The following is a 113,077-nucleotide window of genomic DNA, read 5'->3' as shown; positions in this document are numbered from 1 at the left end:
GTATAAGGCCTCCCTGCACCATGTGCTGCTGACTGTCGGGCTGCATCTGCTTTACGGTCTGACCACAACAAAGAGCCAAGAGGACCGTGCTGATCTGATCCAATCAGGAGCCAGAAATGGTGACCAGACCTCTAGAGCTTTGCTGCTTTCCTCTCCGCCTTCACAGAGCAAAGACATGGCCAAGGCTTACACAATATGTAATCATTCTCTTTCTTATACATGATTTCATTTTTCCCATAATCCGATGCTGAAGCATGCATCATGTCATCCTCAACCTTTGAAATTCTCATTGTTATTTTGGAAAAAACACATCCGTTCGTAACAGTAGAACAGCAGGAATGTCTGGAGTGACTTCACTGAAGCATGGCTCAGACAGGGGGAGTTTGGAGCTGTTGCTCTTGGTGACCTAATGGTGGACAAACGGATCTGATGAGGGCCACCTTGTGCTTTCCATCACTGAGGCATTGTTTCAGCTCCTGCAAGCAGCCAGTGTGGGATCCTTACTCTCTCTAATAATTTGGCACTGACAGCCACCACATTTGGCAGCTGCCGTGTACCAGAGTAACCCTGTCTGGGGGCACCTCCCTTTATCTGTGAATAACTGGTGGGTGAGCCTCTTGAAGAGGATGGTGATTGGCTTTGGCACAGTGTTTTGTTTTGCTTTTGGTTTGGATTTGACTAACTGTAACCATTAATTCTGACAGTTTCCTCAACAGCCCTCTCTTTGATTCATTGTACTGTGTTACTTATTCAGCCTCTTTTAACTTCGTTTCATCCTCATAGTAAAAAATACAATTTACGTCATTTTTGGAAGCTTCACTTTTTTCTTAAAGTACAATGCTTTGCGGGTATACCAGTCAGTGTGTTATGCATTTACATTCGACTTTAATAAATGTATGTGTGCTCTTGGTTCAGCCAATGTTTCAAAATATTTACCTGTGTTGTACAATATTACCATAGCTACCTGCCCTGCTCCGATTAACAGTGCAGTATCCTTAGAACACCCAGGACCTTTTTTGAATATTAAGACCCGCGAGCAATGGTGAAGATAACATTAATAATAACGATACCGACAAAAATATGTAAATCACTCGGCTACAAAGGATCGGAGTTAAATCCTCCACAACGGCAACCACAAAAAAATAACGATAACAAGAACTATTGTAGGGAGCACTTCCAGAACATTCCTTTCCCATCTACTTCTGCAATTCTCTTAGTAGAGAGTGGGATGTGCCGAATTCCTTTCCACTTTTATTTGTTTTTTGTATCAAGCACAACCACACTGTATGCTCCTTGTTACGCTAGCGGGGTGGACACAAACAAGAATTTGGATAATTAAACACAGCTTTATTTAGTACTGGATCTCCTACACAATGGTGCTACTTTTCAACACATTCCCCTAGCGCACAATGAGACGACATCTAGTGGTTAAAGTAAGAACTGTAAGGAACAGGACACCAGGGGTGGTATGGACAGGAAACTTCTCTTTTGTTTATTTTTTCTCTTCCTCGTCGTCTCACGCATCTCTTGCATCAGAGATAAAGGGCTTGAAGGGAGCTGATCGACAGGCGTACTGGGTAACAAAGAGATCTCTGGGGTGACGGTCACCTGGCGAACGCTAGATCGCTGTCGTTGCAGTCCGCTGTTCTCGGCGCGCCGGGGACCATAATCGAGCACTCCTGCGCCGCTCTACCATCTTCGAAGAACACAGATCAGGGGATAAGACTGACTGACTGACTGAGAGAAGGGACGATTTCCGATGAGGAGTGGTCGATACGCACTCACCTCAACGAGAACATAGATACCTACGAGGAAACAAGCACGCTGCGACACGGCCACCTGTATGCCCATCACTCGGTGGCAGTCGCTCGGCCCGTTAAAAACCTCGAGCCAGCCTCGCCTCTTTATGTGTTGGAGTCAGGGTTTTTTTATTATTAAATTTAGACGGGGATCACCCGTGATTTAATTTGGGTCCATGCCGCACGCTAATGGCCATTCCGCAGCAGGGCAGGAATTAGGCTGGAGAACGGAATGTAAAATGAATCCACCTGACAAGTGCCATTGCCTTTTAGTGCTTTTATAGCGCGCAATTTTCGCTAGCAGGTGGGTTCACTCCGGCTCTGAACCGCCAGGCGCAGTGTTTGAGCTCGTCAAACAGCTGGTGCTAAGCCAGCGCTGCTACTGAGATGCGGTTATGAGGATTCGGGGATCAGAGTTTAACAAGCGATTCACGTCATGTGGCAGCGTCCGCTGATGAACGGACAGGTGTTAAAACACCTCTAATGAGACAGGGCACGGGTTTTATTTCACATTGTGCGCAATAGGTGATATTAGCGTGTATTAAGTGAGTGTCCTGGTATTTAAAATGCACGTTAAAATGTTCAGCTTTGTTGCTGTGTGCTCTCCCTCTTCTCCTACAGTCTCCTTTAATGACCAGGGCATTCGTCTGTCTTTCTCTCCTCTCTCCCTCCCTCACACATTAGGCCCCATCGCCAATTAGTTACCCTGAGGTACACTGGAGTGGAATGAGAATGGCAGCTTATCAAAGTGCTGATTATCAAAGTAACTACAGATGTGTTGATGTCTGGGTTCTTCTTCCCTCCCCACCCTCTTCTCACCTTTCCTTTGCCCCTCACTTTTTTCCACTGTTCCTTTTGCTGTCTTCTCTTTGTTCACGTCTGCCTTGCTCTTACTCTGTTCTTCCCTCCTCCCTTCCTCTCCTATTCCTTGTTTACCTCTCCTCTTCTCCTCTCCTCTCCTCTCTTGTGCCTCATTTTCTCCCCTATCTCTCTCCTTTCCCTCTCTCCCTCATTTTTTAATCTCCTTCTTCTGTGTTTGTGTTCTCACTCCCCTCCTTCCCTCCTCTCCTCCCTTTCCCTCCTTTACTGTCCTCTCCCCTGTCTCTCTCATTCCATCTATTCCTTCATTCTCCCTTCCTCTTCCTTCTCTATCTCTCCTGTTCTCATCTGTTTCTCAGTCCATCCTCTCTCCTCTCCGCCTTTCTTCTCTATCTCTCTCTCATCCCCTCCCCTCCTCCCCTCTCTTTTCTCTCCTCTCTCTCTGTTAGCCGCTTACGCCTGCACACAGGCGGTCGTGCACACACTCAGCGTGGCTAAATGAAGATTAATCTCCCCTCTGCATTATTGATATTTCATAAATAATGAGCACTTTGTTTGTGTCCCTGGCATGAATGATTCATTCTGCATCCGTCTTGTGGCTTTATTTTTAGTTTTCTTTCCGTCAAACTCTCTGAAGCTTAAAGCGCATCTTCCGGGATTCTCAGAAAGACTAGCGAAGGGGCAGAGATAAGAAGTGCAGGTGTGGCCGAACGATACAAAAACACCTCTTGTAGACTCACTAGAAAGACTTCTACATTCCTACAACTGCATTTTCAAAATACATTTTAAAATAGATTTAAAATAAAAATGAGGGAACTTCAAGCTGCAGCTAAAATATAGACAGGGTACTTACAGTTACTTCCCTGGTATGAGGGTCGTGCTTCAGGCTAATTTCCCACTGACTGCTCCTCCAGGCCAGCACCAGATAGGCTGTGGGACCAGAGTTTCACGGCTGATCCACTTGACTGGATAACAGGGCAGTGGGAAACCAGGCAGAACCACACCCTGGCCAGCAAGCTTGATTCTGCCACTATAATGGGAAAATGGCATTTTTTGTGTCCTACACAAGAGTCTTTGCCAAATATGTAAATAATACTAACGAAAACTAGTACCTGGGAGAATAGAGAGTAGGCTGACTTCAATCTGTAGATGAAGAATCTAGAAATCTAGAGAAAGCTGGCATCATGGCTTGACCTGGGCATGGCCAGTATGGAACTGGGTTGCTGAGAGGAGAGAGAGACATAGATCAGGCCATTTTCCATCATGCCATGCTTGGCCGTTGCCACTGCCGCTGCCCTCTTTTTATTCTAGAGAGCCCGCTGGCGAGAGGCACCATCTGAAAATTGTTATTCAGAGGGAGCGCTCTCACTGGCGCTGCAGAAAACCCAATTATGATTTCTCCTCCTCAATTTTCTCACACTCGTAGCCAGCGTGCGCGCTCAGCAGGGCCTCGAGACTGCTCTAGCCTGATCATGCTCTCTCAACGTGCAGAAAATAAGGCAAAGATGCTGGGTCCCTCAGGGGGCTCTGTAACACACAGTAACGCTTATTAAATAACCTTCTCCGCACTGCCGGATTCCTCCATCCCTTCACAGCGCCCTCTGCTGGGTGGGAGGGGTTATATGACAGTGCTTGGTGAGGTGCAAAGGTGTCTTCCCACGAGGTGGGACCTGGGTTACTGCCTTACTGGTGACCGTTTACGTCCTGACTGGAGCAATCATAGCCCTGTCTGGCATGGATCTCACCATGTGCAGAGCCCTCTGTGAGAGCCCTATGGCAATTCACCCTACCTCTCCCTCCCCCACTGCAGAGGACCCCACCCTCAGCCGACACCCCCCCCCCCCCCCCAACCAATCAACTGAGTCACGGTCGACCACACCCAGGAGGTAGGGCTCACACCATGAGAACAGCAGTGCCTTTAGGTCAGAAAGCACAGGTTGGTTATGAAGTTGTGACTATATCACCAACTACAGGAATTGGTATCAATACTGCTGTAATGAGATCAGTTGGGCTGCGATACTATTTTTAACAGGCCCACCTAAGCCTGGAGCAAGTTATTCCATCCCAATACACCAATGGAGACAGGACAAACAAAGTATTTGGACACTCCCTATCTGAGAAACAGCCTTGGCCCTATGCAATGTTGCAAAAGCAGATTACACAAACGTCAACACAGAACCCTGTAGATAGTTATAGGGGCATTTACTGTTTACGACATATTTACAGTAATGTATATAACACATACACAGTCATGCTCTTAAACCGCTTGTGCCTGAGACACTGTAATTATATTGGAATGAGTCATGCCCCCAAAGCTCATACATTTGCATCAGGATGGGTTCAGGACCCAGTTATGATAATATTTGCAAAGTAAACCTCCCTTCAGGCATTTTACTTGTCCTGTACATTCCCTCCTCTCTGGCTCAGCACACACATACACGCACACATGCCAGGATGGGTCTGAATTCCAGGATCAGTCTGTGGAATGACCAGGAAGCGTCTCTCTGTGTCAGACACATCCGGAACTCTCCACAGGAAATTCCATGAAGTTACACCAGAGTTCCATCCTATTCCACTGGCTCTGTCCAAACCTTTCCTGACTCAAGCTATTGTTTATATGCCAAAACCTTCTCTTAAGGTCCCATTAATCAAACATGAAGTAGTACATTTTCAAAACATTTTTAACATTTATTGAACTGCCTGTCCTCTAGCTGACATCTCATTCTTTAGGACAGACACTGCAATGTAATTAATATTAATAACAGGCACTACAAAGCAATTAATGCTGATAACAGGCACGTCCAAACAATTAATTGCTAATGACATTAATAAGTTCTCAGCTTGCTTTGTTCCTGGTTAATTAAGAGAAGCTCAGCGTAAAGTGGTTCCATTTAAACCAGTCATGTCAGCTCAGGATCATGTAGAGGTGAATGGTGTTTGTCAGCAGAGTGCTGTGTGGAGACCTCGGCATACATCACACTGTGTTTAAACGCACCACTCAGAGCTACGCAAACTGTGTGCAAGTACTTCTGGGATTGTGCCAGGCTCATTGAGGGAAGGGTTTTCTGCTCTTTGTGGATTAGTGAACAGGTCAAAAATCCAGATATCTTCATTCCCTCTCACTACAGGCATGAAAGGCATTTTTATCACCCACAAGCAAACAGCACAAAACACGTTGAGAGGCACATTTGGCTGTTCTGTGCTTGGCACATCCCACCAGCAGTGTGCTATCCTGGCTGAGTCATCGACAGCAATCGTCGTATTTATTTTATTAAAACCTTTGATATGAGTCATGTCTGAGTGAGCTGAGGCCGGGGTTGCAGAGTTGGTGTGCAGAAGTGTGGAAGGGCACACTTAACTCATATGGAACAATACTGACACCAGGTGGTCATGGCTTGTTGGCACCACTTGCAGCCGGCACCACTTGCAGAGTGACATTGTACTGAAGACCTCTGTAACTCCCTGTCGGCATTTTTTTTTCCTTACTATATATTGGAAAATGGATGACTGGAGCCAGGCATCGCCAAGACTGTTTTATAGTCTGCAGAGAAGCTGCATTAAAAAGACAGGTGAATTTAACTCTAAAAATCTGAAAGTTAAACAGAGATGAATAATTCAGGTCTGCCTCACGAGAAAAACAACTCACAATCAGCTGTGAATGCTACTCTGTCTCTGCTGCATGATGATACATAATGTAATGTAATATGCTTCTTACATAATTCATTTGGCATCACATTTTAAGTAACTTATGTTTATATGTTTATTAGCCATTTACACACTCTAGGTTTATTCTCAAGAAGATTTGCTTCGCTGTGACAGGTATGCTTCACAATCGCTGCTAACCTATTATCCTCTGATCACAGTAACCGCAAGTAATGATGAGGTCAACTGCACAGAGATTTATATCTTCTTTGGGTTCTTAAAATGTTTGTAGAAGGCTGCATTATATTAATTATAGGTGGAGCACACTGATCAGGAGCATGTTTAGAAAGTATCTCTTGCATCAAGGACATCACAGTTTTTCCAGAATATCAGCAGCAGCTCTGGGTTGAGACTGTTACCTCTACCTATCACTCATCTGTCCAAATGGGATTATTTGGTGTGGTGAACATATGTCTCAGTTTGGTGGTGGGGCCCCTTGAATAACCATCTCCATGAATGGGCCCCAGGGAACCGACACTGGGCCGGAGGTAAACCTTAACCTCAACGCACCTGCTTATCACTGGATCCCAAAACACCCAGTGTTTCCAGGGCTCACATTTCTGTTGCTTTTACCGTCAGCTGTTATTTCTGTCGGGTTGTGGAGCTGAAGGCAGGTCACAGGATGGGCTCACCCCGCCCTTCATGCGTGTGGGATTTAAGCGTGACGCTCTCAGCCAGGGCACTGCCCACAGATTGGGGACAGGACAGTCACATCCTGACCTGCCCCTGCGAGGCGGTGTTTAATATCGCATGAGCCGTCACCCTCTGTGCAGGGCGCCCCCTGCCCGTTTGCTGTGAGTGACAGGGTTGCGAAGCTGGGGTGACAGCCGGCACGGAAACATTCGGCCTGTGTAAAGTGACACGATTTCGGCCCCTCGCCCTCCTGCGCCCCCTCCCCGGGAGGGACGTGGCGTCTTCTTTCATGTGTAAATGGAGTGTCAGCAACTCTGACAAGCCCTTCCTTCTCCTCCTCCTCTTCCTCCTCTTGAGGCTGTCTGTAATTTAAGCAGGCTGATTGGGGCGAATGGCACTTTGTGTTAATAGCCTGGTGTTTTTTGAGGCCATCACCAGTCAGAAGCAGCCAATGAGACTGTGGATGATCAGCAGATCAATGAATGACAGGCTCATTAATGCAAACTGAAAAGCAGGACATTGACATTTTGATTGGCTTACGAAAGCTTGAGAGAACATTTCTTAGGGAGGAAATCTACCCTGTTTAAAATTGTCATTACTGCACTGCACTGGTGCAGATCTGAAATGTAATTCATTTAGATAAAGGTACGGTCGATCAATCAATCAATTAACCACTCAATGAATCTAATCTCATTTCATTGACATGGCACTCTGAACAAACTGAATGTGCAGGGATTCACAGACTGTCCATCATGTATACAGTTCAAGTGACCATAGATACAACCCAAAGCAATAAGATGTCTCTGACTGAGTAAGCTGTTGCAGCTGTCAGCGATTAGCTTAGCACACACAGTTAAACTCCACAATCCAGTTTTTTTTCGCTGTGGTCATGAAATGCACTATACAGGGCTTCCCACTCTCCCTCCTATACATTCTACCCTGTAGTACAGAAGCCAGTCCACTGTAAAGGGTCCACCCTCATTAAGATGGCAGCGCTTGTCCGTTTTAAGTGCTGGCAGTTTTCATGAGCAGCTCCTCTAACAGCACTGCTACTGCAAGGCTTGACACATGACAAAGATTAAAGAGGATCTACAAGAGTTTTGGGAAAGTGGAACTTTGGTACACTTTTGACAGGGGGTGGGGTGGGGGAGGGTGGTAGGGCTTGGAGCGTGACGGTAAACTCAGTGGTCTCAGAGACACGCCCAGGGTGGCAGCATCACTCGGGCTGTGACCCTATTCCCCCTATGTGCCCTTGCCTGCCACAGAGCCTCTGCTGACGTTTGGTCGGATGCGCCTGACCACTTCCCTCAGTGGCGATTGTTTGTGCACATTGTTTGTTATGGGCAAATGAACAGAAGAGATGCGGAGCGTGGCCAATTTTACAAAGGTTTGATGGGGGGGGGGGGGGGGGGGGGGAGAGAGAGAGACTGTTTGTTGCTTTGACTTTGATGGAGCTTCTGTGTTAGTGCAAGCTCACTTCAAGCCAAGACACTGTCTTTCTCCATCTCTCTCCCACTCAGACATGCAATCATAAATAACAGCATGGAACCAGTGATGAAAAAGGTCTACACAGTCATGCTGTCCGTTCCAGCTAACTTATTACATTATTTATGTGCTTAGCAGATGCCTTCATCTGGGGTGCCTTACATGGCTAACATCTTTTTAAAGAGCATAAAGAGACTGATGTACACCCCCTGGACAGGATGCTGGTCTATCACAAGGCCATTACCCACAATCCATCTCTTTTAAGTCTGAGTTCCAAGCTGGGAGGCAATGGGTGCCATCTTTAAAATCCCTAGTGGGTGGAGGAAAACTCATGTGAGAACTGAACCCTTTTACTGAGCCTTGCTTACCAGCTGTGTGCCAGGGCTGGTGACCTCCCTACTGTAAACTGAGATAATGTATGCGTAAAGGCTGAGCAATCAAAAGCTGTGGCTCAATCGGCTCAATCAGCTCACAGCGTGTGTTTGTAATTACACAAGGGCCAAGCTGGTCACAAGCAATGCTCCCGTGTGCAGCTGATGATCCGTGGCAATCCATGCATGGCTATTAGCATTGTGCACACTGTTGTCAGCAGATACAGCTGGTTGATCAGGGGAGGCCTGGCACTGGCCTCGCAAGTGAAGCTAGGTAAAACCATTGGGAAGCCTGGACTGCCAGTGAACCAGACTGGTTAAACAGATGTGGCCACTGCCAGTACTGGGACCTCTGAATTGCTCCATCTCCACAATTCCCCCTGGTAGTATGCCACGCTGTGCTCAGATAATACATGTGTGCATCTGCACCGCTTATTACACTCTCCACTCACAAAGAGCAGCAGTTCCCAGGGCCCTCAGCTGCAAATGGCAAACACAGGTAACAGACAAGAGCAAATAAAACTTTTAAAACAGCACATCTCCTGACAATGTGGAAAATGGGCTTGAGCCAGATGCGCTGCAGTGTTTGTTTTCTGATCACAGCACCCTGGCAGATTCACAGCTCATAACATAACCATTTCAACATCTGCCTCCAGCACCCTGGCTGGGATCTGAACCCAGGACCCTGCAGCCTGCTGTTCAGAGCTTTAACCCCTCTCTCCATGACACCGCCCTTTTGCCAGTGCTGCCCCCAGTCTCTGGAGGATCGCTGGGGTGGGTGTGTCAGCAGGATTCACTTGTCTCTCCACTGCGGCACCCTCTAGTGGCTTGTAAGTCCCTCAGTGGTGTCAGTGGGGATCCTCCTGTGCCCATCCTCCACTTGCTGCAAGCCCGGCTGTGGTGCACTGTGTGGAGTTGCAGTGTGAAAAGTAGCCTGTGAGTGAGTGTGTTAGAAGATTGCATTCGCCTTGCTGAGTATAGAGGGTGTTTGAAGAAAAAAAGCCTGGTGTGCAACTGGCATTTCCATATTAGGTGAAAAAGGGGAAAAAACTGTTTAAAAAAGTTTCAGAAATGGCCGTGGCTCTGTGATTCGCCACTAATATGTACTTGTCAAACGCATCACTACAATCTGTGGTATCTTGATGCAGGTACCTAACACTGACTGCATAGACAAGAAAGGCAACTGCATCTCTAATGGTTTTTGGGAACCTTGCACAGACAAGGACCGTGATCAGTTAGGGGTGCCGGGTGAAACCCTGCCCTCACACAGATGTGGCCAGCCTAGCAGCCAAAGGCCTCGGTTGCTGTTAACTCTGATTCCTCCTGACAGCTCCCTCCCTCGGGGTACAAGGGGCGTTTTGGTTATCACAGGCTCTCCTCTGTTGACGAGCATGAGGGCGTTGATTGCTGAGCACTGAGTGGCATTATGGGATCGAGTGGGGCAGAGCTTGATCCTGCTCCCCCAAAAATCCTGGATGCATCCACAATGCGGATTGCCGTGGCGATGCGGACCATCACCTAGATGCTGATGGTGACTGCCCATCTGTCTGGGGTGTATGCCCCCATGGCAACGACACCACCCTCCTTTCTCTGCCAACAGATACAGACTCCCTTTTGACGTGTTGCCGGTGTGACTGGTCATTGATTGGGGGAGGGGCTTACAGAAGCCTCGCCGTTGCTTGCTGATGACTTGGACCAATGAGACTGAAGGTGAAATGGCATGGTCCTGAATACAGGGAGGGCTGGAAGTTGCTGGTTGGTTGCCAAAGCTGCAACACTGACTATAGTTTGCTCAACATTGACTCTAAAGATACAGTCACCCTATTGCCACGTCATTGTATGACAGAAAAGCTCTTTTATTATACAAAACAGCATTCAAAGCATAGCCCTCACAGACAATCTCTTTAAATAACATCATTAGCATGAGTTCAGCAAAACAGCACAGATTCACCCCAAAGACAACATATTCAAAATTGAGTCCATGTTATTTAGCTAAACTAATGGAAGCTATGTAACTGAAAATACTATGCTTCCGCTTCTACATAGCCAATTACATTCTCTTCAGTGTTCTGTACCGCTTCACTCTGGGTAAAATAACCAATAAGAATTAAGCTGTTATCTATATTCCCTCCATTACTGGTTCCCAGAAGTGTAGTGAGAATAATGAAGGTTACAGAGGCCTGGCTTTATAACCAGAAGGATGAGGGATCGATTCCATGTGACGCTACTATGAGTCTGAAACTCAGCTTATACTGTTTCAGAGAGAATCCAGCTGTAGTGCCCTCCATATTCATTCATATCTATAATTAAACAGGAACAAATTACATGAAACACAGAAAAGAGTGCTACTGGAATGCAGTCCTTCATTTGTGAAAAAATATAACATTGCTCTGTGAAATTCTATTACGATTACAGTGCACCATTTTCATTTATTCATTTTTTAAAACAGAAAAAAAAAATCCAAAACGCAACGATATTCTGTTCCTGTTTAATCAGGGGCATAAATAAACATGGAGGTCAGTCTGTGCAGAACGTTATTATTATTATGAGGCTCATCTTTTCAGCCTGAGAAATGAACAGGGATGGCCTTCAGATGGACGTCTCTTAACATGTCTTCCACACCTGGGGGTCTGAACATTTTTTTTTAATATAGCCCATTACAAAAATTTTCTATTTCCACTCTCCCGCAGTTGCGGCATGACGTTCTGTTTGCTGTGTGATGGAGCAACATTTTTTAGCATACTCTTTGTGGTGTCCTTTGTGGCAGAAATCCGTTGGGTGTCTGGATGTTGTTGGATGAGGTTTGCACAAGGACGTTGCCTCAGCTGCGCTGCTCTGACATCGACGCACTAATGCAACGTGGGCATCACAAATGGCATTCTGCAGGTGAACTTTGGAGTGGGCGGAGTGTGAAACTGTGTGATCTCCTCATCAATAACAGTCTGTCGCCAGTAAAGAAAAGGTCTTACAAAGGCGAGCACAGTCACATTGTTTTTTTTGTGATATAAATTATTTATTTACATTACAGAAAAAACCCCATCAAGACAATGTATAACTATTTGAAATATATCCATACATAACCAAATATAGCTGTAGTATCGTCACGTCTTCATTGGTGTAGTGTACCACAAACGCAAGGCAACACGTGGAGATCCCGCCCCCTCCCCTAGGTGGCCCTGTCCCCCCCGCCTCCCCCCTCCTTACACATCAGTCCACAGTGTCCAGGCTGGGTTGTTGGGGGGGGTGGCAGAGGGGGGCGAAATGAGGAGGGGATGGGTGGGGCTGGTCGGAGCCCCGCCCCCTCGTGCACGCTGTCCTGGGTCCTTAAATCAGCCTGGTGGAGGCGCGCATTGTGTTCTCTGAGCTGTAGTGGGTGGCGTTCTGTTTCTGGCGGTTGATCCGGTTGGTCCTCGGGCATTTCCTGTTTTGGAACAAGAGTGAGCCCATTGGGTGCGTTGTGACTTCAAATCTCAATGTTATTTGTTCATTACAACAGGTGCCCTTGTGCTGACTTGCACAGCAAGATTGTACAGTCAATTGTGTGGTGCAATTTGAATACAAAGTACAAACTACCAACAGCAAGTAGATTGCATTATAATTCACATTTACAGGTTCAATTACCCCTTTGATGAATAAGTTCCACTACAGACTACAGTCCTTTTTCCCTCTGCACATTTTTTTCTTGGATGTGTGTGTGTGAGTGTGTATGAGTGTGTTAGAGTCTGTGTGTGTGTGTGTGGATGGAGGGGGGGTGCAGTTAAAATTTAATTCCTTCACACACTCTCATTGGTTGACGCACTCTCTGGGAGGGTAAAGAGCAGAGCTGCGAGATTGGGCATTCAGATTGCGGAGGAGCGTGCCCGTTTGCACACCCTGCTCCTCTCACGGGGGCCCTTTCTTCGAGGGAGATCTCCTTCTTGCAGGTTTTTTTTACCCCTTTATTATTTTTCCTGGAAAACTTTTATTAAATGTCATGTTTTGCATAGGTCAGCATGGGGCTTTGTGCAGCTGAGCAGGGCAGCTTTATGGATGAGTCTGAGGGGGGCCGTTAGGGGGAGGGATGGACAGCAAATATGCAGGAACTCTGCGGTGAGAAGAAAGCCTCTCTCTTTGCTTGCAGTCCTCTGTTCTAAGTGTAATAGGGCCCCTGAAAGAAAAGGGCAGGCCCAGAGGAGCTGGGGTGCTCTACTGAGGCTCTCTTCCTGACTTTCAGAACATTACGGGGCCTCCACCTACCCATGAAACTCTCCCCAAAAACACAGTCAAGTCTCATTCCCCAAGTCTGACACAACCAGTCCAAGTCTCATTCCATCCACAAAAATCTCATTCTCCTTCACCTGCTCTGTGCTGGAGCTTGAGGACTGAGAGGACAGAGAGGAAGAACCCGAACTGCCATGAACCAGTACACTTTGCGCTGTTTATTTTCCTGAGCATCATGAATTTACTTCTTGCCATTTAACCTGAGTGTCTGCTGTGCTCTCAGAAAGGCTGGCAGTAATAGGCCGCTCAGTCTGGGGTGGGGGAGACTTTGAGGCCTGAGTGAATACTACAGGGGCTGATGCTACCCTGGGAGAGCGATCTCTCAGTGAATCAGAGGGGAGCTGATCTGAGTCCAGGCCCAGGGGCATCTGGACTGCCACAGCCCAGGAGAAAACTGATCCCAGATAACCCCGAGGACAACTGCAGGCAGACAGAAGAGGCCCCTTTCCTCATGCTCCTGGGATACAAAATAAGGGTAGAAATGCTAACAGAAAACACCCCTGTAGCTCTAAATTAAAACATTAATGGACTTGCCCTTAAGCTGAGCTCTTAGCTTGTCATTGCTGTGTGGGACTACTGCATGCAACAGCATTCAGAATAATTCAGAAACTTTAATAGCTGTTTATTACTACTGACAGATAACATGCCTCACATGTTATGGGGCTTATATTGTGCCCTGTCCAAGTTTGTGAGCTGTAATAGTTGGCTGTAAGTGTTTATAAATGTAGCTGAATACCACTACTGATGGTATGAGCACTATATGAATGTAGTGCTCTGTGGAGCTCTGCGGAACTGTGAGTATCTAGACAGGTAATGTCTCGCCAGCCAGATCGGAAACCTTTCTGCACGTGTACTTCACGAGGACAGATCAAACCTGCTGGGGGTGTGTCCACTGCCTTTCAGTCTATGGGTCGAACTGCGGAGGCAACACCTTACCAAGGGTGATGGATCCATGCTTGAAAGGGCTTGAAGTGAGGCACTCTGGGATACAAGCTTGATGTAGCTTTGCTGCCATTGCTTACGGTCTGGGTGTGGAGCTGCAGTTGGGATCGGGGCTTTTTGTGTGTGAAGCCTGGGAACGGCCAGGACGGGGCTTTTTGACATTGCTGTCCTTGGCTACACCCCCCCACCCCCCAAAAAAATCTGCTGGCCCCTCTCGCCATTGTTAGGGGGGGGCCTGGCAAACCAACAGCAGCCAGTGACAACAGGAGGAAAAGAACGAAATGAAGAGGGGGCCGCAGGGGACCTGTTACCAGGTGCAGTCGGTGCTTAAGTTTCGGGGAAAGGTCAGATATCTCGAGCAGACACGTTGATTACTCTCCTGGGATACCCCTGTCCCTGATCTCTTCCCCTCTACACATTGCTATTATTATGACCACGGCAACCTGTCTGCTTTCAAATACTGCACTGCCCATGTTTTTTGAATGTGTGTGTGTGTGTGTGTGTGTGTGTGTGTGTGTGTGCGTGTCACTCTCGTTATGAGTATGTGTTTCACTCTTTCTCACTCTCTGTATGTGAATGTGTGTGGATGAAAGGTATGTGGGTGTGTGAGAGACAATGTGCTTATGTTGATAAAAGTATGTTTGTGTGTGTGAGAGACAGAGATAGAGATCAAGTGTGTGTGTGTGTGTGTGTGTGTGTGTGTGTGAGTGTGCATGTTTGTGGATAAGAGTGTGTTCATTTGTGTGTGTGTGAGACAGAGAGTCAGTTTGTGCTGTGCAGGTATGTGTGTGACTGCGTGTTTGTGAATAAGAGTGTGTCCATTTGTGTGTGTGTGAGACAGAGAGTCAGTTTGTGCCGTGCAGGTATGTGTGTGACTGCGTGTTTGTGAATAAGAGTGTGTTCATTTGTGTGTGTGTGAGACAGAGAGTCAGTGTGTGTTGTGCAGGTATGTGTGTGACTGTGTGTGTGTGTGGATAGGAGTGTGTTCATTTGTGTGTGAGACAGAGACAGAGAGAAAGTATGTGTTTGTGTACATGTGTATTTTTGAAGAAGAGCGTGCTCATTTGTGTGCATGTGAGAGACAGAAAGTGAGTGTGTGTTTGTGTGTATTTGTGGATAAGAGTGTGCTTGTTTGTGTGTGAGACAGAGCGAGTGTGTGTTTGTGTATGTGTGTATTTTTGCATAAGAGCATGTTCATTTGTGTGCATGTGAGAGAGAGTGAGCGTGTGTGTGCAGGTGTGTGTTGATGCGGTAGAGTGTGTTAGAGGGAGAGCACAGAGGCGACACAGGAAGGCTAGCCCATAACGCGTACAATGAAAGCCCACATCAGCAGCTTTTATTTACTGAACCAGTGGGGTCAACTGTTTTCATTTCTCCATCAGATAATTCCATTCCCCACAGAGGCATTTCAGTGGCATTGCCATGGGAACGCGTTTGATGAGGCTACTGTTAAGGTGCGGGAACGGCGCCGGGAACGAGGCGCGGGGTGCAGACGATGCCTGACCACAGCTTTTAACCTCTGAGGAGGAGAGATATTCTCCCGATACATCGGCGGTCACGGGGGCCCGGGGAAAGAGCGTCGGGGGGCGGGTTGCCATGGAAACGCGCCGTGCAGATCTTAGGTGAGGCGAGGGGGTGGGGGGGGGGGGGGGGGGATGGGGGGGGGGCAGTGGGGGGGCTGCAGTCTTTTCAGCGGGTTTTTGATTTTGTTGGCAGGCGCCTTGGTGAGGCAGATGAAATGGATAGATTACAGATGATTTCCCCGCCTGGCTGACGCTGGTGTTCTGCAGGACAGGGAGAGGGGTGTTCTGTCTCAGAGTTATTGTGCAAAGCTTTCCTAGAGCTGCTGGGTCACTCGGGGACCTGCTGGGTAAAGCTGCCCTGTCATTTACAGTTTACGAGTGATGGGAGAGGCTTCAGGCATGCCAGCATTCGTACTGCAGTGACCTGGTCAGGCGATTAGTGTGAGACTGACATCAGACAATACCCAGTGCATTGCCTTAAGCTGAGAGTTAGCGAGTGGAACAGCTGAAAGTGTGTGTGAGTGTGTGTGTGTGTGTGTGTGTGTGTGTGTGTGTGTGTGCGTGAGTGTGTGTGTGTGCGTGTATGTGTGACAGAGCTAACTCAATGTGTGATACTGAGGGTATCTGGTTATATGTATGTGTGTGTTAGTGTGTGTGTGTTAGTGTGTGTGAAAATGATGAAGCCGACAGAGTGGACTCACCGTGAGTAACACCAGCATGCTTATGTGTGTGTGGGCGTGTGTGAGTGTGTGTGTGTATGTGTGTATACATGACAGTGCGTGTGTGTATACATGAATGTGCGTGCGTGTATGTCACTGTGTGTATGCACATGTCTGTGTATGAGTGTGTGTGTGTATGCGTGTGTATAAATGAGCATGTGTGTGTATATGCACACATGAGCGTGTCACTGTATGGGTGTGTGTTGAGTGTATGCATGTGTGTCCATGAGCATGTGTGCGACAGTGGCAGTGACGTTGACAGAATGGACCCACCTGGTGATACACAGCACCACCACGCAGATGATGGCCACCTGCACGGCTCCGATGATGGAAGCGATGAGGACGTAGCGCAGCTTGCCCGAGCCCGGCACCACGTACAGGACGTTGTACTCCTTAGTGTCACACTGGGGCCCGCTGAACCCAGAGTGGCAGCTGCAAACAGGAGAGAACCAACACTCACTCATACATACCTCACTTTCACACACACAGGCTTTTATCCAATCAAAGCTCCACACACTGCGCTGGAGAGCCAATGAGCAGCTGGGCATTTACAACTCAGTTCAAGCACCTTGCTCAAGGGTTCAAGGGCAGTGCGCTCTCTAGTGTCTGAACCTGCAACCTCCTGGATCTGCTGCCCCGCACAGGTGACAGCACACCAGGTGGACTTGAGTCTCTCTGAGTGCATCTCTTGTCCAGTTCTGCCCCAAAACAGGATGATCCTTCAAACCCTGTCTCTGTTTCACTCCTGATTGGCTCCCGCTCAGAGCACGGCTGAGGCGGACTCATCAAAAGGAGAAACCGCCACGGACCAAACGACAACGCCTTACAACTGGCCATCAATCTGCTGTACCTCTCTACACACCCCTCCGCTGGACGATCAACATCTGCTGCTGCTGAGGGAGTATAACTCACAAAGGCTTCTCATCCCTATGGTAACATGACCTTTTCCTGTTTGCCTGAGTAGCAGTTATTACAGTCATGAATTCCCATAAACCCAGGATGTCACCCAAAAGTCTGCATCTCGTCTGCATGTGCTATGCTGGTACAGTTGTGGGATGCGATGCTGTCGGGGGGAGGGGGTTGGTGGAGGGAGGGTATGTGCGTCGAAACCCGGTACACTGCTGAGCTCTGTCTATCGTTCCACTCCTCTTGGAGCCAACGCCTTCATGCAGCATGGGGCGAGTGGTGGCAGGGCTTCAGCAAAGCAGGGCGGGAGTGACCGGGCTGAAAACATGCCTTTTTTTAATCAGAGCCATGCTGAGAACCTGCCCCAGACATCTCTAGAGGGGTTGTTACCAAGAACACCTGCAGAGTCCCCCCCCCTCTCCAAAGGCTCCCCCTGACCTGTTCTGCAACACCCCCAACCAACCTCAGCTCCCAAATGTGTCCCAGTGCACAGCCCTGGTTACAGCACTTGGCAGAACATGAGTCATCTCTGTCTGTGGGACGGTGTGTTACCCCCAACCCCCATCCAAAGGGACACACAGTATATAGGTGTGAACACTGAAGCCCCTGTATTTACAGCTGCTCCCTGAACTCAGAGGAGCTAGAGCTAGCGGCTCACGCTTTACCCCCGCTGTCCCTTTCAGGGTGGGGTGAGGGTTGGGTGAGTGCCCCCCAACATGAAATCGAAAGGTTTAGCTGAGGGAGGAGCTGTTAGACCACTTAATACATCATTGTCAGCACATAACTGTGAGGAGCAGTTTCTCCCTCGGCCAATACTGAGCTGGCTAGCTGGTAGAGCTATCAGCACGTCTGCCCCAGATAAGCTGCTCTTCTGTTCGCGGGGCTTGGCCTCCCTCGTGACCTCTCTCCACGCTTCAACCTGCAGCGGGGCAGAGGGGACTGTCTAAACCAGGGCAGAGGCGCTGGGCTGGGCTCGGGGTCGAGCTGCAGGTGGCGCACTGATGCACGGCAGTCTGAGCCCAGCGTGTGGGCTGCCCTGGGCAACCACCTCCTCTAAGCACATAAATCTTGCGGAGCTGGGAAGCAGTGGGCCGAGAGGCAGAACCAGCGCTCTTTGAACCCGGCGCATTATCATCTAGACTGATTCACCTGCCTGCTGGGCGCGGAGCATCCAGGGGGACCCGCAGAGCGCAACAAATCCACCAACTCTGTGACCCACTTACACAGCTGGCCTGGGGCGCAGTACTTCCTCCAGGGGGACAGAGGGCAGTGCTGGACTCAAAGTCACAGCCCAGTACTTTGAGAACTACACTTCCTTCCTCACTGGCTTTGCTCACTCCCCTATCAAGGGTGACTAACAGGCTCTTTCACACATTATCTGTTTGTACAGCTGGCTGTGTGATGCAGCAGCTCAGGGTTAGCATATGCTAAGAGGTAGCCCAAGGGCAGTGCATCACCTAGGAAATGAAACTGGGACCTACTGATTATAAATTTAGGTTATTAAGCACCATTATTAAACAGTCTTTGGAGGCAGGGATGTGGGTGTGTACCTGCAGGATGGAGGTGATAGGCTGTTGGGGTACTCGCACTCTCCGTGGACGCAGTAGTTCTTGTAGTGCTCCGGGCAGGGGATGTAGAGACCAATGGCCACCTCCCCCATCTTGTCTGACTTCTCCTCTGTGGGGACAGACAAGGGAGGTCTCAAACCACGCATACTACTTACACATATATTTATTTTTAAGCTGACAAAGAGTAGCATGCATTCATGTCTCCGATACAATGGAAAGGTCTGTAGTTAATGCAGAGGGAGCCCTGGGTTTCCTCCTTTCATCAAAGCTGGAACTAAAGGGTTAATTCTCAGTCCAGCATCTATTGTCAACATCTATCTATTCTGTAATGGGAAGCCCTGCACAGCTGCATAGCTACATCCAAGCTTATTCTGCTGCAGCAGTGTGAATGCTCCCAGAACAACAGACTTTTTCAGATGAAAATGTAATAACTGCCATTTCAGTGTAATGCACAAGGAAAAAATCCTCATTTTATTGTCCTTCTGTTCAATCCATGGACCAATTACAGAGGAAAAACCCGAGATGTGGCCATAAACACATACGCCCTCCCCCCGCCCGGCACCTGCCTGAAATGAAACTCCTTCCCCCAAAGTTTCCTGTGACACCAAACGCGCACCTCATCTGGCTGGAACAGCTGAAACCTTGACAGAAGCCAAACTCCACCGTTTCAGTGTGATTTCACGGGTGAGGAACTCACTGATGGGAAACCAGCTTTGATGTTCCTCCTAATATACAGCGAAGTAAAACGCTCACCCCAAATTTTCCAAAGTGCTGACCAGCGGGACTTGACTCAGAGCATAAAAGACAAAGTGTGAAAGAGGGTTGCACGCCGTTTGCTTATTTAGTTTTTTCCTTTAATGTTTCACTGCCCCAGTGCTGGTGTGTTTGGTGGTGAATCATTTGTTGGAAAAAAAAGCAAAAGCCATAAGGGCGCACAAATTTATTTATAAGCCCAGAGTTTCTGGAGCCCTGGCTGCCCAGCTCACACTTATCGGCTCTTCAGTGCGAATGAGCTTCACTTCACTCGTAACATTGCATCAACATCAAAGCAGCAAGCTAATGTTGCGAGAACTGCTGGGTGATGGCCACAGAGAATAGGAGGGATGGGGGGTACTGGGAGGGGAAAAGGTGCACCCTTTGAAGCCCTGTCTGCCCTAACTGACAATGTGCAATGTAGCTGTTTAGTAAATAAGTAACCTGCACATTGTCTGTGATCGGTTCCAAAAAACTGAAGCCTGTTCCCTGTCCACACAGCAGGAGGAACATGGAGGCCTTGTACAGGACCTTTCAGCTAAGAGGGTGTTGGCTGTACCCTCCCTTCTCTCCCTTCTCTCCCTAGCAACCTGTTCCAACTTGTGTTGTGTCTCCTTAACAGAGGAGCATACTCTTCTTTGGGCGGTGACATTATGGTGACCGCATTGGATTGGATACAGCGAGGGCGAGGAAAGCTTCGGCCCATGGCCGAGGTGCACTAAGACCCAGACACCAATCAGGAGCACAGCACCTGCATCTCTTGGTTTGAATGGCCTCCCTCAGTTCAAATGTTATCTCACCCCAAGATGATACCCAAAAAAACCATGTTGTTGAATGAAGGGGGAAAAAACATAAAATCTGGCTAAAAACAGTGAAAATAAGTGAGTTCTAGCAAAGTGTAGAAAAGCACTCAGCCACTTTCAGTACTCCCCCGCCCCCCCCCCCCCTTCCCGTGAAAAACACATTGACACAAGGAGGAATGGTGTCCTGTGGCAACAACGGCACCGCCATGGCAACACCTTTGTTGCGGTGCGTGAGGATGCACTCCTGCTGCAGGGATCGATTGGGCGGTGGAGTGCTCCGCGGTAGAGGACACGGTTTGCCCAATCCATCAAAATCAAGGCTACTTTCCCTGACCCTGCGCCGCGCACGGACGGACCACTCAATCACACTGCCAGTCCCAGCGGGAGGGGTAAACAGTGCCATCTTTTCTCCTCTTTCAGAGGGAGGAGGAGGAAGGGGACAGTGCTATTAAAGTCCCAGCACTCCTTTCACTGGCCACTGCCTCCTCTGAGGTTTTCCAGAACACAGGATCACAAAACATTTGCAACACGCATAAACCCATGTGATACACATACATGTAACATATGTACCTACATACATATGTGTGCGATGTGGGGGGTGCCAAAACACAGTGATACACACAGCATGAACATCACACCATTTATAGTTACCCTGGACTGAACTGTAACAGCCCACAGCAGATGTGGAAGGTAATTATAGGAAACATTTGTAGAAGGTTAATTTGATAGTGAGACTACACGCCAGGTATCCCTGCTACAGTGTAATCATTAGGCTAAACATGTCTGCGTGTCTAAACTGTCTTAAAGCACTGCGGAGGGCACAGAGCAGAGGGAAGAGCATTTGTGTGAGTGTGTCCCCAAATTGTGAGAAAAATGTCAGAAAAGCTGAGAAAAACCTTGCTCGCGCTCACACACAAACACACACGTACAGTAGTTTTCTTCTTTTCTCTCTCTCTCTCTCTCTCTCTCTCTCTCTCTCTCACCCCATTCTGAGCCACATTTCTCTGCCTCTCCATCCATCTCTCTCTGTCCCTTTTCTCTCTCCTCCTTCCACCCTCCCTTTTCTCTTCCTCTTGTTCTCTCCATCTCTAGGTACTGTACCTCCCCCTCATCCCATCACTCTCTCACTGCCTCCCTGTTCCTCAATCTGCCTTTGTCTCCCCCTGTCTCTCTCACGCTCTCTCCCTCTTGGTCACCCCCCTCACCCCTGCGTACCTGTGTAGTCTTTCCTGGCGTAGTGCCCGTCTCCAGGCTTAGCACCTGTGGCCATGTCACCTGTGTGCAGAGGGGACAGAGAGTGCAGGGTTAGACCCGCCACCTGTTCCTCGGTTTTGTCTCGGTACTGACGCCACTCGGCATGCTGCTGGGTGGAGCTGGCACATGCACGACCCCGATGACCCCTCGGGCCGGCACCTGCCACGGCTGCATGTTGGCCTGCACGTCTGTCACGGTGCCGTATCTCTGTGCAGGAAAGGGGTGCCTACGGGGTGAGGGGCACACACGATAGAAAACTGGACTGGCATTTCTCTGTGCTAATTTGTTTCCCCTCTGTTGTAGTGTTTCAGCCGTCCTCCGGCTCATTGCGGTTCCCAGGGTCCATCTCTTATCAAACCTGGGAAATACACCTGGGAACCCAGGATCACGTCCCTCTGTCTTTCCCCCTCCCACTCACCGTGAAAGGGGGCGTGGTGACGTCAGCCCCAGGGCTACCAAGCTCGCCTGGGGCTTAATGCTATAACCATGTGAAGCAGCAGCTTTGCTCGTTCCCACGGACGCAGCAAGATGTGGAAAAGACAAAGACAGTGCCAGCAGAACACTGTGTATGCCTTCAGATAGCTTACGTGTGTGACTGCTGGCCTGTTAAAACAACATTATCAGTGCCTTTTACAGGGGACAGATATCAGATATCTATGTTTCCTGAGGGTGAGATACTCTGACACTGATGAACTGCAGCAGAGCCAGGTGACATGGAGCCTCACAGGGGCAACAACCAGGGCTGAGCCACTCTGTTTGTGAGCTGACCTCTGCCACCTATAGGATAACTTACTGATGCTCCAACAGCATTGAATAATAATTATAACATATTGCATTTCAAGGATCTCGAAAGTGCTCATTTGCGCAAACATGGCAAATTCTAAAATTCTTTAAACTGACATCCTGGGTTGTGCATACTTTGTTATCCAGAGCTGTTGTTACAATAATTTTAATTCAGTAGATATGAATTTCCATAAAATGAAAGTATAAGCGTGTGAAGTGGTTATAGTGATACTTTTGGCTTGGAGTCTGATGATTGGGCTGATGTTGTTGACCCCCACATGTTGACATCATTAACAGGGAAAAGACAGGGGGAAGATGGAGTGGAGGAGGGATGCCATGAACAGCTGACACAGAAAGGAAGTGATAAGCGAAATTTATAAAACTGTGGACGGGGCCAGTTTGGCTACGTTTGGTTAATTGGGTAGGTCTGAAAATTCTCATCCCGAATCTTTGTTTGGAATTTTTTATTATTACAATTATGGTTATAATTATTGTGTGTGCATGTGCGTGTTTGACAACATAGGCATAGTAATAGACAACATCTATTACAGACTGGTTCAAAATAACCGAGTAAAAAAGGGACAGCAGAAGAGCAGAAAGGGAGAGGTGAGAGCACCGCATGTGTAATTTCAGGTATGGAGCACATCTATGCACAAGGCTGATGCCAGTGGAATCAGCTGTAAAGGAAAGCAAAGAGGCCAGAAGAGCATTAACCAATCAGAGGGGAGGGGAGGACCATGTGTCATCGTGCTTTCACATGCATCTCCTGGTTTTCCACAACCTACGCAACTGTCAATGCCTTGTATCATTCAAGCCTTTTGAAATCACACTTAATATTAAGTAGCAAGGCTATACACACAAGGGTGCTATGAATTTTTCATTAAGGCTTTATGATGTAACACTAGCAAGGCCATAAACACACAGGTGTTATGAATTCTTCATCAAGTCCTTATGAAGTCACACTAGCAAGGCCATACACATGAATGCTTTATGAATTCTCCATTAAGGCCTTATGAAGTCACACTTAATATTAAGTAGCAAGGCCATTCACAGAAAGGTTGTTATGAATTTTTCATTGAGGTGTTATGGAGTCCCACTTAACATTAGGTAGCAAGACCAAACGCACAGAGATGTTATGAATTCTTCATTAAGGCCTTATGAAGTAACATTTTATATAAAATAGCGATGCCATGCTCATGAATGCATTACCCTTGATTCACATAAAGAGAAAATGATGAGTGACCTAAATTCAAACACTCGAAAGGAGTATTGGTTTTATTTTAGATGAGAGGGAGCCGTGGAGGGGCGGGGCGTGTTGGGCGGGGCTTACCTTGGCAGTGGCCCAGGTACTTGACCTCGATCCTCTCCTGCTTCTGACAGGATGCCTCCTTCACCTGGCAGGGGTTGTCGTAGGACTTGCCGTCTGAGGCGCAGACAGGGTTGAAGCTGATATGGGAGCAGTCAATGTTGCACACACACCTGTGGAGGGGGGTAAGGGATGGACATGATCAGGGGGACTGGAGAAATCTGTCCAGCACATTAATGCTGACATTATATGATAGGGACAGCCATATTTAATAATAGCAACACTTAGGCATTTACAATGCCTGATGTCAAAGTGCTTTTCGGTGGGTGGGGGTGACCGACTCTATCATGATGCTGCCAGTGGCTGTAAGTGTATCTGACACCCCCAATGTGAAATTGCATCTCTTGTTATTACACTGTAATGTGGAACTTTACAAATAATATGTGCCTTAATAACAAGCTTTAAACAAAGTTTCATGAAATCTTCTCGCTAAGCCCACTTTGCCTCTGTGAAACTCTTTAAATGCATCTATTTGTGTGTAAATTCTCTTAATGAACGCTTCATTATGCCCCCTGCACCCCTCCGGTCCTTGTGCGTCACGGTCTGGCGATTATCCTGAGTATCTCTGTGAGCTGGCGGCAGCGCTGTCGTCGGGAAGGGGCTGAGGGCGCTGAGGGGTACAGAGAGGCGCTGAGGGGTGCAGAGAGGCACTGAGGGGTGCTGAGGGGTGCAGAGAGGTGCTGAGGGGTGCAGAGAGGCGCTGAGGGGTGCAGAGGGGCGCTGAGGGGTGCAGAGAGGCGCTGAGGGGTGCAGAGGGGCGCAGAGAGGCGCTGAGGGGTGCAGAGAGGCGCTGAGGGGTGCAGAGGGGTGCTGAGGGGCGCAGAGAGGCGCTGAAGGGTGCAGAGAGGTGCAGAGAGGTGCTGAGGGGCGCAGAGGGGCGCTGAGGGGCGCAGAGAGGCGCTGAGGGGTGCAGAGAGGTGCAGAGAGGTGCTGAGGGGCGCAGAGAGGCGCTGAGGGGCGCAGAGAGGCGCTGAGGGGTGCAGAGAGGTGCAGAGAGGTGCTGAGGGGCGCAGAGAGGCGCTGAGGGGTGCAGAGAGGCGCTGAGAGGCGCTGAGGGGTGCAGAGAGGCGCTGAGGGGTGCAGAGAGGCGCTGAGGGGTGCAGAGAGGTGCTGAGGGGCGCAGAGAGGCGCTGAGGGGCGCTGAGGGGTGCAGAGAGGCGCTGAGGGGTGCAGAGAAGCGCTGAGGGGTGCAGAGGGGCGCTGAGGGGCGCAGAGAGGCGCTGAGGGGTGCAGAGAGGTGCAGAGAGGCGCTGAGGGGCGCAGAGAGGCGCTGAGGGGTGCAGAGAGGCGCTGAGGGGTGCAGAGAGGCGCTGAGAGGAGCTGAGGGGTGCAGAGGGGTGCAGAGAGGCGCTGAGGGGTGCAGAGAGGTGCTGAGGGGTGCAGAGAGGCGCTGAGGGGTGCAGAGAGGCGCTGAGGGGTGCTGAGAGGCGCTGATGGGCCCTGAGTTGGCCGTGTGATGAATGCTCAGGAGCGGGAGCAGGGGCGCTCACTCACAGCCGCTATTCATTAGATCCCACGCGTGCCCTGCTTTTCTGGGCCAACCCATTCATAATATCTCCTGCATTCCCATTCATCTGCTGCACCCAGTGAAGGGGCCCGACCCGACACGACAGCGCAACAGGGCAGGTCTGCTTAGAAGAGAGCACATGTGCGTGTGTGTGAGAGAGAGCGTGTCTATTTCTGTGTGTGTGTGTGTGTGTGTGTGTGTGTGTGTGAGTGTGTGAGTGTGTGTGCTGTGTTGTGACTGTGGTTGTGTGCATGAGTGTGTGAGTGTGTGTGAGTGTGCTGTGTTGTGTGACTGTGGTTGTGTGCGTGAGTGTGTGAGTGTGTGTGAATGCATAGTTGTGTGTATGTGTGTACATGTGTGTTGGTGTCAACAAGTGTGTGTGTGAGTGTATGTGTGTGTTGTATGTATGCGTGTTTTTGGTGTGTCTGTATGTGTGTGTGTATCTGTGTGCATCTTTGTGGTGTGCATGGTTGGGTGTATGTTTGTTGTGGCAAGCTATGTTTGGTGTGTCTGTATATGTGTGTGTGTGTTTGTGTGCATCTGTTTGTGGTGTGTTGTGTGTTGTGGTTTTGTGTATGTTTGTTTTGTATATCTGTGTGTATGTGTGCCTGTGTTTTGTGTGCAGACTGATACACTGAGCTGACCTCTGCCACCTATAGGATGACTCACTGATGCTCCAACAGCATTGAATAATAATTATAACAGATTGCATTTCAAGGATCTCGAAAGTGCTCATTTGCGCAAACATGGCAAATTCTAAAATTCTTTAAACTGACATCTTGGGTTGTGGTATCAGCATAAATCAATAATCGATTCATATGTTTTATCTGACCACATGCTGGATAAATTGATGCTCAAATAACAGGTTAGCTATTCAAATGTATTGCTTTTCTGAAATTTGAATGCTGCTAGCTGTGAGAAATATAGCCAGTGCATTCTCCCCAGTATTTGCGTTAAAATATATATTTTTTGACTGATTCATTTTCAGCTTGTTGATTCAACCTAACACTCCCTGCCAGGGCCTCACGCCAAAAAAAAAGACCCACAAAAAGCAAATTTTCTGGTCCGTGGTGACTTCTGGTAGCTAATCGACATTCCAATAAAAAGGTCTGTATCATATTCCGGAATGCGCTGCATTTCACTGTGAGATTGGAATCTCCTGGCGCGGTCTCAGGTCGGGCAAAGATTTAGAGCTGTGACAGAATTCAGGCTCAGTTAGGGGGGCAGTGCAGCCCCAGGGATGACCGCCAGCGGTCGTGTCGGCGAGGGGCCGAGGTGAGACAAGGCAGGAGAAGAGATTCCTTAAACCTGAAGGTTTATCTGGCCTGGGAGACTGAATCACATTAGTGTACAACACACCTCTGCCTGTCTCCCTCCCGTGGGCCTGGACAGATCCATATCGGCATGTTTCCACTTAGTCTGATCGCAGCTCTGTCAGCTCCAAAGTGCAGCTGCAGATAGTTCACTGAGAGGACGCAGAGCCCAGGAGAAATCAGAGAGCACAAACACATACACACAGTCACACACACACTCAAGCTTACATACAAATGCAGGCACGCTCATGGGAACCCACTGACACAGCACAGAATCCCGGAGAAGTTGGAGAGCACAAACACCTATGCACATGCACCCACACACGCAGACACACACACACACACACACACACATACACACACAAAGAAATGATGTGGAGAGACATGCAAAGATGCATGAGAAGCTTGTTCTCCCGAGCGGCAGCCCATTGGTGTACATAAAAGATAATGTGTCTGGGGCCCATGCATTTTTAATGGGGCTTCTCACATTCTCCCGCCCTGTGCATTACTGCAACACAAGACCCAGCACTCAGCTACCGACACACAGTACACTGAGATCCATACACGCAGACACACACACAGACACACACACACACATACACACGCACACACATGCACACACACACATGCACACACACGCACGCACACACACGCACACCACACACATATGGACATACACACACATGCACACGTACACATACACACATATGGACACACACACACATCCACACATACACATACACACGTATACATACACACAGCCACACGCACACACACACACTCACATGCACACACACACACACACACACACACACACACACACACACACACACACAAACATACACACATATGGACACACACATCCACACGTACACATACACATACACACATACACAAACGTGCACATACACACATATTGACACACACACACACACAGATACGCGCACATACACACATATGGACACACACACACACACACAAATGTGCACATACACACATATGGACACACACATCCACACATACACATACACACACACACACACACACAAACGTGCACATACACACATATTCACACACACACACACACACACACACATACGCGCACATACACACATATTCACACACACACACACACACAAACACATACGCGCACATACACATATATGGACACACACACCACACACACACACACACACACACACACACACACACAAACAGAAACACACATACATACACTCCAAGCACAATGCCAGTCCCTGCCCACTCCTCCAGTCTTTATGTGAAGTGTCAGTGTGGGAGTGGAGCCGCTAGTGCAGCTGTGCAGACCGCTGAGGTGATTAAACAGAGTGAGCCCGTGCTCTCTGTCAGAGAGAGCAGCTTTACTGCGGCTGGCAGCCAGCTTCAGGGAGCAGGTAGAGCCGGCACATGGATGGCACAAGGTGCCGCAGAGACAGGGTGGTGAACTGTAAACACCGCTATCCTCCCCTACAGTGCACTCAGCAGGAAGAACCATGATGAAATACAATGCATTACTCTTCATAAAACTCATTCTGCCTTTGCATGAATGATTTCTGTGTGTGTGTGTGTGTGTGTGTGTGTGTGTGTGTGTGTGTGTGTGTGTGCGTGTGTGTATGTGTGCGTGTGTGTGTGTGTTTGAGCGTGGAGCTCTGAGCAGGATGTGCCATATTGATCTGTCCTGCCGGTGTGGTCTCCTCCCTGTTTATTTATTTAAAGTTTAAAATTGCTGATCGCCTCCAGCGCTTCCTGAGCGCCTCTCCTGCTGTAGCCACTTTATCACCCTGCTGCTGTGCAAAAGGAGTGACAGCCTCCTTCATTAAAGAGTCACAGCCCATCCGCTGCAGCACGGAGTCACAGTGCCATGCACTGGAACACAGGGAGTCACAGCGCCAGTCACTTTAGTACAAAGACTCAATGTCATTCATTAGAATGAAGAGGGTCCCTATTCACTGCGCTGCAGGGAATCACAGCAATTACTTCAGTGCAAAGGGTCAGTGTCAATCACAGTAAAGAATCACGCTGAAATTCACTATGGTACAATGATTAACAGCTGCATTCTCTGCAGCTCAGGCAATCAGAGACAGGCCCATCCATTGGTCATTAATACAAACAGCTGGAGAGGATAAACTGGCCCTGAGTGTTGCTCGGGGCCACCTGTTAACAACGCAAACATCATGGAGAGGAAAAACCTTGCTATGATTATCATTCTTTCACTGCACAGCCAGCCACTGCTGTGATTATTGGTATAACGTCTCAGCCGGAGTGGTGCGGTGGTAGGGGGGCATCGATCGGGCGCTTGGCCACTCTCCGGGCTCTCCTTAAGTCTCACAATCAGACAGGCAATCACCGCTACCTCTCCTAATCAGCCACGCCAGTCCTGCATACCTACCACCCCACCCCCCCCACTAACCCCCTCAAGCCCAGGGTTATGCAGAGCGCCCGGCTAAAGAGTATCTATCTGTGACCAGCGAAAGTTACTGCGTCTGGATTTGGTATTGATTTCTTAATCGCTGCCTTGTATTTCACTATAATCCCTCCTAACATGAGAGTGGGGGGGCGCCAGAGGGAGCAGAAATGTTGGCTGTCTGCTGGAAACGAGGCTCCCCGAAAACTCAATGGCCATGACAGATTTGAGGAGGCGGTTTCTCTCAAAGGGGGAAAAAGTATCAAGCAAATTTTGTTTAGTTGAAGTTCAAATTACTCTTTCTGTCACTGGGCTGGAACCAAGGGTTTAAGTGCTTGGGTTTTGAGCACAAACCTCCCTCCCCTTCCTCTTCTGTGTAATTTGGCCAGGCCTCGGATGCATGGTTCTTGAGAAGGGGTGGAGGGTGGGGTGGGTTAAGAGCTTATAGGAAAAAGGTGTCCATAAAAGGGCGTGATTTGTTTTCACAGTCGGCGTTGCTGTTGATTGGCACCTCATTGCACAACGATGAACTCCACTTCGAACGCACCCCACAGCTTGAGCCCCCCCCATATTCCAGTCTGCCCCACTAATAACTCCCCCTCACCTTTGGCCTGGACAGTCTCCCTTTGGCCTGCGTGGCCCTCACACTGTGAGGAGGGCCCTTGCTTGGGCAGAGCCATTTGAATAGTAATTTCTTGCCTCTGGTCCTGTGGCATTAATCCATCTGCTCGGGACTCTATTAAATAAAGATGGAATTCCTGCGCCCGCTCCCGTCCTCCGTCTCGCCATCCCAGAGCCCCAGCTCAGCGCTGTAATCTATCATCTCCCCCGACTGACTCAGCACCCAAACCGGGGGGAGGCGGGGGGGTCTGCGCCCAATTCAATTAACATTTCAAATCCAGGGCTGGGACAGGGGGGACGTTTTTTTAGGGAAATCAGAATTCATGTGATAACTGGAGCGAGCGAAATGCGAATCGGAAAAAAAACGAGGAGACAGGGAGGTTTTTTTCCATTTCAGAAATCTGCCGCTAAAAATACCACAGGAGCGCTTGTCTCCTGGAGAGGTGCAGGGCATTGGATCAGACAGGGCACAAATACACCTGGAGCAGCGAGAGGGTGTCCGTGCCTCCCCCCCCTCCACCACCTCACACCTGCAGAAATGTCTCAACCCCCCTGCTACCCACCACACATCCTCGGCGTCCTCGTCACACTCCGCTCCAAATTGGCAGATGTCACAGGTGGATGTCTCCTTCTGGCTGGTCTCTGCTGAACCCTCACCCCCTGCAGAGGGAGAAAGAGGGAAAGGGAGGAAGGTGGAGTAAGAGCGAGACAGAGAAAGAGAAAGAGAGAGAGAGAGGAGAGGGATAGAGAGAGACGTTACTGATATAGCTGAAGAGTAGTAGTACAAAACAGCTACACAAAAAACATATCACAGAGCACCAGGCTGTAGAAGTATGCTTCCAGAGGAGGCATACCTGTTCATACCTGTCTTGCACAAACACAAACACACACACACACACACACACACACACACACTATTTTTAATGGCATCATTACTGCCCTGCCACTGTCATCAAAACACCCCTCCCCAACCCCCCTGGACGACAAAGTGATCTGACCGAAGGGATTGTGCGCGTGCCCCCTCTCCCTCCGCAGGAAGACTCTGCACAATGTTTTTTTCCTGGTCTGTGACATGACGTCTCCGTCTTAATTGCAACAAGCTCCAGCAACACTGGCGCTGATCGATCGCGACACTTCACAGGGGACCTTCGCAGAGCCGGCTTCGTTTATCATAGCTTTTTCCAGGCCTGTCTCTCTCCCCTGCTGCTGGGACAGGCGCAGCTGATGGGGGCTGCGATTGGTAGAGGCTCCCAACCAATCGTTGCCGAGCCACAAGGCCAGACGTGGCCGGCGTTGGCATGACTCTGCAGTTTAAGGCCTTGAATTGCTGTGAGGTCTGTAAGAATGTTAGGCCTAAGCTATGATGACATCCAGGCATCAGCTCTGTTGGTGCGCCTCTCTCCTGCCTGGCGCTAATGATGGGAGTCCTGCGTGCTCTGAGGGACTGGATACAGACACCAGAGGGGCCTGTTGTCTCTGAGCTGAAATGTTATAGAGAGCTTGCATCCCCTGCAGTCCTCGTTATGTCTAGCAACCGGCTGCGTGACACAGACTAGCAATTATGAATAACACCTCAGAGCTAGAGCAATTGACTGCATGTTTATTGCTTTTTAGATGGACATAACAGAAAACTTTCATTCCAAACACAGCGGACTCCTGAGCTTCTACTCCTGAGTATCTGTACTGTATAAGTGTTTATATCTAAACACACACACACAGACACCCACACACAGACACACACACCCCCTCTGCCACACACAACAAATAAATGACATTAACAGGGATGTTATAGATTTCACACATTAAATAAATTGCCACATGCTCATGCATTTTACAGTTGATGGAACACTAATTGAATTGCATCTTCATGTTGCCATACTGTGGAGCCATAACATGGAAATTGAACGCATAGTCAATGCAATGCATTGCAATGTGCTCAATAATCATATGGTGTGCTTAACTGCGACGTCATCATCATTAACATATTGCATCATAATTTAATACCATTTCAACTGGCCTACAGTATCTCTTAAAATTATATTCACCTTTCTCAAGCCGGCCACGTAGAGGATCAAATGAATAAACATCTTACACAATGCTACAGTATGCTCTTTGCAAAGGATCAAAGCCCAGACTCTGGGGTTACTCAGTTGCAAACACTGTATACATGTGGTCTATATTTTGGTTTGTCAGCTTTTTCACAGTGAATCCCAAATCCAATGCATTTTCACGCTTTATTAGTAGAGCGTGTGGTCTCTCACACTCACAGGCATAACTCACCCACAAAGCCCAAGATCCCAAATGAAGTGGTTTTAAGCCCCTCACTCCCACCCCTCCCCTTCCCCAGAGGAATGGACCCTGGATATGGAAAGTCATTCCGACAACATCATCCTCTCCAATCCCCTAAACTGAGACTCTCAGAGACTCCCTTGAAATCCATAACATTATAATGATGATTTTTTAAATGGGTTTCCTGCATCCTTATGATGGATCTTTTGTGGAGCTCAGGTGCTTAGCCTCAACCCCTGTGTGTCCATGGAAACGGGGGCTGCAAGTCACTACAAGCCTGTTGCAATTTCAGCAAAACACCTGCAGGATCCTTCACAGCACATCATATTGCTGCTCCACCAATCAGCCATCAACAAGACACTTTTTACGTTTGACAAAGGCATTATGATTCGTTTATTGCTTTGCAGGGCCCATACTAAAATAGACACCACTCGCCCTGGCTTTGTGAATCCTCATAGGCACTGAAGTCCTTTGTAAGGGATGTCTGCTTTTGGACAGGTTTGTTTTATCATAATGATTTGGTCATGTAATTATTAATGGCACCTTGATAAATAGCTCTCGAACCATTCCAGTAGTCCCATAAATCCATTAGGAGGATCTGTACTTTGAGGGGCAACTTGTATGGCAGAGAGAGAGGTGTCTCCCCCTGGTGTAACATTTTTAATCTTCCCTACCCTGTGTGCTGCAGAGACACATTCTTGATCCTCTTATGCACAGCTACACTCTTATATTCAGTCTGTGAAACCCCTTTACAGAATATACAAAGAGTATCGCTTCCTTTTGACAATCTCAAGTACTTCAGCCTGCATGGGAGCAATAGGAAATGAAATTTAAATGCAATTTCAACAACAGATATACAATTGTATGCATATTAAGACCCCTATGAATATCATACTACTCTATACTCCTTGTTTTGTCCCTGTTTAGAGTCTAAATGTGTACTTATTTAGGGCGTAGTCTTGTTTTTTTTCAGTATCAAACTTTACTTTTGCTGTTTACTGTTAAGTTGTGTCCTTATTGAGTCTAACTGGGTAAATATTTAGTCTAGTTCTGTACTTCTTAGAATTTGTTATGTTCTTGTTTACTGTCTGGTTGTGTCCTTATTTACAGAGTCTAGTTCTGTACTTGTTTAGTCTGGTTGTGTATCGGTTTGGAGCCTGGTTCCATATTTGTTTATGAGCTTGTTGTGTCCTTATTTAGAGTCTGGTTGTGTCCTTGCTCTCCTTGTTTGGTCTTGTTGTGGCCTTATTTACAGTCTGACCCTGTGCTTAAACCAATGCTGTGTTCTCACACAGAATCAAGATGGTTGGTTTCTTTGCTGTGGGCGATTAAAATTTTAAATTTCTTTTTTCTTTTTACAACACCCCTCTCTTTTGCCTGAGTTTTTTTTGAGGCCCTGGATCAGGCACAAAAAAACCGAGCTCTGTGGACATGTCCTGTGAATGCTAAGATCGTTTTCACCCCCCCTCCACCTGCTGCGAGCACCGCCTGACCCACCTGGCTAGACAGTTTGTATTTATGAGTTTCCTTAATGACAGAGACAGAGGTAGGATTTTCCTCAGCGTGTGAAGATGAAAGGACGAGGCTTCATTTTCGTGGGCCACGAGTAACCTTGAACGCCTTTGCCATTGTTTCCAAACCCTTTGCAAACAGTCTTTCTGCTCCCAATTAGAGTCTTCTTCTTCTTTCAGTCAATAAAAAGAATGAAAAAAATTGAAGTTGATGATTCAAATTGTGTCTTGTTTCCAGGCCGTGGTTAGAAAACGCCACGCCATTACTTGTTTCCCTTGTTAGGGTGTTCATGCCATGAATGCACAATATTAAAAAAAAATACTCCTGCTCTCTTTCAGTCTCTCCTTCCTGCCTGCATCCCAAGCGTCTCCTGACTGTTTCCTGTTTCAGAAAAAATCCTCCTGACTTTTACCAGCATTGATCTAAAGAAGCCTGAGTGATGATTGCTCAAACAAATTAGGGAAACAAATTACATTCTGATCACCCCTACCCTAACACGCACCCCCAAACCCCCCCCCCCCCCCCCGACACACACACACACACACACACACACTCTCTCTCTCTGTCTCGCTCTCTCTCTCACACACACACACACACACACACACATACACACACACCCACCCACACACACGCCTCCTTTCTTCTCGCCTCAGGGAGCACTGAGACATTAGCATGCGGTGTTGCAGACCCATCTCCCAGCGGATCCGTCCTGATAAACGGGACCGCTTGATCTGGCAGTGCCTCCCTCTCAGTTCCCACAGGGCTGCTCAATTTTTGGCCTAGGTCACCCTGCGGGTGCAGACCGGCACAGGGGTTTCCCCCAGACACCCCACAATCCCCACACAAGCACCTGCCCCCCTTCCCCCCTCTCTGGGCCCCCGGCGTGGATGATAAGAGAGGTATATAAACTCTGCTCGAGTTTAAAAAAACACACGCACATTAAAGGTCGTCTGCATAAGCGTGTGTGTCCACAAACCGTAAATCCACCACAGCGCTGGATCTGGCACAGACGGTGTCCGGCTGCAACGCCCGCGACCGAGAAACGCCCTTGCGGGGGCTGCTCCGCCACCGCGCGGGTGTAAATATTTATGGAAAAGCTGGGAGGAGATTTAGTGTGCTGTACAAAGTGTCACCTTGATGCATGGGGACAAAGCAATCTTCCACAGCAGGGGGATGAGGGTAATCTTCCCCAGATACGCAGAATGGAAAACCTGGAGCCTTTTGTCCTGAGAGCCGGATGCATGCAGACAAGAGGCCATTAAGATAAAACTGAATGTGGGGCACTTGGAAACTGGAGGATGTAGGAGATTGCACACAGCAAGAGCGGGATGTGCACAGACGATGGACAAAGTAATGGATGCTAAAAAAAGCCCAATGCCTGATGTTGAAAAGTCTCTTAATGACTGTCTATGCATCATTCAAATGAATAAAACTAGTTGTCTGACTGACCTACAGCTGGAACCTGTCCATAAATCAATCAGTTTAGCCTGGCAATTTGATACACAAAATAAACAAAAAAAATAATAGGGTCCCATGAGAACACCCTTTTAAGATTATACTGTGTTTCATTTGCAAGTTTAGGTTCTGGGGCAAAAAATGATCAAGAATGTGAAAACGATCAAAGAACACGACAGACCACAAGGACATCATGCATCAGCTTGATAACATTTAACTCAAACGACCTTCATGCAGGGTTTTAAGATGAAGTCTGAATAAATACAATGGTTGTGTAAAGCACACAAACATGCAAAAAAAAATTGTTCTCATGCTTATTTATTCACACTTGCTTATTTTGATTCCATTAGTTTGTAATATCATGGATTTAATCCTAACGGCTGTGACTGATCAAAGATGAATGACTCAAGAGAAATTTTGCCTGTTGTTGCATTTTGGTCCTTAAAATATCTCTCACAGATGCACACACATTAAGAATGTGCCGAAAAGGACATGGTGGGAGAGACAGGCCAAGCCACTGTCCAGAATGAACAAAAACAGCACTGAAGAAGAACAGAACACTGTATTGTGTGAGGAAGGGATGATTGGAGGGAGACGACCACAGACCTCCATCAGATAGGTTGCATAGTGAGACAGCAACAGTTGAACCATCCAGAATTAGCCAACCTCCAAAGGTCTAAACCACAGCGCTACAGAGAACTTTACAAACAACAGCAGACACTCAAAAGATGTGGGACCAAGAGACCTCTGGCTATCAGTCGCTAATCACAATAACAAGAACCCACTTATCCACTCATTCCACTGTCTAGCCATGGAAATCAGATCTTTCCCTCAAATGAGGAAACAATGCATAAGACAGAGAGACACCAAGGGAGAAATACCTCTGTCCTACTCTTACATTTCAGGTAGTGACATAACCTTTAGTACACGGCAGACTTCATCTCCATTGCTATGTTGCTCCAGTGGGTGGGACCCATTCAGCATTAGTCCTTCAACCTGCAATTGCATTCCAGCATCACTTTTATGGTTCAAAAGTTTGGGACACAAACTTTGCCAGGACTTGGCCTTCTGAGTGTAACAGATAACGCACAGTTTAGCACGGTATATTACCCTCTGCTTTGCTTCTCCAAACTTCAAGCATTATAGCAGCAATCCCCTGGCAGGCAGGAGGCAAACACCTGCAGGGGGAGTGCGATGCAACTTTCCTCACGTCATCCCGGAAACGGGCTCAACGGGCACAGGCGCGGCCCCACCCTGGTTGTACGCCTGTTTTAAGGGCATGTGTTAAGCAAATGACTAATAAATAATGCACTGCTATGCATGGCCTGGATTAAAAAGGCAAACCTGATCCCTGGCAAGCACGCTGGGTCAGGATGTGGAGAAATGCACCGCTCTTACCTTGCCTGCACCTTACCTGTTCTTCACAACAGGTAATCCAACCTCTCGCTTTTTACTTCTCTGACATGATCTATTTAGCTTCACCCTGACTGACCTACATGGTTTGCATTTGTACTTGTTAGCCATTAGCACAGCTGGAGTTTTGCCTTAAGCACACCGTCCACAATGGCAGCGCCCCGCCTGGGAATTGGACCAATACCGTTCTGGGTATGTGCCCAGTTCTATAACTGCCTTGCAACACTTTGCCAGTGCAGTCTGCTCTGGGCTGAGAGGCCCCGTGATCATGCTCCAGGGACAGGCAGTCGAGATGCCGCCCTCCTGCTGGAAGTTAATTAACACCCTGCTCTGCTTGTCTGACCCATCAGATTGCACCAGGTGTGGCCTGTGATGAACCCTGCCATTTGAGTCAGATGTGCTGACCTCTCCACGATTGGGGGGGATGGCTGAGAACATTTGTGGTGACGGTATCTGCTGGCTCCTTGTGGAGTACGGTGCAGCACGGCGGTATCTGACCAGGTCTGACCATAACTTCTGATGGCCAGTGACATGTGAATATGTGATTGGCCCTACGCCTCACAGGTTTTGAGGTGAGGCATGCTGGGATACCGCCTGTTGCCTTCACACCAGTGGTTCATTACGTATGGTTGAAAGTGAGAAGAAGGGAACTCTGCATTCTTTGCGCTAAGAGGTGGGGACCAATTAAGGGGTTGAGGAAAAAGGCTGCAGGTGGAAACGCGGGCAAGGCTCCCCGCTGATGAGCAGGGTCAGATGGTGGGGTAGACGATTGTTCCCGTGAGGACAGGACCGGCACCCTGGAGTGCACTCAGCACCAGAACTGCTCCCATTATCACCCCTCCGCCCCCCACCCCCTGCTCTGCTTTCAGCTCCTGACAGCAGGGGCCAGAGGCGGTCTCGTTAGTGAGGGGTCCTGCATCAAGAGAACTGCTGTGCCCTCCTGGCAGGGGACCAATTGATTGCATGTGCCAATCAAATCGCATGCTGGGGGCTCCCTGCTGCTGCTGAAGGCCGAGGTGAGGCCAAGGCTGATGGAAATGGATGGTCAAAATCCCACTTTGACCACACCCAACATGCCCTGACTGCACCCTGACAGCCCCCACCCCTCCCCACACTTGCTTCTCCATCCACACCTCGGAGAACTAAGATGCTGGCTTTTACTGCCAGGCTCTCTCATTAAAGAGCTCAGAAATTCCTTGGCCAAAGTGAACACGACGGCAGCATTAAGCCAAATCATCCTGCTAGCGGCCTGATGGCTAATTCTGCATCTCTCCTCAGGCAGCAGTAATCGGCATGAATGACGCATCCCTACCCCGTGACACAACAGCACTGACGACAGCACAGAGAACAGAGAAATAAACGGCTTAAATGGCATTTCAGAGCCGATCAAATCTTTCCTTTGCTCTAATACAATAACGTGATTAGCGTGTGTGTTTTTTCCCCTGTCAGTCTAAAATAACTCTGAGTGCCTGGGCCTGTCCGCCGCAGCTGGCTTTATCTGCGGTGCTGAAAGTAATGTTGCGCAGGATCGGCTTTCTGCATTAGTTACAGAGTAGAATTACTCCCAGCACGGGCGCGTCCGCTGCCTGCAAATGGGAGAACTTCAGAGAAAGATGAGCCCAGTCGGCTAAAATAGACACACACTAACGCTAATGTCGGCGTCAGAATGCTCCTGCCACTTTGCTCTGGTGGCTCTTTTCTTCCTGAATTGCTCAGTCGCTCACAAAACAGCAGACCGCACAAACAGTCCCGAATACAAATTGGACTCTTGGGGGCCCAGACGAATGTATTTTTGTTTACCAGCCCCAAAACTACTTAGGCGCAGTGTCTTATTGATCAATTTTTCTTCAGGAGGAGCCCACTTAGCACAGGATTGAGTACTGCTACTAAGAGAGAATGAAAGAGAGAGAGACTGAAGCAGAGGGAGAGAGAGATGGATGGGGAGAAAGGGAACAGGAAATCATGCCAGAGAATTGTATCAGTTCACTGCTAATGACTTGGGTTGGTATCAGGAAGGCTCAGAGAGCTGGACCTCTCCACATGGCACACGCTGCATAGCACAGTAAAAACACAGCACAGCATAGCACAGTAAAAAAACACCCTGATTACACAGCCATGCTGGTACTACCCAGTAACACCCCTACTACAGTCATGCCCCTACTAAAGCCGTGTAAAGCTACTGCAAACCACAGTGAATGTCAGTGCACCCCAAATGGGGTAGCCTTATGCTATAGCTCCTGCATGAGCTGGCAAGTTTGTTCATATAAGGGCTCCTGTTCAAATTATTCACCAAGCACAAACCCAACAAAGTCACTACTACTGTGGAAAGCATTTACATTTACATTTTACATACATTTTATCCAAAGCAACTTAGAAGTGAGGTAGAGAACAACACAAGCAAAAAAAAAAAAAAAAAACAGCACTCCGCATGACCTGCTACAGTAAATATCCTGCTGCATAAATTGATGATATGTTAAAAATTTGGAAACTATGTTATTTGTCCTGTATCATGGCACATGCTAAACTACAAACACCTCATGCGGTTAAAGGGCAGGCCTTTAAACATCTTCAGAACGAGCTGCTGGCTTTCAGATCTGAGAGCTCTTCTTCATGGCTCTTTCTGACAGGATGTGATAGGCCCCCTCCCCTCAGAGCAAAAAATCCATGTAGCTGAACTCCAGGGTGCCAGCGCTTCTCAGAAATGAGAGTTGGGATGGTCGAAAAACCTGTAAACCAAAAAGGCGAAGCGAAACCGGCCCGAACCGGGTCACCCCTCTTTGAGCGGATTTGTGGGAAGAATTAAGACCTAAAACTTCAATTTCCCTGGCTTTGACCGGATTATGCCTCCCTCTCCCCCAGCTGGGGTGAATGGGGCTTAAACGGCGGGTAACATCCTGAGAGCAGCCTTTCCTGTGAGCGGAGGCCTTGCTCTGCTGGTTAACCTGCAGGAGTGCAGCATGTCCTCAGAAAACCACAGCTCATGCATAGGGGCAATGTCCCTCATCATGTGACATGAGTCAGAGGTCACTCTGTAAAACCAGAGCAGAGTCTGCAGGTGGGCACAGACAGCCATATGGATGGAGAACAAACCCAACCCCCACTCAGCCCCCCACAAAACCCTGTCCACTGCATGAGCATAGCTACCTCATTCATCAGGCCTGCTCTACAGGAGTAGGTGTGGGGCTTAGCTTCCCACTGCGAGCAGCTGAGAGCACCCTCACAATCGCAGGCTCACTGAAAGAGTGTCTGTTTGGTTCTGTTTGAAAGAGAGGCAGGAATGAAGGGGAAGAAAATCCACCACCAGCCCCCCTCGTGCTGATCCATGCCTGCCTAATAAAGCTCTGCTTTCTGCAGGCTGTGTAAGGGAGAGGTTCACACCCACTGTGGGGATGCGAATCTGACTTTGAGGATTATGGGATGCGAGCAGCCTGGCAAACGGAGGGTTATGTTTACATTCGTTTGAGGCGGAAGGGAATCATTTTCAAGAGAGCACTTTAGTATTTCTGTATTTACTTATTTATTTTTAATGCATGGGGAAACTTTGGATCGGGTTAAACAGCAAGCGCAGCCAGCTTGGTTTAGTCAGAAAACAGCACTGCAACACCACTGCAGACAAGAACCGCAACAAAAAGATCATCTTAGACTGCACAGACAGAACGAAAACGCCAGTCTGAAGTCTCCATCTCCGCGCGTTATGCCTGCCTGCAAACCTGGTCCTATCATGGTCAGTGTGTCACACCCCGATCCCTTGCACCCTGGCATCCTGTGTTTACCAGTGTCTGACTGCGAGTTACACAGAGGGCAGGAGGGGATGCACAGAATCCCTCCATTCAAGTTCTTCAACCTGATTGAAATATGTGCCAGTTTGTCAGAATCAGCAGATGATTCCATTTCACTTAACTATGTCCACCATGGTGGCAAAACCACTGCGCACTCCATCTTCATTTTAATCATGACAAATAGATTGCAGATTAGTTCTTCATCCTTTGGTTTTTGCAGAGAACTAAAATGATTTGATTCGAAGTGCACAAGTGCAGAGCATTCATGTCTGGTGCAAGCATGTAAAAAAGGAATTAGCCATTGGTGGGTTACCCCTTAGTTGAGCGGGTTTACTTGGTACCTGTGCAGGGGGATTATCAGACAGAGGTGAGCTCTCCTGGCTCCCTTGCTCCTAGCTCACCGGTCACCATTGATGTTCAGCGGCTGAGTGTCCTCGATTGAATTGACATGGCCATTCCTCCCGCATGTAGTGGGATACATTCAGGAAGAGCACATGCTCTGCTCATTGAGATTTCTTCTGGGTTTGATTACATTGATAATCATGCTGGGTGGTGATTTCTACCATGCTAGGTGCAGAAGTCCATTCAGTGCTCATGCACCCATCTACAGACATGCCTCTGAGGTTGGAGCCATGTGCAGCTGTGGCGTGGACACGCAGCTGTGGCGTGGACGCAGCTGTGGCGTGGACACGCAGCTGTGGCGTGGACACGCAGCTCTGGCGTGGGCGTGCAATGTCATAATGATCATAAATGAATTATCATGTTAGGGCTGTTGGGGAGGGTGCTAGAGTCACTGGGGAAACTTTCAGGAATGTCGCAAAGTGTGAGAGGGCACTGCAGCAGTGAGATGAATGAACTAGTGAGATGAATGGCTGATGAAACCCAACCTACAATTGCTCTGTCGCTAAGGATTCTGGGTCATTGTTAGTGAATGGCATAGCTCGGAATCGAACCCTGGGCCTGGGCTGTAGGACTCGTAGAGCCTGATTTAGTCCCCCTTGGCATATGAGATTTGCCCCAACCAACTCCCACTGTAGGAGACACCAAGTGTCACTGTCCTTCATTCCCTGCCAAAACAAACTACAATTTTTCATCCCCACAATATTTCATCCCCTTTCCTTCCACCTTGAAGGTCAGAAGAACATTTTAGACAACCAGTGTCCCAAAGCGCCAAAAGACATGGAGAGAGGCTGCACCTCTCCTCACATGCCCTAGAGGTATTCCAGGTTTACTTGAGTGTCATCCTCTTTTCCTGGCCTCCTAAGTTATTCCCTGGTCTGAGCAGTTGCACAGACAGATGCTTGCTAACCCTCGCCCCGGCTTCAAGCAGGAATGCCTCACAGAGCCCCACCCTGCGTGCACATGGCCAGCAGAATATCGCTGGCGACTCGTGTCGTGCTTGTGTTTGACCTGATTCCATATCATCTCCTGTTTCCCCTCTTCCCCTCACTCGCGCACGTGGCCTGATCAAAGCGGCGTCTTTCCGAAGCGTCCTCGCCACAGCCCCGCCCTACTCCCCCCTCCCCCCTCGCTTTCTTTGTGTCTTTCTTCTCCTCTCCAGCTGTAATTGTCCATTCGTGCTGACGCACAGAGCCCGACGTGACGTGCATTTCCACACATCGGTTCCATCATAACAGATATTGAAACACTGTATGACATTAAAAAGAAATTCTCTGACTGCTCTAGTTAAAGAAGCTGCTTTGGAGGGACTGTCCTTCACCCAATTCATCAGTGACTCAGTCTCTCACTCCACACCACATGCAAATGTGACACTTAATCAATTCATTAAAAAGACTTTTATCAATCAATCAATCAGCTATTAAATTACTTATTTAATCAATCATTGCAGTGAATTTGTAATGATTATTAATAATTGATTGATTACATCTAAAAATCTAATCAATCACAACAGTGTAATTGCATCTGACACCCATTTATAATGAGATTGTCATGGAATGCTGTCCAAAACACAATGCAAACACACAATGCAAAGACATTGTTCTGTCCAATCTATTAATTTAGTGCAATTGCCATCAACTTGTTCATAACTGTCCAAGCAGAAAAAATTCACAAAATGCCTGCAGTATTGCCTCTGCAGAGAACAAGGAGAGAGAACAAGAAAAGCAGTTTCTTATTTGAACTTTCCGGCTTCATAACATACAGAATTTACCTTGTACATCTGTCTTGTTCCTACCCCCTGGCAGATACACAGCTGTGACCTTTTATGCTCCCATTCACACTGGATAACCTGGATATTGATGAAACACTGGGTTTACGTTTGCTCTGTACCACAAGCCCCTGAGGTATCGTTCTGTGCTGTAGGAGTTCACCAAAAGAAGTCAAGCCTCTGTCTGAAGATATGGGAATCCAATACCATTACCATTACAAGTAATAGGAAAGAGGCAAGAGCATGAGGGAACTTCAGTAAGACACGGCATCGTATGCTACTATAACAGATATCAAATTTGTTAAATTATACTACAACAAAGCATGTTTGGATACAGTGTGGTTTGTGTCAGCTTAATTTGTGCCAAGAAGATGCAGAGCAAGCTTTTTTGGATACTCTACAGTGGCGTAAGTATTGATCCTGTACAAACTTATTCAGTTTTCTTTGAAAAATAGGAGTCTGTATGTAGGCAGACCTGGTTTGAGTGGCAGGGTGAACCATCTTATGCTTCCTTTACAACCATGTCAGCGGTGCATTCAGGATGGCAGGCAGACCCATTTCCTACATCACTCCCCTTTCTCTTGCTCCCCTCTGTTCATGCTCCTGTCGCCCAACCCCCTGCTAAACTCAGAGCCGCCATCGCGCCCCGGGCATCAGAATTTCGTGTGGCTTTCCAGCCGCTCTAATCCCGACGTAATCCCGCAATTATGGGCTGTCTTTCATGCTGCGAATCACACCGCCCCCGCCCCGCCCCCATGCGTATTACTTCCCATCTCTCTGCGATGCCTTTTTTTTCCCTTAAGTTCACCTAGGGTGAACGCTTGTAAATCAGAAAGTTCTTTTGTGTTCTACCTACGGCTTATCCCCGCACCCCCACCCCCACCACCCCTGCCGCCCCCGAGGAGCTGGTCCACTTCCCGTTCCTTTCATTGGGCTCCAATCCCTTCGTGTTTATTGGAGATTTACATTTTATCAGCACCCGCTATTGTAATATTAATAATTCCCAGGGAATCCGACACGCCAGGGAGAGGACATGACAAGCAAACACCGAAATAAAATTACTCTGTCTCCACTTGTGTTTCCTCTTCCTCCCTCTCTTTTTTTTCTCCCACAATGCAACAGTGACGCCCATTCCTGTAATAACCCTCCAATGTCCCCATGCAGTGTCCCATCGCCAGAGGGGGTTGAGCAGATCGACTTCACAAGGAGAGGGTTCTGTTTTTAATTTTTCTCATTTCAATGATACAAATCTCTGTTATTTTTTATACTGTGTGGTGAATGAGGGAAGTTTTCTGTAGGTCAAAAACAGGATGCGATGTGCAAGGCAGGAGACAGTACTTTCTGCTGCTGTTCAGCTGTATATGAGGGCATATTTTCATTAACAGCAACAAGCCATTTCCGTGGCCTTGTTTGCACACACGCACACACACACACACGCACACACACATGCATATACACATGCACACACACACACACATACACACACACACACACATGTGCACACACAAACACACACACACACACAAACACACACAAACACACTTTCTCCATCTCTCTCTTATTTCTTGCCACAGTGTCTCTCCTTTGGAGACCCCCACCCCACACACACACACATGCACACACCCACATGGTGATCAACCTTGACAGATTGAAAGGTGGCAGCCTCTAGATGCATTTTGGATTTCTTCAAATCTGTGACCGGGCATCAAGCTTGTCTGATAGTGGACATGCTCTGCCGAGGTTAGAGGTCACGCTGCACCCAGTTCTCCAGTCACCCTGTCCTCCTACTCCTCTGGGAAAAATGACGATGTTCAAAAACGCACTTTTTTATTCTGTGACTGGAAAAATCCTCAACAGGAAGAGGCTGTTGGTCTGCATTGTGTTAGTGTCTCCGGGTTTAGCTGCTCTGACTGATGTGACACCAGCTCTTATCATTTTTTTGTGAAAACTGGGAGATTAGATTTTCCAGTTTCCTAAACTCTGGACTTGTTGGTGATCAAATTAGGACAGCGGAGGGGTCAGAAAGAGAGAGAGACACTACATTTCGCTTGTAGTGTCACTCCTAGCCCGTCCGTAGTGCTCAAAGCTGAACAACAAATCAAACAGGGGTGGGTACAGGCTTGTAGACCTGCTGTTGTGAGCTTCAGATTGTAATGGTCTCGTCCTTTTACATAGACTCACAGGGTCCAGTCCATGCTGGTGAGATTCTGGAGGGGATTTTTAAGGTTAGCCATCACTGCTGAAACCTGTTTGAGTGCTTCTCTGTGTGTTCATGAAAGGCACTTGATGACTGTGGTAGGACAGGTATGTGTTCAGACATCCAAATTACTCAGGTACGCCCCAGGCCATCTTGCCCACACATATCTGCTCTCTCTATTACTGTGACCCTCTACATGTTTAAATGTATTTTGTGGATGGTAGGAAACTGTGGAGGAAGTTTTGAAATTGTGAAGGACCCCTACGTGTCCAACGGACACTAGTAATATAAAGTTCTGTAATGAAGCACAAATGGCCATGTGCCACTTTACATGACTTGGCGCCCAAATGTGCATTTTTTTCTTCCTCTGTGACTGAAAATCAAAAAGAGAGTGTGTGTCATGTTAGCACTATTTAGCACTTTTGAGTGATCCCGTATCCCTCCTTGTTATTTCTCTTTTTTGTGAAAATTAGGAAATAAGATCTTCCTGTTTCCTTAACCATGGTAACACTGTGGCAACTGAGCAAGGAGCAGAAAGAAAGAGAGATAAGGAGGGAGACACAGGGAATTTTTTTGTAGTTTCAGTCATCATCACCTTATCCTCTGGCCAAAAAAGGTAGCAAAAGGGTGGGGAGGCCTGGGTGCACAACTCCTGTCATGAGCTCCAGACCATTATGGTCAGGTTCCATATACAGAAACACAGTATGTAGAAACCTACGCTGGTGAGATCTGTAGAGAAGGTAGAGAACAAGAGTTCAACAAAAAACAGGTAACTTTGGAGGTGCAACCCAATAAAAGTTGCTTTGGCGAATGTCCATGTCTTTTGGAATTTGAGGCCATTTGTTAACAACTATGAATTGTTAGGGATCACCCAGCCCCAGTCGATTAGGTGCTGGCCACTCTACCAAAGCTAGCCCACACACACTGCATTAATGCTCTTAATTGTTTCTCAATGCGTCTCTCTGGCTTTGTCAAAAAACACCTTTGTCATTCATTTCAGACCGCAGCATCTCTGTCTTCATGTATTTTAACAACACTATAAACATGGAATACAAAATTGGCGCTTCTCCAGAAGCTCTCCACCATGTCCTGAGTTCACCTTGAGACTCAACCCACTAGGAGCCATGTCGCTGCTTGACTGTTGGGATCTCCCTCTAGGGAGGGACCTCCATCCAGATACAGTGTCCCCAGCATTGCACAGTTTTACTTCTGATGGAAGAGTGCAACATTCCAGCTCAGCCCGCATGCAATATCATTCTCAGTGCAGGTCTCCTATCTGAACGCTGTTCAGGCCTGGTCTTATTTGGTGATTAAGCTGAATTTGGCCACTAGAGGGCATGGCTGCCATCAAGGGCCTCTGCAGATGTAACTCAGCAGTGAACTCCTTGAATGAGGCCTGCCCTTGTTCACATCAGGTGCCAGACACTCCATGCACGGGCGACTGCAGCCCTCGAGGGCTGCACAGTCTCCCGGCTTCTGTTCCTCTCTTTTCATCATTTAATTCAACTCATCAATCAACAAATAACTGATGAATTAGCTGCTAATGAGTGCTCATCAGCTGCTAAATGGCGCTAATTGATCGCTCAAACAGTGGCTGAACAGGAGGTGCAGTCTTAATGAGTCGGTTCAAGCAACGCTGTGACTGCTTGCTGGCGGAGGTCCTTTAAACTTCAGACCAAAATATGAGTAAAATAAATGGTGGTTGTGTCCTGACTCTGACCTCCTTCAGCGAGCATGAGGACAAAAGTTCAGGTCTGGTTAGACCAGTTTGGGCCCCAAATCCAGGGGACAGACATCTGGTCCCCCAATCAGCATCACCAAGGTCATTTCAAGTCAACACAGTCACATACTGCTGTGTGCCTTGGATGTGTATTCAATGCCACATCAACAACGCATCAATATCAATTTGCATGCATCAGTGCATAAGTATCCCCACTGAAATAAAGCTGATTTTGTCACAGGTGCATTGCGGGCTTCTTCTGAACTTTTATAACTTCGTCTTCTTCCCATACTCTTCCATCATCTCCCTCACCATCTCCTCTTCTGCCTTCCTTCCGTCTCAGCTATCTCCCCATCTTCCTTTCCTCCTCTGCTATCTCTCCCTCCTTATCACCTCTGTCGCTTCCTCTATCTTCCTCTCCTCTGCCCCTCCCCCCTCTCTCTTATCTCCGTCTGCTGCCTCCCTCTCTTGTCGCGTATATCTCTCCCTCCATCGCTCTGGGCCTTCCTCGTGTTTCTTATCTTTCCTCCTTCCCCCACCCCCCGAAAGCACCTCGTCCCATGGGCCGCCATCCCTGCCGTTCCCTGGGCGGCGTCTATTTCAGTCGCCTTTATCTCGAAATCTTTCTTCCCGCACTGCTGTTCCCCCCCACCACCCCGTTACTTTTACCCATCCTCCATTCTCACTACTTCTCCCAGATATTCTGCACCTCTCCGTCATTTTTCAGAGTGTTTGTTTCCCCCACTTTCATCCCTCTTTCGCCCTGCTCTGCTCAGGTTGCCGTTCCTTTGTCTCCCATCCGTTCCCTAAAACATGCACCCCACCCCCCCTCCCACTTCTCTCTGCAAGTCTGAAAGAAAAAGCAAAACAGTTAAGACACTCAAAGCTGCAATTAGCACAGCCACACATGTGTCTGAAAACAAATCAGCTCTCAGCCTATTCTGAGAGGAGCTGCGAGTCTCACAATGGCTCTGGCATTAAAACGGAGTGATCCCAGCGCTCAGAGAAATGACACGTTCAGAAATGAGATTTGTTTGCAACAAAGGGAAGTGCAGACATGGCTTTCAGAAATCTGAAATGGTAACAAAGGGAAAGTGTAATTATCTCCTTCTCCAAGGAGAAATTGCGTTTTCCTTCTTCATCAGAGGAGATGGGACTGGGGGAACGAAGAGGGACGGACACAGTGTGCAAAGGCATTGAAAAGCAGGCCATGAATAAAGCAATCTTACCGTCGTCCCCCGAGCCAGACCCCGCATCTGCAAGACAGAATAAACAGACTTTGATGAGGACCAGGTACACCTGCCAGTCTGAGAGAGTGACAGTGACACAGAGACAAGAGGGACAAATGAGACTGGCATGAGAGGAAGAAAAGATGGCTGTGATCAAACCAGTGTGTGTGTGTGTGTGTGTGTGTGTGTGTGTGTGTGTGTGTGCGTTTGTGTGTGTGAGAGAGGGAGTGTGTGTGCGTGTGTGTGTGTGTGTGCGTTTGTGTGTGTGTGTGTGTGTGTGTGTGTGTGTGTGTGTGTGTGTGTGTGTGAGAGTGTGTACATGTGTGTGTGTGAAAGAATGTATGTGTATGCCTGTGTGTGTGTGTGTGTGTGTGTGTGTGTATGCATATATGTGTACACTAGTCCATATCTTGACCAGCATACAGCAGTTTTGAAAAGCCACAAGATTGGCTTTGGACATCCTCCCTAAGATGCAACCAAATGCTGCCTGCTGTCGCCAGAGGCAGACCAGAACAGGCAACCCCAACATATTTCCTGTTCCACAGTTTAAAGCCAGTGAGATAAGACAAAAACAATCAACGACCCCCCCCCGCCCCCCTCATCTCCCTGTGCCCTTCCCCTGGGTCCCATCACAGGGTGACAATGAGAAGGCGCTGTGCTTTTACACGGGCCAGCGGTGCCATTACGCGCCCTTGTACATCTCCCACGCTGAGCGCGCTCCGTAATGAGTTTGCAGGAGTCAGACCTCTGTGCCGGGGCTACGCTCCGTTTGGATGCTGCGGGGGGGCGGAGGGGGCGCAAGGACGTTTCATCCTGTCGACTCTGAGCGCCGGAGGAAATGAGTTTAAGTGAAACTGCAGGAAGGAATGTCAGCAACCGCGAGGAGATGCCTCACCTTAACCCATTCTGCTCGCTCACAGCGTCACGGCATGTAACATGCAACATGTCCTGTGTTTTTATCTTTTTTAATATCTATGCATTTATCTACAGTTATATCATGTATGGCTATAGTATACTTATGTCTAGATTTATTAACACAGAACAGCTTCTTTCTGCTTTGATGAAGCCTTACTGGCACCAAAGTGAAATGCACACAGAGTTTACACATTTTTTCCATTAATTCATTCATTTTTCAAAGTAGCTAAACCCCAAGGTATCACAATGTCATTTACCGTACATGTATTTCTAATGGGAGGTGCAAAATGGGAACAGAACGGGAAATGTTCCACTGTTCCAGAAGCTGACCTTGTAAACAAGGATGTCTTGACTGTTAACATTCAGTCCAGCCAAGCATGCTGAAGCCTGTGCTTCACTGCCATTCCATCGGAATCTTTCTTTTGAAGGATAGCAATTAACATTCTAGTGTTTGCAAATGGATGAAGACAGACAGACACAATAACCCCAAACAGACACATATATTACAATAGTTATACACACACAAACTTCATTCAGAACAATGTGACAAGAAATGCTTTTGGGTGCAGTGCTAGTAGGAAAAGGATTGGCTGCCAGCAGGTTGAAGTGATGTATGTCATGCCAATACAAAGTAGGTGTTTGATATGTAAATAAAAAATACAAGGCCTACAAACCCTGTATAACATTATAAACCCACTAACCTACAAAGCTAATGAGCCTACTAATTCTGTATTATTATACAATTAAAAATGACTGATAAATGACTGATAAGTGGGCAGCAATGTAGCATAGTGGTTAAGGAGCAGGACTCGTAACCGAAAGGTTGCCGGTTCGATCCCCACTGGGTCACTGCTGCTGTACCCTTGGGCAAGGTACTTAACCCACAACTGCCTCAGTAAATATCCAGCTGTATAAATGGATAACCTTGTAAAGAACTGTAACCTATGTAAGTCGCTTTGGATAAAAGCGTCTGCCAAATGAATAAATGTAAATGTAAAATAAAAGTAATAATACTAGTAATAAAAGCAGTAATTCAAAAACATCTGTTGTGTCTTGAGTTTCCCTGACTGGTAGTCCAACAGGGCAATTCTCAAATGAACTGAAAAACACTTGAAGTTATTGGTGCTGTTAAGTAGCAAAATGCTAGCTGGAACAAAAGACTGCGATCCAGCAACGTGGTTCATTATGGTTCATCGTGGTTCAGAAGTGAGCCAATTAGATGTCTTGGCCTGGCTCCGTGTGTTAACAGGATGCAGTGACCCAGTTAGGCGTTGGCCCTACAGTGCTAGAGTGACAGAGGCCCCATCACAGACTGGCGAGAATGAGGGAGGAACCGTCAATCATGTGTCCTCAAGCGACCCTGCGGCCCCCCTGCCCCTCTCAGCCGGAGAGCAGTTTGCCACGGACCACTGCCCCCAGAGCTGCTTGTGAAGACGGGGGGGATGGGGGGGGGGGGGGGGGTAGCGAACAAGAGGCGGCAAGAAGCGAAGTTATTAACCTCCCTGTGTCCTGCTTCACCTGGGCCCAGAGAGAAGAGAGGGGAGAGAGACAGGAGAGAGAGGGGAACTCTGGGAAGAAAGATTATCCGGAGAAAACCGCTGGCCCCAGCCCATAGTGCCGAAAACACATTCTACATCTCCTCGCTCTAAACGCAATACTTTTTGGGGTGCCATTTTTCACAGGAGCAAAGCCCTCGTGTTTCCCCTGCTGGCTTACGAGGATGGCTTTCAGCCAGGCCGTGCGGGTGAAGGCACATCACTCAAGGGCGCGGCACAAATGTCCCGGCCGGGAGTTGAACCTGTGACCCTCTGACAGAGAGTGCCGAGTTCCGCGGCCGCTTTATCAAATCTGCCACCACGACGGCGCCGTCATTCGTCACCGGGAGGAGGGGGGCGGGGGGCGGGGGGCGGGGGGCGGTGGGCGAGTGGCATGGTGGCACCATTTTCTGGTGCTCAGGTCCCATCAATCTCTGAGCCAAGGATCCTCATATCTGGGTCTGACAGGAAACTCCAATTCAACGAGGTCAGCGATTGATCGGCTGCTGGTTTGATATTGGGTGATGGCACCGTTTCAGCCACAGCGTCTTCCCCTCCCCCTCTCCCGCGTTCTCAGCTGTCATTCGCCTGCAGTTTTAAAGCTGATGCCGACAGTGCACTGATATGAGTGATTATTACAGGATTATAAAGTGATGAATTGGGTTAGCGTCCCCATGCTGTTACTCTCCTTCCCGTCCTTGTCCTTGTCCTCGTTGAGACGCGACTCCCAGAGGATGCGCGAGGGGACAGAGACTGGAGGCGCTGTGAATTCACAGTCACTTTAAACCCCCCCCCACCCCAATGAGTCACGTCACCGGCACCTCCCACCGTCCATCTCCATAATTGGCCGAATTATCCGTCTGCGTCTGCTTGCCCGGCCGTTTATCAGTGCGATGCGTGCCCCCGGAGATGGTCCGGTCTTGTGATGAATTGGTTTAATGATTGCACCCCTTCCCCGATTCCGCCTCCACCACCCCGTCCTGTCCTGACAGCCCCGCTGATTTATCACCCCCGATGGTCGGCCCGTCCTCCCTCACCATGTCTGTGTGCGTGGGTGCACGTGTGGGAGGGGCCCTGCTTGATTGATGGACGGGGGCCCTAGGCATGCCGGCGCCGATGATGGATGGGCCCTGGCGGTGTTCTGCGTCCCCGCTGCTGCCCCGCGCACTCCTGACTCGCTGTCCTGTCCCCCTTGGATTTGCGCAGCCCGGAGGCACCTCTCAAGGATGGGCCGTCCTCTCCCCAACTTGTTTGGCAACGGCAGATAATTAAGACATGAACATGTCACAGCTGCCATCTTTTTGGCCCAGAGGGTAGTACTTCATTTCTGAAGATAATCTACCAAGCTCTGTGAGAGTGTGTGAGTGTGTGTCTGTGTGTGTGGTGGGGGGGTGTTCCTGTTCTAGATGTCTAATTTTAGAAGACCCTTCAGATCACGTGCCTCATTCATTTGATTTAGCCCCGTTCTCATCCGGGGCACCTTGCACTCTGAACAGTAAATTACTCCGGTTTCAGGAAGGAAACAGGACAGTGTGCAGGGTAAGAAGGCGCCAAAATGCTACCATGGTGTTCTGATGAGTTTCCATCTCAGGTGGTACTCAAGAGCCCTGCTCAAGAGTTTCTAACAAACCAAGGTGTATACACCAGGATCAGAGAGTAAACATGATAAATCCAACTGTAAATGAGCAGGCAAGGCCAACTTGCAACCTGCAGCTCAGGTATCTATTTTCTGCAATCCCACAATGCAGCTGGGACATTGTAGAGCTGTTCCATTAAAGTACAATTATTATTAACACATTTTACTAATTTTACTATTTATTATTGTCATAATTATTATTCGTAGCAGTTTAATGTTACTTACGCTTGTTGACCTATGCAGTCTACTTTACATAATTCCGTGTGCACAGCTGGCTATTAGCCACATTCATTCAGGTTAAGTTTGTTGCTTAAGGGTAGAGCAGCAGAGCCTAAACAACCACTCCTCCGCATAAGTTAGCCAGGCCTTTAGGCAGAGCTTGATTTAAACATACACAAGTGTTTGGAGAATTCTAACCCATTTCCGTGAGAAAAAACACAACAAACAGCATAATGTTCAATGCATTAAAGCCTGAAATTCATTCTGCCTGCGTGCCCCACGCGAAAAGTGATGCCTTTACATGGCCTGAAGAAATGCATGCTCCCGAGGACTAACTGCACCATGGCCGGGGAAGGGGAAGAGGAACACGGGCTACCCTATCACACAGGGCCTGTTAGGCTGCCTGTGTGAGAGGGGGCGGGTTCCCGCATGAGTAAACATTCGCTCTGACGGCCTGGCTGGCGATCTCAGGAGGAACAGCTTCCTGGCTCTGTTTGCTGCCTCTGTGCAGAGACAAGCTGGCGGGAACCTTTTGGCTTTTCTCTGCATGATGCGCTGAGAAGCAGCTCGCTTCCTGTCTCACTGCTGTCAGACATGTTTGCTCTGTTAAACAGACACGGGGCAGGCAGGGGCAGGCACCAGCCAATCGGAGATGAGAAGGAAGGCATCATCATTTAGGAACTGGCCCTAGAACCGCAAGGTTGCTAGTTTGAGTCCCAGGTGGTGCGCTGCGGTTGCACTCCGGAGCAAAGAACTTGACTGGAAGCTGACTTTATTTTAGTACAAATTTTGTGTTAAACAATGATTTGAATTAATTAATGAATTCAAACTCTGTATGGGCTTCAGTGACAGTAGAAAAGAAAAATTTGGGGAAAACTCTTAACCTGTCAAATTGTAGACAGGTGAATGAATCAAAACTGATGGGGGAGAATCCACCAACACAGAAAACAACACAGTTTCATCTTTGCATTTAATTTCCATACTGAACTCTGATCCTTTCCTGACTGCATTGTGTCACTCTGTCAGACACTGTATAGCTACCACTATCAGCACTGATTCCTGGGTGGGAGACTTGCTGTTGTCCCTTCCAGCGGCTTAATAAAACTGAATTGACTCAGTGCCTCCCATGCAAGCTATCCTAGTCTAGCATGTCTGCCATGCAATTTAAAGGTAATAATAATCACACATAGCCTCGGATTGATTTTCTCCCTTCCCTTCAAGTCCATGCAGCATCCACAAGTGTGAAATCAACTCGAGACAACGTTTCAGTTGACACGCACCCGTCAGCCATCCAGCAGGAGAACAGCCGCCCCACATCTTAACCTGTGGCACACGTGAGAGGCAACCGACTCTTCCGGTTCATAGGCTGGTGTCGCTGGCAGCCTCATTCACTGCTTTCCATGAATGAAATTTAATTCATGTCAGTTCATGTCCTAATCGATGAGATGTGATTTTAATTCTGTCAGGGGTGAACGCTTCATTCTCTCTGATGCTGGATGTCTTGGAGTTTATTCAGGAAGAGCAAGAGAGTGGGGTGATGGGTTGTGGAAAATGAGAAATGGGTAAGGAGAAAGGATTATGGACATGATGGCCTATCAGTCTCCACACAGAAGGGTTACAGTGCTGTACCTCTATCCAGCGATGAAAACACCGTGCTATAAAGAAGTGTAGTCTAGATTGAGTAAGCCGAGGTACTGCCCCCAGTGGTTAGTTAGGTAATCTTTTTTGTGATTTTTATTTTACCAAATGAGACCCTTCCAAATTCAGGCTGCAGACAGACAAAGCAGCCTGCTTCACAGCAAACTTTGACATGGATATTACATATGCCTCTAAATACGACCCTAATCCAAACAAATGCACCCCTCACTTTATATAAAATATTACCTCTACCTCTAACTTTAACCCAAACCCAAACCCAAATCCTACCCCTAACCAAAATCATACCTTTAGCCCTAATCCTACCCAAAATACCCTAACCTACCCCTAACCCTAACTAAAACTGTGCCATTAACTCAAATCCTACCCCTCAACAAAACACAATGCATACCTCTATCCTAACCCAAGCCATTCCCCTTTCCCTTGACAAAACCCCAAACATACTCCTATATCTAACCCCTACCCCTACCTCTAACCCATACCAAATCCTTATTGAATTTGTGGAGACTGTTGAGAAGGATGCCTCATCTGCGTCTAGGATGTTGTCAGGATAGATCCTGCTGCCAGTGCCTCTTCCAATAAACAGTGGAGAATCACTCTATTATCTAAGTAGAGACATGAAATGTTGGAGGTGGAGAACAAAAAGTTTGCTGAGGGTGGAGGCAGGTGAAGGTTTGCAGTCAAAGGCCGTGGGACTGCTACCAGATTCCTGTCGACCTCTGTAATGATGCTACGCCACTTTAGCAGTCAAGCACATCTTGACTGCTAAAGTGAACATCCTGTTCTAATAATCAGCAACTTCTAAAGACCTTAACATCAGTCTATTATAGCTTTGTCATATTTATGAGAAAATCGCTCTGTGTGGTCATGCCAATAAACCATATTTGATTTTGACTTTGAGAGAGAAGGAGAGCGAAAAGGACAGAGGGAGTGGGGAGCGAGTGTGTGTCTGAGTGTGTGTAAGAGGGAGATGGAGAGAGGGGAGTGTGCGCACGGGTGTGGGAAACAGTAACAGGGTGCAGAGCGTGTGCGAAAGAGTAAGAACACAGCGTGGGATCAGATTGGATAGAGACTGGGGGGGGGGGGGTATAATAAGGAAAACAACACACAAACTTTGCGGTTTCTGATGTTCCCATTACTGTGTGATTGCAACTTCCTTCGTGGTTGGAAAACCAATTTAAACACATTTTCCTAGCCTACACATGCTGGTGATGAGGCAATAAACCGCATGGCTAACAGTAAGGGAGAGGGCGTGGGGGTGGGGTCAGGCAAACAGCTGTCAAGCTGTCATCGTCGGGGTGTCATAACCCCCCTCCACCCACCCCGTCGCAGCACATGAGTGCTCGTTTTGTTTTCTTCTCTATGGTTTTGCTAAATTAGCTTTTGCCTCCCATTCCCCCTGCAACAGGCAGGGCCTGGGAGATCCTTCCTACGAGAACTGTGCTGATAGCTTCACTCTCTATAATCGGGCCCGGCGGAGATCACTCCCCGCTTAGATTTCACCGTTAAAGGTTCTTAATGAAGCCCGACGGATAAGTACAGCTGGGAGGGGTTGGGGGGGGGGGGGTCGATCGGCAGGCCTCACTTGCGACGGGGACGACATTATTGCAGCTTAAGTGTGACCCGAGGTGGTGGCATCTGTTTCAAATGGCACCGTATTGAGGCCATTCCATTATAACACACCATTATGACATCTTTTATAGATGCTCCCTGTACCATCCTCAGGCAGAATGTTTACACTTGAGCGTCAAGCATAGTTTATGGAGCTCTGGTTTAATTAAACGCACCATGGTCCTGGATACCACAGCTCTGCCCCCTACCCCCCAGGCTTCTAACCCACAGCCCTGGCATTTGCCAGGCCTATGGTAATCGGCATCGTGCGCTCTGTTCGTCTGAGGAATAACAGTGCTCGTACACACTGGCCCAGTGTTCATCTTTTGCTGCAGGACTGAAGCTTTGCAGTCTGAACGCATCACAGCAGAGGTTACCGGCCAGCTGGAGTGACCCCTGCAACCCGACACCTGCTGTTTGAATCCTGCCTTCCTGTTGGTGTATACCCCCTCCCCATTTGTGAGATAACAAATCCAGGAAAGGAGCACAAAAATGTCTCATGTGTAGTCTGCCCCGAACACTCCTTCATTCCCTCATGAATATGCACAACCCTCTCCTATTTCTTTGTTTCATATTCAAAAGCTGTTTTATTCTTGGGGATGCTGTTATGAATGATGAGAATGAATAAGGGCGTACTCATACTAGGCCCGGTTGCCTTGTACTGTGCCCGAGCACGATTGTCCCCCCTCCCCACTCCCCCGCTGGCCTGCGCTCACATTGCGCTTAACGGGCCCGAGCATGCTTATGTCATCACGATGTGACTTTTTGTGTTGAAGAAAAGCGCTCTCGCACAGCACAATGGAGTTCATGATTGTACTTACTTTGTGGCTTATTTGGAGTCGTTTTGGGCGCGGTGACACACGGCCCTCTCACATGCCTTATAGATTTATCGATTATGCAACACAGCAATTTTCAGTTAATTGTGCTGCATGTATAAGAAGATTTTTAAAGAGGCAGCTGACGTTTTAGTCATTATGCTAAGGGACAGACCAATATTTTGTGTCAGATTTGTGTCAGATTACAGTAGCCTCATCACAATAATGTTACCCAATGTTAACCAGTTAAGGCTACTACTTGTGTGTGTGCTACTGTCATCATTACAACAACAAACATCTTCTGTTACTACTTGGATATTACACTTTTCAATTCATTCGAGAATATTTGGGTTATTAGCAGGTCTGGTTCTCACCTTATTGATGAATGTGAACTGTAAAGCTTCAAATTCCTCCCTCCATGTCAGCTGCCTCCGTAAAAGCGTTCTTATACGTGCAGCATGATTAACTGAAAAACGCTGCGTTGCATAATCGATGCTATCTGCCTGGGGATCTAACATTAGCTGGCTACCAATCTGAACAATTGTTGAAGACTAGCTACTTAAACAGGTTGGCTGCTTCATTTGTGATACTCTGACTAAGCCCCTGACAACAGCAATGCTTATATCGTCACGTAAAGTATGGTTAGTTTTATTTTGCTCGCTAGTAATCAAGCTAATGTGGGGATCCACAGAGTTATTTTTAGGTATAGATCTAACTAACCAATCAAAGATCATTTTGGAGGTAGCCTGCTTATTATATTTAAGGAAGTCAGCTATCTAATCAAATGATGGTTTAAAGGATCTATTATTATTGGGCATTACTAACAGATTTCCAGCTAACTTTGCTATAATGGATATATTTGTTAAATGGGACAGTCGCATCGTTGACGTCATGTTCGAGTTCCGTGCTCAGGCACGGTTAGCGATCACACTAGATGCGTACTGTGCCTGAGTCCAACTGAACCATGCCCAAGCTCACCTCTTCAAGCGGGTCCGGGCATGGTTCAGTGTACTGTGCCTGGGCACGGTACGGAGCGATCACACTAGTCAAACAAACTGGACTTTGGGGGTCAAACGTGCTCAGGCACGGTACAGATCGCCTTGGGTGAGTACACCCTCACTCTCAATACCTGAGAAGCAAATACTTATCACCCACACCCACAACATATATTTCTCACTCATCAAATAAGACTGCAAAACTCAAAAAGATGGGCAAGACCAAAAACACCATCCGATGGAGGGAACATGAAGCATTAATGACATTCTGACACTTCAACAGCCTGCAGTGCATGACCTGAGCCTCGGAAAGGTGAGGATCTCGCTCACTCACTAATGAAGAATCACCAGCGCTATCACCACGGATGACGACAGCGATTACTGTGCACCCCTGAAGTACCTCCTGAAAAAAGGGGCGGGGGTGTCCGTGGCACTTAAAGGTGAAAACAAGCGTGCTCTCACCCCCTGCTGGTGTCTTTGCACCCCTCTCTGACTCTGCCGAAACTGGCACAGCTCTCCCCACGCATTAACGCTGACAGCAGTAGTGTTGGAATCACTGACAGTCGTAATTGTTTGATGGGCTGTTAAAGAGAAGAACTCTTGGAAAGAAAATTAAGTTAAAAAAAAAACTACACAGAGGTCTGTGTCATTTTCTGGGGAGGGAGGATGAATTGCATGTGGGTTTCCATGGAAACCCACCTCTCTACGACACGGAGATGGACGTACCCTAACACTGGTCGATGCTCTCGGGCAGTGTTTTTTGCCCTGGCACTTTCTGTCTGTTAATTACATCCCCCTGTGATTGGTCTACTTGGGGAGATAACAGTGTATTGATGAGCTGGAAAAAGACAGATTATAAATGTGGGTGCTTGCAGGAGCTCAATACTGTAGCAGACCTTTTCAAAAGGGAGATACTTACAGTAACTTGGCTGCTCTTTTCAAAGGGAAAAGATACTTACAGTAACCTGGCTGATCATTTCAAAAGGGAGAGATATCTGCTGTAGCCTGAAAATTGCTTCAGAGGTACTGCCTATTTAGCCAACACAAATCAAGGGTTAACGTAAACCTGTGACACCTTAAATGGGCTTTTGCTGGTACAAGGTGTAAGGGAATAAGTGGACCAGAGGAGGCGGGACTTACCGACAGGGCAGGAGCCCTCGGAAACCACCAGAACCTCCGTCTGCAGCTTGCAGGCGTCCTTGCGCAGGTAGCACTCGTTCTGGTAGTTCTCATTGTTGGAGCCGCAGACAGGGACGTAGTCATTGTTGCACTGTGGGGGGGGGGGGGCAGAGAAGAAGGTGAGGTCAGACGGTTAAGCTATGTGCTGTTCAAACTTGTAAGGACTTTATAGCACATTTCTGCCACAAGTGTTTCTTACAGAGTGGACCAATCGCATCCTGGCAGAGGAAGTGCTGTCACTGCGGTCTGCTTTCCAGTGGCATGCATCACTGACATTACAGAGCGCAAGAAACAGGAGAACTGACGGCAGCAGGGAGGCATTTGGGAATGGGACCAGAACACCGCAGGACTTGGTCGCAGCTGGACCACTGCCGTAGTACCCTTGAGCAAAGTGCTTCACCTGAATGGCCTCGGTGAATATAGTTTATATGAGTAAAAGTAACCATCTGCGAAATGCATAATGTGTACATGCAATTTGCCCTAGATAGGGGTGTCTGCTAAGCAAATAAATAATACAATGTAAACCTTGACAATGTGCGTGCTTACATAGAAGATATATTGCACCCTGGTAGTCCTCAAAGACACTGCAACACAACAGTATATTGGTAAATGTGTAGTTCACCATTAAAATAATCAGCAGTTTCTTTAGCCCAAGCTTCGCCCATCCTATCAGATGACATCACAGTAGTGCTTACATTCCGTTGGCTTGCCAGCCACAGCCCAGATTCCATTCACATGTCACCGACTCCTCTTAAATCCAGTCATGAAACCCCATCTGGAGTTCATGGACAGGGGGCTCTGCCTTGTGACATGACCTTGTGAAGTGCAGACAGTTGCAGTGTAATTTCTGGGGGGCTATAAAGGAAAAAATAAATTGGAATACACTGCAAACTAGGGCTGTACAACCCAAACCCCTACGGCCACCATCAACCTCCACTCTGCATGAATAACATTTACCCTGTGCACACCTGTTGCATCGGGCTCCGTGTGTCTTACCCTAGAAAGGCCTGAGCGGTCCTCTCCGCTGTGGAAAACTAGGTAGCCCACTCAGAACCAGGCCATCAGAGAAATGGGGCAGGGACATATTTCATTGTCGCACGACTGGCACAGCTACACAGATATTTTTGGGAGGACATTAGAGGATAGGTCATCAATCGACCCGGCACACATAATCACAGGACACTGAGTGATGAGTGTCTCCCCAGCTCTGCAGTGGTCCCCCGTGGTGAGGCTGCAATGCATGCTGGGTATCCCTACACCCCCCCCCCTTTTTTTTCCATGGGTGTCTCAATGGGGTATATTCCAGCCATAGCGTATGCCATGAAATGGCTGCTGTTTGTATCTGCTTTCCCCCTAAACTGAAAATTTCAGGTGCACAGCGGGTGTGTGGGTTTTGAACTGTCCAAAGGGGATGATTGTCAAAATGAGCCGAGCAATGGGAACAGACGCATCTGCACTCCCGCAGTGCTCTTGGTGCAGGTGCGTTTGGGGGAAAATGATTATTGGCTGGAAAAATACCCCTGCACACTATAATTTTGCGGATTCGCCTGGAGACTCGCAGAATTATGGTGTGCGGGAGCGCTCCTGTGCATTGATCCAGCGCCTGTAATCAATTCTGTGTCTGTTTTTATCAGCTGAGAGGTAACATAATGCAGCAGACCTGACAGCCAGCTGGCTGCTGATCACAGGGCAGGGTCAGAGAGAGATGGAGAGCGGGGAGATAGAGAGAGAGCTGAAGAGAGTGTGAAAGGGAGAAGAAGACAAAGAAAGAAGGGAGAAGAGAGAGGGAGGGGGAGAGGAAAGGAAAGAGAACAAAATATAAGCAAGAGAAAAGAGAAGAAAGGGCAACTGGGAGAGCTGGGGAGGAGGAATGGAGAGGGATTTTCATCCTCAAAGGCTAGATGGCTGCCGTTTCCAAATCCATATTCCCATCAGGCTCTGTTTTTTTAAACAGGGAGGATTTGAAACGTGATGCAATGCAGAGAAAGACCTCTTCGTCTCCCTGCGCCCCTGGGTCGTGAAAGGGAGTTCATCTCCTGTATAATAAAAAGGGAACGATGCATCTGTTTCCTGCTCTTTGGGCATTTAACCTTCCTTTGAGACAGACGCTTTTGTCTCCTCCCGGCGATTAAAGCCGCCTCGCAGAAAACGCGCAAGGGGTCTGTTGTACGGGTTTTGCACACCTCGCTGGGTAATCCCTCCGACTGGCGCTGAAATAAAGAAGCGAGCACGTACCAAGCGGCGCGGCCGTGTGTCCGCTATTTCGCCCCCCCACCACACACACACACACACACACACATATCTCGCTCGCTTGAGCTGGGACTTCCCGCGGTAAATGCGGAGTGCTGATTTTAATTGCTTAGGAAACGAGCTGACGCGCTTGTCTCCCTTCATCTGAACAATGAACGATGTCTCTTCTCAGAAAACTGCTGGGCCAAGCCATTTCTGCCTCCAATGAAACCACCAAGTAAACAAAATGTTGCCGTGTAGGGCAGGCTGCCATGCATTTTATATGACAAGTGTCTTTATTAAATACTAATAGCAATAACAGTGGCTAACAGATCATCAAAATTGATCAATAAATTTATCAAAGCAGGACAGTATGATACTTGCTTCCTTGCTTTGCAGTCACTACAACAACTGCAAATAATTCGTTCATTTTAGCGAAAACACTTTCAATCGTCAGGGTTTCAATTAGATAAACCAAAAAAGTAGCACCCTGCACTTCGTACCTTCATGTGCAAACTAGACTGCACTTCCCCTTGCAGCCTGCAGGGGCTGCTGTGGCTCTGAGATTGATCAAACAAGAGGAGCCGCAGCAGCAGAGTGCTGGCGTTCAAGGCGTGGAGATTGTATGCAAATTTCCAGGCGGGAAATGAAGTACTGGAGGAAAATGTCAGCCCTCCGCTGGAGAACAGGCGTCGGCGGACATCCCGCGGGCGGACGTCGACACCCGGCTGATCGCTCTATCCCCGGCGGCTCGGCCGTCTGTCTGTCCACGCAGCAGGGAAACACGTGCATCTTTTTCTTGCCTTGCTCCTTCACTCCCATCCATGGAAAGAAGGCACTTTGTTCATGTCCCTCCCGACCCCCTGTTTGTCTGGGGCGTGTTCCGACAGGTTAAAACAAACCTTTCAGGTTGACGGGAAGCCCGGAGGAATGCCATACCTTATGTAATGTCTAGCTGGTGGCATGAAATGAATTTGCAGGAGCGGACAGTCCTTCAGTGAAAGCAAGAACTGCTTTGTGCTAGCCCCCCACACCCCTCGCGAACTGCGGATATGCAGGTTGTCCAAGTGGCTGACTCCTATTGCCCCTGCCTGTTGATTGGCTCTTGGACGGTGTGGCTGATGGGTGCTAGTGGGGCACACATATGAACTGATGCACAGCTAACTCTGGACTCTGTGCTTTCCCAAGATGCCTTGCGTTCAGGGCTGGGAGTCTGACACTATAGTCTCTGCATATCATCTGTGCTTGACTTAAATACACACACCAATGCCCACACATGTAAACAAGCACATGCACATACGTGTACACACACACCCAGGCTCGCAAGCATGCACACACACATGCATACAAACAAAACTAAACACACAAGCAAACACACAATACTACACACGTTACCCAACACAAAATAGTCCCACTCTTTGAAATATTAGTTTCAACTGGTACTTCTACTGGTAAGAGAAGGTGGTAGCCCTCTGCTTTTACAGAGAGCACCTTTTGTTTGGTGGTAATAACAGAGCTACAGCAGCTCATTAAAAGCCACCCAATGGAGCGCAGCACTCGGTGTGCCTGTGGTGCTGGAATCACTGCTAAGCCTTGCACATATGCGGCACCTTGCCGCTAAACTTCTGCCTCATCCAAACAACAAATCCGGAGACAATTTGGAAACAGAGCCCGCTTCCTGACTGGCAGAAATGGCCATTTCGGAGCAATAGATCGTAGCGACTAAGGACCTCAGCTTGGAACCAGAAAGCTGTGGGTTCCACTCCTGGGTGGGTACCCTTGAGTAAGGTGTTCAACCCTTCTTGCTTCAGTAAACATCCTGCCACATAAACTGAAATGTACATGCAACATGCAATTTATGCAAGGGGACCTGAATAATGTAATGTCTTTGTAATGTAATGACTTGTAATGCAATACTGTAAAACACCGTCCCCCTCATTGTGTTACAGTGTCAGCGAAAGCAGGCTTGTGACACGGTGTGCCTGTATCTCAGCCGAGCACAAGTGTGTCTGCTGATAACACGGCCTCCTGCTGCAGTTGGCTGGATGAATGAGGTGAACTTCTAGCGGGAGCCGTGGAGAGCCCCTGTGCTGTTGGCTGCACCTGAAAATCACCCCCGGCGAGAGACGTCTCAGTACCCAGAATGCACCAGGAGGGGATCAAAGCTTCAAGGTGAAGCCAACGGAGCAGATGTTCTGTAGCTCTCAACTAATGGAATACTCAAAATAGGCATTTTGAGCGAAACACGCGCGTGTGTGTGTGTGTGTGTATGTGTTGTGCGAGCTAGTGTATGTATGAGAAGGTGTGTGTACATCTGTATATGCCAGTGTATGAAGGTGAGAGGATGTGTGTGTGTGGTGTGTGTGTGTGTGTGTGTGTGTGTGTGTGTGTGTGTGTGTGTGTGTGTGCGTGCGTGCGTGCGTGTGTGTGTGTGTGTGTGTGTGCGTGTGTGTGTGTGTATGTGTGTGTGTGAGAGAAAGAGAGAGAGAGAGAAAGAGAGATATGTGTGTGTGTGTCAGTGCATAAATGTGAAAGGTTGTGAGAGAGGGACAGTGATTGATGTATGCATGTGAAAAGGTAAGGGTGTGTGTGTGTGTCCCTTGCTTGTCCTTCTACAATCAGGACAGTAAGAGACCCCCAGTGGACAGGAAATAAGCAGGTGGAGGTGGATGAGGGGGTGACAGGGGTCATAGAATGGCCATTGTGCAGATGTTGAGTGCTTCCTCTCCTCTCAGCAGTGGATCTGCACATCTGTTCACCAGAACAGAGCTACAAGGAAGAGAGGCAGTGTGTGTGTGTGTGTGTGTGTGTGTGTGTGTGTGTGTGTGTGCGTGTGTATGCACGCACGTGCACATGGAGGTGGGTGATCTCTTGTCGCACCCAGACACGAGGCCAGAGTGTTGTGTCACCTCACAATCCCACTGGCAAACAGGCCAATTACCAGCCCAGCAGCACAAGAGCAAGCATAGTGGGGAGAAACAAAGACGCACACACCACTGTAACCCTGGCTGCGGTAATGGCCAACGCGATGTGGACAACTCATAAAGCAGTCTGTGCCACCCAGAATGCTTTCTCTCAACCAGGAGCACTTTGGCCAGTCATAACATATGAACACAATGCTGCATCCCTGAGCAGATTCAATGTCAAAGAGTATTTCGATGATTGACCTCTAATCCCCGCCCCCAGTCCTGCAAAGCACTGTGTGAAACACCAGCTTTTTCCATATAAATAATGACTGTCTGCAAAGAGAGCCGTGCACGTTCATGCGCACGTTCAGACCGAGAAATGAATAATCAATGAACATCAATGAACTATCTGTTATGTTAAGCAGGGGATCTTAAGCTCTTTCATGAAAATTGACAAGAAAGAATAATACTGGCTATTCCTTCATTTTTTCATAAGTGAGCATTTTCACATTGATCCAGGTAGACCATTAATTGGTTAGCTCTGGTTTAATGTTCAAAGAAGCAAATATTTGATCTTATCCCTGCTGCAGATGGCTTATATTGTGGATGAGCCCTCCTGCCTTCACTGTATGGCCTTGTGTCTCAAGGTCTAGGGCTGATCTGAAAAGAAAGCGAAGGAATGACAAGGCCTTTATCCACTGCATGACCATGTGTATCGATGTGCCAAAGCTGATCCGAGATCAGTCTGTGTAAGAAGGAGAAGGCAGTGGAGTCCACGACAGTTGTTCGCCATTGAGATGAAGAGCGTTGAAGTTCCATGGATGTGTGTATGTTTGTGTGTGTGTGTGTGTGTGTGTGTGTGTGTGTGTGTGTTGGGGGTGGTGGGGGGGTCAACGGTGGATTTCAAAACAACAGAAAGCATGAAAGGGAGACAGGAAAGCAACTGATCCCCTTTAGATATCCGTCCTCTCTTTGGTGGGCCTGGTGTTTCAATGAAAAAGCTTTTAAAAGAGCTGCTCTGTGATCTGAAAACTCATTCAGAGAGTCCTTTCACACCACCCTCTGAAGAGCCCCCACTCCCCTCTCAAAGCAGCGACTGTTCCCACACACATATACACATACACTCAACCACATACACTACACACACACACACACACACACATACACCTACAGGTGTACATACAAAACGCATACAAACAATACACACAAACGCATACATTCACAGCAGACATATACCTCCACAGATATATACACACACAAACAGAAATATACATATGCAGAGAGACATAACCAGACAGGATACAAAACCCTCAATCATGGCTGATAAAAGGAAATGATCACAGACAAACTCACACACATGCATTAGGGCTATTTTGTTGTATAAAACCGTAAATCTGAGGGCACAAGGAATCCAAATGTTGACTCAGGCACTAATTGATAATCACAGTTGTCCTATTACTTTTTCAATGAGCGCATAGAGCTTCTGGCCAAGGAAACACCACACTTATTCAGACACAGGCTGGTAAATTTTGATTAGCAGGTGGATCAAAGGTTTAATTCACTTGCTTCTCTCCGTGGTGTTTACTCAGCCAATTTCCACTCAGTTTTTCTAGAGAGGACTTGACAGTTGCAATTCCCTGAACTTTTTTTAAGTAATGCATCATTAGCTGAAGATGGTTGGGATTTGAGTTTTCTTCCTCACGTGTCCTCAAGTGTCTGTGGTCTCCGACATTAACAGACGCTTCGGATGCTATGAGGTCAATGTTTGATATGGGACAGAAACGGTGTTCTAAGGGCACCCAAGGGCAGAGAGGAAGACCAGGAAAGTGGATTCATCAGTTTGTTAACTCTTCGCTCACATAGACCTCAAGTGGAGAGAAAATACCAGACGAAAAACTATGACAGCCTTCTCAAATGGCATGCTCTGAGAATAGTGGCTTTATCTAGCTTGTTCAGTTGTTCCAAATGAGCTCACGGCTTGTTTCTTCTTCCACTGTAAATTTAGAGCTTCATCTAACTCGACACAGGAAAGTTCAATATTGACCTTTACCAAAGGATAACATAGGGTGACCATACGTCCTCTTTTTCCCGGACATGTCCTCGTTTTGGGACCTAAAACATGCGTCTCTAAATGGGGAAGTACTCAGCGCTGCACAAAGTCTCTCAGTGTTTCATCATACTTAAGCCCACAGTAATTCTCACAGCGCAACAACAAAAGGATAGGCCTGCACTCCTTTCATGGTAGTTATTTTTGTTTGTCCACACAGTTTGGCACACATGTGCGGCTTTTGTCTTCCACCTCCACAAGCAGGAGGAGGAAGGCAAACACCAAAACGTCCTTGTGTGGACTGCTACTAACACAAGTTAAAAAGGTAAAACAAGTAAAAAAAAACAGCTACGCACTGTCTCCGTATAAAGGCTAAGCAAGACGAGTAATTGCTTACATCACCATTTTAAACTGCTAGCGCAACAAATGTACCTCTGTTCCATCTTGAGATATGCTTTTTTAATTTACTCTGGGTTTTTGCTTTGATACTGTACATGTTCTGGTAATTATAACATGCACTGTAAGTCACAATAAAAAATGACAGCAATGTTGTTAACATCCTGGTGGGGGTTGGGGGGGTGGGAGCCTGCGCAGGCAAATGCAAGTCATTCTGTGTCTCTCCTGACGCGTGATGCTGCCTGCCTGCGGTCACATCCGAGCTGCTTTTTCCCGTGAGCGATGCAATGCGATGCTCTTTTGACCGGAACAAGGGAGCGCTGCGGCGGCAGGCTTGGCTCCTGTTTTTCTCAGCCCGCTTGGCAGTTTCCGCTTGATTAGAGCGAGGCGCCTTCCCCGCGGAGCTGCAAAGCCGTGTCACTGCAGCAGAGGCTGTCAAGCCGCCCGGAGAACAGAGCAGCCGTGGCCACATCTCTGCCACCAGTGCCGACTCCGACAGCCCGGGCCCCTCCGCACCCCCTGAACCCCCCCGCCCCCCACCCATCCCCGTCCCCTGAAGTGTTCGTGGTACCGAAAACTTTCTTTGCCTTCATCATCTCAATGACCTCTCACACACTCCCTGACCTTCCTGTAAGATGTGAACAGAGTTTCTGACTGTTAGTGGACATCTAGTTGACCACACCCTCTCTGAAAAACACTTCATCTGTAAGACAGGACCATCTCCAACATATCAGATGCTGTCTTAATTCTTACATCAGCCAATTGACATGCCAAGCATTACATTATAATACCTGCTTAGCAGACACCTCTATGCACTGACTTAGCTTTCACCCTTATCCAGGTGATTTGCACAGCTTACATTTTTACATATTATCTATTTATATAACAGCATATATAATGTCAAGGTGTTTTCCCAACAAGGTACTCATTGCAGTGCCCTAAACATTTATTGAGCCCACACCCAGCTCCTTAGCCACTTCTGTGGGGAGGCCAGGCAGGTCTGCAGAGCAGGGCCTCTCCCACCTGGCCCAGGCTGGCCCTTGTTCCGCTCACACTGTGCGGACAGAGTGGGCTTGTCGCTACGCTGGGCAGGGCCAAAGCTCCCATTTGTTCCCTCCCCCTCCTCGGCGATCAGCCAATGACATAGCCGCAGGTCACGAGAGGGGAACCAGCCAACTGCGGGGGAGGCCCCCGCCTCACTCGGCAGGCCAAAAGCATGGCTGCAGTGCTGTGTCTGCTCGGATCATTGCAAGCTTGCCTGTTTGATGGCTAATTCGACTGGGGAGCTTTGCAATGGCAGTGGACATTGGGCGTCTACCCACAGCTCTTGCCTCCCTGTCTCTGACCGGCACCATTTCAATCGGTGACGGGAAGGGAGTATGGGCTCCTCTTGGGCGCTAATTGGAGCGATGGTGCCATGGAAGCTATCGGTGCACAAGACTGCCAAATAAATGACTCTGCTGTTTGGCCAGGCTCATCGGGTGCCTCGAAAAAGCTTGCCTCACCCCCTGACAGCAGTGTGCAGTGGGCTTTAACTTTTCCTAAAAGTAGTTCTGAAACCTTGACAGGATGTTGCTGTTGTGCCCTCAAGCAAGGCAAACTCCTGGCAAACGCTACAGTGGAAAAGCAAAGTGTGCATAATCACTGGCGTTGCAAGCTGACACTGTTGAAATTGCTCAGAAATGTGCACAGAGGCAGTGAAGTCCACAGCGGTGTCCTGCAGTTGTGCAGTGGTGTTGGCCTTTCTGCTGTTGTGTGAGAGGAATGCTCCTTCTAACCACTTGTAGAGGTTAGAAGTTAGAAATTATCCAGCTTCCATATAGCTTCTATCAGCAGTAACCCCCCCACTTGCCCTTTCTCTGTTCCACATCATTGAGGTGTTGTAAGGAGAAAAAAATGGGGCGATTGCTGCCTCGCATTTCCCTCTCCGTGGACTTCCCAGGGGCCCCTTGGGCAGCCCAATCAATACCACCCCTTCAACTACACAAGCTTCCTTTCATTCCCTGAGCATCAAATACATTTCCTTTTTGCAGTTTCAGAATGCATCATAGGGTTTGGCTTGGGGGGGTGGGGGGAGCTGGGGCTGGAAAACTCAGCCAATGGGGAAAGGCAGTAACATGACCCCATTTGAGGAATTACTGCACTTAATTGGATAATGGCACCACCCAATTAGGTTTGCAGCTGAGCCTGGTTGACGTCAGACAGGTGCGCTCCCATTGGACAGTGACATCTGAGCCCGCCTTCAGTCATGTCACGGCTGAAATCAAACTGGCGTGACCTCCGCTCTGAAGCACACAAGTGAAAGCTTTGTCTCACTTAAAAAAAGAGGGATGTCATGGAAACGGGGCCCCTGTAACATCCTAACTGCCAGATAATGTCATTTACCTGAGCAATGCTCCTAATGGAACCGCCCCAGGAGACAAATGACTCTCTTGGAAGATTGCGAGGCAAGCCTCCCTGTGCCATCCTCCTGTGGACATGCTCCTCTGGCTAAGTCACCATGGCAAACAGTCATTACACTGCATTAGCCATCTCACCCCTGGCCTACGAACTCCCATAAACTCCATTTTTGACTGTCACCTTGAGGTCCACCAGAAACGCATCGGTTCCATGTTCCTATGGGCCCAAGGTGGGAAACTGGGGGTCTTACCTTAAAGTCGCAGATGCATGTGACGGTGTCCCCAATTCTCAAGCATTCCCCATCAAACTTGCACGTGTTGGTGTCGCACAGGAACAGATCTGTGTCTCGGTCATCAAAACCTGCCACCACAAACCAGGAAAGCCCCATCAGAGAGATCTCTTCACGCAAAAATACCACAGCAGACTTTAAACTGTCTCGGCCTATTAAGTACCATTTCCACATACAGTTCAAGATGAGTGACAAACACAGATTGCACATAATATATTTAACAGTACATTTATAGAGCACAGATAAATATAAATCTTAGAATGTATTACATCATCAAAATATCAACCCCTCTATATACAGATTTTTTCTTTAGAGGCCTGTGTGCTGTATGTATAACAAGGAAAGAAAGATGACCCACGATGCACTGGGGTTTGATTCAATTCAAGCTGAATTACAGTTGACTCTCAAACAGACGGCACTCATAAAGCCACTCAGATCTAATATGGAATTAGGTGCATTCAGTCCCCTTGCCTAACAGAGCCAGAGGGCCCCTGCTTATCACTCCAACTGTGACTCTAACGATCTGATCAAATCAATGCTTGATCGAGCGTTGAACTTTTTACAGTGCTCTTGAGAGAGTGATGCCGAGATATAGCAGCAAACAGGCCCACAAAACCAGCATATCCATGACTGATGAACTGAGAATTATGAGGCAATAATTATTAGTTTCATGACGCAGCTTCCGAGATCTGAGATAGCTCTGAAATAGCTAAAAGTGTTAATCAATGTCCATCTCATTGCCACTACCAATTGAATGATTTCATCATTAAAACAAAGATTGCCATTCAGAAAGAAATCTCTGATCTTAACTATAAAATCTTTTCAAAGGGCACAGGGTTTCGAGCTTCATGTCTTGATACTGTACATTAACCCATTCTTGACCAGTTGCGCTGGGTCTGATGAGTTCCTTGAAGCTTTTCCAAACTCCCAATCCCCAGAAATGCATTTCTTTCAAAGCACTAATAAATGCACATATTAAGTGATGTTGAACCCTGATCTTTATGCAGTTAAGAGCTTGATAAAACTACTTAAGACCTCAGCTGGAAGAAAGGCCCACAGGCCCAGCATGGTAAATTTGTGCTTTCGGAATTCACAAGCTCTCATGACTTACATTTGAGGACACAAGAGGACCTTTTGGAGACACATGAGGTCTCAAAGTCTCAGATGAAGGGATCAAAGACTAAGTTCAGCTCACAGTCAGTTCAATAACAGATCCAGTAATCTCCCGACTGCTCCTGGGGTTGGGTACACTGTCCAGTAGGCTTTTTCTGCCGAGGTTTTGAAACGGTGTTTAACAACACAAGTTGAGGAAGGAGGATATTTCAGGCAAGTGCAGCTAATTGCTGAACTGACCCAACGGCACTTCCTGTGCAAAAGACCATGTTACTTGTGGTTGAACGCTGCCCCCCCGCTCCGTAGGTCATGAAGTACAGTGCAGATTATCCACAAAAAAGCCCAACTAACAGAAGGGTAAAAACAATATAGCATGGAGAAGCACAATCAAACACAGCCAACATAACACAACAGAAATGAATTAACTGACTCAATTAGCTACTATCTTCACACATTGTCTATGAATGCATGCTACCCACATTAACAACTGGATTATGTTACACCTGTAACACTATAATTGTGGAGTGAATACAGTTTTTTGAAGATAGCACAAATTTTTACCATTTGATATAGTGCCTATCTGCTGCCACAAATACAGGCAAGTGCATGTCAATGCATTATGTAAGATGGATTACAAACAAGGCAAAATGATTCTGCAGATGTTCAAAACTGCTACTGTCGCCTTAGGCTTGCTCTCGGGGATTCAGGCCTGGGATCTCTGTAAAGCTGCTTTGTGACAAGCTCCCTTTGCAAAAATAATGCTGTGCAAATAAAACAGAATTGAATTGAAAAATAGGTACAAATCAAACATTTCATTTATGAACAGAGATGGGCTTTTGTCAGAGTTTCCATTTTTCGAGGTGGACAGATCTCTCTCTCTCTCTACAGCCACAGTTATCCAGGTGGGTCACACACTATGTCCAGCTGCGATTGACTGGTGACCCAACCACTGCCAACCTGCAGATCCACATGCAGTCTCCAGACGGCTTAGATTAAGGCTTGATATGTAACTCAAGCAGGCACAGAGCGGCTCTGTTCTCATCACTGAATGAACACTCAGATCACGTTTTATAGCTGAAACGCTCTTTTCCGAGTCAAGCGCAGCTAGGAAAGCCAGTGGACTGTGTCTCTCTTGGGGCCAGTGGAAATGTTTGAAGATTTCAATGTCCCAGATAAAGGAAGGAGCAGAAAGGACAATGGCTTGCCTCAGTTGTGGGCCAGAATAAATATCCAGTCATTAATTTCTGATTAACTCTCTGACTTCTGCCTCTTCGGCACCCCAAATCTATAATCTTCAGACTTTACTACACAGTTGCCATATCATGTGGGATTACACTATATACACAAGGTGCCAGGGTCATCTAATGGTCTTCATAATTTTCATTTTGAAAATATTCAGCTCTTTTCTTGCTACAGATAATGGTCAAAGTGTGTGTACAGTATGTGTGTGTGTTCATGTATGTGTGGTGTTAGGGGTGGAGTTGCAGACTCAAATCCCCAGTGAGACACAGCAGGTCCAGTAAGATGCCCTGCCTCAGTAATCACAGCATAAAGCCAGCTGTATAAACAGGTCACATGATAAGACGTGACGTTTAGGTCTCATAGGATGTGACTGCTAACCAAATAAATAATCCATTATTCCAGTGTCATGGTCAAGAAATGCTCGGAAACTGAGGCTTCATGAACACCATGATGGGCGGAGCAATAAAGGATTGAGTGACTGATCTTGTTGAGATTCGTTCTTTTGCATAAATATCAAGCTCTAAACTCTATAACTTTTAAAATATATTTAATATGTAGTAAACACTTCTAGAAATCACTTTCTGACAAGTGGTATACCGACCGAAGCTGAAATCTTATTACCTCCTTACTACCCACTTTGTTGACTGTGAAACGGGGGTAATCAAATTAGTAACTAATGACATAGTTATTAAACGTGAAGCAGACTCTTAACATGAAGTGTGACATGATTTTGGCTCAAAATTAATGAAGACAGACAAGATGAAGATGAATATGGGAAGCTGCAGCACAAATATTGCTGCCATTACAGTACATACACTTCTGGAGGAACAATGATCACACCATTACAGCACATAGATGCCGAAAGAAAACAATCATACCATTACAGCACATATAGTGCCAAAGAAATCAATTACATTTTGAATCTACACACAGGGCCCAAAAGCACAGCTCCATATTTTGACTTGCCCCAACCACAGGTGGGTCCACAATTTGTAAATATAGAAGAAATCCACATGGCAAACAATATCTCTATCAACACTGTTGTAGCCAGAAATGTGAATTTCTGAGGCTGATTGGCAATCCTACTAATGCATAACCGCAAGAGAGCATTTTTGAAAATAAAAGATAAAAAGATATAGTCGTCTACTGTTTTTTACAGTTGTCTCTCTCCCTCATATTTAGAAAAGGCATGGCTGGCATCTAAGCAAACAGCTTCTGCCCTTGGAGACATAATGCTGCTTCGTCCCCCCTCTCCTGCCCTGCCCCACTCCATCAATGAGCTCTTGTGTGGTGTGTGTAGAATGGGCGCAGCTGGTGGATTTCGGGGGAAATCCAGTGACCTTGCAGATGGAAGAGAAGCCAGAGAGCAGAAGAAGCATGGAAGCTCACTGAACTGATCATGGTTTTCTTTCTGCTTATAGAAGTTCAAAATGAAGATCTGAGAGGAGAATTGTCAGACAATCCCTACGCATTTAACCAATCTTAGCCAAGTCTGGCCCTATCCATGACTATAAAAATCCTGCTTATCACATCCTTTCTGCACTCCTGCTTTCTTTTCAATGTTTATGATGTCTGCACGGGGGTCAACAACCGTGGTCCATGGCCAGGTGCAAACATCATACTTTTATTGTATGGAAATTCATGTCTACTGAACCATTATTATTAATCAAAATTAATCAATTAAAATTAAATTAAACAGGACAATGTAACATGCTGGCATCGGGAGTCAGCAAGCCGAAACTAGAGGTCTACCTCTGCTTCTGGATGCCCTCTTGAGAGTGGAGGTCAGGAATCTAGGAGCCCTGACCTCCACCCCATTGAGCACCTTTGGGATGAACTGGAACAGAGATTGTGAGCCAGGTCTTCTCGTCCAACATCAGTGCCTGACCTCATAAATGCTCTACAGAATGAATGGGCACAAATTCCTACAGAAACACTCCAAAATCTTGTGGAAAGCCTTCCATGAAGAGTGGAAGCTGTTATAGCTGCAAAAGGGAGACCAACTCCATATTAAAGTATATTTATTTGAATACAATGTCATTACAATGTAATGGTCAGGCTTCCGAATACTTTTGTCCATATAGTGTACAATGTACAAAGTGTGGAGGGACACCTCTGGTCCAGCACAGTGCAAAGAAAGCCAGCAAACTAAAGGCTGAACCCAATAAACTAGCCAGAGGTGTCTTCAACGATGTGAACTGTATGTGGTAAAACAGAGAGCCTCAGTACTGACAGCAAAGTTTCAGTTTCAGCACAGGAAATTTTCAGAATTTTTTTTAATTAAAAAAAAAACATTAGAAAGGGTTGACTGACATGTACTAATCTCCTCGGCTTGAGGACTGACGGAATGTAAGTAAAAGTCAAAACATATAACCCATATTTGGCACCATGAAGCAAGCGACTGGGAGGACACTATAGGGCTGGTATCCCCTCCATTGGAGAGCATCCATGAGGGATTTTCTCAACCCACCAATATCGGTTTTCAGCTCAGTCTGTCAAATGGACAGGAAAATCTGCCTCCACTGTCATGAATACGTAAAATTATTTCTGGCTGATAAACTGATTTAGATTAATTTACATAACAGTTAAAGGGCTATGAGCACTCCCATGACAAAGACCAGCCATGCCTACTGATGTCTATCAATGTCTCTGCCCAGTGCAGTCAGGATTCTGTAACAATCTATCATCATCCATCCCAGAATGCTTTGCTGTAGCTCTTCAAAACAGAAACACTGGCTGTAGGTTTTCAGCACTACACAATTTTTTTGTAGTTTCGAAAATGAACATTACAAGGATAAATGCTTTAGCAGTGGAGAAGAATGCATGAAGTCCTAGTGAATTAATTTCAAACATCAGTCCTTAGATGATGTTTTAATACAAAAGAAAAGGAAAAATTAAACATATGCTTCAAATGAATTAAAACTTCGATGTATTGTCCTTATCCCCCCATATAACTGCAGGTAAAAATTCACAGATGTTTGGGTCTGATGTCAGGAAACATAGCTGCTGAAATCGCAAAAGAAACAGCTCCCTGACTGCAATGCATCCATATGCTGCATGCGTCTCAATCAGCCATCATTGTCACACTCCAGCCAATCAGAATAGCACTGAAGAAATAAACAATCGGTGATCCTTGCCTGAAGCGTGACAGCCTTTGATGTTTGAAGCCAGTGAGGACATCTGGACATTTAGTTAAATCCCAATGTTCTTCTTCCAGGGCGCTCACATGCACGCCACGGTACTTCACACACCAGAAAATGGGTCACAGTCTGACCTTCTGGTATGAACTCTTAAGGTCCCTGAAGTGCCTCGGGTATGATTTGGACACAGAGGAACACAAGGGTCCCCTGATCTGTACAATCCCTGTGTAGACAGAGCTCAAACTATACCGTAAGTGTTCAAATTCAAAGTTTTGGATGAAACAATGCCAAATTACCAATCATCCCAAAACCAATCATACCAATCATACCAAAAATCATTTGATTTTTTCCCCTTTATTCATGTATAATTTCAATACAGACAGCCGCTCAACTTTTAATGAATCTATCAAAGTTAAAGACAACATAAACATCAGCATGAAACAACACCGGTGACAACACCTATGGCAAATGACATTACACTGCCATTATGTATGCAGTGATAAATGTTATGGTGTGGGCTGACACAATACCATGATGGGAGGTGAAACATAAATGAACTTTACTTTTACTCACCGACTCACTGACTGACTGACTCACTCACTGAGTCACCAACTCACTCAGGCGCTGACTCACTTACAGCTTGTAATAACCTATGAAAGTGTGGCTCCCGCTCCCTGTTGTAATGAGCTCTCTGACTGCCTTGGCATACATCTGACAGACCATGTTCAAAAATCTACAAAAAAAATGTGTCATACATATCCTCTGACTGCTCCTCTACCTTTGTTGGCTGTGGAGCAAGAGCCCCATGTATTATGGATGCCGAGCTGAAATCCCACTTTTAGAGTGAGATTGGATTCACTGATGCATTTAAAAGAAATAATAGATGAGATCGAACTAATTTCTCAAGCAAAGCAGACATCACAGAGTTAAGCAGAGTTAAGCCTTCCTTTGCTTAAAAAAAAGCAATTGCAGGTAAGCAACTTGCTTGCTCAGCAGGATAAAAAGCAATGTGTATAAAAGATCTATTCAGCTACAAAGCATGAAGAAACTGCAGCAGTATGCTGAAGCACATGCCATATCAATATCATTTGATCATTCACAATATCCCTATATTTTTTTTCCCTATATATTAACTGCCATTTTCCAATCAGTACTTTGGAGAAATTGTGTTACTTCTTCAGTTTAGACATAAACCGCTAATAATTTGACAAAACAGGAACAGGATGTTCTGAGCCACAAAAAAAGACAATGAGCATGGTATTGATGTTCTGGATCAATAGCTAATTATGACACATAACTGCTTATTCAACTGTGCAGACACTTTACAACTAAGACAGCAGTGAGGGTAGTTAAATGTGAGGGTAGCTCACTTCAACAGCTCTCTCACCAGACAGTGGCCTTACTCAGGGCTATGGCAACCATAACTGACCCAGGATCGGCTCACCCCACCTTAATCCCTCTGTCAGATGTTGCCTGCGACACCTTAATCCCTCTGTCAGCTGTTGCCTGCGAACAAGCTGCCACTGCTGCCGCTGATCCAGGATCAGTGCCTGGGGAAAGAATTCCATCAATACCCCAACCATCAGTTGGGTGTATGGATGCAACAGTGTATCTTCCATCCAGACCTCTGCAAAGTCTGATGAAGGGATCCCACTGAAGTGTAGGGGGTCCCACATTGTAAAGGAGTGCCACACTGTCTCTAAGCCTCATGCACTCCTGTGATGGAATGTTCTCTGAGCCAAAGTAAATGGAACAGATGTCCCTTACTAACCTTCACGGTAATACAGTTGGGTTCTGGAATGTGGTCAGTCTCTTTTGGGTCTCTTACCATCCGTGTGCAGCACTGGTGCCAAATGCCTGCTTCGGACTTTGGTGAGCTGGTGAGTTAGGGAGGTGGAGGGTGTTATGGGAGTGAGGGCTGGGGAGGTGCAAGGCACTTAGGTGTCTTTCAAGACAGATGGCCCTGTAGAATCACAGACTATTATTAGTCTCTTTCTTTTTCTCCATCAATCTGAAATGAAGCGGTTTTGGTTCTTTTTCAAAAAGGGAGGAGGGAGAGAGAGAGCAAGAGTGAGAGTGAGAGAAACAGAATGCGATAATTGTGGGACGGACCGCCGACTGTTTTTGAGAGCGAGAGGAGACGGGTAACCTTGGCGTTGCTCTCCTCTGAGGGCGTGAGGTTAATCGTGTCCGACCCCCTTCCGCTACTCCTGTGAAGGCGGAGGCACTGCTAATTCCCTCCAGCTTGGGGGAGATTGGTTCGATTTGGGGCTGTTGCCCAGGACAGCCGCCTGCTCAAGGACTCTCTCGAGGCCCCCTTCAGTCGCTGTGCTGTGGTGACCCAGCAAACAACATCACGGGGGACCGCGAATTAGTTCTGTAGCGATAAGAAGAAGGGCGGACTCTAAGACTTTCTTTCAGCTCCCTTATGTACGTACTTTTAATGCTTAATACGGCACACCAGGAGCAAGAAGAAAAAAATGCAACAGGGATACATTAAGTGGTTATATAAATAATGCTGACTAACCCTACGGTACAAATCCACCTCCAGTGTAATGGAGCTATTACCACCAGGTATCGTGACAGGGTTGTAATGATCCCAGCATCTAGGCTCAAGGTAACACCGCTCCTTCTGAGGAGTGAGAATTGTCAGATCGGCTGGTGCCTATTTTGAGAACCGCTGGGGCAAGCTACAATAATGCGAGTCTTTATTTTCTGTCGTGAAGGGGCCCTTGTGTGTTCATGAAGCTCAGAGAGGTCGAGCTGAGCTGGAAATAGTGTGACTTCTGGCACTTGATCTGCAGGAGATAAAAAAAGTTGAGTCGCACATCTCCTGCTGAAAAAAAAAAACAAAGACTGTTCAGTACTATGTGGAGAAAAAGAGAAAAGGGGTTAGGAACACCTAGGGAGCAAATGGTACACAGGGTTTGCCCCATCCCCCTGCTGCACCAGACATCGACTGGACATTGACCGGACATTGACCAGTGACCGAACAGTTAACTGAAACATTAAGGGCCTTGAAATATCAACTAAACCTATCAGTCACACACAGAAGATGCATGGCAATCTGCATAGCAGAGTGTTTTCAAATGGACAGCTGCCCAGAGGACACCTCAGCCATTGCAGGACTTGACTTAAATGATCACATTCCCATCTGTCCCCTACATTTGAAAAAAGACTGTGCTGAGCTCCACCCAAGCATCCATGTCACTACTCAAAGAAAAGTATCATTTAGTAGACCTCGCTACCTTAGTTTGCTGGCAAGTTAAATGAGATTACAAAGTCTGAGTCCAACTTCAACATTTCAGGAATAGCTTTGGTAAAAGAGTTATCAAGTTCCTGAGCTTGCTAGCCAGCTAACAGTATCGAAAATAACTCCCATCTTTTACCAGAGGTTTACAAAACTTCAAAAAGGTTAAAATCAAACAAAACCTATATGTTTTCTATCTCAGGTTAAAAAGCTTTTCACCAACAGATATTACAGTGAAAATACTTAAAATTATGTAGGTTGCTAGGTCATTGTCAGTAAGATGTGTGATGCTCTTCCAGTCAGCACGAGCACTCCAGTGGTACACTATGTGACCCTTAATGTGAAAAGCCACTGATGGCCTTGAGGGTGAGTGTATCATGCAGGTGCAGGAGGTGTAGCAGAGTCAAATACACCAGTGACCAGTGGCCGCTGCAAAAAGTTGGGGTGGAAAAGCAATGGGGGAGAAACTACTTTTTTAATGAGAATGATGGAGCACTCATTGTTAAGTCAGTGGCACTGGGAGATGCTGCTACTTAGTTAGCATCAATGTAGCCAATCAGGCAACAATAAAAGACAAGCAGGAATGGTATGAACCAATCCACTGGAAGTATGATTCTCAGGTGTCTTCTGAAAACAGAATGCCTCCAATGGACAGAGGGTGTGTGCAGTTTGTTCAACCAACAATAGCTGTACCACGGGAGTCAAACTCACACTATGTGACAGACAGGACTGGCATATCCACTGCTTTTGGTTAAACTAAGAAAACCCATGTCAAACTGGGTTTCCACAAATGTCAAACTGGGTTTCTGCAGATATATTATGCCTTTGTATTCCTGGTTGCTTAGCTATAGTTTATAAAACACCACTCTTGGGTCAAATGGTTACATCAAAGAACTTAACCCAAGTGAGATTTGGGGATTATGGGAGGGGGTTGAGGAGTGAAGAGAGAAGAGAAGGGCAGGGTGATTCCACCCATCACGTAAACTCCATTAAATATGGTGTCCTTTCTTTGGTGTGACTATTTCATACCAAATCCCATTCCGGAGTAACACTGTTAGGCATGTCGAATATCGAGTAACGTATTTGTACCTCTTGTGTGATGCCAGGTTGTAATGTCATACACATTCTATATCAGGCTGCTTTCAGAATCAAGCAAGTCGTCCCTATTAATATTTCATTGTATTGCTCTGTCTGCTTGACCCTGTATGCCTGCCAGGTTCATCCGAGGACGTTGCTCGCGGCACGCATGTGACGGCTTTGTTACGGAAAGGTCAAACCTCCAGCTTTGATGAGGTTTGCATGACAGAGCAAATGGATTAGCCACCATTGTGGAAGACAACATCACGGGACAAGAGAGACATAGAAGGAGGGCTACATTAATGGCCCTTTCAATCAAGCAATGCTACCCATGCAGCGTAAAGGGCTACAATGCTTTTAGGGAGGACTGATTGAAATGCTACACCAAACTTACACCTTAAGTAACAGACCTTTCCTTCCCCTAAACTGAAACAACATATGCAAATGAGCATACTGCTTCCCCTGGGATTAAGGGTGGATCTGGTATTGACCAATCAACAAACAGCACTCTTATGTTAATTCTGCCACCAGAACCAGTTTTGTCCATGGGTCACAGCCTTCTGCTTGAGAGGTGCAAGGGCGAAGGATTCGGTTTTGACTTGTTTCATACAATATGTAGTTTAGCGTACAAGCTCCAAAATTTAGTTGGAAGGGTAGGACACACTCCTTTCTATTCTGAACTCCAAAAATATTAGTGGGGGGCAAAAAAGAAAAGGCTGAATAAAATGAAAAATGGACAATTTAGGCCTCCGTTCTCTGAAAAAAGTTCATAAGAGTTCATAAATCACCACATTGAAAAACAGAAGGCCATCCTGTTGAAAACAGCTCAGTACCGGTAAAAAAGACCTTCTGACTCTCACAGTCTCACTGCAAAAGCACAGTAAAAAAAATACAAACTCTAATTGAGAAGCACTGTTGAACACTGACCATAGACAATCTCAGATTATCACAGGCCTTAATTTTGCTTAAAATACATTGTGATTGCTTTGACACAGACATTGGTGACAGAAAATTAATATTAATAACGGTCATTCAAACTACCAAAAAAGATTGTTTTGACAAGATGCTGTACACCACAAATTAATGACATGCAGATGAGTGTCAAGCAGAGGTTAACATCAATGACTGTGTTCATTTAAAACCAAACAATGTACAACCATCCGCCGTTTCATATCCATGACAAATTCATGACAATACACACTAGAAGCGTTTAGTATCACATGTTGTCGATTTGCAGTTGGTGACAGCGTACAAGAAGTGATACAGAGATACAGATACAGATACTGAGTTCATGTACAAACAATGTTTTTGTAATGTTGATATAACTTTTTCCATGTATCAGCCTGGATTCATCTTTACCAGTTAAAACAGTTGTTTTGCAACTTCTTCATTTGATAATGCAGTGAGGCACCACACTGCATTATCAAACACTACGACGGTGCACCTCTGTAGAAGTGAATAATTAAGGAAACAAGCCGGTAAACATTAAATATTAAGATGGTGGTATGTGCATTATTGAATTACACAGATAAGCAACAATTACAGGTAAAAGACAACCCCCCCCCCCAATTTGCCTATGAGAAGAGGCATATGGATGGACACAGTAGTCCTATTTGTACCCATATTGACAATGACTTAGCTTCCAATCCCATTTATATATAAAATTCAATACTGGACAATCTATTAGTTTATGTATGGCCTGCAAATTGAGTAATTATAGTAATATAGTAATATATAGTAATTATATTGAGATTACTCTATATTTATATTGGCCACCTTCTTTTTGGACAGGACGACGCGATTTCAACACTCCCAGTTTTCAATACGTGAATGGTACTTCAAATAGCTTTTAACTACATCCTTAAAGCTCTATAAACCTCATCTGCCACCAATTTAAGTTATAATACGTTTTCTATAAACAGTACAACACATATGGCGTGGCAATATGGCGTTCTGGCTATTCTCTATTATTTCAACAAGTAAAAAAATGAAATTAATATACCCACGTATAAATAAATAACCATAGAGACTGGATCCGTTCGACCTCATGCATATTTCAAGGTTTTAATATTCCTTGGCACCAAGTTTAAATTGCCCCTACTCAATAGAAGAGCGTCGGATTACTGTCTCCTGATTATACACTATAATACAGGCAGAACAGTCGACATGCGTGGACCTCTGTTTCGCCTCGTTAATGGCTAGCGAGAAGGGTGTGTGTGTGTGTGTGTGTGTGTGTGTGTGTGTGTGGGTGGGTGGGGGTGGGGGCTTCATCGGCCTCAGCAAGATCTGAAACCCAAAACAGTGGCAGCGCAACGTCCATCCACAAACACCAGCTCTCTTGGCTTGGTGGGGGTGTCACTCAGTCGGCGCGACGTGGCAATTGGCTCTTTTTATTCCTCTTCTCTCAGTGGAGGCGCAGTTCTGTTACCGAGCGCACGCGCCCCCTCACTTCGAAACATACGTTCTACACGGGTTCTCCAGCGGATGTTTCTAAGAATAAGAATAAGAATAAAAATATCTGTGTTATCTGATAAGCACACAGCGTCATGGTTTTGACCCCCTCATATGAGTGCAAGGTTTTATATTCGTGGAGCGATACATAAAATACAGGCTAAATTGATTCCGACACAAACTTAAATAAGCTTATGGAAATTTGGACAGATAAATGTAAGCCGATATAGTAGCTTTTTGTTGTAAACGATCTCCAGTGGATCTTGTCTATCTTTTGGACTTCTGTTCCAAAACGATGTTTTCACGATAAGGGATGCCTGTCAATGACTTAATTTATTCGAATTTTGGAGTAGGCCGAAATGTAATATTGCCGACTATTTAAAGCATGTTATTCGGTGTTAATTTTGTCTCCTTTCATCTAATTTTATATACAGACGTCTATTCCATCAAGTGCATCGCATCTTTTTCCAGATGGGTCCAGTAGGTTTTTACCTGCTGTTATGCGTACAACAGTTTATTCTGCAAAGCAGCCAGGAACTCGCAGTAAGCAATACGCCGCCAGTGGTTCCGCAGTTAGTTAGGTGCAACGCTGGTGTCAAATAACTTCTTTCCAAAGCGTGTTAAAATATCAGTGTTTTAAACTCTTAATTGAAATTAGTGCTAAGCCGTTGTGCGCTTTGACCGCGTGGCCTCACTGCTGCGCGTTTGTCGAGAACTGTGGTAGCCACGGAGCCCCGGGCAGCACATTATTCATTTAAAATTTGTATGAGCCCGATACGAACCAAATATCTGTAGGGCACCACAGCACTGACTGCATGAGAAAAATATTACCATTAAATCAATCAAAGTATGGTATTGGTTTCCATGACATTTATGTTTATATTCGCAGGACCCACGCATAATGGCGGTCTGGCGGGGATTCTAATCTGAGGTCATTTTTAATATCATAAAGATCACCTTTTTGCGACTTCCCACGTTATAAAGAAAAGATCGCATCCTGTCAATCCAATCTGCTAAAATAATTGCTTTGTGTAAAAAGGAAGGGACAGTATTAACTATTATCATTACGTCAATAAATATTGGCATAATTTAAAATAAGTCATATTGTAGACACTTGCTATTATTATTATTATTATTATTATTATTATTGTTGTTGTTGTTGTTGTTATTATTATTATTATTATTCACAATCCTGTTATAGCACACAGCACCGTGAACCCGAAGGCAAGATTAAATTTAAAAGTTTGAGTCACTCGGATACAGTGCAATTGACGCTTCACTACGCTGAGCCCCTTAAAATCGTGCTGTACCCTGAGAAGTTAGCCAGACGGTGCCAGGTTTGTCATCTCAATTCCTGCCCAGGCGCAACAGATGAAGCGGGACGCGCTGGCACGCTCTAGTTCCACAGAAAAGTTGCAGCATCAGGGATGTGAGCTTGCTTCGTCGGATTTCAGCCTAATTACTGTATCCGAGTAACTACACGGTATTTCTCGTTTTAGACCTATACACTCACACAACGCGGATGAACCATCCTCACAAAGCCTGGCAGCTTTCACAGATTGACTAATACCTTTCCAGAGGAGATCGATATGCACTAATATTATGCCGTGTGTGTGTGTGCACGCGCGCGTGTGGTTAGGGTTTGGGGGGTGGGGGTGGGGAGATTTTACTGTACAGTCTCCATGAACACGGTGGCTGGACTGTCTAATTTTGGAGATATTTATTCTTTTGGGACTTATATACAGCGTGCTTAACCTAAGACATTCAATAATTACAGTGTTTATTAGGTGCTTATTGATCTCTAAATCTATTTCACCCCACAAACGACTGGATATAAAGAAAAAGGTCTCATATTTGTGGGATCCACTTAAAATCCTTGTTAGTGCGCGGTGCTCACCCAACCCGTAAAGAAAGTTCGGAGTTAAGCTGTTTTTAATTGTTTGGGGAGCTGCAACAAAGCTGAGAGGAGAATTCTACAGTGCAGGCGAATTATATAGGGGGAACCGCGCGGGGATGTACTCTGCCGCCGCTGCGTTGACTTATTGGTTTGGCAGGAAAAAGGGGAAAACACCTTTACAGTACACAAACTATAAAGGCGCAAGGGTTCATACCAACCACCGAACCGAACCGAGCCGCAAGGCAGCTAAAATGGGTTTTAAACGAACTGTTTCCTTAACTAAGAAACTGAACTATAGCAAGCCCTGTAGACTATTAACCAAGTAAGGTTACAAATACTCGTAATTCTTTTTATATGCGGGGATATTGTGTTACCATGGCTGGGTAGAAACTGAAAAGAAATGGCACAGTACACAATTTTGAGTGAAAATATCTCAGGCTATACAATAAGTAACCAGCCGAGGTAGCTACAGTACTGTACCACAAAACTGCAGGGCTAACACAGAGGAATGTAAAAACGTGAAATGCAGGAATACAAGAAGAACACAGATCCCGAACACCTCATCCTCACTTTCATTAAAGCAATGTATAACCCCGAGCACCTTATTCGAAATCTACTACTTGCGTTTAGGAATGTCCTAAAATTCTGAAAATAAAGACAAACATGCCACAGAGGAGAACTCCATAAGCTCAAGAGCCCAGTGGTGCGGGACTTCAACGCAGGCTACATGCTAAATTGTACCCAGACAGACAAAACAACTGATAGCAGCTGAATTAGTCTTTTGACAGTCCCTCTCCTGAAATACCTGCAAACACGGCACAATTCCTCCAAACACAATAAGCGCAATTATGATTTGAGCCAATTATGACAATATTACAGAGGCGACTTCACTGGTGAGGTGTGTACAATAAATCAATAAAAAGCGCCAAGAATGGTGCAAGACAACACCAAACTAACTACAAATGCGCTTCTGTGAAATGCCCCGTTTTCGTGTGATAGTGCCTTTGAAACGCATCCCTATCTCACAGGCTTTTCTTTTCTTCTTCATTTTAATGCGATTCTGTTGATAATTACTTGGGGGAAATAATTGGCAAGGACAATCAAGAAGGTCCAGGACCCTACGTACCCCTAAATCTCCATGCGTCGGAATTCAAAGCCACAATACGGCGCATTATGTGTTCAGCGGTGCAATTCGAATACATTTTCTTTCGCGTGCTATCAAAGGTTCATAAAACTACACTTTGAGCACGCATTGTTTATTGTTTAAATGTTTATTTGTTTTATCAGCGTGTTCAGCACATTCAACACAACTACACACAGTAGAACAGTACACCTTTTTATGCATTAAGAGCACATATATAGCAAAAACGCGGGTTATACGGACAGTTGTGTAGAAGTGAACGAACACAGTCTCTGTGTTCTTTTCTTACCAGAGCAGTTCCAGCCTGTAGGCGTTTGACAGTCGCTCAGGGATGAAGGGAAAGCGCGAAGTTGCTGTACAGGTAAAGTCGCAAGGAACGACACCACCGCGATAAAAACCCAGTCTCCTAGTGTCCTGCTCCACTGCTGCGGGCGTGTAGGCTGCTGTGGCGCTGCCGCCGAGAAACCCATCTCAGTTCAGCGGCGTCCCCCGAAAACACAAGCGACGCGGGCAGAAATTGCAGGCATGCACCAGAAACTCCGATCCGTGCGCAGGTAACGATAGCGGTGAGCTCAAATGCAAAGTAAAAAACATTTTCCGAGCAGAAGAGAAGCGAGCCCCATGAAGTACAGCGGGTTACAGACGGATCCTAACGATTTGCTCGGAGAGTTCGGCTGTAATATGAAGGGGTTCAGAGCTGAGGTTAGGGGGGAGGGGGTGGGGGCGATGGGAGTGGGATGATTTTGGGTGGGAAATTGGGTGGTCTGTTAGGCAGGAGAGCAGGCAGGTAGGTGATTTCAATATAAAGAGGGAAAATAAAAATAAAGAGAGGAAGAGGGGAAAAAAGGAAAACGTAAATAAATCCCACAGAGAAGACGAGTGCAGTTGTAAGATCCACTGACAGAACAAGCCTCGCAGACGCCGGGTTGCTCGGGACCTGCACGCGCTCGAAACGCGCAGTTAAGTTGCTGGACCAGGCGGCGCCCTCTCCTGCACCTCGCCGATTCTGTTCCGCTGGATCCGAGCAGCAGGTTTCCAGCCTGATTTCAATCACGTGGCCTCTTTGCTTGGCAAAGGGAGGGAAGAGAGGACGGCGCAGTTATTATAAGAGCGCTGATTGGCGGAGAGGGATGCAGGACTGCGAGGATCGCTGCGAGGGTCCAGATTGTCGACCAGTGTTGCTCAGTTCTTCCGTCAGGACCGGCGAGTGGCAGAGAGCCACAGCTGAGCGGTATGTAGGGATGCCGAGCGAGCTCTAGCATTGTCATTGGGCACTGTTTCTGAAAGCAACAGAAATCGATTTCTCCAACTATGGCTCTGATAATGGCACTGCTTTTGAAGTAATGCAGATACGCCACCAATAGCATCCTGACCAACAACCCACAGGCGTCTGTATTGTGTTTCTTGAAGCATCTAGTTGTCTTCAGCAACCGACACACAGCCTTGGCTGTAACTGACACGCTCGCGGCCATGGAGACAGTGTTGTTTTGATTATGGAAAAACGAGGTCAACCTGTGTAGGTCTTTCTTGAAAAGAGAGGAGAAAAATCCCTCCCGCGGTGCTAAGACTTGCGGTGGCGAGCAGTGTGTGTTCGAGCGCGTGTAGTGATCTGGCCAGCACAAGCGCGTTATTGTGTTCGGTTCAATTCAACACCAGCCAAACTGGGTGTCAAAATTCAATTAATCATCCCAGAGCTCGTGACACATTCAGTGCATTCCTTTATACTGCTTTGACGCTCGATTGAAAAAGAAAACACAAAGCGGGTTCTCATACGTCTTCCTTTGATTTTAACCCTTATTTTCCATTACCGCTGGATTTATTCTGGGGGATGGATTAAAGTCACATATGGTTTTTGCGTTGAAGTGCATTATTATCACTGCTTGAATACAATTAATGTGATAGTATTCGACACGGCAAATTCTGTTTTCTGAACCTCAGATTGTCCATGGTTTAATTCTAGCTACATTCTACTCTACTGCACCAGGAGACTGTGTTTTAGACTACGCGTTATAATGGTCGACACGACCATGTCTAATTTGACTTAATTAGTATTTTATGCGTCGGTCCTCTAGGGCACAAATTAACTTCCCCGTTTTCCCCCGCTTTGAACTTGATCAGCTAATCGGAGCCGTTATCGCACTTCTGAGGGAAATTTAACAAGCTGTCCAATTCGCGAGCTTGTCTGTCGACCCAGGCTACGCGCTGTTGCATTAAATGTAGGCTATACCCTACGTTCATGAAGAAAGCCATGACCAGTATTCAGACCATGGACTCCTTTAACATACGGACTGAATACCCTTTAGCCACTTTTCAGACAACGCAACCGGGCGATTCAGCAATTCTGAAAGGGTAGCCTATATACCACTCCTTCCACTAGAAAATTAAATTCTTTGAGACATTTTGTGAAATTAACCGTCACCACGTGTCACCTTGTGCAGCATCCAACAGGATAAACTAGGAAAATATTTTATGCTGTTGACTCTGTAATATTCGTTTTAACGCGTGTATTAAAATATCACTCCAATTTAATGTAGCAATAACATGTTGGGCGAAAGGGAAAAAACCTTTTCACATTCAACACATTAAATCTATAACGCATAATTAGTCTAATAACATATTATATTTCCATCTAATTCAAGAATTAATCTGTACCAAATGCAGGTCTGGGAAAAGTTAAGCGTGGCCGCGAGGAACGGGTAAAGATAGCCTACTGGAAGAAGCGGCAATTACAATTTCACATTTTGTTAGTTACGGATTAATTTTTAACAGATTCTTTATGAGCAGAACTTGAATATTGCCAGAAGACAATGATTCATATGTGCTTCCAGTGTGTCACTACTGTAGGTTCTGTTCAGGATGGCCAACTTAACCTACGCAGGTAATTGCAGGTGTGTAATCAGTTGCATAAAAATACGTGCCTGGCATTGCATTTCAAAAAAGAAATATTAATGAAAAACAGGGAGCAACAATTATGATAATATTACCAGCCATGTTAGTCACACCACTTGCTGAGACTACAGACCAGAACCCATGCACAGAAGACTTTGTTGTATTGTCTGTCCAAAAGGACAGTCCTTTTGGGGCTAAAGTAAACACCCGCTCACTCCTTCAATCTCCTGCTCGTTTGCCGCCTCTCTCCCTCGCTCCCTCTCGCTGAGTCGGTCTCACCCTTGTTTGCGCTCGAGCTCGTACTCGCCCCCTCCTCTCTGCCCCCTCCTCTCTGCTGTTCTGTCTTTACTGTCTGAGACGCACGATACCCAGCGGGGAGAGAAGCATCATAAAAGCGTAAGAAAACAGGCAGCTGAGGCGCAAGGCTTAAGAGCTAGAGGTGACGGAAACAGTATTTGATGGCTTCTTAGAGGATCATAGCCATGGATTCGGCACACTCTGGGATTCTTCTTTGCGGAGGAACCATTAGGCAGATCGATCTCCCTAGGCATGGCTTTGGGGGGGGGGGGAGTGCAGACATAGAGAGAGAGAGAAAGAGAGGATGTAGGAAGGAGTGAGTCTGCAAATGAGTGATCGAGAGAGAGATGGAGATTGGATTGGAGTATCTGAAGTATTTATGTATCACATACGCATGTGTGTGCTGGTATGTATGCCTGTGTGTGCATGTGTGTGTGCCTTTTCTATACAGGGAGTAGTGGAGGTGCGTGTATTTTTTTAACCATTGCCACCAACTCCTAAGAGGAGTATCTTTTTAGAGCAACAATCCCCAAACTAGCCAATTAGCAGCTAGGAGGAGGAGGATCCCAAGGCTGCCTTTGTTCAAGTGCTAATTTGAATGCCAAACAGAAAATATTCTCTCAGATGAAAATATCCTTGACTAATGGAATTAACTCAATAGTACCCTTAGGTTTACCACGAGATTCACAGCAATGGGCTGCATCTGAAGTTTTCTCCCTTTGCTGTTACCTAACTTCACATCCCAGCAATGGTCATCAAACACACATCCGCATATTCTGTTATTCATGGTTTATATTTTTCATGGGTTATATTTTTGATGATTCCTTTGATCCTAACAATTGCAGTGGGCTTTATTTGGGAAGGACACTTCCCAGCTCCCCCATGTTTGTGTTGAAATGTAGTCATGGCGTGTCTCACCAAAATCTGCTCAGAAGCGATGTGACGGCAGTGAGGGATTTGTAATTTGTGATTAATCAACAAAAGAGAGTGTCTGACTGATAGAAAAAAATTAAATCAGCAACAAAGCAATGATGACATTATAATTTGGACTGCACCAGAATCCTACGGACAAAGATGGTCAAAGCCAAATTATAGTCTGAATTGTAGTGGAACACATTTCCACCAGTTTGGCAGCAAACCCAGCAAGGACTCAGTATTATGGATTTTCATGTTATTGTATGCTACATGGCACATATTTTACAAACACTAATGCGTTTACTATAATATGCAGAAAACAAGAAGTTCAATTTATGTACAAACTATCATTTTCAGTTCAGATTGCATTTTTGAAATGCTGCTGCAATCCATGTTGCATATTCATGCCGCATTATAGCACAAACAAACCTAATCTGGCTGTTTGAGATTCTGTCTGCTCTGCTTTAACTTGTTTGTGTTGGTGTTCAAAATGTCTTAATAAAGTACATTGATTATTAAGGGCAGCTTGAAAGAGACAGTGTGTCAGGTAATTCGTTTAACAACAAAAGCTTAAAATTAAGCGTGCTGAAATGAGAGTTTTACTCTTTTAATGAGGAACCTTGTTGACAGAATGCATTTTTTTTTCCCTGGGACAAACACTGGCTCTGTACCAAAAAAACGGTATTGGTTCCACTTGTAGAAATAATTTGAGAGGTTATGTTAAGCGTTCATAATAGCACACCTGGCTTTGATTGAAGTCTAATTACATTCTCGACGACTTAATCGCACACCATTTCCTGTGCGCCATCTGCAACACTCTCGCTCAGCCCAGTGCCGGGCGCGCATTTCCAACACCTCTGTCTTCGCTCGAACTGTTTATTGCTTGTTTACTTGCTGTGGAAAATGACGGCGCTTACTTTGATGCCGGTTCGGCTCACAGCGGGACAAGCGTTTGGAATAAATACGAAGCTCTTCTCCCATCTACTGCATTTAACAGACAGCGAAGTGGGCCGGATTCCAGGTACACTGTAATGATAAGGGCCTCTTCTCCAGCGTAGCTGTCTGTCTTGAAGCCTGAATGATTCTTAACCACAAGCTAGTGTCTCCTTGCTGTGGAGAGCTACAGGGGTTGCAGTCTCCATTCTATCTCAAGCCCTGATTACTTAATTGGAGCCATTGATTTGATGGCTGACGTTAATGAACTGCCTACAGAAGTGCATTAGCAAAAGCTGGGCTGCCCGGTGTAGGCTTGTGTGTTTGAATGAAATGTGCAGCATTGCACTCTGTACCCACTGTGATGTGAGTACAGAGCATGGTTGTCAGGTTTATCCCTAAGCCACAGGGTAGTAGATGGATAGACTTCAGGCCTAAGATAGAGAGCTGTGATCCACTGACATGTCTGAGAGCATGTCTGTGTCCTGCCAGCAGGGGTTTTTAACACGGGGTGGGTCCGTCCTGATGCTGTAGCTTAGAGTGTGTTTCTCAATCCTACTCCTGGAGGCCCACTGTCTTGCATATCTTCTATCTTTGCTCCAAACACACCTGATTAGTGTGATTAACATGCTCTTGATGAATAAATCAGGTGTGCTCAGCTAATCAAAAGTACCACTGACGAGTTCAGTCAGGTAGGTAGAGCAGGGAAAGATGGAAAACATGCAGGACAATGGGCCTCCAGGAGCAGGATTAAGAAACACTGGTTTAGAGCATACACTAGCAGTTGCAGTTTGCACAATGCCCACAAACAAACAATTCTTGTGAACAACAAAAACTATACTGGGAACACTTTCTAGGAAGACAACTACTTAATACCACCCCTCCTATTAATAAAACATCTGGCATACTGATAGTCTGAAGTGTCTGCACTAACTCAAAGGTCCGCTCTTCTTGAGCTTACTAATAATGTTTCTTTTTTCTGCGGAAAGCTGATTTGTGCCTTGAGGCTATTGGAGACATGCACTGATGAGATGTTCATTTATCATCAAGTCAGTGTAGCTGATATGGCACAAATTCTCCTCCATCCATTGCCAGCTTACCCCCCCCCCCCTCCAAGTCATTGACCAGCTTGAGTCCAGAGTCTGCTGCGTGAAACTACCCGCAGGCAGACTTTACCATTCCCATTCCAGGGGGTTACATCACCGTGACATTTCCAGCTTCAGTAATAAGTCCATAGGGTGACTGTGCTGGCGTTTAATATAGAACCTCGCTCCCCCCACCCCCATCCCCCAACACCTGCCAGGCCCAGAGGGTCACTACCACAGATATCGCTCTTCCAGGTGTGAAGTATGAGCGGTCTGACAGATTCAGGCAAGGACGGACAGGGGAGAGACACAATGCCGCCCTGCCGAGCACAGCTGAGGGGTGGGGGGGACTGTAGTTTCACTCTGCTGAAACTCGACCCCAGCATCATGACAGGACTGCCTCAGCCACTCCCCTTCCACCCCCACCAGGGTCAGGCGTGTGCCCTCCCCACTCAGTCATTTATTGAAATCATACACCTTCTTCTGCTGAGGGGTGAGGCGCTTGCACGTGCATTGATATCAGGGGCGGATCTGATGCAAATGAGGATAGTGAACCCCGTCACTGATTTCAAGATGCTTGATACTGACGAAACAACAAGGCCTGAAGGCAAAGAGTTACAACAACAAACTGCCGCAGGAGATAAACCGCAACATCACAGCAGCACACAGGAAGACTGACAGAGGAGGAGAGCAATCTGGAAGAAAAAGAGTGATGCGTGTGTGCTTGTGAGTCTCAGGGGAGCTGCACCTTGACCCGACCTCCCCACCAAAGAGGACCCAAAGGAGTGAGCCCCATCCTGTCTTGCCCTACCCCGTTCTCAACAGACGTGGAAACCGAGTGGGGCCTCACACCGGTGGCAGGCGGATGGCCCGCAATCGTGGGAAGGGAAAGCAACGAAAACAGAATGCCCCCAGAGGAGCACGAGGAAGGGGGGGTGTAAGGGGATATGGATATGGTGTGCCCAGATGTTCGAGTTCCGGAGCGAATGAAGGAAGACAGTAAAAACATCAACATCCATGCTATGCAGGGCTGGGAATACTACCTCGCGGGTGCACTGTATATACATGCCGGCCTTGTTTGGGCACGCACCCTCTGATGATCTAATCCCCCGCCCCACCCGACATGAGGGGTTCCTACTCCCCATGGCTGCTGTATTCTTCGCTATCCGCCTGTTTACTTTGAGCACATCCTTATCCAGGGGGTGACTTACATAACTTGCACCTCCCCAGGTACAAATGTCTCATTTTCACAGCTGGATAATTGCTGTGAGTGACTCAGGTGACATGCCTCGCTTAGGGGCACGGCGACAGTTCCCTGACCGGGGATTTAAACCCGCAACCTCCGAGCTGAAGAGCTCCAGCTCCTTTACTGCCACGCCATGCCGTGCTGCATCCCTGCAACATCTGAGCCCTCTGTCCCGGATGGCTGCTCGGGTTTCGCTCCCCCTGACACTAGGCTGTGTCTTTAACTAGGCCCGCAGAGAGACGGCCTACCCTGGGCACGCTCGATGTGTGGCTCGCTTTCCCTCTCTCTTTGTACCTCATTTGCATTGATCTATTTTAACTGCTCTGTACGAGGAGAAGGCTCACGCCACTCGCTGGCGCACCCACGGGCAGCTGCCGCAGCCACTAACTCCGACTTAGTTAAAGGCCGGCCCCTTCAATCAATCCCCCGATCCCCCCCGTTTTTTTAAAAAAGTACTCTGAGCTGAAAACTTTCTGTTCCATTGCTATCGCGGAGAGAAGGGGGGGGGGGCCGAGAAACACACCCACATTCCTCCTAGGTACAAAAATGAAATTAATTTTCCAGTGGCATTCCGTTAAAAGGGCTCTTCAGCTGTTTGAATGAGAATTTAAATCAGTCTGAGACCTAACCGAAGCTGGCTCAGCCTTCCCCTCCAATTAATTATGAGTTATGTCTTATGATCTTTTTCCATTAATTTTTTTTGCTGAAAATTGTGATTGTCTGCTTAGAGGGACTGGAATTTTATTTTGCCACACATATGAGCTGGGTTGAGGACACGCACTCCACTGTCTCCCCTGCATGATCGGAGCGTGATTTTTGGTTGTTTTGTGAGGAAACGCTGTGCCTTCACCTTTACAGACTGCAGACAGTGGGCAGAAGCGCAGCCAGCGCGCCGGGGGAGAGCGGTATTGATTGCGCGAGCAGTGGCGTCTTTGGCAGGCGGCTTGCTTAGAGCTGGGCTGGCAGTTTGGCCATGAGCAGGGTAATTGCACGACCCCAAATCAGCACAGAGATCTATGGGGCAATATGGACAGGGGAAAGGAACGGAAGAAGGTGGGTGGTGGTGGTGGTGGTAGGGGGAGTGGTTATGGCAAGATTCACAGCACGGAGTACAGAAGAAGAGGGCACTCAGGGGAGCCTGACAATCGAGAGATGTTTACTGTCAGTACTCTCTTATTGTTGAAGTGTCGTAGCTATTGGCAGCTGGTGTATTCTCCCCCCAAAACACTCCACCGCTAAAATCCACCCTGATTTAAGATCTGAAGCCAGCCCTTAAATAAAGGGAAACTGGACAACAGAACTGTTTTCTAATCCGGCATTTACGACACCCTTTTCATGGCACAAAACCTTCTGAAGCACCTGTCCCGGGTCATTGTTGACACGTATCTACAGAAAGGTGGTTAGCCAGCTCATGATAAGTTTTACCATGTTGACAAATAATATTTAAATGCTTTTCGAGTGAGCAATTCGGTGACCTAACATTTGAAGAATGAAGTTTGAACCTGAAAGCATTACCACCGAGTCACCAAAAGTACAAACACCATCACTAATGGAGGCCTTTCCTTGCAGGCCCCAACATATCTCATGTGTGCACATAAAAATGCCTATTATTTAACGGTTTCGTCTCCTGATTAATCGTTTAGCATAGCCGGCAGGCTGGTTAAATGACGGAACATGGAACTGGATAGTTGCAGGTTTGATTCCCAAGTTAGGCATCCCTGTTGTACCATTGTGTAGGCATTCAATCTGAATCGTAACAGTAAACAATCCAGCTTTAAAAACGGATCGTCTGTAAGCTATGTGGTTCCTCCTGGGCATCTGCCCAATAAGCAAAGTGTGTTAATCTAACCACTCACTGGGGCAAATGTCTTTGGTGTGCGGCTATGGAACAAAACCAAATGATATGTTACATCAATGAAAAGAGTTACGGAACACAAAGCTGTACAACTTGTATGAATGTACGGTCAAGCTTGTTTCTGGAGGCGAACAGGGTGACTTTAACATTATTAACTTTGCGACACTGAGGGACACGTGATCTTTATGATTATGATTTTGATGTATTATTCTCATAGCTTCTTCCATATTTTTTTTCCTGTCATTGTTTGTTGCATTTACCGGTCAGCGATGAGGATGAGGCTATAGCTATAGAATGCACTCTGTGCCTGGTAAGTCAGACAGCACAATCTGGCAACTTGGCGAGTTATGTCCGGTGTCCTGGTGATTTGTCCTACCAATGGTTACTGCGCATGCGCATATCACAATTACATCATGTTCCTCGGGTTTAGCGGGAAACCCATTGATTCATCCTTCTTGGCAGAAGGCTACTTGTCAGAAGGTTAGTATTGCATGTACACAAATCCTCCAAACACACCTACTGTGAGTATTTTTTTGTCTTTATTAATTTCTTTTTATGTGCTATTGCCTTGTGATTGTTGATTCTCTAATAAAATATTGTATGCTAAATTGATGAATAACATTGATTTGAGTTTAAAACAAAGCTTTATATCTACTTATTAATGACACTATTGAAATGCGCTACCTGTAGGTTTATGTTGGTAGCATTTTCTGATAAGGTCATTCAGACTCTCGAAATACGCTAACTGTAGGTTTATGTTGGTAGCATTTTCTGATAAGGTCATTCAGACTATCAGAACATTCAGCAGTTGTATCCTGGTAGTCTTTTCTGATAAGGTTTAGAATATCAAAATATGCTACTTAAAGTTTTATGTTGGTGTTGATTAGAGTGTGTTGATGGACAAAATAGACTACAAATTTACATGTCAGCATGTAAACTAGACTGTTGAAATACATACAGTTTTTGTGATGGATAAACTGTAAGTAGGCTATGCCTATTATTAAAATTTACTTGACAGCATTAATGAAAACAATAATGTAATTAGCTTAGAACCATTTTATGATAAGGTAAAAAAAGAATTAACAACCTTTTTTGGCTTCTAAGGTAGCACAACCTACTTGCGGTAGTATTTCCCGATAAATATGAACTATTGATCTACGCTACAGTAGGACATTTCGATAAAGTAGAACAAATCGACAGAACACCGGGACTCTGTGTGATCGGATCAGAACCTAAGAATCAGCAGGGTCAGAGGTCCAATGGTCTTTTCCATTGCAGCAACGAGAGTTCTCCACATTCTGCCTTTACACGGTCAGCCGGCTTTAAATTGATTCTCTGCTTCTTAATCCTGCCCCCTTCTGTTGTAAAAGTGACCGGTTTGTCCTTCGGCTTGGAACCCCTGCAGTTCAGCTCAGTTGGTACTGCTCAGTGCAGAAGTGCAGCAGTTGAAAACCACGGGAAATTGAATGCTGCAGATTCAGAGCATAGGTTTCAATCAGGCGGCAGTGACCGTGTGCCAGACAGCACCTGCCGCGTGTTTCTATGAGCGCCGATATGGCCATTCTGGCTGGTCATTGCTTGAGTTGACCTCTATTGACTTCCCCCTGAAGGAATGTTTGGATTACTGGCCAGGAATGCATCAAGTGGAACAAACAGGCAAAAGCCAGCGAATCCCCCTGTATGACAGAGAGGACCTTGACTGCAAGCTGTAGGAAGGTTCCTGCCAGTTACTCCTGCCTTTGAGGGGAAATCTAGAAACTCTGTAAAATAATTTCTCAGGTTGTTCACAGTGAGACACTTCAAAATGGAAGAAAGCAAATGATATTTGATCAAATATCATATGTAAATAAATTGTTGTAGCACTTTGCGTTCACTGTGACTTCAGTAATTCTGCTGCTGTGTGACGTGTTGACATGTATAGACTTGCACATACATTCTGCATTTGCTGAAGTCCATGTGGCCTTATTATGTACTTTTGTACATATCTTATGTACATATCTTTGTAAGCCACTCAGGATAAGATCAAATGACTAAATGAAAATGCTGCCCTGGCCAGGAGTTTCCAAACTTTCCAAACCCATCACCCACCCAATTAAGAAATTAGGGCAGGGCCTGTAACCCAAAGGTTGTGGGTATGATTCCACCATGGGGCAGTGCTGCAGGGAAGTGCTCAATTAAATATCCAGTTGTACAAAAGAATAATGTAAAAATTGTGAGATATAATTTGCTCTGGATAGGAGCATCTGCTAAGCAAATGTAATGAAGAAATGAATATTTCCCCTTTCTTTTGTGTGTAGTTTTATTAATTGATTGCTATGTGCATTGTGAAATTACAGTACATTATGCATAATCTCCCCTAAGGTTGTACTGATTAATAACTGCATGGACCCTTGCCAGCACAGTATGTGATCTGATTAATATGAATGTCTATGGAAAATATATCATCTTCTTCAAACACTTACACGCGAGTCCTAGCCCAAAGAGGGCATGTACTATATTATTATGTCCAGGATAATGTGGGTAGCATGTGTATTTATTTTCTGCATGGATTTGATCAAGCTAAATGTAAGACTAAATGTAGTGAAGGTTATCCCTGGCTTGGAAACCAAGGAAGGGAGTGCACCTGGCGTATAGGATAAGGTTGCTGACCTAACCCTTCTGCTCCACAAATTGAAAATCATGGTGCTACTGAATGTTAATTATTTACTTTCCAGATGTACACATTTGTATATATTTACATCTTATCAGTATTAGACAAAAGATGTTAATTGAGCTGCTCATATTTACTGGGGCATGTCTGGTGAACCCCCCCCCCCCCTCTGGGGAGTGCTACAGCAGTTTGAAAACAGCGGATTAAACATAGTTAATGGTTTCACCACGCTGCTGCATCGCAAATCTTCGGTGTGACTCAGGCTGGGATCAACCAACAATTGGCTCTTGGAGCAGGCTGTGATGGTGACAACACCAGGCCTCTGCTGTCACCCCTCTGTTGCTGTGGATTCAAGGTTTGATGCACTGCACACACTCAACTATGAAGCTGCCTCCTCTGCCGGACACACCTCTGGACAGCCTCCAAGAAACACCTGCAAAGAGACGGCCTTTATGTTGCAGACTAAGCAGGGAGTTTGTGGGAGAGCAGCATGAACATACAGTATTACAGGCTAATATTTAAACAGGAGGCTTGTGATGGCTGCTTGTTGGTGCCTTAAACCATTGTGTAGGATTTACATGGTCACCTTTCTGATGGAAGTGCGAGAGCAGTGATAAGGACTCCTAAAAAAGTCAGAGAAAAACATTTTCAAACTGAAAAATTGATAAAGTGTTGGATGTTTCAGGACAAATATGGATTTGTTTAGTTGATTTCTTAGTGCACTAATCGTTGTGGAAAAAAATATTACAGGATCAGCAAAAGCAGAGTACCTGCTCATTTCAAGGGGTAGGATTGATTGGGATCTTTCCACTGCCATGGTTTAAGGCACACAAACATGCCTCCTGTTTCAGAAACCTAATCCCTCCCATCTAGTATTACCAAATGAACAGCAACAATGAAAACTATTGATTGGATTGGGGGGACGCGGAATTAAAAGAGAGAAGGAGCACATAGGAGTGAGTGTGGGGATGTGGGGCCAGCTCCTCAGCTGGGAATTAGGCCGTGTCGACCCCAGTGCATTGTGGCTCCTGTCATTAGACACGCTTGGTCCATGTTGCCATCCGAGTTTGAGTTCGATCTCACAGTGCAGCCAATGAAATGACAGAGGCCATATCAAACCATTGTGCAGAGAGGTAGAATTGAAGGAGACTGAGCAAAACAAAGACGGCTCCCGCGAGGCGGCCCTCAGCTAAAGGGGTTTCAGTTATGACTCTGACCCCAGGAAAATAGCAGTGTTTCGCAATCGAAGCATTGTGGCGGTGATCGGTTTGCTAATAAAACAGCCTGAGGTGTTCCCTCCCCCCCATTAGTGCTGCGCAAGCAGGTTCGTGGTATGGCAGCACTGTGGGTTTCCTGAACACTGACCTCTAGAGCCTGCGGAGGGGCTGTTTAGAGAGCCAGGTTCCAGGGGAGTGTGAGAAACCTGCCCACTTATACATGCACGTGTGTTTGTGTGTGTGTGTGTCTTTCATCTTTTTATACTTGTTTTTAAATTCATTCTAGATCCAGGGGACTCCATCTGCGGGAGTCCATTGCAGAGAGGGATTAGTGGAGTCGATAGTCTTTATCTTGTTATGACTGTGCTGCACTTTATTTTATGATTGAAGTAGCTACGTGTTGAACGACTTCTACAGGATGATTTCACTTTCGGTCTGCTGATACTGACCAGTATTTGTGCGTATGAAGCTATGATGTCCGCCAACCATCTGATTATGATTTCACAACAATGATTATGACAAGAATGCCAGTCATCTGATTACGATGTCACAATGATGAGGCTGCCGGCTCCCAGCTTAAGAATGGCAGCAGCTGGTTGCCATGGTGTTTGTGCAGGGGTGCAGTGTGTGATGGCTGATTGTGCCAGGATGAATGCAGGGGCATTGTTTATAGCAGCCTGCCCAGACGACGGGACATGCTTAATTTGATGCGTGGCCTTTCTTGTAATAGGCTTTCTCGGGGCCTCTGTGAGTGGCTCCACCTGCCCTTCCATTTGTAATGTGCCTGATCAAAAGGTGGACTTTAATGGGGTGGAACAACAGCAAGAACAGAATGTGCAAACCATCAAGCCCCATTGCCCCCTCATACCTGGGTCCAATGTGCTGCCTCTCAGACCCGAAATTCCACCTCCTTGCAGAGTGGAGGATAATAGTCACGTATCCATCCTGTCACCCCAGGTGACCCTGCCGTCATGCCTGTCCCCCTTTTATGGTACATCTGGAGGGTAATTGAAATGTGCTTCCTGCCACCTTATGTGGCCCCTGTCACACTCTCACTGACTATGTTTGCATGCACACAGCATTCTTGGATAATAGCCCTCTCAACATTCACTGTGAAATAGAATGACCAATAATGTTTATGTGAGCATGATAATCAGAGTATTCCAAACAAGCCTTGTTAAGGACAACAGCAAATTTCACCCCCTAATTATCTTATTTGGGAGAGTGGCTCTAAAGATGCTCGCTTTAGCGTAATCTCATGTTATTTTCTTCAGACTTTTTTGCAGAATAGCTTATTGAGAACACTTTTTTCCTCGTCACTTCAGAAATACAAGTGTTTTCATTAGCCGTGAAAAATTTTCATCAGGCATGAATTATGACCCAAGATTCCTTGCAGGACATGTACAGATATAAGCACATTGATGATTACTCTGAATGAATTGTTTACATGACTCCATATTTTGTTTCATGGAGGAACATCGCATAAGTCCTATGAAAGTTTCTTATAACTGGAATACAGGTTCTATATGGGTTATGGTTACTGGAATAAAGTATTTACATGACCCATAGAGTCATAGAATACATGAACATTCGGGTTAACATTTGATTATTAATATGCATTTAAACATTTAAACAAATCATTGTCTCATTTATGTTCCTCTGTCCTCCTCTCCCCTTTCACCATTCCAAATGTTTTACTTTCTCTCTCACATTCATTGGGAAGAAGCTGCTTGCTTTGGTACAGTCAATATTACCCTGAAAGAAAGACAAGCTGTTTGGATTAGCTTGTTGTACCAGGGTAGCAGATGCTGCTGGCTTGCTAAGCACTGGCATGCCAGACATGCTAAACACTGAGTGCTTTCATCCACAAACATCTAAAGAGAGAGGACAGAATTAAAGTGCTAGCCTGTTATTTACTCTGTTAGTCATTGCCTAAGTTAATACTGGCTAATTGACAACCTTAATTGTAATCATAGTAAATCACTTTGATTAAGGAGGGCAACTTAACTAACAAACAGTGAGTCATGTTATGTCTGTTGGAGCAGAGGGACTAAGCACACAATCTCTGCTTTGTAAGGAGATCAAACTATTAATCTTTGATTTCAGTAAACAGCAGTCCCTGAGAGAAAAACCCCATTAGCTCACATTGCGTGATACTCTGTTTCTATCCAAACAATTTTCCCTTTTTTACTACGACATACTTTGCTCTTGCATTTGCACATCTTTTGTAATTTGCCTTTCATCGTTATTGATTAGTCATGATCCATTCATAAAGTTTGGTTACTCATTCACTTATTTCTCATCTAAAAAAATAAATGCCGTCACTGCGCGTTATTCAAGGCCAGCGCCTGAGTTCAGCTCCAATGATTAATTGTTTACGAGTTAGCAACCGCAGCCATTGAGAGTGATGACTGGCTTGTGACGAGAACTACATTTCCGGAGAGGGTGACCTAGGGTGGCAAATTGTGACAACCCCCCACCCCACCACCACCCATCTGGGAGTGAGAACAGGGACGTGGCTGTGCTCAAAGGCTCTCATGCAGATTTTAGGAGTGAATCAAGGAGCAGCAGGACAGGGTACTATTTGCTCCCCCCCCTTCCTCCCCCTACTCCTTCTGGCCCAGCAGACGGTCCCAGAACACTCGCCTGCTACGGCGCGCGGTCTTGTTAATGCTGTAAATTTATATCCTCGTTGACCGGCGAGGGGGGGAATGCATTATCCTCCATTAGACCCAGGTGCAGTCCAAACGACAGGCAGGCTGCTGAGTGCTGCTGTATCCGTTACATTCAAGAGCCCTTTCCCGTAAAGCCGCTGATGCGTCGGGACCGGGCCCATGCTTGACGCCTGTCTCTGCGGTGACAGGCCGCGAACTCGAGTGGCGTGATGGGATACCGAGCGCACCCCCCTCCGCCCCTCCACCCCAGGAAAAGATGGTTCTGGACTTGGACGAGAGCGCAACCAAGCCCCTGAGATGCTGTCCCGAGAGATGAACAAAAAGTGCATTTTCAGTCAGGGAGATGAACACCTCACTCTTAAAGTGTGTATATTTCACACACAAGGGCAGGCATCTCTGTATAAAGACAGAAGTACCATTTTAGGGGAGAAAAAACCAAACCAACAAAAAAAAAACTAATAAAAAAGCAATTATTTGTTTTCTTTGTTTTGTCCAATTTCACACAGACCACGTGAAGCAGAGAGGGAGCACATGGTCACATGCAAATTTGAACTGGAAACCCAAATGATACTCCTGCTGCTGCTCTGGGGCTCAACCAGAGCACAGATGGGCTGTCTTTGATGCTGGATATTAAAAGGGAAATCTGACCTCAGGTCTAATTGGAGACCCGTTTGTGCCTACTTGCTCCCCCTTGCTTCCACATGCGTCCTGTCACTCCTAATTGCATTATCCTGTGTTCCGAGAGCACCATGGGCCATTGGAACCCACTACAGTAACACTATCAGTGAAAGCCTTCACCTGCCTTCAGGAATTAGGGTAGTAGTAAGTGGGCCAATGACTCTACAATGACACACATATATCTTTCCTGTCTGCATGCACATCTCCCCTCCCTTTGAAACAATGCTCCTTATGCCTGCCCAGTGATTCTGGTGGGGGATGACACCATTGCCAGATGGTTCTTTCAGTGTCTGGGCTATTTTGTGATCCACAGCATGTGACCTCTTTGCAGGAGCAGTGGCTGATGGGCGATATCTGGAAATAGGCTGGTTCTTAGTGCCCCTTTCGTTCTGGACTGTAAAAACACAGAAGGAGGATTGTGCTCCCCTGGAGAGACAAAAGGCGCTTTATGCATCTCTATAGTTATTCATGGCAAAAGGGGAAGAGAAGCACAACAGTAATGAAATAACTGCTGTGGGTGATTGATAAAAGTTAGGAAAGGACATCAAGTATGTCAACCACAAAAAAGCTGTTAGCTCAATTAGCAGGGGTGCTGGTCAGTAACGTGGCGAAGGCTGAGAATGCCTGCTCCTCACTGCTGGTTGTTGGACCCTTTGGAGGGGTGAGCGTGCTAACCAAACCACAACGACTGCAGCTGAGCACGAGGCAGGGGTGTGCCCCCATAGCCTCTGACCTGTGGGTTTTTGTGTGATTTGCAAAAGTAGATCTTTTCTACCAGGGACATGCTTCACATGAACAAACGCTTGGCAAATTTTCAATTTGGCTCTGAAACGCATGGGCAGAACTGAGTCTTGATTTTTTAAGGCCCACTCTTGCCAAAACCTCTCCAGACATTTCTCCCTCTCTTTTTTCCATCTTTACACAAATTAGTGCGATATCTGAGCGGAGCTTGAATGAAAATCACTCTGTGTGCTTTTTGTTCTGATTCATGGAAAATGGCCTGACTTTACCCTGAGTAAACACACAATAATTATTTTCCCCCGACTGAATCCAGGGCAGGGCTATATCTGCTATTCGCACACTCATGGGTAATTAAATACCTCAATGAACAGATTAAGAGGTGCTCCATTGGAAATTGCAGCGCTATTCACATAATTGAATTCCAAATTTAATTACCACTCTTCATTCAGTAGCTAGCGGTTCTGGAATGTTCCAGGCAACCGTTAGGGGTTTCTGAGGTCAGGGGGCGAGGATGTGCTTGACTCTGCTAATCCCTGGACACTCAGGGCATCTTAGCCAGGTCTGCTTCTTCTTCAGGTCCAAGCCCCTTTAATGCGATATTCTAGAATCCACCCTGCAATTTTACCATTCCGATGAGAAAACCATTGTAGGATCCAAGTGGCACTCTAAATGCGCTGATGAGCTCCCATAAGCAATGGGAAATGATGCCTAACATGGTCCTTGTAACTTAAGACAATGGTTGTAGTACTTTTCATTTTAACATAAGAAAGACTTATCACAGATTATTCATATTTTTAAATAAAGTGACTTCAATGCTTATGATTGAGGACACACAACAGTTGACGATTGTCGAAAAATCATCATCAGTAGACTTTTGCAAATTCAGAAGTGCAGTCATCTCTCTACCAGCAGTGCTAATGGAGGGACATGCGCCAGCAGACAACAATAAACGATAAGTAACTAGAATGATCTGATAATGCAACAGTAAGGCATCTCAAGTCATGCTGAGGGCACTGCTACTGTATCATTTTGGAAACACAAGCATATGGAACTTTAGGCAGTACACCTCGTTTTAGCGGTCAAGGTCCACTTGATTAGTTTGTGGAACTCATGTCATCACTATTTTAACATGATGAATCAGATGCTAAAATATTAGAAAAATATGGTGACCATTTAGAAGTCCCATGAAGCATGTTTCTCCATAAAACCTTCAAAATCCTGTATTGTGTGAAATGCATTCATGTTGCTTAGTTCCAGCTCCATTAGATGCCCAGTGTGTTGTTTGCATTATTATGGGAGCTATGGAATCTTCCTGCATTGCAATTTGCCTTTAATGAGTGAATTTCAGTTTTTCTTTCCTTTGTCACTTGGAAACATGTCAAGTTTTTAAGTGGGGATGCAGAACAGAGTTGTAAAAATAAAAATAAATTTTCAGGCGGGTAAAAGTTAACCAAAGTTAACCAGTCAAACCAGTAAAATGTTAGGGTGAAACGCAAAGCATGCCAATTGAATCGGTCCAAATGGTGGGGAAGTTAGTTACCAGAGTACCGGCCCACCTGAGTGCCTGCATTAATGGTAGGACAGTAACAACTGTTTATTAGAGGAAATTAAGGCAGTGATGAATCTTTTATTTCTTCTCAGAAAATCACCGACTTCACTTGCCGAAATGTCATCTGTGGGCGACTGCAGAAAAGGGATGGAACAAATGCCTTTTCACCCTTGCTTGCAGCTGGAGAGGAGAGGCAGCGGTGGTGGGGTAGGAGTCTGAAAGAAAACTGCCTGGAGGCTGCATATACTCCAGGGAAGACATAGAAACTTCCGGAACCAAAGTTCACCCGCGACAAATCATTGATGATGGACTTAATCATTGTACCGTGTCAAAAAGGGGCTAGGCACCAAGCTGAGAATTCTCCCTGCTGCTTTTTGATCACGTATGTGTTATTTTTGTTTTTGCAGTTCTGTAATTGTGCACTTTTATAATTATACATTGTTTTGATAACATGCTTTACAACTACTTCGTATTACAAATCAACCAAACTCATCTAATGAAATCTAATCTACTCTTTCCTAATTTAATGTTGCTGTACTGGAAACATGAAGCTCAGATAGCTTGGGGGGCGTGTGTGTTTATGGGTGGGATACTGAACACTGAATGCTGTTCAACTCAGTTTAACGATGTGACAGAAATTATGTCAAGATGGGGGGTCAAGTATCGGGGGAGAAGTTCAGTGCTGACTGTGGAAGCTGTGTGTCCTGGTTAGAATATAACTTTTTAAAGCCAAATCCGTCCATGTGCATGGAAGCTATGCAGAAACCTCTATGGTTGAGTCAAACTAAGAATAGCACAGCACAGCTATGAACCACACTAATAACAGTCTATTATTTGAGAGTGTTCATACCAGAGACGCTTTTTTTCCTTTCAACACACCTGTCAATCAATTTATTTCAAGAGCTATTTGTCAGAACCGCTGCATTGTTTTTAGGGTATTTTTAGACATATATTGTGTGCATTAAAAAGAAGGGCTTTGGAAGCAACCCCAGCAACATCTATGACTATGACCTTCCAGGTCCTTTAGGCTTTCAATGCTGTGTTACCAGTTCCACAATGTTGAATCTGAGAGATTCGTGTATTTTTTATTGTCATAGTTCTATGCTTATTGAACAAGATAGTTAAGTAAGTCAGTGTCTTCTTTAAAAGCCTCAGTTCATCAGTGCTGGTGATTACATGTACCTCAGACTCAATCAGAGACAAAGGCACAGCCTGAATGCCATGTCCTCCATAACACCAAGACATCCATGAGAGTTTCAGTTTCGCAGCTGTCCTCATGATCTTATCATCTGTAATTGCCATTTTAAAGTACACCATGGTCTCTATCTATTGTTAATCTTTACTCTTCACTACCTATAATTACATAGCTGCTTTGCACCAATGCCTCTGCCATTTCTGTAAGCCTTTTATCCATAATTGCATCTTGCCGTTTGCTTCCACATGTTTGTTGTTTCCCATTGTACCATAGTTAATTCATCCATCTGCAGGCTTTAATTTGAAGGCATGCTCCTTTCTACAACATGCACAAGACCCAGCAGTAGCGTTGCGGCTTTGTCATGGATTGACATCCTTTCTCAATTACGGTCTCTGAGAGCTGTCACAGTGGGAGTGAAATTGACGTTCGATCGTTGGAATGGCGGAGCACGGGTCTCTCATAATGAGATCTTGAGGCGCACCTTGTCCCGGGAGTTGTCCCGAGAGCTTCCAAAAAACCCGCCCAGTGTCATCTGCTGAGATAAAAACATTCCCTACTGTGCAGTTAAAGCGACGACGGTCCTGAACCCGTTTCCTCGTGATTAACAAGCCTGGCAAGCATCTTGCATCGGCAGATGATTTCCTCTTGCATTGTTTGTGCCTGAATTGTGCCAGCATCACCTTTGCTCACTTCAGAGTATATACTTTTAATAATCTCAATGCAGTTGGGTTAAGTTAAAAAAAATAATAACTTCAAAATGATTTTGTTAAAATAGTTTACTGTGAAGGTACTGGGAAGGTAATGAGACAGCATCAGATACAATCTGGTGAAAAGAAAATTAGCTGCTTATGGACAATCTTAATTTAAATTGGAATGATATTTAATTGGACACAACAATCAAAACCATGCTCAGAATGTTGAGAAAAAAACAAACACACTCTGCCTCCCCTGTTTTGTCGCCCTCTGGCCGTCACCAGACCTGACCTTTCTGTATTATTATCATTCAGCTGGAGACTTAGTACTAATTAGGGAAGACAAACTACACATTTGCAGAGGCACCCTGTTGTTATTGGCAAATTATAGAATATATATAATTACCTCCCCCCCGCCCCACCCCGCCCCAATGCTGGAATCTAAAGACACTGAAAAACTGTAGAATCCATAAAGTTGGCCAAACTTTTGCAAGACTTGGCAGGATTGTAGTGGGCTATGGCAGAGGTAAAAATGCCCAATACTGCATCCATGTGGCCTCACGGTGGCGCTACATCAGGCTTTTTTGCCGTTGAGGGTGCAGGCATGCAGACAACAGCACCATGTGGACATTTTTACTGATAAGGGCGAGCTAAGGAGTTGATGTCTTTGTATGAATTTCTTTCCAAAAACTTTACTTAAAAAATATTTTTGGGCTATTTTGAATAATATAAAATAGTTTTGATTTGTTTTTAACACTTTTTTGGTCACTACATAATTCCATTTGTGTTTCATAGTTTTGATGTCTTCACAATTATTTTTACTATTTTACTTGTAAGTCACTCTCAATAAAAGCATCTGTCAAGTGAATAAATGTAAATGTAGAAGTCTAAAATGTTATGTAAAAAATGAAATGCTAATAGAATAAAGGAATGTGAATTGATTTAATTAATTTCACACTTGTTATTAGTATTCAGAATGGGCACACAGACCTGGTCACTGTATATGGCTAGGGACCAAAATATCCTTTGCTAATCAACATCGGTTTTTGTCAAATGTTGGTTGTTCAGGGTAGGTAGTTGAATATTCACTACTATCAGCTCACCATTTTGAAGGTCTGTTCTGATGGGCAGATGAAGTCAGTGAAGTCTTCCCCATTGGTTCATTAAAATACGCTTTTTAAATATTTATCCCTGTTCCCATTGGTACATGTGGTCTCATTACATGGCACTGATCTATTCCCACTGGTTACTAGAAGTGCCAGCAGAGGTTTACATTATTGCTGGGCATACAGATGTGCTTTCCTTACTGCAACTGCTTGACCTGTTGAAATGGATCTGAAGCAGCAAAACCTGCTGTTTTTTTTTTTATAACCCCCCCCCCCCCTTTTTTTTTTTTATAACCCCCCCCTCACCATGATATCCTCCACTTGTGTGCAGAAGTGTTGAGGTGAGATGGATGTTCTCCCATGCACCTGCACACAGCTAGCAGCTATTTTCCACACTGCAAGTCCTCACTATAGTGGAATGGGTGCTTGTTGGAGGATAGGCACTTCTCCACTGACGTGGTCTGAGAGATGAGGAAACTCTGGCCGACTTATCCTCCCCTATTCCCGGTTGAACAAACTCAAATTTTCCTGGTTGTTGTCAGCAAATGACACTTATATCTCAATCCATATGACTGTTTAAAAGAAACAATAATTAAAGATTCAGCTGGTTTAATTTTTCAGGTGGCTCACTTACCTGCTGTGAAGTCATTTCATTCAAACTATGATTTGATCAAACAGGACTGCACGTAGTCTAGATTGACAGATGTATTTAATAATCCTGCCGCAGAAGACTACTGTGAGGAAACTTAGTGTGCCTCAGTAATTTAAGCAGTGCCACACATACCAAACAAACACATGATCCCTGCACAACAGGTACTGCACGTTTCAACGTGCAAAATTAGTCACAAACTCAATTTAACTCATTGGCACGTACATGGCTGTTTAGAAAGGCTCTACCAAAATAAGACAGAAAGTGCTCCCATGTACAACAGGAAGACATTCACCTTGTCAGTGTCACGCACCAATGAAGCCACTGCAGCTGAGTGTAGTTCACACTTCTAATTCCTTCCTTTGACACAGCGGTTACTGTGTGTGCTGTGCTACCTCCACCCTGTCACTCAGATGCAGCTGAGTGGAGCAAAGCTTGAACAGGTCCTGTCCCTTTAGCTTATATTACTTAAAGCATGTTCAAACTGAATTGGATAATTATTATTGGAATGATGATCATCACTATCATTGCTATAAATATACTACTACTACTTTTACTACTACTACTACTAATACTACTACTAATAACAACAACAACAACAACAACAACAACAACAAAATTGTGTTTAGAAGATACAGGAGTAACATTTCTGGAGGAACAACTCTTTGACCTTCATAACACATATTTGGGGGATTTGACATGTCCACCATCACACGTGACCCTGCAGGTCTTAATTAGCTCTCAAAAAAGAGCATGAAATAGATGTGTTGTTGAAATGACAGAAGTTACTCAGTCATTGGTTGGAAGCTTAATTAAGGTGATGATAAAAGATGATTACTATTCTACTATTCACAAGTACAATAAAAGCAAGTACAACAACCATAATATTAATACAAATGCTATTTTGGATCACATGGTAGGAATGAACCTGTTGACCTTTCTGCTTTATTTGAGGGTCAGGTGACATGAAAGGTAGAATGTCAGAGACCTGGGGTAATAAATGCTGAGAATAGCCAGGTGCCAAATTCATCTGTCCTGCTGCTACCTGCCACTTCCTGTCAGTTTGGCCCAACCCCCAGAGCCACCTGTGAATGGACCCTGGTGCTTTGTGTTGTGCTAACTGTCCTTGCTTTTGGGTTTCAATCAACAAAAAAGCAGCGCTTTCACCTTTTTTTCTGTGTGTTACAGGCCTGGCAGAAACAGTTGTTCTTTGTTGGGGTTGAATTGCAGTTGGAGCTATGTAAATTATAATCAGTTAAGAGTTAGTGTAATCATTAACTGTAATTGTAGATACACAATGACTCTGGTCTCTAAGTGCGATTGCTTTTGTGGTTGTGATCATGTTGAATAATTCATACAATTAAGCAATTACAGCTCGATCATGACAGGAAAGCACAAGTCCTGGAGGACTGCATTCAAACGTATCCAATTCTGATGTAGTTTCAGCATTACAATCCTCCACTGGCAACCATATGGCAAAGAATGACAATAAGGAGGCATTCACCACAAATATTCGCTAAGAGCCAGATATTTGACTACAACATTCCATCCACACTCCTTCAAGTAGGTTCTGTATAGTAACATGAAGTTCTGGTCCTCTCTGTGCTAGAATGCAGACGACAGATGTTCTGTTTGGGACTGCAGCCAGCAGATCGGAACACTTCCAGCTTTGACAATGGTAGAGACGGAGCTTTCAGAATGGAGCACACTGAGCTGACTGTCTGATCCATATGTAAAGAATCTTTGCCTCACAGCTGCACTGGACCCGAGGTGGAAACTTGATGAAAGCACCACAGAAGCAACAAATACTAGATTGGGCAGGCCCTTAAGCTCACAGCTTTAGCTGCCACTGAACAAGCGGCTCTAATTATAGCTGGAGTTATAATTGTTGTAATTACACCTGCAATCACCGTAATTGTAACTGACCCCAGAGCTACCCTGAAGATAGCTCAAACCGCTGCCTGTATCACAGAGCATCCTGTTGCTCTTCACAAGAGAGTCACGGCTTCTTTTCATTTCCCCTTTTTTCCAGTGTGGTTACATGTGGGTTGTTACTGGTGTTACTCCATTCGTGTTCAATCATGTCATTTGCATACGTCATAACAGTAAGGGACAGGGCTCGTAACCCATAGGTGTCAGGTTTCAGGTTCCGAGGTAGGGTCACTGCTGTTGTACTGTTGGTGAGGTACTTGGGAAGGACCCCAGGTGGCTCAGTAAATATGCAGCTATATAATTTGGTGATACATGAGCCATGTAAGTCCCTTCCTTCCCACAGCAAAAGCTGAAAAACGTTTCTATGAATGGCTTTTTAAAAACATGACAGCAAACAACGACAATTTCCACAGTCGTATTTCTGCCCAGTTCCATACACTCACCCCCAGCATGGCTTGAAAACCAGCATAAGTGCTGGTAAGGGTGGTGATGGGGGTGGGGAAGGGGGTCTTTTCAGATGACAGACAAGAGTCAGGCGCGGGAGATCAGAAGAGCAATGTTCGCCCCGAGTTACCTGCAATCAGAGAAGAATGGTCCATTGGGCCCAGGAAGTATGCAGCTGATCACATCAAACAGCCTTGAGAGGTATTGACAAGCTGCCAAAGGGGATGCTGGAGGAGAGAGATGAGGGTTTGCGAACAGGGTCCCGTGTGTGTATTAGCACAGGGAATGGCGCTAATTGGGGTTTGGGATTAGCGCAACCCAGGCTTGAAAACTCCTTTTTAGGCTCACAGAGGAACAGCATGAGTTTTTGGTCTGAGGGCAACGGCATGCATTAGCGCACATTAGAAGCTATGCTAATTAGTCCTTGTGAGCAGAGACTACATGCTGGAAAATGCTCTCTCTCCCTCCCTCCCCCAAGAGAGAAGCCCCCTAGCAGTAATAGCAGCTAATTTTCTGGCACGGTGTAATTGCTCCCCAACAACGCATGCTCTGTGGGTGGTGTTTGCCACACAGGGGAGCTATAGAGATGGGGGGAGGGCTGCATGGTATAGCAGTAAGTTTAAAAGGGGGTACAGTAATGGCCATGGAACTGTGGTCTGGTGAGGGTAGAGGTGCTTATTTTCCTCTTTTATAATACATACATTTTTCTGGTTGAACACCAAAGTCACTGATGCTGTTACAATGTCACATAAAGGCTAATACCTTGTGATGCCCGCTCTCAGTTCACCCATGTGGATGTTTCTCACCAAAGACAAGACAGTTAGGTCCCTTTCTGGAGTCAAACTTAGCTCCCTGCCCAGAGGAGAAAAACATCCCAATAATTAAGTTATCCAGAGGTCATCAATACCCAGAGGTTTCGATTGGCTAAAACAGACAGATACATCCACCATAGTTTCACCTCTACAGTTATTTCTATAGAACAGTTACACACAGATTCTGTGTTTTATGATAGGAGCCTTTATATACAGTATAATGTCATCAATAGCTGTGTGTTTTTTATTTCATCTAATTATATAATAGAATCCTATGTCCTACTATCTCAATCAAATAAAAGGAAGTTTCTGGTTACAAACAGATGTTTTGCCATTTGAATATGTATTATATTTTTATATTCGTATTATAATTTCATACTGTATGCTTGAATTTAGAAGTTAATTCACTAATGGGTGTATGTACTTTTCACTTAACTGTAGCTCACTCTATAAACATCTTTTTGTCCCTTTCCTGTGAAAAATGCACTGAAATAGCACCTAAGCATTTCCTCCCATTCCTAGTCACAGAGTAATTCAGAAAGATGGCTAGCTGGCTGACTGGATATCAATTATTACAGCTTGCTACTCATCAAGCATTTTGCTCTTACAGCCCACCTGTTGTTAGGCCTGTTTTGTTTCTTTTCCCTCACTGTTTTGGCTCCAACATTCAGGCCACTCAGGCAGTGCAGTGATCCGATTGGACAGTCAACATCTTCAGGGTTTGTGCTTTGCTAGCTGGGATTTGGAAGCTGTGTAGCTGCTGGACTTCATGGCTCTGTGTCACCTATCTTGTGTTGCTGTAAAATGAAAAGTGGGCCTGACTGCATATCATTTCATCATTTGATTTTAACTCAGGAGGTCAATCGATAATACTAGGATTGATATCAGTCAGGTTGTGTGGCTAAATTGATCAGCTTGCTGGCCATCAAGATTTGTCACATAGCAGAGTCTTTTTTGTCACTGGGGGGTATCATTCACTTGAACAGCTTTAATCATCGATCACGGTGTCTAATAGGGAACTATGTATGAATTTGATTGGTTGGCTACTCACCCAGAATGCATTGGATGCAGATCAGTGTGTATGTTGAGTTAAGTTCGCTGCTGTGCAGTGTTTAAATTCAGCAGTCAATGGTTAACAAGCAGCTATCACTTGCACATAAAAAAGCAAGTGCTAAATTAACAAAATTAAAAGCAGGTATATTCCACATGCTGGCATGTACACAGTACTACACCATTGGGGCTCAGGGGTCACTTGATTTTTGGTTTATTACATGATTTATTGTCTTGGCAAACAGTCGAATCCATGAAAACATGCAAAGTTTACATTTCATGTTCGCATAACTGCATGTTGGCTGGAGTGTCTGGGGTTAAACACATTACTCCTGAATCACTACACCACATCAAAAACAAAGTTTGTACTGTCTTTCCCCACAAAACCTCTTACTGAACTAGGTTAATAGCTGACTGTGTCATTAGCATGGCTTTCTTTTCTGACTGAAGGGGTAATGGTCAGAGTCTAGATGAAGGGAAAAGTAAAAGAAAGACATCTGACAAAAGTGACCATTGGTTTGTTGCCACCTTGGGTGCTCTGCAAAAGACTGCTACTACGGTGCTGCAAACGGGGGCGGCAGTGCAGGGATCAGGTGAAGCCCCGCCCCACAACCCCACACATTTTTCTCTTGCTATGTGGGGCTTTCCATCACGAAAGACCGAGGGGGAAAGGGACAAAAGGACACAGGACATGGACAAAGGCCGCTACATAGCAACTGAGTGCCAGTAGCCAGCCATTTGTAGTGTTGGAGTGTTCCCAGGGTCGGGCGCTTGTGGCAGTGATGACGGTGGTGGGTGTGGGGGTGTCGGGCTAAGCGACACTCTCAAGCCAACGAACTCAGAGACTTCCCTCTCTTCCACAGTGGAAAGAAGATAACCCTCTCTGAGGATTTAAGGCCATGTCAAATCGAAAGAATTTTGAGCAAATTAGATGCTCTGCTCCCACCCCACTGCTGCTCCCCGTAATGATTCAATAAGAAGCTCATTCATTTAACAGCATTCATTCAACAGAGCTCAGCAGTGAACATGCCATTGTTCAGCCCCCACCCCTCTGTTTAGTTCTTGAATGAATTACTGTTCCATTTAGGATTATATTTTTTAACATCACACACTGGTGCTCAAAATAATGAAACTTCTCTCTCACCTCAAGGTCACTGGTAAATAAACCTCTTGATGTGAACTATGATGAGTGTGTTTCTGGACCTTGAAACACCAGGGGATGATGCAGTTCTCCATGGCCTAAAGAATAATAACTTGCTTTTGCTGCTGTGACAAAATACTAAAAAAGTAACAGTGCAATTTACAAAAAAAGAGCTGAAATGGCTTAATTAAGTGAGGTTCCACAGCAATTGTGATAGTCCTATTTACAATAACAGATTCATTATTGCATTGCAGCAGTATGGAATTGCAGGATGACACCAAACGGTTCTGGAACATCTGTGCATAAATGTAGCAGTGATAAGTGTGGCATGTTAGGTAGGGAACTGTGCTTGCAGCCAGAGGATTGAGAGCTCCAGTCCAAGGTGGGACACAACTGTTGTAGCCTTGAGCAGGGAACTTAACCTGAACTGCTTCTGCAAACACGCAACCTCTGAGATCTGCTCTGGTTGTTGTTGTTGATACTAATACTACTACTACTAGTAATAATAATAATGCAGTAACCCAAAGGTGTACATCCTTGCAAGGTATTTCAAGCAGTAAATCAATTTCAAACCAAACCCTTGGTGATGACCTCACAATTATATGGTGGCATCAGAATCTTGTCAATATACTGTGCCTCAACATTTACCGATAATCCAAAGCATCAAACGTGTGGTTGCCATTGGGTGTCAGGGATTGTACTCTGACCTTTCTATAGTTCAGTGCATTTGGTGGGTGTGTGTGGAATTCAATTTAAAATTGAAACTAAAAAAACTAACACACAAATAAATATTGATGCGTCACGTCTTAAGGTCATTCTCAAGGTCAGCCTTTACCCAGGAAATATTTTGATGCAGTGCATTGTGGGAAATGTATTGGGTGTAGATGTGTATTTGTCAGGTGAAAATGGGATGGGAAAACACCATTGTGTGTAGCTCCCCCCACTCCCTGCTGGGGATGAAGAGCTGCTTAAAGTGTCACTCCAGAACTCTGAGCTAAAAGTGGGAGGCCCAGTGTCCGGTCACCAGGTGGAGCACTGGGAGCAGGGTGATTTGGCCCTGAAGGACAGGAAGTGAGGCCTGTACAGGATATGACATGCTTGTCACTGTCCTTGTGACAGTCCAATGTTCACTGTCCACTGTCCACTGAGACAACCCTTGAGCCACTTAGTAAGAATGAATGAATGAACAAATGAATGACTTGCATTCATGTAGCAGTTTTCAAGGATCTATAATTGCTTTACATTTAGGGGATGGTGGGTGCTGTGAGTGGTGACTCACCTCACCATCTGAATTTCAGTTACTTTTGGGATATATGGCAGCCATTTTAAACTGTGCTCACCACAGAAACTAAAACAATCCAACTGAAATGAACTGCTTTAATTTTGCAAAAGAAACTAAAAAAGTGTTGTTACAACAGATGCATTTTTTTTAATTACAATCAACAATGTTAAGGTCATTTTAATTATAAAACAGAACAGAGGAAAAAATACAATCAATAGCAAGATTAAAGGAATTAAATGGAATTATATGATGCATATTATTAACTAATACGCTAAATAATAGCTATAAACAGCAACTAAAGTTTGTGAAACTTTTTGAACTGTTTTACATGATCAGCGAGATTATATTTTAGGGGTTTTCCACTTGAGAATTATGCAAGCAACTCTTAAAAGAGCAGCACAGTGATTATAACTGCGCTTTGAGATACTGAATGGGCCGTCATGCAGAAACTTACCACCTCTAAATGCTGTGATCACCAGAGCTTGTGTTTCAACACCCTAGTCCCAGTGGATCATTCTGGTTCTGAGCAATTGTCCCTGAGGAATTATGTAAACTGCTGTGAAAAAGTAGTAGGAAAACTTTCTTTAGTAAAAAA

The 113,077-nt window shown here is 46.1% G+C and overlaps 1 protein-coding gene across 1 annotated transcript; it reads right to left on the bottom strand.

Annotated features, from left to right (window-relative positions):
* Positions 1 to 12,052: 12,052 nt before the first annotated feature.
* Positions 12,053 to 84,453, bottom strand: tmeff2a (transmembrane protein with EGF-like and two follistatin-like domains 2a). The gene is made up of 10 exons (XM_036539921.1): positions 83,739 to 84,453; positions 68,100 to 68,209; positions 57,833 to 57,962; positions 47,311 to 47,337; positions 30,113 to 30,209; positions 23,651 to 23,799; positions 21,499 to 21,558; positions 18,710 to 18,836; positions 16,527 to 16,685; positions 12,053 to 12,230 (listed from the first exon to the last, which is right to left on the bottom strand). Exons 1-10 carry the CDS (start codon positions 83,917 to 83,919, stop codon positions 12,134 to 12,136), a joined length of 1,137 nt encoding a protein of 378 aa, XP_036395814.1. The 5' UTR covers positions 83,920 to 84,453; the 3' UTR covers positions 12,053 to 12,133.
* Positions 84,454 to 113,077: the final 28,624 nt, after the last annotated feature.

The sequence above is a fragment of the Megalops cyprinoides genome, chromosome 11 (assembly GCF_013368585.1).
Source record: "Megalops cyprinoides isolate fMegCyp1 chromosome 11, fMegCyp1.pri, whole genome shotgun sequence".
Classification (NCBI taxonomy): domain Eukaryota; kingdom Metazoa; phylum Chordata; class Actinopteri; order Elopiformes; family Megalopidae; genus Megalops; species Megalops cyprinoides.
This window is presented reverse-complemented; position numbering and strand designations above follow the sequence as displayed.

Coding starts and splice junctions, on each gene's coding strand:
- tmeff2a (XM_036539921.1), bottom strand. CDS start 83,919: ATGGGTTTCTCGGCGGCAGCGCCACAGCAGCCTACACGCCCGCAGCAG. Junction 30,210..47,310: donor GTCTGGCTCGGGGGACGACG/GTAAGATTGCTT, acceptor CTCCCTCTGCAG/GGGGTGAGGGTTCAGCAGAG. Junction 23,800..30,112: donor GAGGACGCCGAGGATGTGTG/GTGGGTAGCAGG, acceptor CCCCCTCCACAG/GTGTGTGTGCAACATTGACT.